The 128,438-nt window shown below is 38.0% G+C and overlaps 8 protein-coding genes across 15 annotated transcripts; 1 reads left to right on the forward strand and 7 right to left on the reverse strand.

Moving 5' to 3' along the window:
• The first annotated feature begins 1,420 nt into the window (after positions 1-1,420).
• ctsz (cathepsin Z) lies at positions 1,421-7,216 on the forward strand. The gene is made up of 6 exons (XM_084731834.1): positions 1,421-1,655; positions 3,223-3,386; positions 3,619-3,798; positions 3,889-4,039; positions 4,787-4,949; positions 6,505-7,216. Exons 1-6 carry the CDS (start codon positions 1,528-1,530, stop codon positions 6,628-6,630), a joined length of 912 nt encoding a protein of 303 aa, XP_084587960.1. The 5' UTR covers positions 1,421-1,527; the 3' UTR covers positions 6,631-7,216.
• Positions 7,217-8,925: 1,709 nt separating this feature from the next.
• On the reverse strand, positions 8,926-17,970 carry nelfcd (negative elongation factor complex member C/D). Its single transcript, XM_084731846.1, has 15 exons — positions 17,755-17,970; positions 15,907-16,016; positions 15,589-15,698; positions 15,353-15,462; positions 15,107-15,214; positions 14,449-14,601; positions 13,391-13,521; positions 12,928-13,093; positions 12,698-12,832; positions 12,311-12,450; positions 10,774-10,888; positions 10,593-10,688; positions 10,360-10,500; positions 9,516-9,645; positions 8,926-9,297 (listed from the first exon to the last, which is right to left on the reverse strand). Exons 1-15 carry the CDS (start codon positions 17,809-17,811, stop codon positions 9,263-9,265), a joined length of 1,737 nt encoding a protein of 578 aa, XP_084587972.1. The 5' UTR covers positions 17,812-17,970; the 3' UTR covers positions 8,926-9,262.
• Positions 17,971-19,641: 1,671 nt separating this feature from the next.
• kdm5ba (lysine demethylase 5Ba) lies at positions 19,642-43,225 on the reverse strand. The gene is made up of 27 exons (XM_084731858.1): positions 42,933-43,225; positions 36,507-36,584; positions 36,111-36,233; positions 35,795-35,965; positions 34,566-34,691; positions 34,207-34,300; positions 34,007-34,104; positions 33,747-33,905; positions 33,453-33,572; positions 32,034-32,192; positions 31,324-31,505; positions 31,058-31,220; positions 29,376-29,495; positions 28,702-28,896; positions 28,157-28,338; positions 27,157-27,281; positions 26,839-26,989; positions 26,377-26,497; positions 25,433-25,788; positions 24,062-24,200; positions 23,788-23,967; positions 23,545-23,703; positions 22,570-22,989; positions 22,319-22,409; positions 21,261-21,448; positions 20,905-21,168; positions 19,642-20,773 (listed from the first exon to the last, which is right to left on the reverse strand). Exons 1-27 carry the CDS (start codon positions 43,083-43,085, stop codon positions 20,636-20,638), a joined length of 4,455 nt encoding a protein of 1,484 aa, XP_084587984.1. The 5' UTR covers positions 43,086-43,225; the 3' UTR covers positions 19,642-20,635.
• A 4,111-nt stretch (positions 43,226-47,336) lies between these two features.
• rabif (RAB interacting factor) lies at positions 47,337-49,692 on the reverse strand. 3 transcript variants are annotated; one of them, XM_084744627.1, is made up of 3 exons: positions 49,571-49,692; positions 48,926-49,119; positions 47,337-47,832 (listed from the first exon to the last, which is right to left on the reverse strand). In XM_084744627.1, the coding sequence occupies exons 2-3, from the start codon at positions 49,067-49,069 to the stop codon at positions 47,584-47,586; spliced, it is 393 nt and encodes a 130-aa protein (XP_084600753.1). In that variant the 5' UTR covers positions 49,070-49,119; positions 49,571-49,692; the 3' UTR covers positions 47,337-47,583. The 3 variants fall into 3 exon arrangements, with proteins under 3 accessions (XP_084600753.1, XP_084600759.1, XP_084600745.1); XM_084744633.1 differs by having other exon boundaries at positions 48,926-49,071; positions 49,571-49,688; XM_084744619.1 differs by having other exon boundaries at positions 48,926-49,077; positions 49,571-49,688.
• Positions 49,693-50,650: 958 nt separating this feature from the next.
• LOC146331500 (uncharacterized) lies at positions 50,651-53,076 on the reverse strand. The gene is made up of 2 exons (XM_084744646.1): positions 52,350-53,076; positions 50,651-51,213 (listed from the first exon to the last, which is right to left on the reverse strand). Exons 1-2 carry the CDS (start codon positions 52,863-52,865, stop codon positions 50,758-50,760), a joined length of 972 nt encoding a protein of 323 aa, XP_084600772.1. The 5' UTR covers positions 52,866-53,076; the 3' UTR covers positions 50,651-50,757.
• A 5,076-nt stretch (positions 53,077-58,152) lies between these two features.
• On the reverse strand, positions 58,153-66,409 carry adipor1a (adiponectin receptor 1a). 3 transcript variants are annotated; one of them, XM_084731871.1, is made up of 8 exons: positions 66,330-66,409; positions 63,901-64,120; positions 63,706-63,819; positions 61,886-62,057; positions 61,509-61,695; positions 60,494-60,681; positions 60,040-60,233; positions 58,153-58,982 (listed from the first exon to the last, which is right to left on the reverse strand). In XM_084731871.1, exons 2-8 carry the CDS (start codon positions 64,045-64,047, stop codon positions 58,854-58,856), a joined length of 1,131 nt encoding a protein of 376 aa, XP_084587997.1. In that variant the 5' UTR covers positions 64,048-64,120; positions 66,330-66,409; the 3' UTR covers positions 58,153-58,853. The 3 variants fall into 3 exon arrangements, with proteins under 3 accessions (XP_084587997.1, XP_084588013.1, XP_084588005.1); XM_084731887.1 differs by having other exon boundaries at positions 63,901-64,089; positions 66,330-66,402; XM_084731879.1 differs by having other exon boundaries at positions 63,901-64,154; positions 66,330-66,400.
• Positions 66,410-67,685: 1,276 nt separating this feature from the next.
• Positions 67,686-93,423, reverse strand: inavab (innate immunity activator b). 4 transcript variants are annotated; one of them, XM_084731916.1, is made up of 10 exons: positions 93,145-93,423; positions 81,764-81,878; positions 77,854-77,987; positions 76,064-76,186; positions 75,734-75,965; positions 75,150-75,203; positions 73,524-73,827; positions 72,657-72,809; positions 70,937-71,642; positions 67,686-69,551 (listed from the first exon to the last, which is right to left on the reverse strand). In XM_084731916.1, the coding sequence occupies exons 2-10, from the start codon at positions 81,816-81,818 to the stop codon at positions 69,459-69,461; spliced, it is 1,854 nt and encodes a 617-aa protein (XP_084588042.1). In that variant the 5' UTR covers positions 81,819-81,878; positions 93,145-93,423; the 3' UTR covers positions 67,686-69,458. The 4 variants fall into 4 exon arrangements, with proteins under 4 accessions (XP_084588042.1, XP_084588026.1, XP_084588034.1 ...); XM_084731900.1 differs by having other exon boundaries at positions 72,657-72,812; XM_084731908.1 differs by lacking the exon at positions 93,145-93,423 and adding an exon at positions 85,420-85,561 and having other exon boundaries at positions 72,657-72,812.
• A 4,977-nt stretch (positions 93,424-98,400) lies between these two features.
• On the reverse strand, positions 98,401-100,144 carry gpr25 (G protein-coupled receptor 25). The gene has a single exon (XM_084744662.1). It carries the CDS (start codon positions 100,043-100,045, stop codon positions 98,912-98,914), a length of 1,134 nt encoding a protein of 377 aa, XP_084600788.1. The 5' UTR covers positions 100,046-100,144; the 3' UTR covers positions 98,401-98,911.
• Between the last annotated feature and the right edge of the window lie 28,294 nt (positions 100,145-128,438).

The raw sequence follows: 128,438 nt of genomic DNA on the forward strand, positions 1-128,438 counted from the left end.
GCTGTGCTTGTGATGCTTCTGGGCAAAGTTGAAATTTGGTTTAACTTCAGGTGAGTGTGGCTAAAATGTAAGGTCAGAAATTGGCTCAAATTGTACAGTGTATTCCCAACTTAACCTTTGTCTGTTTCCACTATGTTGTTCTTGCTAATGTAGTTCCCTCTCTTCATTCACTCTCTAGCTCACTCAACCACTGCTGGTCCCCCTTTGTCTCTCTCCCTCACTTTTTGAGGAGACAACTTAGAATGGTGTGTTTACAAACAGCAACTGGAAGATCCTGCATTGTATATCTTTAATATTTAGATATTTAATCAGTGTGCTCCTTATGAAACTTTTGGGATGATATAATAATACAGTAATTCTGAGAGCTCTATGTCTGGTGCCTTCATGATGACCATTCTAAAATTTTAAGATCAGGAATTTACAGACAGGATAAAAGTCTTGACATGGTTTAATCACAAGGTGGACATCACAGTGACAAGGATAGTAGCAGTATTGCTGCATGTGACACTGAGTGGTTAACAACTCAAACTGCTGACAATGAAATAAACTACATGACAACACTGATCCTATAGTTTGCATTATACTAAATTTTGTGTCCAGTTTCACCATATATTATTGCTGTGGTTTCCTGCCTTTAAATGTATTATTAGGTTTTAGAGATAAAGGCATTTGTCTTTGTTAATGCCTCTGCAAATAAACTTGAGTTGTGTTTTGGAAACACATTTTGCAAGTGGTGTGGCATTTATGTGGGCAGCAGTACAAGAAGTGCTCAGAGCTTTTACTTTGGTGAAAGTGGTAATACAAGTAAAAGTCCTGCATTCAAAAGCTAAGTTTACTATTTACATTTCTTTCAACAAAAGTATAATCATTATACAGAAAGGCCCATATTAGGATAATATATATGATGTTACTGGATCATAATTAGTGATTATCAGTTATCAGTAATCTCTTTCAGGTTCACATATTTTATATACTGCTTATATAGATCAATCTATACTAATTTATCATATTTCACTAGTTTATTTATATGTGTTTTATTAATAATCCGAATCTACAAAGTTACTTGGGTTATCAAATAGATGTAGTGGAGTAAAAAGTGCAATACTGGCTTCCAAAATATAGTAGAGTAGAAGTATGAAGTAGTATATAATGGAAATACTCAATTAAAATAGAGTACTTGAGTAAGTGTACTGAGTTACTTTCCAAAAAAAGGAACAATCGATTATATGAATGTTTCCCAACATTTTCAAGGTTAATGCCCAGTGTATATTTTATTCAGTCGATTTTGTATGACCTATTGTTTCAATTTTCTGTCACTTACTTCCTTGTTAAACATGTGCCTGCTCGTCTGTCTGTGGTGTGATTTACTGGTCACATGACTGACTGCAGTCTCTGTACCGGTTTATAAGTCTGAGTTTACCACAGACACACAGTGGTTTGTGTCTCTGACAGCGACGGCAGCCTGCGGTCTCTCCTCTCTGTTTATCTGTAACGCTTCTTATTGAAGCCCACGGGTCCGGTGTTAAAATGGCTCGGACGGCTGTGTTTGTTGTACTGTTTTCAGTCGTGCTGTCCGGTGTTTTTGCCGGAGTGTTTTTCAACAAGAAGCAGCCCTGTTATGTCCGCACACCGAGGAGAAACGACTTCGGACTGAGGTAAGTTCAACAGATTTCACTGCCTTTTTAAAATGCGCGAGTAACGAAGAGTTTTAAACTAGTTAGCTTAGTTGCGAGAAAAGCTTGTTTGTTATTATGCTAGCTAGCTAACGTTAGCTCCAGAAAGCCGTTAGTTTATCAGCAGCTCAGCAGGCAGAGATAACGTTCAAAGTCAAATGTGACAAAAACAGCGCTAACCTCAGGGTGGAGAAGTTAGGGGAAAAACAAACATACAACTCGGGTTAAACTCGATAAAACAGGGAGTTTTGTTTTGGGTTCATTCTTGTTTTCCTGAGTACTTGGTTCTGAGTAGCTGCTCGGTCCGATACGGTCTTGAGTGCTTGAAGTCAAACGAAACTGAACAAAAACGTTTGTCATCATTTTAAACACATCACGAGGTGTATTGAATCACAGGTTGAGGAAGTTATCAGGTTATTTCCCTACAGTAGAGCTGTCAAGACTTGTGTCGGATAAAAATGAATAAATAAACTATAACAATCACAGTATTTTACAATGTGTTTAGTCATTTAACTTTTAGATTGTAAATTTTGTGTACATGTTATCTATCAACCCTAAACCCTAAACGCTGCTTTAAAGACTCCAGTACTGTAAGCTACATATTGTACAGTGTGAAACAGGAAGACACGAATTAAACATTACAGCACTAGGTTCAAGATAATATCAGTATAAACCTTAAAGGCTAAAATGATAACTGATTATCCAGTTGGCAGAAAATAAATACACAGCTAATTTAATTATTAATAACTGATTTGGTTATTGGTTTGTCAAGCATAAATGCCAATAATTAGATTTTTTTTCTAGTTCCTCAAATGTGAAAAATAGCTTCTTTTTTCTCCTTGTGTTACATTATACTGAGCTGAACATTTTGGGGTATTAGACAGGACAAAACACTTGATGAAGACACGTGATGACCTTATCTTGAAAAATACACTCCTCTGTGCTCTGGCCAAACTATGGAATGGTGACTTTATTTCTATCAACCTCAAGCATAAATGTAGTATTTGTGTACTGTAATTTATCAGCTCACAAAGAGACTTAATACATTTGCAATCCTTGTAATAAAATGATTTTCATTGTTGACTAATCTGTCTTTATTATTATTAATCATTTAGGCTATCAAATGTCAGAAAATAGTGTTAAATGACCATCAGAGGTCATCTGATGTCATGTTTGGTCTGACAGACAGTCCCAAAACCAAAGACCCAAACCCAAAGACAGTCAGCTTACAGTCATCTAAAACAGAGAACAACTCTTACATTTTTGCCCAAAGGAAAACTGTAAGAAAACAGCATCTTAATGAGGCACCTGTCCCAAAAACAGATATCTTCAGATGAAAGAATCACATCATCATGATTTTTTTTTTCCAGTAAAAATTGAAATTGTAATTCAAAAATGATCATTCCCACTAATGGTACTGCACATCACAATTTCAGTCAAAATAACCACAATATGACTTTTTTGCCATATCTTGCAGCCCTAGTCTTGTGTATTATTGAGTGTGTTGCTACTGCAGAACTAATGTATGTAATTACCTGTCCATTCACAGGACTTCTCCTCGTCCTCACGAGTATTTAAAAATTTCTGATCTGCCCAAAGCATGGGACTGGAGGAACATCAACGGCACCAACTATGTGAGCACCACCCGCAACCAGCACATCCCCCAGTACTGTGGCTCCTGCTGGGCCCATGGCAGCACCAGCGCCATGGCAGGTATGACTCAGTGTATTTTCCTTTTCTACTGGTGACTTTCAAACACGCTGAATCGAATTGTGGTTTGATGGCAGGTTGGAACAACTTGGGCTCACATGACTGTTCAGATAAAATTTAATGTAGGGTGACAGTTTCACTTCCTCTTTATGCAGCAGTGACTTGATAAATAGAACTGGTTTCCCGGTTTTTAGTTTTATTTCTCATTTCAGCTCTGTGTTTGTTCCCTGACCAGATCGTATCAACATTAAGCGGAAAGGAGCGTGGCCGTCTGCCTATCTCTCTGTCCAGCATGTGATCGACTGTGGTGGTGCTGGCAGTTGCCATGGAGGGGATCACACTGGCGTTTGGGAGTACGCTAGCACACATGGGATCCCAGACGAGACCTGCAACAACTACCAGGCTAAAGACCAGGGTGAGGCTCCTTCAGTGTACTATGTAATGGTTACAATCACTAACACTGTCTGAGTCTGAGTTGTTTTATGTTCTCTGTCCCTCTCTAAAGAGTGCAAACCCTTCAACCAGTGTGGCACCTGCACCACCTTTGGAGTGTGCAACATTGTAAAGAACTACACCCTGTGGAAAGTGGGAGATTATGGAGATGTGAGCGGGAGGGAGAAGATGATGGCAGAGATTTACGCTAGAGGACCCATTAGGTTTGCATTGTATTTATGCTTTTCTTTTATACAGCAGCAGACGGCCCCATAAAAACACCCACTAACCCAAAGACTGAAAGGAGCCTGCATGCACCTTCCAGACCAGTGGCATGCAGAGACAAACATGTACCATATGAGTTCCTCACACGTCAAGGACAATACATGAAAAGTGGTAAATGTCCCGTTGCGATTGAAAATCAGGAGAAAGAGTGTTCGAATCTGACAACTTTTTTTGACCAGCCAACTAGTCAAAAAAAATATTAATTGTTTGGATATTGTAGACTCACACACACATACACACTAGGCCTTTTTATCTCCTCTACCTCCTAAGAAACCCTTGATGTTGAAAAATAGAAACAAATCAAGTAATTGAATGTCTAATTTGTGGGCTTAAACGGGGAGTAATGATCAAAGATATAGTACATACAGGCCAGATTTTAGATAATTAATGCACAAATGGTCTATGACACTAGTGTTATAGACTGCAATATCTGGCAAATGGCAAATGTTTGGTCTGTAGCTCAACAGTTAGAAACTGGGCCAAATTAAGAGGAACTGCAACTAAAAATATTTAATATAAACATAAATATTCAGCTGCTGAGTCCGTCCAGTCCCTCCAGTCACCCTGTCGTTGTTGTTGAAGTCCACAGCAGTAGAACGTTAAATTAACATATACACACACACATCTTCATTCCAGTGTTTTATCTCTCTCTAGTCAGTGATGTGTGGTGTTTGTTTTCTCTCCAGCTGTGGGATCATGGCCACAGACAAGCTGGATGCCTACACCGGAGGTCTGTACTCTGAATATCAGGACAGTCCTTTCATCAACCACATTGTGTCTGTGGCAGGCTGGGGAGTGGAGAACGGAGTTGAATACTGGATTGTACGCAACTCTTGGGGAGAGCCATGGGTAAGTCCTAAGTGAATGTAGGAATTGTAGAATTGTAAGAACAATTATCTTTGGTATTATTTATTAAGAGTTTAATGGTCAAAACTCAGTTAATCTTCTTCATCAGGACTGTGTGGATGTGCTGTTTATTCAGATAAACAATGTGTTGGGTGCTCTTTGAAAACAGAATAATCAGGAAGGCCATCCAGGCACTCCAAAAAATAAACTGTAATGACGAGGAAGGAAAAATCAAAAAGGCTTTTATTAAAATGTCTAATTCATTTAAAATTCCGGCATACTTAGACACGCTTTGTTCAAAGCCCTGACGTGTTGCCAGATTGGTTTGTTGGTTTCCAGCCCAAGAATTGCTCAAAACCTGCCCGAAACTTTTTGATAATAAGTAATATGCATGAATTCATGAACAACAGCAATGTTATTGTGGTTCATAACAAATTTTCAATATGACATCATAATAATAGACAAAAATTGAATTGTTCACCAGTAGGCTCATATAACATAAAATAACAGATTTTATCGAACTCGGTTAACTGCAACAAGCCTTGACAGTATGCCGACTAAAGTGCAGCCGTCACAGACGCATGAAGGGGGAGAGAGAGAGAGAGAGAGAGAGAGACATACACACAATCCCATACTATCACAAAGCCAAACAAATGACATTGTAGTGTTTCTGTTATAATGAATATACAGATATGATATGATGCAGTGTATCTCCTCTCAGCAGGTAAGAATTGTGTAACTGGATATGTCCGCATAATTAAGGAAAAAAATATGAATACATTTTTAATATTATCTCATTCTTAATGTATTTAAAAAAAAAAACAGCCCAAGTGCCTGGGTTTCCTTCCTCATTAATATTCAAATACTGCTAAATTCTGATTGGTGCGCAGAATACATGACATCACCTTTTTCAAGATGAGCTTTAACCACTTCAAACCAGTGATGAAAATCAGATAAAACAGCATAGACGGATATCAATTTGTTGATTTGTGAAAGTAGGAACAGAATTAGGTTTTTGTGACTCCTCTGAATCCACTGTCCAACTCAAAAAATTATGCAGTGGAAGTTAAAAGTGACTCTATACATTCATACATGATTATTGTGATTTACCAGCTGATTGAATTTTTTTGAAAAATGCCCATCACTAGTTCAGAGTCCAAGGCTAGGAATGCTACTTGATGTTCAATACCATTTTCTTTTTTCTTTCCGATACCTGAATTTTAGATATTGGCCATTACAGAGTACTAATCCAATACTAGTGAGTTTAAAAATAACAGCAAAAGAATAAAAAAGGTCAGGATTCATAAAATATGTGATACCTGATTGGTGCATAGACTGGTGTAATCGCCTGATCCAGCATTTTAAGCTGTGTCCGAGGCATTTCTTATACTTTTATCGGTGTGGGAACAAGCTGAAGTTCACCCAAAGATATTTAACTATCACACAAAACAAAGAAAACCTGCAGTTCCTCACAATTGAGAAGCTGAAGCTGGAGGATGTTTGCTGCTTTGGCTCAAAAAATGATTAATCCATGACTTTTCCCCCCTCCTCTCCTCAGGGTGAGAAGGGCTGGCTCAGGATCGTGACCAGTGCCTACAAAGGAGGAAGTGGCAGCAAATACAACCTGGCAGTGGAGGAGGACTGCATGTACGGAGACCCAATCGTCCCCAAGTCTTACCTGTAGAGAACAGCACCCACTGCATGCTCTCATGTCTTCCTGTGTTGGGTAGAGGGCACTTTCTTTATATGCAAACTGTTCAAAAGGGAATAAGTCCAGATTTTTCTTTTTAGGTATTTGAAATTATGTCTTACACTTGTAATCAGGGGTCACATTTCAGTGCCAAGGTCTTCAGCTGGATGTCAGACCTGCTTGAATCAATGCAGATATTTGGAGTTTAACCACTGTAAGGTCTGCGGGCTGTTGAACAGTCTGAAATGTATAAACTGGGTGGGAGGAGTGAAACACATCAGTAAAAAAAAAATATCTGTGCTTCAGCAAATTCAAGCAGTGCATGCTTGAACAGCCACTCTACTCTGAAAAGATGCCAGAAATTCTTCAGTTTACATTATCAAGAGGACACAGACAGCTTTTCATAGCTTAGATTTTTTAGTGCAAACTGACTCAGCCAAAGAACATGGTGTTTTTATTATGATTTGTTCTACACTGCTGCGACACTGAATGTTTTCAGTGTGTGGTGTTAATGTATTGACAATATTGCACTACACCCTGATGGAGGATTTTTAGACTCAAACTGAAAAAAAAAAAATAAGTGTGCCTTACATGAACGAACTTGCAGTCACGTATAGATTTATGTAATTTGCTGTTTTTCATACTGAACAATCTACACACCAGAAATTCTGTAAAAAATGTACAAACTGCCAATAAACACAACAGTTAAAAGTGATGCTCCATACAAAATCTGTCCTTTGAGTATCAGTCACTCACTTTGTCTGTACTAGGGCTGAAACCAGAGCAGTTATAGTTTTATTTAGTTTTGATTTTTCTTTTCAAGTCAGTTTCAGTTTGTTCATTATAGTGTTTAAACATGTTTGCTTTTAGTTTTTATCAGTTTCAGTATGAGTTCAGTGTTTGTTACATTACAGACACAACACATGTGCACCAATGTCCCACATGCTGCTTGTGTTGACAAATTTGGCCAAAGACTAAAACTAAAAACACTTCCTATATATTTTTATTTTAAATATCTTTTCACTTATCTAAAGTTTTATTCTTATTTCAGTAAACTAAACTAAACTGTATTTTTTTTCTACACCTAGTTCATTTTTTTTTTTTTATAACAACCTCAGCTGAAACGTGGTCATAAACAAGCTGAGTTTTCCCCAGAAAATGATTGTTTTGGTGACATGACTATAAAGTTTCTTAGTAACTTTTCAGGACGCTCCTGCAGCATAATCCACTTATCCACTGTTCATCTACTGCATGTGGCAATCATCAAATTATAACGGCCACAATTTCAAAGGTTTCTTGCTTTGTGCTATGAAAAAAGCTCATCTGGTGCAGATCCAGTTTCAGATCCATATTTACTGACACTATTTAAAACTGCATTTGAGAAAATGAGACTTACCATGACGTGTGCAGTCTTGAGCCACAATGGGGAACTAGTTTTATTGCTGTTAAAGGGATAGTTTGAATCATCTGAAGTGGGGTTGTATGAAGTATTTATTCATAGCCAGTATACCTACAACAGATGGTGATCAACACACCCCCAGTTTGGAGAAACAGCAGGAGCACCAGTGCAGGAAGCTATAGTAGTACTGCTGTGGACAGGATCAGCAACAAAATGTATTTTAGACACCTACAAAAAATGCCCCAAAAAATCACTTTAAGTGTACACTATACATAGAATAATTTTACCATTTTACCATGCCGTTAGACAGCCTTTTACAACAGGAACCCGTTGTTATGCAAGCCTCGCTCTCACGAACTAACTTTTTAAAGCAGAGAAGTCAAACAATAACACACACCAACTAACAGATGGAGTCGGTGGCAGACCAGCAACTCCATGTTCTGAGAGGTAAAATGACAGATTTTGCCTTTGGAGTGTGGTTAGGTGGAGAGAGCAACACCTTGGGTATATAACAGTGGTTTCCCATTGGAAAGGACTCTGTCTGATGGCAATAAAGTAATGAAAATATTCTAAATATGGTGTAGAAATAGACTGCTAATGATTTTATTGTAGTTAAAATGTTTTGCCGCAGGACCTGTCCTCAGCAGTACACCAGTGCTCTTGCTGCTTTTCCAAACTGGGGGTGTGCCGTGCCATTTACTATAGATAATTCACTGACGATGGATAAAGACATCATATTACTCCACCTCAAAAAAATCCAAACCATCCCCTTAAAATTTTAGACACTTACGTAAGTTTGATAACAATGTCTGATTGCAGGACGGTGCTAATATTCATGGCTTTTCTTAATTGGATTTTATGATTGGATAAAAATTCAAGAATGCAGAAACTACATATTCAGGTTTTTATTTTAAAATGGCTGAACCAACATAAAATATAGAAAATCAAATATACATGTGAAAAAGAAAACGTTTAGCTGCATCTTCAGAGGCTTCAGTCTGTCATATTACTGTACTCTTCCAGCAGCTCATTGACATTTGTCTTCTTGTCGCCTCAATAGAAACTAATCATTCACTTGGTCAAACTGAACAGTCGGTCTCCAAGCAATGTGCTTCACATCAAGCAGAGCATTTGGTTACCGTGGAGATATAATCGTAGATATCATCTGTCCTCTCTTATGTCTCTGGTAAAGTCTCCAACAAGAACATTTTCAGTGTCCTCTCCACATCAGTTTATCATGATGAAGTTTGACTTGCAATGAGCTGAAAAACAAATAATTACCTGCGCGTCAGAATGTGATGAGGGGAAGTTTACGAAGTTAAACAACCTTTAAACAGTTACTTTATGTTCTAGTTTTACTGTCCATCTTAATATGTGAAAACCACTTCCTACTTATTTTTATGTACTTGCAAAGTTTTTATATGCATGGAAGCCCTGACTTCATCAGGATGCTGCAAACTTCTGTTAACATGTCACCTACCAATAAACTCTGCGACAGGGTCGTGCTCTCCCTCTGTGCGGATTGTTCCTGCGATGCTGTCATTTTCCAAGATGGGGAGGAAGAGCTGAACAAAGTCTGATGTGTAGGGAGGTGCGATCACGTCCAGCACCTATGAAGAGCAAAAGTGGAGTTGAATTATTCTGGTCTAAGGTTTGTTTTAATGCACAAGTAACAAATGTTTTCTGATGGTGTTATGGAATTATGTGGATAGCGCCAATCAGTCTGTGAGCAGGTCAGAAGGTGTGAGAATGAATCTGTAAACCCCTCACATTACCAGATAATCAGGGCTGAACAGACCAGATTTCTCCTCACATTGTCTGGAAGAGTGAATATGAGGTAAATCAGCCCAAAACTCTTGCAGTCTGACCTCAACTTAACTGTCTGCCATTTGATGCTGGGCAGTTGGTGTACAGTGGGTTTTAAGAGGTTTTTCACTGAAAACAGCTGCCTGCTGCAGCCAACAATGATGCTATGAGAACAGTGAGAGTGACCAAACCAGTGAAGTTGTAAGTTAAAAAAAAGCAATAATAATAATAACAACAACAACAATAATCATAAGCTTGACCCCTTTCACTTGGTTTTCACACAGTCATTTGGTAAATTATTGAGATTATTATTTGTTTAGGTGAATTTACCTCAAGTTTATACACTTTAAACACGACATTTTTACGGCCCTGAGTATTTAAAACAATTTAAGACTTTCAGGACCTGCAGACAGCCTTGAACTTCAGCGAGGAAAATATTGTTACATGTAAACCAGACGTCATTTAATTTCCTATGTTTTGTCTTTTCAACACTTATCAAGATCAGAAGCTGCTGTTACCTCTGTGACAAAATATCTAATGAGGGAGATGTCCGTGTTGAGTTTCTCCAGACACTTTCGAATGTAACTGACTACAGGCAGGACGTATCCACGGCTCAGTAGATGAACCATTCGGTCCAGCAGAGTCTTCTTTAACTCCAGCTGAGGGGGGGAAATGAAACCAGCACACAGTTCAGCAAACCTACTTCTGTTGAAAACTGGAATAAGAAACATCAGAGTGAGACAACACACACCTGCTCCATGACGTCCAGCTGAGAGTGCTCCGTCTCAAAGAGCTTGATGAGCAGCTGGAGGACCTGCGGGTGCAGCAGCTGGTGACAAGTACAGATCTGTGTGGAGGAAGCGTTCATGTTGAATTTCATCACAAACTTAAATAATGAAAGTTCAAAGTTTCATCTGGTGGTTATGTCATACCTCGTCAAGTAAAGCTAAATGAACCGGGGTGTGGTCGGTCTGCAGCTGGAAGTACCTCGGCTCAGACACCGTCCAGTCCACCCATTTCAACACCCCCATAGCAACAACTGGAAAGCTGAACACAAACACACAAACATGAAGTCAGCGGGATCAGTCAGAGATGAGTAGGGCTGCCTGTCAGTTCTTCTGTAGTTCAACTTAAGTGTCCGCCAAGTATGAAAAAGCTGTCACTCAACGTAAAGTCTTCATATTTTGAGGGGATAATATATTTCCTAATTTAAATCATACTTTCGGAATCAAACTCATGAATTATTTTTAGACAAAGTTCTTGTGCACCTGATTTGTGTTTAGACAAAATACTTGTTTGCAGTTTGTCTCATTTTGTTACAAATTGGTTTTGCATTCTTATGCTCAACAAAGTTAAGGTATTGAAATAAGGATACTTTTGTTAACAGCACAAAAGCTCTATCACATCAGCCACAGTATTGGAAAATCTGAAATGATACCCAGCCACTAGCAGTAAGATCAAAATCAATAAATAATTTCTGAGTGATCAGGAAAAAAGTTACATCGCATTAGATAAACCTCCTGAATACAATTTGTTTCAAGTTTTATTTTCTGGTCTGAATAAACTGTAAGCTATATTTTTTCAAGGACTTTTCACCCAAGTATTGACATTCACATTGGGTTTTAAGTACAGATGACAATCGAGAACCAGTTCCATATTGTCAGAGCCATCTGAATCGTATGCCACCGAGCTTACTGACTCTTTTTATTGATGTGGACATGTTTTTCTGACAGTTGCACGTTGCAAAACAATGACCTATGCTGCTGGAAACTTGCAATAAGCAGGAGTCCTGGTGGTGAGGAATAACCAGTCCAAAGTGTGGCTTCATTTCATGAGAAAGATGACAACAGTGGTTGTTGTAATGTCTGTAAAATGATCGCGTCAATCAATCAAGAAAGGAAACACCAGCAACATAAGCTTATTTGACACTACATGCAGCTGCCACTGCTTCCCAACCGAGCAGTGGGTAAATAGGCAGGCTTAGCAGATTTTTTTTTCTTTGATTAAAAAAACATAAATGAGAATGAATGCTGTAGAAATATTCTCTCATTTCATCCTTTTTAGATATCAGACTGTTAACGAAATTTAGCTCTCAGGCTACAGCCAACTCAAACTGCTCCTCAGCTCAGAGTCAGCAAAGCCTTTTGACGCTGCACAAGGAGAGAAGGGAACAAAGAAAGGAAGGCTGAATCAGTGTCACTGTGCAGTCACAAAATTTCTAGTGAAACGTTTGCACCATTTTTCAACGGCAGAAAAAAACTGAATTTCGGTAGGTTACCTGCCTTCAGGAATTGCACGAGAATTGATAATTGCATTGGTATTATGCTTAAAATTTTATGAATTCCCATCTCTAGTTTTAAGTTATTTATGTCAGTTTTAAGTGGCAACTAACTGCACTAATTTATTAACTAATTACAATAATAACAGATTTAAGGATTTTGAGGAACAAGATCTTGGCCGTCTACTCACCGGATGCACTGGTACAAAGTGCCGAGCTCAGCCACCAGCTCTGTGGCGCCTTTGTTCTCGTTGCAGCACAGGTTGTGCACAGTCTCTATGGCCTTCGAAGTTGACTTCAGCTCATCTTTATTGATGTTGACTCGCTTGTTCTGTGATTGACAAGAAAGAAGTTTAGGGAAGGCAGCTGTGGTGCTGAAATGAAAACAAGGAGCATGGGAATTTGGTAAGGAAATAAATCATTTAAATTAGCTACTTCAGCCAGTTTAGATAAATCAAATAACTGAAAATTACCATGATTGGAATTTAGTTGAACTAACAACCAACTACTGTCACTAACTTTTTTATATCTAACTTATTCAACAGCACAGAGAAACATCAGCACATTCTTTTTTGTACCTTTTTCCAGGTTTCAACCACACTGGCAGCGTAGGCCAAGATGTGGATGTATTTGTGTTTGTGGTCTTGGTTGATCTTTGATCCAGGTTTAAAGAGTGACTGCATGAACAGGTCCAGAAAAGCTGGCACTCGGATCTAAAGACGAGGATGATAAACTATTAAAGTCAGCTGCACCTTAAATAACAAGCATGTAGTGGACGTGATCAGGGTTAAAGATGCTCCGCCCTCACCAGCTCCACAGGAGGCGGGTCCATGCTGCTGAACATCTTGAACAAAACAGTGATATCTGCAGGATTCAGGGCTCCTTTAGACAACATGGCACCCAGTGCCTGGCAGGCTCGAGGGTAGGCTGCTGCTGTACCAAGTGCCAGGGTTATCTGACTGGCATCGTGACCTCTGAGAACCACAACCACGGCGTTAATATCAACAGTTAAATTTACCCACACAACCCAACCTACTTCCTTCTCTTGACACTTCTCTGAACTTCATCACCTAATATCATTAAAAAATAGATGCTTCTCTGTTTCTGAAACAGGCAGTGTCCTGGGTCCTGCTGCAAGAAGGGAGTATTCATCCAGATAAACTCATCCACTCCTGTGATCTTTTACTCTTCACTGAACAATTTTACCTCCTGAAACATTATAAAACAAGACATGTTATGGTGAAATTCTGCTGAAAAGGGGACAGAGGTACCTCTCATGCGCCGACTTCTGCACCTCCTGGCCGATCCTACGAACAGCTGAACCTCCCTGTTCCTCTTGAGCGAGGATGGACATCATTGCCTGGGCAAATAGGTACGTGTGCTCACCATGACAGACCATCTTCTGCAAGAGAGATGAGGGAACAACTCAGCAAGGATGATAACACACAGTCACAGGAGTGACTTTTATACTCTGTGGTGCTAATATAACACGACTTGCTATTTTCATTTGGGACTAAACTGGTAAATCTATAGCGAGTGAGTCTATAAAAAATGTCTATAAAATGTCACAAGAAGAGTGAAAAAGAGCCATCACAGTCCAGGACGACATCTTCAAATTGTTTGTTTCATCTGACCAACACTCCAAAATTCAAATATATTCAATAAATGATCATCTAAAGCAGCAGCAAATTCACGTTTCAGAAGCGGAAATCAGTGAATGTTTGCAGTTTCGCTTGATAATTGACTAAAAAATGATTATCAAACGTATTGATAATTTTCTGTCAAGAGACTAATCAGCACTACAATCTGGGTTTATAAAGGTCCTGTGTGTAGGATTCAGTGGCCTCTGAGATGAGGTGATTGCAATCTGCAAACTCACAATACTGTCCCCTTGTTTGCATGCACAAAAACCTACTGTGGCTGTGAAACTCGCAGAAAATGTGAAAGGCCAGATCTATAGGCAGTGTTTGGTTTGTCTAGTCGGGGCTGCTGTAGAAACATGGTGACCTGCATGGAAGAGGACCTGCACCCACTGCAGTTATAAACAACTGACTCTAGGGCAACAAAAACACATCAACTTTTACTTTCAGGTTATTAGACAAATGAAAACTTGAATATTATATTACTTTCTGCCGAAAGATCCCCATAAATTTTACACATAGACCTGTAAATGTCAAAAGAACTGCAAGGTACTAAGGTGCAATACAGAGGATTTAATACCTGAAAAGACAAAAGTAAATCCTCACTCTGAAGTAAAAAGAAGCAGGACTCAAAATAATTTAGTGACACATCATATTCTTGCCCCATGTATTTTGACCAGAAGACTCACAGCAAATTCTGGCAGGTTCTTCTCCAGGTTTTCTTCTCCTCCATCCAGCAGCGTGGCCAAAGACGTCCTCAACACCCGGGAGAAAACCTCCAGTTGCTGACATGCTGTAGACACACTGGTGATCTCACCCTGATAACCTGCATCTGAAATGAGCTTCACACACATCCACACAAAAACATGACTAACGCAAATAGACCCTTCCAAGACATTAATTTTCATTTAACGACTAATGATTTTATTTTTGAAAAACTATTGTTTAGTCTGTAAAATCTCAAACTACCAAAAGACACACCTGCATCTTTAAATTGTTATTTTGTCTGTCAAAACCCCCAAACCCAAAGATATTCAATTTATAGTGATACAAAATTTAGGAAGCAACTAAATCCCCACATTTAGCAAGCAAAATTCTAAAAGATTTACTTGAAAAGACAAGGACAGAAATTGATTGATTAAATTATTGTTTCAGCACTAACCTATTTCTATTTATCTGATGAGGAAAGTAACTATAAATAAACTCTTGCTTCCTTTTATTCTCACAGCAAATGAACAAAATCACATGCTGCTGACTTGAGAAACTTCAAATTCAGTCCTCCATTCTCAAGGACAGTCACATAATTACATAACTACCAGGCCATCACTGTTATTACCAGTGTCATACCTTCACAGTGAAGTTGAGCATCAGGCAGTCTGGGTGAGCCTCGGCCAGTTTATAGAAAAGATCTCTCCATGTGGTGTGTGCTATCATCTGCTCAAGCCAAGCAGGAGTCTGAAAACGCAGGAGACTCGGTTGGTTTGGTTCAGAAGAGCTTCACTTATACGTAACCCTAACATGAAACCTTTCGCGTAAGATGTTCAGGATTTGTGATCACTTGTAAAATCCCAACTGCGTGTTCAGAAGTCTCACCTCTCCCTCTACTGTGAAAATGGAGTCTGCTTTCTGAGGGTCAAAGTGCTTTATCAAGAGACTCTTGAGGTGATTTTCTACTCTCTCTTGGACCTGAGCGGGCTCTACACCTGCAGACAAAATAAAGAAATTACGGACTACTGAAAGATCATCATAAGGCACAAGGAAGGAGTCGTAGTGTCAACGATGACTCAAAGATCAGAAAACACTGCAGGCCCTTGCAGTCTGCCACCTACCCATCTGGATGAGCCACTCTGCAAGCAGATTAACGGTCTGAGCCACAGCAGAGTAGTTCTCAGAGAGAAGCTGGATGACATGTTCTGGAGATCCACCTGCCTGGAAATACCTATAGGAAAAAGAGGGTTTCTATCATCCCACTCTCAGTCGGTCGGTCCTTATGATTCATGTGTCCAATCACTAGTCGTCCTGTGTAGTCTTGTTTTGATGCAGAAATGTTGTGAATATTGCACAGGGATGAGCGATGAAGGGTCCATGACTATCCATGAGTGTATAACACTTAATATTAAGTCTTGTATGAGAAAACAGGTTCTTACGTTTTCAGTGTGTTGAAGATGGCAGGCTCCATGATGTAATCCCTGCTGGAGAATTTCTGCAAGCAATCCTCCTGGGTTTTCCCATCATTCTCCCCTTCAACATAATCCTCCTGAAACATACATACATTTTAGAGCCCAACCAATACTGGATCTTTGTGGATGATGCCACCACTGATACTGTTAGTAGGGAATAAAGAAAATCTTATATTCATGTATTGGTCAATATTCTTTATGACATTAGGGCACTGAAACAGCAAACAGTCACAGATATTCTTAATAATTACAAATAACTATGATTTTTTGTTTTTTAAGAAAAGCACAAATAGGACAATTTGAATTAAGGATCAAATATACATAAAATACTTCCTATGATACTTTAAAAAAACAAAAAATGCATTATGTAAAAAAATATTGGACAACATCTAAGGGGATACAGATACAGCCTACTGAAATAGCTGCACTAGGCCAATAATATCTACCGATCTTTCTGTCTGGCTCTAACACATCTGTTTATGCTTCTGCAATGGGTCTTTTGTCTTGAGAATAGCAACACACTATCCCCCTTATGTCTTTTAAATGCAATAATATGTATGGCGTGACAGCAGCACTGACAAGTGCTATATGACTAACACCATGAAGTACTTTTTCTTAGAACTATTGATTTTGGACAAGCTGTCTACTGACAAATGTATTCAGGGGCTGTAGTACGTCCCTGTCCATTTCTACCAGACACAGTTTTCTGAAGTTTATGTATAAGGCTTTAAAATGGTAAACACTGAGTCACTGGTACCTGGCAGTGAATTAAAAAAACAGGAAATATATTATGTAATCATGTCAATTTAATCCCTCACAATCTTTAACATAAATTTTTTTTCGTCTTATATTTCTTAATATGAAAAGGCCCATCTGCCAAATTGAACAAAATGTTTTATCTGCTACAGACATTTATTGGTGAAGTTGTATGACTGTTTAGAGCATCATTACATGTAAAGTACGCTGAAGGTAAAGTTTGCTAAATGCCCACAACAAATGGACTTTTCATTCCTTTTGACTTATCTAATTAAATACATGTTAAATAAATAAATACATGCGACTACTTTTGGATTTGCCTTTATAAACATATATTTGACAGACGTGTATGAGTGTAGCAAGACGTGGTTTCTGCTGCAGAGCTTCAGATGATTTCACTTTTTAATTTTACATAACGGACAAAACAGAAACAAAACAAAATGTTTGTCATAAAGTTAATATTGCATTACTGTTAGCAATGCATCATTAACTTAATAACAAAACAAAAGGTTTGTTATTAAGTTAATGTTGCATTGCTAACAGTAAAGGTGGAACATGGGTCCTATATAAAAGGGAACCATTGATCTGCGAAGCTCTCACGAGATTTGTGTGCGTTGAATCGTCAATGTGCACCTTGTACAAATGAATTATGATATATAATGTGACAACACTGTGAATAAACCTTGGTAAGGTCTGTGGACAGAAAACACTTCTTAAGAATTAAGAAAAGATCATGATTTGAGTTATCGTAATCGCTCTCGCGAGATCTTCCACGGGCTCTTTCGCGGGTCTGGCGTTCCCTTCGAGACACCACCTGCAATGTGTCCACCGGCTGTAACATAGGTTAGCCTTTAGCTAGCTAACAGTGCCGCTAAGCTGCTGTGGATTCCAACCGTCTCATCAGTACAGCTGTGTGAACACATTTATATTTGTACATCACCTCCGTGTTAGCTGAACGTTCATGTCATGTCACATGCCAGTGGCTTGTGTAGCTGTAGCTAAGATAATGCTACCTGGCTAATCGACTGTGCAGCCAAACAGCAACAAGTCATATCTCACCAAGTTACCGTCTGTGCCCTCCCAGTCTCCACCACCGCTGTAATATTCCTCGTCCATGATGACGGGAAAGGAGAACCGTTCAATTAGCTACAATAACCGTGCCGTACGGTTTAAATCTTGAGGTGTGACTTGTTTTACCACTGATGATGCTGAGCGGTCAAGATGCTGAAAGTAGCTAGCTTGTTTAGCTAGCAGGCTAACAACAACAGGCGGAAAATGGCGAGACGGTGCACAGCAGGCCACGCCCCCCATTTTGAATGTCGTGTCTAGAAGGGAACGTTTGATTTGAGAAACTCTCGCGAGGTTTGTACGCGTTGTGTCTTCACGGTGCACCTTGCGCAAACTAATCACGTTTCATAATGTCAGAATGCTGTGGTTTGAACGATTTTAGGGATATATTTGTCCCTTGGTAGGTGCTGAAGAAAAGCTCATTAAAACCGATTACTCTCACGATTTCTTTCGCGTGTCTAGGGTTCCCTTTTAGACACGACTTCTTTTAAGACTAAACGGGGCTGTGTCCTGAGTTACGTCTGTCAGGCACAATGGTCTAATGAAACGTTTCACGTTATAAAACAAATATAGCATGCTGTACAACAAGAAACGTTTCCTGTTATAACGTGATATAACATGAAACGTTTTATGTTATAACAATAAGTCATCATGTTATAACACGAAATGTTTGACGTTATAACAACATATGTAATAGTGTATTGCTAAGACAGGCTTCTTTTCAAAAATGTGATGTTTGTCGAAATACCTGAACTTACTACTGTTTTATCATGTGCACAAATACAGACTAGAATAAATTAAGATACTCCAGTTGTGTGTGAAAAAATCAACAGTACAGAGAAACAGACTTTCCTTGCATATTATATGTAAATAAAACTCTTTGCCTCCTCCCTTCAAACCCATCCCCTCCACATCAAAACTGAAATAAAAACAGTTCTAAAAAAATGTCACTCAAAAAATTATTAAGAAAAAAAAAATCACAAGATTATTGTAAAAACTATAAGTGGAGAATGAACATGAACAGATTAGCTTTGTTATCTCAGATGACAAAATAATTAACTTGTGATCTCTAGATCAAATATTTGCAAGAGTGGCCGTTTTTGGCTCCTTTAAAACAAAGACACAAAGATTACAAAAATAAATAAATCAATCAAAATAAAATAAATAATTTTTAATGTTCATGTTTTATTTTCAAGGGAACTTTCGCTTGTGTCTTTCATGTCATTCATTTGTTCCCGCCTCCATTAAACTTTTAAATAGTGCTGTTGCATGAGGCTGCAGGGATTGTGCAATAGTTTCATGGGTTTTTTTTTTACCACAGGGTATGTGCAATATGTGTTATGTATTTGTATGTGCAATATCTTGTAATGTGCAATTTATTTATTATGTTGTTTGTTTTATCACACTGTGGAGGCATGTTGTGTGCAGCATTTGAGTCCCTATGGGGACAATAAAGCATATCGTATATATATCGTATATCGTCTCTTGCCTGTTTATGAACAGCTCTGTAACTTGTTAACAAACCAAGTAGCAGGGCTGGCCAATATATCAATGATATTAATATTGTGATAAGAGACTAGGTATCGTCTTACATTTTGGATCATTATAACTTGATACGACCTACATGTTGGCTTTTCCTGGTTTTAAAATCTATATTACAGTAAAGTGATTAATTTTCTGAATTGACAAGACTGTTCTAGCTGTTCTATTACTTGCCTTTAACCACTCAGTCATCATATCCACATTACCAATGATTATTTATCAAAAATATAATTGTGTTAATATGTTGTGAATACACAGTCATCTCTACAATACTGCCTTAATATTGATAGAAAACTTTGAGATGGCTCCCTTTGAGATGATTGATGAGTCCAGGCATATGGGAACAAACATTTTTATTTTATAATGCAAACTGCAACAAATTAATTATATTATTTACCCAAAGGAGCAGAAAAAGGTCATATACCCGTGGCAAATAAATCACACAGTCTGTGTTAAATCTAAGTCCAACACAATATTTTCATCCTAAGCCATAAAGGGAAACTCCACCCTCAAACAAAATGTACATTCCTTTGATGTCGGACAGTTCATTCTTATTTTGCGAATGTGATCAAGTTTCACCCAACGCCAGCCAACAACAGATCCAGGACTTTTCTTCCTCCACAGACAGCGCAAAAGGGAACCGGACTTTATACCAAAGTCAGTCATTTGTTAAGGGACATGGGCAAATATTCAGGTGCAAACTTTTGCACATTTTAGATCAACAAGCTCAGACATTCAGTCTTTGCTCTCTCTGATTCAAGTGATTTCTGTTCACAAATCTTAACTGAACTGTATTATCATTGGATTCATAAAGTGAATTCTTCAGGGTTTTTGCTTCAGGAAGGCATTCTATCAAAGAATTTCTAAGCACAAATATAGCTCAGGTGAAAACTGAACCACAATTGATCAGTTCAGTTATTGCTTAGATAAATAATATTTACTCTACAAGAGAAAGATAAGTTTCACATTGTTCAGATGCATGTAAAAAAAGCAGTTCTAAAATGTGATGTCAAATTGACTTTTTTTTTTGGTTGAAAAATCCCTGCGCTGTTGGTTCTTGAAACGTTTTGCCATTTTGTACACCTGCATCAAGTCTTGGAAAGTTTCAGAAAGGATTAGTTGACTGGCTGAAAAAAACAGCCATGTGACAAAAAAAACAGTGACAGAAGTCTTTTGTAACTGGAAAAAACAGTGAATAGCACCATGTTCACTAAGGGCAAGCCAGAAGGTAAAGGGGAGAAGCCACAGGGCACACAGAGTTCAGGTGTGCACGTTAAGTGCTGCGGCTTGCAACAAAAACTGCCGATCCTTCAGAGTCACTTTTTGGTCTTCACTCTCCTCTGTCGTAGTCTGGCTGTGTGCAGCTTATGCAAATATAGTCCTCCTTCTCTGCTCGCTCAGCAGACAGTCCTACACAGATCTGGTGGAACCACTGATTGCAGTTGCCGTCACATTGGACCCAGTTTACCTGAAAAGCAGTAAGATGAGGAAAAAAAAGTTTCTTTACTGTGTTGTTGCCAACTTCCAGGTTGACCTACAAAAACAAGCCATCCTGCAGCACTTTTTTCTATACATATAATAGATGGATATAACACAAACCTCATCGCCCTCTGGCTCTCTGCACCATGGTGCAGCACACAGTGAGAAGTCCTCTTCTGAATCTGAAGGAGCAGGGTCTGACACTGTGTGTGTAGGAGAACATGTCCTTTTGGTTTCTTCACTCCTCTCTTTGCTTTTCTTAGACTTCTTTTTGCGGCACTTCTTGGCCTTGTCGCTGTGCTGAGAGTCAGAGCTGTCCTTACGTCGCTTGGTCCTTTTGCTCTGACCATTCACCGCCTCCTTTTTGTGACTGGAATCTCTGTTCTGTGTTACAGTAAATATACCAACAAGTATAACATACACACCAAGTGTGATTGAGAATATGATCTAAAAGAACTAAACTTATTTGTCATTACCTTTTTGTGGTGGGGGCTCGCTCTCGGAGACTGTTGGTCCTCTTTTGTGTCGTTCCCACAAGGGGAGCTCGGTGAGGGCAGCGGGGCCAGTTTGTACAGCAGGTATCTGTACAGCTGCTCGGTTTCAGGCAGAGTGACCTGCAGCAGGAACCCCTCCACCATCAGCTCCTCCAGCTCAGGACCCAGACCTGTGACAAATATGATAAGCAAAAGAGAGTTCAGACATGAAAATTTAAGGAAAAAAATGTGGTATGCATAGATGCCAAGTGCTTAAATGGATAGTTCAGATTATTTGAAATGGCGTTTGGTTTGAAGAAGCAAAGAGAGGCATGGGACAGAAGCTAAGTCATGAACTGCTGTGGACACTTTAAAAAGGTTTAAAAAAATCTGTTTTAAGTGTACACTACATTTAGAATATGAGCTGCTTAACTTTGCCATCAGGCAGCCTTTTCTGGTGGGAAACTGCAGTTATATAACCCAAATATCACCCTCAAAACCAACCAAACTCCATGGCCAAAATCAGTTATTTCACCTTGCAGAAAGCAGGAGTTGCTGGTCAATGGTCAATCTGATATTTTTGCTGTTATGTGACTTTGATGTTTTAAAAGGAGAATTCAGATTGACTGAAGTCACACAATAGCATGAACTGACCGATTGAGGCAGGAGTAGACCAGCAACTCCCACTGTTCTGTGAAGTAAAATAATTGTTTTTGCCTATGGAGTTTGGTTGGTTTAGAGAGAGCGATATTTGGCGTATATAATGGCAGTTTCCCGTCAGAAAAGGTAAAGCTGTGAAAATATTCTGGATATAGTGTACACTAGAAAAAAGGCCCACCTAAAAATAAAAATAGTAATAATAATAATAATAAAAAAATCTATATTAGTTTAAGGGGCTAAACTCTGCTTAGCTTCTGTGCTGGTGCTCATCTTTCTTTCTCCAGACTGGTGGCGTGATGACCTCCATCTCCATCTCAGCTAATACACTGACTACTGATGAGTGCCTCATACAATCCCACTTCAAAAAATCCGAACTATCATTTTAAAGCTTTTATACTGACCCTGGAGTGGAACAGACTGGTGCTCTGTATAAAAAAGTGAACCATATTTTTCCTGAGTCAGATGTGAAGATACCCCGGGTCCAACTCTCCCCTGAAACAATAAACAATCAACATCACCATGTTTGACAATGATCTGTGAGTCTATAGCTCCATCTATCTGAAGTCACTGACAGTGGATTTGATCTACAAAGCAAAAATCAACAGTCTCATTTATTCAGCTACATTAAGTTACATCATGTTTGTCCACTCACCATCTTTGACACTTTCTCCAGCATTCCCTCTGTGCAGGCCTGCTGGACTCTGTGCTGCCACCGCACTGTCCTCTCTATGAGGAAGCGCAGGGCGTCCCCTTCTGGCAGTCGAACCCGAATCCTCTGCAGTGAAGCTAACAGGGGCAGGACCTTGTCCAGGGGGGGTTTCCTCGATCGCTGGCAAAGTGGGCACAGCCAGGCTTGGCCGTACTCAAGCTCTGTGGTTGTTGTAACGCAGCCGCAGTGGAAAACTTCTCGACAGAGCTCGCACTGCACCATGGCGCCCGACGGGGCCTTTTGGCAAACACAAACACTAAGTGCACAACAGTTTTCAGCAGGAAGAAGCTTGGACTCGTTTGAAGCACGCAGAGCCAACAAGATCTCCATTTCCCTCTGGTGGACTTCAGCGAGAGTGGCCATCTGTGAAGGAAGAACATTTAATTTAACATTCTCAGTTCACAGTGTGTAAAGCATTTCATTATTTGTGCAGTTAAACTTTTTACTTTTGGCAGCACTTAAAGGACAAGTGTGTAGGATTTAGTGGCATCTAGCAGTGAGCTTACAGATTGGAAACACCTCTGCCTCACCCTCCCCTTCCAAGCATGTGGAGAACTCATGTTAACCACTAAAAACGTCAAAGGCCAAATCTAAAGCAAAGTGTATGTTTTGTGTGTTCTGGGCTATTGCAGAAACACCGTGGCCTCCACTGCAATATCCTACCAGTAGATCCCCTTAAGTCTTACACACTGGACCTTAAAGACTCCAGGTCTTCTTTTTCCCCTTAAATCTAATTGGATTTTTAGCATAGTAGCATTTCTTGCAAATTTAGAACAAGTGAAGAAGTAAGCTGTTAACACAAGATGACAGATGCCATTTGTTGCAATCATGAGAAATGTTGTCAATCACATTTGTACACTTTTGTAGCAACCGTAATTTATCTTGTTTGGGGAAAACATAAAATCCAGCTCCACTCACAGCAGAGGCAGAGTCCTTGCTCTCAGAGAGCGCTCTCTCCACGTCACACAGAGACTCCAGTTTTGTTGATGATTTTTTACAGCTCTGTGTCACTTCTTTTGCTTTTTTAGATCGCGACTTCTGATACCCAATCCCTAAGTCACATCTTGGGCAAAGCACCTGAAAACATAAAAGCAAAAAATGTTTATTGGTCCACACATAAAAAAGGCTTTGACATAATCGTGCATACTAATATCTGTTTACCTCAAGGAGAGAGAAAGGGGAGTTTTTCAGTAGGAATGTCTTCGCTGCGCTCTCCTTCCAGGTCTGGACATCACTGACCAGAGCTTCCAGTCGACTCAGCTGGTCGAGCCTCACTGGGATGCCCTCCGCTCTGAGAACCAGCTCAGAGAGGCTGTCCAGCACAGGAATACGTCCTCCAAGCTGCAAGCATGCACACACCAAATTTATAATCTTAATTTAACCATCTTTGGCCAAGTGCTGAAAACAGTGTGGCTTAGTTTGAAGTATATTTCACCTGGAGTGCTTCAGCTTCATGAACCCATTTCTTGGCCTTGGTGATAACATCCCTCAGCTGCAGACAGTTTGGCAGATAGGCAGGGATGTTTTCTACTTCTTGCAGAGCAGTGTCTAGTGTTTCCATGCTGTGATAAGGTCTGTAAAGTGACATGAGCTTTTGTAAATATAGTGTACATGTTGAGGTCAGTTTATCTTCTGTGCTGAGCCATTTGTGGGTTAAGCAGCGTCGCAACACCATGATCCTCTTTAAGCACCATGATCCAGCTCTGCAGACTTGGCACATTTCACTCTTCAGTACAAACGGATATCACATTTTCTCTTCACATCTGACACCACTGTTTAAGAAAATCTTACATTTACAAAAAAAGAAAAACTGATGAATTCATGGTTTTGAAATCCAAACTACTACACTTTAACAAAGTTAGAGGAAGTAAGTTCATACTTCATTGAATTACTGACTAGCTCATCTCCTTCCTACTTCCTTCATTTAAGAACCATCTCTAAAAGTAGAGCGATGCTCCCACACACTGACGTGGAAAAAGTAATTCATGCACTAATTTCCTCTAGACTTGACTACTGGAACTCCTTCCTTTTTGACATAATCACTCCCTCGTCTCCAACTAGATCAGAATAAAGCAGTTAGGCTTCTTACTGACGTTAACAGACAGCATCACGTCACCCAAATCCTGGCTTCCCTCCATTGTCTCCCTGTTCATTTTGGAGTTGATTTTAAGATTTTACTGATTGCTTTTAAAGCCCATCTGGGTCTGACCCCAAGCTTCATAGCAAAAATGCTGACCTCATATGTTTCAAAGTCGAGGTTTATATCAAAAGGTGACTGTGTTTTTGCCATCAGGCCCCCTCTACTTTGCAATGACCTGCCTGAGGAGATAATGCTAATGATAACTCTGCTTTTATTATTTGTATTTGTAATTATTAGGGGTCCATGCAGTGTCACCCGCTGTGACACCCTGTTGGTTTTGTTCTGATTTTCTGGTTTTCTTCTTCTTTTATTCTCCGCTAAACTCGTTCATGCAGCAAAAAATCTAAGAGGAAAACTCAGCAAAATCAGTAGGCAGGTTGCAAATTCCACCCACTACTCAGGCAAAAAAAAAAACAGACTTATTGACATCAAGGTGGCACAATAACAAACAAGTATCCATTTTTGCAATTATATTGAAAATGGCTTGGCTTAGAAAGTAATTTAAAGATTAAAATGATAAAAAATCTGACTACCCTGCCTTGTTTTTCCTGTCAAAACACTTTGTAGAGGTGCTATATAAATAATGTTATTATAATTATCATTATTTTTATTACTGTTATGTTATGGAAATGTGACCTAAGGCTCAATGCAGCTCAGTGTCCTCACCTAGCTTCCATGAGGCTGAGCACTCGCTCCTCCCACTGCTCCGACACAGTCAGTAGCTCCTGCAGGCGGGCCATGGCTCTCTCCACAGAGCTGTGAGGCGCCAGGCCCACGCCCTGGTCTATTAGCCTCCTCATGGTGTCCAGACAGAGGCTCTCTGGCCGACTACTGGCCTGCTGCACAGCCTCCAGCCAGCGGGCCTGCTCCAGCCTCTCCCTCAGCAGAGGCAGCTGAGGCAGCTCCACGTCCAGGCCCAGGCTCACGTCCAGCAGCTCCTGCAGCTCCAGCGGGCTGGGTGACTCATCAGAGAGGAGGCGTTCACTGCGCTGCTGGAAGTCATCCACCCGGGTCAACAGGTCCTAGAGGGTCACATTCAATAGGCATTTAGGGACTGAAATTAGATTGTTGGGACAAGATTCATTCAAAAAAAACTGAGTGAAATTCACATAAACCACACAGTCAGTCACCGTTAGACTTCAATGTGAAAGAGTGATGATTGCCTTTATAAATGCTTTATTCATATTTTCTCTTTTCTTCTTTTGCTTCCACTTTTCCTCCATTTTATTAATTAATCATGTCATCATACATTTTTATGTTGTCTCAATTTGAAATTAAGCAATATATGTAACAGCTTTGCAATACTCCTTTTTTATCTTCACTCTGATACAAGTATGATAAATCGCATGTAAAAAAAAAAAAATCCAATCATTTTGTTCCTTTTTTCATGTCCGATTTGATTTTGTTCATTTTTTCCTCTCTATATGCACCAGAAATACTTTTGCCAATTTTATGTTGTTTAAAAAAAATAAAATAATAAAGAAACTGATAAATCAGCACGTTACAGCTTTTTATTTAAAACCAAGTCAACTTTTTGAAGATTTAGGGAGTCAGAAAAATTGTACAATGGATTGTAAAGACGTCGATGCGTCTAATAGATGTTAACGAACCTTCAGTAAAGGAGCCTGTCGGATGTTGCACGGCAGACTGTCGAACTGTCGTACAAAAGACCTCAGCTCCTCCACAGTCAACTCGTTCTGGTTTTGAGACTTTCCTCCTCCAGAGCGATACCTAAAATACACACGAAAAACAGGTTGATAAAAAAATTAAGATATCGATAATGAAGATAACTAGGGGGCAGCTCTCACCAAAACATACTGAAAAACTAATTTCCAGAAAACACAGACAGCTGAAAATAACAGTAAAAAGATCACTGAACTGATCCATCACTACACAATTATAAAATGTTGAGTGTGATGCAATTTAAGTTTATAGATGTTATGTTATGTTATGTTATGATATTTATTATGTTATGGTCTGATTTGATTCATATGGAAGTCAAGAAGTTGTTCAACAATTAAACTGAACTGAAACCATACTGGGAGAGACCTATATCAAATCTCTTCTTGTACCTCGTCTGCCTCTTCCCATTCAGAAGCTGCTGTGCCATCACAGCGACTTTATCAGCCTCTGAGGTGATTGTGCGTAGCTGATCCAGGAGGCTGGTTTGTGAGAACTCCTTGGTTTCTGCCTGCTCCACCAGGCTGTGAAGCTCCTCCAAACCTGACCAGAAGGCAAAACGAATTCTTAGAAAGTATAACATATAATACAGTGTGAGGGACTGACACAGTAGGAATGAGTGTATATCCTTAAAATGAGAGGGAGGTGAGCGCATATTTGGGATAACTTAGTTTTGTAGTACAGACATTTTTTTAAAATTGACTTCTAACCTCTTTTCTTGCTTCCCTTGTTCTCGAGGATGTCCTGAACATTAGAGAGCCACTCTTTATAGGACTCTGCACGATGCATTACTGATGCCATCATGGGATACAACTCATCCAGTGTGAACTTGTAACTGTAGAGAGATGAGACAAAGCCAAACAATGGATACAAGGATGACTGACATTTTAATGAAGATTCACTAAGAAGTATTTTTTTCTATCTATTGCAAATTGTAAAATTACATATTTTGTCTAAATTTACTTTGGGAAACTTTACATAAATGTCTTCTTAACAGCTGCTTTTCATGAGTGTAAAAAAACACTATACTAATTAATGTATATTGTTGCAAAACCAAAAACTGCTTTGAAACAGCAAACTCCATCTGAACCTAAAATGTTTCGGCAATATGTAAAATTTCTAAAAGTATGAGAAAATGTATATTAGGATGTTTTCAATTAATTCCCATCATTTTATGAGACTGAAACTTGATGAAATTAATCTTCTTTTTTTTTCATTAAATATTTCCATGTCGCTGCCAAAATAAATATTAACTTTCCTTAGCATTGTGTCTTTTCTCAGTGATAGAAATATTTGATTGCAAACAAAAAGTGAGCAGGACAGGAGGATGTAGAACTAGCTTTGGTGCATCAGTAAAAATGTGTTGGTTATTGCAAAGTTTGAAGTTTCTCAGTTTAAAGTCTTTATTTCACTCTTTATGTAAGAACAAGTCAGCAAAGCTCCCCATTTCTCAAGCTCCCCTATTTGAGTCTGATTATTGTACTACTGTGTTGAGTGATGATTCATATTCATAATTGTGGTAACGAAGTATGCAATTTTGCGCAAATACATTTTTTCCTTGAGTTCCGTTTAGGAAAACATTTGGGAAAAACCACACATAGCCTTTAGTAAGAAGCAGCTTAGCTACCGCAGATGATTCAAAGTGGTAAACAAAGCACAAGTCAAATAAAAAAGGAGTGTGTTCTGTTGTCATGATTACTGGAGACTCACTGGAGTGTCAGGTTGCTATGGGGACAGGAGCAGAGGTCCTGGGCGTGGTACAGACAAACCATCTTGCCAGGACTGCAGGCACAGGTGATACCAGACAGGTAGCAGGTGGTCCGACACTTGCAGCACTGCTGCTCCTCGTCTGGGAGCTCCTCATAATCAACTTGTTGAGACTGCACCACACCCTGGGGATCCAAATTCAAGTCATTAGGGCCTCAGTGGAGTCAGAGGATGTAAATGAGACAGATGTGCAGACAAATAAAGCCTCCTGATCTAAATCTGCTATTATGATAAATGGCTTCAAACATTTAGTTTTCACTAATTTATCTCTGATGACACATCATTAAGGATGTAACAACTTTCGAGGAGCTAATAAAAGACGCTGAAAAATTAATGGAATTCAGACAACAATCTGCACCTTCCCTCCTGGTTGTCTATCATGTTCTGAAATACTAAAACTGCTGTATATCCTGCCATCATTGAACTTGGTTAAAATACCGAATTAATTATAAAAGACACAATGGATCCTTAAGATAAGAACTGCTCACCATCTTATTAATCTTCTCTCTTAGTTTCTCCTCTTCTTGGATCATGACGGTCACTTCCTTCTGTAGTACTGACGCCAGGTCAATGTCCATCGTCTCCGCTTTAAGGGCCATGTTACAAATCAGCTCGTCATGAGAGAAGACACAGTACCTGCTCAGCTCACGATAGTGTGCCACACAGCTACGGCCAATGGGCATCTGTCAGAAAATACATAGTCAAGTTTGAGTTTAGGAGCAATGGGCCAGGAGGAACTAATGAGGCAGAGAAGTGTTTTTTAGTAACAACAGACCTCTGATCCTGAAAATCTGATTTTTCTACCATTTAATTTGCAACACATTCAGGATTAATAAAATGTTTTTAATCCTGGTTTCTAAATCACTTTGGATTGCATCTCTGCATGAAAGGTGTCTTACAAATTAAGGTATTATTATACAATTTTTCATCATTCTTGTTTTCCACCAATTATTATTAGCATAATTTTACTGCTAGAGCAAAACAAATTTCCCAGTAAAATCTAAGGGCATGAACAAATTCCTGTGAACATGACCAGCAAAAAATATCTTTATTTAAGAGTGGGTGGTGCAGATGTATTACATTTGAGCCAACACAAGTATAAAAATAATCTTATACTTATGCAAAGAAAGTGATGTAGTGAGATAAAGTGAGATTTTCTCACCCAGTCCATAGTGCAGAAGTTGACCGCTTCAGCAAAGTTGAACCCCTGGTTGAATCCACTGTGGTACGCTCTGGGGAAAGTGATGACAAACTCTCCTGCACATTGGTTGGTGCGATAGATCTAATAGATAAACCAAAGAGAAAAGAGGGGAAATTACAAGGTGTACATGTTTAACAGTTCCTATTTTTCTTAGAGACATATGTTGTAAAGAGGATTCTTAGACTTACAACCAGCAAATCAAATATTAAATAATTATTTGTAATTAAATGCTGTACTGTCATATCAACATACTTAGTAGGAAGTAAGCTCAGTGCAGCACTAAAAAAGAGACAAATATTACACACATAAGTAGATAAAGTACTTAAACAAGACCAGCCCAAATAGTTATCATGTTTGTACATTTAAACATGGATAATATTGTTGCTGTCACTTTTCAGGAAATGAAAACCCTGTGTTTTAAAAAAAATTGAACACTGTGTCCTTAGCTCTTCGAGTTTGTAGCTCCTTTTAATAGTTTGGTGAAATATTTGTAAAACCCACAGAGGGTGACCAATAGCTTTTATGAAAAAAACAAACAAACAAAAAACCAACACAAAGACAAAAACAAAAATATAAATTGATAAGAAAAGATATGAGGTTTCTACCTGAGAATGCCAATACAATTTCCTGCATAGTAACTTGTGAAAAAATTGTCATAAAAAGTATTCTGCTGTATTTGTTTTACGGTGCTTGTTGCCTGTGCTGCGACTGACCAGCCTACTTACAACTTAAGTGCTTGAGAGTTAATACTTGCTCCAAGTGTCTACTACAAGTGTTTGTGTGTCAGAGTTCAAGTAATAAAAAACTTCAGGATGTGTGCTGCTCCTGAGGTGAGATGTCCAACACTCTGGAATCGCAGGGGGGAAGGAGGAAAAGATTTTTTTTCAAAAAGTGGTGAGACATTGCAACATACTTTAAACAAATTATGCCAAAGGAGAACACTTAAGATTTATATCTACTAGTGATATGCGTACTGCAGTTACAATTGTAGGACCTGTGTTTAATCAGTTGGTCAGGTAGACCAGGTCATAAAATTAATATTCTGATTAACAGTGGGTGGTAAACAGGGCAAAGCACTTCCTCATTATATGAGACACTATGTGTGCATTTACACATTACACATGAGGCACAGCAGTGCAACTTCTTATTTAATTATTTTAGGATACCTTGATTCCGTTTCCTCCGGAGAGTTTTCTTCTGTCCTGTTTATAACTACAGTTCCAGTTTTGCTACTTAAATATCAACAGTATTTGCTATGACAATACTGCACACATTAAACAAAACAGAGCAGGCTCTCTAATCATTAAAGTAAATTGTTAACACAGAATTAAGAAATCACCTGGAAAGCTTGCACTGCTGGCATAATTTAAAAGGTAAAATAGCATACAGGAACTGGTAGAGGTGCAGGTGTGGGTCTTGAAATTGGAGAAAATAATTAGTTTGGTGGTGGGTGGATGATTTATGTAGACATGGGTTTGGAAGAAGTCAGAATCTGTGAATAAGTAATATTTGCTTTATTTTCATCTATGACGTGTGATATTTACAAGCAAGAAACTTTGTCATCTTTCTCTGTGGCTAAAGATGCAGCTTTGTTTCAGACATTTCAATGTGATGACGAAAAATGATTGTAATCAGCAGGTTACCGGGACGCCGTTGTTCATCAGTGTGTTGGGATTCATGATGGTGACCAGCTGGTGAAGCAGGTCTGGCTGGGACTCAAACAGCTCTGGTGCCAGATTCTTCATGACCGACTCGAGGTGCTCTGCAGCATAACCAGGGGCACCGTACCACGTCTTTGGCTCCCCCCTGCAGGTATAGTAAAAACTAATAGTGAAAAACACTGAACAAGTAAGAAAGTCAAACCTCTACACTAAAATATAATATATATAGTTTAAAGAGTGCACTCTACCAGTGAAGGTAATTAATGGAGTAGCTCCAGTGGTCCTCGATATGCCAGCAGAAGGAGGAGAAGCACATGCCCACATATAACCAGGGTAACTTCATCCCACAGATGTCGGCTGTAACATGAGTCAGCACCGAGGCATCCAGCACCGGCATGTTGTTCAGGTTCCAGCCACTTGTCAGGTAATGCTGCAGGTCAGAGACAGGTCTCTACATTTAAGTTCTTACTCAAATATACCTCTGTCCAGCTGGCTTCACAGTGCCTATCAGGTCATCATTTTTAGAAGTTATTTTGCTTTGATTGTCATGGTTGATCAGGTATTGTGGTTGGGCATGATTGTAGACAAGTGGCAAGACCAAAAAAAAAAAAATCAATCTTTGTAAGTTGTGGGGGTAAATGCTTATATTTCGTAAGGTTTTAGAGAGACAAAGATTTACATATTTCAAGTTTCAAGTAACGATCAAGTTAAGTGAATTAATTAATTAAAAGACCAATTGATGGAGAAAAATTAAGATAGGATAGGAGGAAATTCAGGGAAATTGTTATGCAACATTTGCTGTACAAAGTAGGTCAGAATGCATATTGCAAACAGAAAACAAATATGAGGTGTGAATCCAAAATATACACAATGCCAAAAATATTGTGTATATTTTAGATTTGCACCTTGATTGTAGACATATACAATACATCACCCCAAAACAAGAGACAGATTGTACCTCATCCTCAGGAGAGACTTCAAAATGGCTGTTCTTCACAGGGAAACCACTCCCAAACTCCTTGGAGGCAATGTCTGCGCCGTACTCAACAGTGACATCCTCCTCAATGGTGCTGACTAGGCGCCAGAACTCCTTCTCCACAAGCTCAGTAGGAACCATCTAAAATACACAAGAAGATGGTGTGATCATGTGCACTATTAACACAAATAAAACATCTGATAGGACAAACAGGACTCTCTCTGGAAGTGTGTTATCAAAGCATTCCTTTGTCACAGACCAAAGTCATAAAACAGACGTCACAGTGAGTCTAGGACTGTTCCTCAAAGATCTTCCAAACTCTGCCTCAAGTCAGAAAACATGTTTCTTAAATAAATACAATTTCAAATTGTTGAAACTTTTGTTGGGTTAGATGGTTGCATGACCATTAATACAACAAACAACATCGGTTTCCACTGTGCAAAACATGCTCTGTTGTGTATCCTAAGTCATCATGACAGTTTTGGGGAAACTACTTTGTATAAAATTTGTATGTGTTCAACATACAAGACATGTTGTTCAAATTCAATTCTAAAAGAACATCTGATAAAAGAGGTGTAACTTCAACCCCACCCCCCCCCAAATCATGTGTCACTGCATGCTGCCAAGTGTCCAAGTCCAAGTCCATTTCCTCCTCATACTCAAGTTGGTTCAGTCATTAACTACACCCTCCTGGCTAAAACAACCAAAATAACAAATTATATGAAAATAATTTAATAGACTTCTTTCATGTTTTCATGATTTTGCTTCCATAACATATCTTCTTTCAGAGTAATGGAAAGAGAACATCCACAATACACATTTTGGTGTTTTACATCACTTGGTCTATTTGGGTCAGTAGATTTCTCCTGAATTTATCAGAATGTTTAGCATTAGATAATGCATCCTAATACTGAAACATGCACATTGAGAAATATAATACAAAACAATAATTGTCTTAATGTAAGTAATCAACTGGGGAAGTTTCCCTGTGATATATTAGTCATTTTTTTACCCTATACACTGTGTATGTATGTATGTTCATACATCATTGATAATCTGATTTATATCACATTTTATTCTTAAAAACATAGCAAAAATGTCTTTTTAATGGGTGTTAACTGTATTTTCTGATTCCCTCTGTATAAACCTTTGACTCTATTATGTCAGCAAAATAAGTTTTTTTTTAACCTGGCATTATCCAATATTCAGATTTTTGTTCTAGAAAATTATTTAAATTTGCATTTTTCTATTTATTATTAAGATAGGTTAAGTGATAATTTCTAGTTAATTTTTCTTCCACTCTTAAGTAGCCAGTGTTTGACATTCATTACCATCAAAAACATGTTGACTAAGTGAAATGGAAACCACTTGGATATCAACTAAAAAGTGATGCAAACTCACATGAACTGGCATGTTGAAATAATCTGACTTAAAGGAGTCAGCCATGTCTCCAAAAGCTTGGAGGGTGTAGCTCCTGCTGGCCTGCTCAAAGCCAAAAGCGACAGCAGGTTTGCCACATTCCTGTCACAAAAAAGATGAAATACAGAGTTAAAAACATACAAGGAGTTGTATCATATATACATTTGTTATATTTGTGGATATCATGCAGATAATTGCACTCTTGTTTCCAACTGAGAGCTTTTTTTTTCCTCTGGCAGGATTTCAGTCCCCAGGGGTGGAGGGTCTGCAGCTCACCTGAGCTAGGCACTTGGGACATCTCCAGTCACCTTTGGGAACATCGTGGAGGGGAGGGATCAGACAGAAGATGTGATAGCTGTCGTCACAGCCGTCACACAACAGCAGGCGGTCCTCAGCAGTCCCACTGCCACATACCAGGCACATGTACTGGTCCACCTGAGGAGACACAACAATTGTGAGCACTGCTTTTGTTCTGTGATGTGCTATTTGCAGCAGAATACAACACACAGATAAATGTTTTTTTCCAGTCTACTTACTTTATTCAAGGGAGGTTTGTTTATCTGATTTAATACAGTTTCTTCATAATCTTGATGTTCAGTGGGCTCCTTTTTCACCTTAGTGACTGTCATCCTCACTGAAAGACAGGGATGAAGGCTCAATTAGGCTTTAACATTCTCCACTAACATCATTCATTATAACTAACAATCCCTTTTTCTTTTCTTAGCTTCGCTCTTACCAGGTTCAGGTTTGGCAGAATACGTTCCCATCCTTCTCCTCAGATTGGGGCGATTCACACAAAGTTCCCCAGGTTCAGTTTTCACGCAGCCTCTCTGTAAGAGTCACAGGAGGAGTCACAGAGTGAGGCAGAAAGAACAACAGGTTTACCCAATAAGATATGAAGGACAACCTTGGGGAAATATTTGGCTTAACTCTTAAAATGCAAGATGGCTGCTTTGTGCATGTGGGTTGCATATAAATGTTAACATTTACTTAAACATCCAGCTTTAAGAGCACATATTAGCATGTCATACACATAATGAATTAAACATGGAACAAGCAACAATGTCAAAGAACAGAGAGAGCAAGCAGACTCACTTCAGATCTCATTCGTTTGGCTCGGCGAGCGATGCTGCAGGTCTCCTGGGGCTGGACAGACTGCCGCTGCGGCAGGTCATGAGGGGTGTACTCCTTATCTTTAGTGTCATTGGTCAAGGTGGCCTTCTGCAAAGAGAAACAGGTAAATGTGACAAAAAATGATACCGAACACTGGACAAAACTCTAGCAAAGCCTCCTATTTGTGTTTACCTGCTTTTACAGCAAATTAACAAAACTAACACACACACACACACACACTCAAACTGTATCATATTGGGCAAAGAAGACAAAACCGTGTCTGTTTTATGACAGATAACCAACAAAGGATGTTAGTATGATCGTATTTAGCGTTCTGTCTAACATAGTCTGACTCACTGGATACAGTCTGTAGGGATCCACTAGCTGCATTTTCAAGTCCCTGTCACTACTGGAAACAACATCAACCTCTGAGTCGTACTGGATTAAATTGGGAATTTTCTAAGGATCAATACAATCCTGCTCTTCCTATCATCCCTTCATTATCATCAAATCGCATAGTTCCTTACATTTTTAATATGGTACCGTTGTCAGTTCTAGTTTTAGGAGTGCATCAGTGCAACGATGTTAAATTCAAACCAACGTCAGTCAAAGGTGGTGGCTGCATCAAACTTATGCATTGCATTTAAAAGAAAATCACTCATCTTTCAGCAATGCAATGCGGCAGCACCGACTTCAGCATAAAACCTTTTCTGCAGCAAAATATCTATTATTACCATATCTGCTTGATAAATGACCATGTGACAATGTTGAGTTTATTTTTTATCTTGCCCCTCTCTGCACCTTATAATAGTAAATCTTTATGGAGACTGTCAAGAGACGTTGGTTCGACTGTATTATATAAACAAACTCACTGTCTTTAAAAATTGTATCTCACTGCTTCATCAGCTCTGCAAACAACCGTGGCTGAGACATTTCAGTAAGAGACCAAACATTCAATACCTCTGCTTTAAAACCATTAAAGTAAAGATTTTCCCAAATTACAACACTGCCAGCTATAATAACATTGTGTGTATCAAGCCGGTAGAGAAAGAGTTCTTGTCAGTACCTATGAATTTATAATAATAAACTGTGCAGCTTGAAAAGCCACCAAAATGGACGGTAAATCCTTCCAATAAACATCCACTCCACTGTGAACAAGTCGAGGTACTGCTGCTCTACTGGGAAAAGAAAACATAAGTGACTGGACGTACAGACAGATGGTCTCCAGTCTGGAACACGTTATACGGGTAGAGGATCCTCTCATAGTGTGCCCGGAGATGAGAGCCAATAGCCTTGCCTGGAGCAAAGCCCATCTTGACAGATATCTTAGTCCAGCGCCGCTCCCTGCAGACTGCATCGAAGCCCCCTTCTTCATTCACCAGCTTGGACAGAGAAAATATTTACTCGGTATGTGTAGAAAACTGTTTTATATTCATAGGTAAATAAACCTTTTATTGTGCATACACATGAATAAATGGTGATCTTAATAGAGTCTTGATTTCAAACCCAGCCAGGATTTGCATTTACCTTATTTAGCTGATAAAGATCCAAAATCTTTCTTTCCACATGAGGGATTTTCAGAGTGCATCCTTGAAGCTCCCAGAATTTTGCTATTTGATCCAAGAAGTTGAGCTTAACTCTGGTCTGAGCCTAAAAGCATAATGAAACAAAAGTTTATGTTGTGTATCAAATATTGTCTATTTTTTGACATGACAACAATTCTCAAGAAGTAGGAAAAAGTAAAATTACCCATGACCATTGTCCAGATTTTGTCACCTACTAGAATAAGCTTCTAAACATCTTCTGGGTTGGGAATAATGCTGTAACTTACCAGTATCAAATAATACATTGAAAGGTTTTTTAACATTTACACATACTCCATTTTGTGTGTCTTACATATACAACCATAATAAATGAATGTACCTCTAACTCATTAAGTCTTTGTATCCGTGGTGTGAATTTCAGTCTGTCAACATCACAGGCAAAGGGGGGCTGCCAGTCCTGAGAGAGAGAGAAAAAAACAAAAAAAAACAAAAACAAAACACACACATTTTACTAGGCAAAATGACACCAAATCTGTGATGGTCACCCTGAAGCAGATGCCTCTGAAACCAAATTTGTTTGCAGATTTGTCCGTCTGTCAATAAGAGCACATCATGTACAAGGCCCCATGGAAATGATGGATAGTTTAAGTCAAACCACTCAAAACAAGCCTCCTTCAAGAATACAGCTGGTGTTATTGCAGATTTTTGGTTTTCAATCAGCAAATCCCATGAAAACACCAAACCAACAATGTGTTAGTCAGTATGTCCCCATTTTCAGATCTCCATAGCCTGATTTCCAAATCCATGTCATTAGACATGAACGGAAGACTTACGTTGGTAAAATCAATGATGAATATGTACTTTACTGAAAAAAAAAGCTAAAGCAATTCCTTAAACCAGCTAAGCAGTACATTTTTTAGCAAATGTTCCTCAAACAGAACACATTTTGTTTTTGTTGTGGACTATTTTCAGCTGAAGGAGTGGGTATGCACAGCTGCAGGACAGTGTATGTGGGACTGGCCTTAAAATAAAACCATTTCTGTGAACAAACATGAAACCATTCAGAGTATCCAAGTTTCTTTTTAATACAGTTTGGAATTTGATTTAACCAAGTCCTTGACAACAAATGTACAGGAAAGTTGTTGACAGCTGCTGCTTCTCATCACTTCAGTGTGATAACATCTACCCTCTGATCCTCTTTACAAGCATAACTGTAGTAAATACGGAGTAAAAATCTAAAACCAGTCTGCATATCCAAAGGACTGCTCTTCTCATAAACCAACTGACTGTAGGTCCTGTAGGTCTGCATTTGCTAACAGTCACAGTGTGTCTGTGCATACATGTGAAGATGGTGTGTGCAGGTTGGTCAATATTGGTAATCAAATGGTGGTTGGCTGAAAGTGGATTTTTTTGGGGGGGAAACTGATTTGTATGTTAGCATGTGCAACACTAAGTGGTAAATAAGAATTACACTACATGACTTAGATTAAATCGCATGGAAATGAGATGACAGCAAACTAAACATTAAATATTAAAAAAGGTCTTCAACTGTTTGTCAGAGCCTTTGTATTAACACAACCTATTTATCAAATAGTCAAACAGGACACGATTCCACAAAACACACAAAAATAACACTGCTGCTGCCTGTGTGCAGGAGTTAACTACACCAACTGCCTCACTGACAGACTAAACACTGACATGTCTGATATTATTGCACTTGCACAGTATAAAAACAAACCCACTCACACAGCTAGACCACACAACTTCCTGCAAGACTAGAGAAATGGTGTCTGGTGTGGTGGATCAGGAGTCAGCAAGATAATCTCAGTTTTACATCATTACATGTGTGATAACATTAAACTCTTGCTGCTTTGTCATCAGTGAGAATGTTTTCAAATGAGAGAAACTTGTGAAATGGTGTCCCTAGGTGTGATAGAAAGCGTGCTATCTTGGCCAACATGGAGCTGATAATGGTGTACATTGTCAGACTGACATGGTTGTATTGGTACTTTAATAGTTAAAGAGTAGTTATGAGTAGGAACAAAACTCAAAACATGTAGAGCTGAAATAATACAGCTATTAGGCCTGTCAGGATAACCACTTTTGTTGGACCTATAGCCTATTGTCCCAGAAAAATTTGCAATAAATGATATTATTGTTATTATAAGACCATTTTGTGCCAGTGATATAATGATATAACAGCACAATAAGCACACCCTTTCAAAGTACCAAGAACTTTTAAATCTTGATAGTATTCACCAGTATTCAGAAGCAGAGAGGACAGCAAAGCATCTCTCAGCATTGTTTTTTTCTTGTTCATGCAGCTTAGGCGCTGTGCCCAAGTCTTATACTGATGGTAAAAACTCTGCTGTTTATTCTGGCATCATGCTGGTGAAATTCATATGTAAACATGTAAGTAAACATAACACGCAATACCATACAATGTATGGACATGATCTCAATCAGTTCTGCTGTCATCAATAAGTAGATAATATAATTATCAGAACAGGCCTACCAGTTATCTCTTCAAAGGATTCCCAACATAATGGAGTCATTTCTGATACTGAGGAACAAACAGAAATGCTTATCCTAGAGACAAGTTTCAGATTTCAAATTTGCCCTTCAAACAGTAACAAACGTTCTTCTCAGACAAACTGCCAGTGTGTAGCCTGTTTTACACATTGTTTTTGATGTGTGCAGAAACACAAAACTATAAACTCTTCAAAAATCCATATATCAAACCCACGCCTGTTTTCCCACTGCACTGAAAAGAGGTTTAATTTTTACTTTCAGAATAAAAACAGACCAAGTGACCAATACCAATCTAGTCATTTGAAAAGGTGAAATATTCCTAAAGAGGTCTGTTTGCCAAATTCTACAAAAGATGGCTGCCTATAGGTAAACACTCATAACTCTCTTGATCCCAACAGTTTCTCAAAGCATTCAATATTTGAAGTAAGCAATCTGAACATCCTTTTTATTGTGTTCTATTTATTGTGTGTATTTTATTTATTTATTTATTGTATGTGTTCATTTTCTTTTCTATCTCTTTCTGAGTGTTTGGGATGGGTGGGTGGTTGAGGGAAGGTGTTGTTTTATGTCCTTGCTTTAACACACCAAAAAGGGAAAAACAATTTTGGAATACAATTTTGTACTTGACATCTGCGCAATAATGGTTTCCAATAAAAAAAAATATATACTCAAAAATTGAAAAATATCACATCTAAGTCAGATTTACCAAACACGCTTGTATTGTTTGAAAATTGGTTTTGAAATGTTTGCACAAAATTTGATCTGATTTTTACATACGGAAGCATTTTTCATTCACTCTCAAGAAAGTCATTTGTTGCAATGGCAATTTAATTTATACAGAACATTTCAGTACATGTACACTCAAAGTCCTTTACTTTGAGGGACAAAATGTGATGCATTAGCATAAACATGAGAAACAGTCAACATAAATAAAAATGCAGAAACTTGGGGGATACATTAACTTGTTATCGCAGGTGTACCATAACCAAATGAAGCCATCTAAAGGTTGAAAGGTAAAAAGATAGTTAAACTCTCACTGACACTATACTGAAATTAAAAAGGATTGTACCAAATTAGCATGCAAAATATGATAACTGATCATGTGACCTGACTCAGCTGAGCCTGGAAATTAGGCTACAGCTCTGGATCTAATTCAAATTTTAACTATCACAATATTTCTTACATGATACAGACACACGACCATTTTTTTTTAAATAGTCAATATTCTCTTAATTTTAACTGGCCCCCCAACTACATGCAATGTTACTGTGGGATCAGCACTATAACATGTAAAATGTTACACACAAGATTTACTGGCTCTGGACAGGCTCTTTGGGATGGAAACGCTGGACAGAGTGGGGACACAATAGCTGCATTAACACCACCTTATCATCTGTAGACAAAGCTGGATTAGAACCACAAATGTCCTGGCACAAAAGGAAAACAATCGAAACATATGAGCAACACTGTTTTTTTTTTTTTTTTTGACCATCCTTCACACGCAACTCTGACCACACCAGTTAAAATTACAAGTGCAATTTTGGTCAGAACATGACTAGTCTTCCGCCAAATACAAATACGACCAGTGAGAAGTTAACCACAAACAGCCTTAAGATATCACTGAAAATCATTTGCATATGTGCTACTAATAGCTATAGTCAAAATCTGACCCGCATAAAACTTTGGAGAAAATACTGACCGCATGCTGTGCACCCAGAAACCACTGATCAAAAACAGGTTTTGGTGCAATGTCTTCTTCCTTTCTTTGAAAAAAAAACAACAAACAAACAAAAGAAAAAACTCTCTGCTTTTATTCTGGCTATACAAGAGAAAAAGAAAACAAAGAAGAGGAGATCTCAGGCCAGATTATACCTAAAAACCACTGGAAGTCACATGTACACATTATGTACCTTCGCTTTACAAGCCTCCAGGGTGCCCGATGGCATCCTTTTTATGCAAGCACACAAAACAAATGTAAAAACTTAGAAATTCTAAGTGGAATTTAGAAATACACTCTCAAGAGCTCAGCTTCACATAGCTGAAGGATTAAAGTTTGTTTGTTGGTTGGTTGGTTTGCTTGGCCCACACACCACCCTGGAGCCAAATTTTGATCTGAATGTTCAGAAAAAACTGCTGGTGCATGACACAGGACTGCAGACAATGGTGCTTACACAGTGCCGGACAAATGGTGAAGCTTGACCAATTTCAAGTCTCCTTTTGGTTGAATTGGTCTTCTGTACCAGAAGCAGGCATTTTACTTTAACATTTTGGCTATGCTGCTTCTTAGCATATGGTATTTAGTTTAAAAACTAATTGCCCTGGATTTTAAAACCTTTTGTGGTAGTCATAAAGATGGCAGTAAATTCAAACGACTGGCAGTCAGATCTTGAAGCTGTGCAGACTAGAGTAGTTCTCTGTCTCTCAAGTATTTCTAAACGCTAAAAATCTCTTTTAGGATTGGAGCTGCAACAATTAGTCAATTAACAAATCAGTCTATTGGAAGAAAATTAGTTGCCAAATATATTGATTAACCACTTCAGTAATTTTCCCAAGCAAAAATGTCAAACATTTCCTGGTTCTGGCTTCTGAAATGTAAGGATTGTTGTTTTTCTTTGTCATTTATGAGAGTAAATGCAATATCTTGGGTTTTGGACTGTTGACTGGACAAAAGAAGAGATTTGAAGATGTCACATTGGGGTCTGGGAAATCTTGATGGGCATTTTTCACACTTTTTTGGACATTTTATAGACTAAACAATTAATCAATTGTGAAAACAATCAGCAGATTAATCAATAATGAAAATAATCATTAAATGCAGCTCTATTTAAAATATACATTGTAGACTACAATGCATATGTACTGATCAAAAACAATGCAGTCACTGGGACAACCAACAGTTCCTTGGACTATCCCATGTGAGGATAAAGGTAGACTATCAGCAGCACAGCCTTCTTTTGTTTACATCAGCTGTGCATTTTCAGCAATGCCTTTGAATGTATGGTTCTTTTTGAACCTGCAAACACCAAGCAGACCCCCATCCACCCTCTTTTGGTTATATTGCAGCCCATTCACCCTTTCCCACCCTGCTTAACCGTGCAAAATAGGTTTTACGGCTTCCCTAATTTCTACGAAAAGACGAGTCTCATGTTATCTGATGACACCATTTCCACCCAAGACTTAAATACTTTAACATATTGATAACGGCAGACATCACTCATGATATTATCTTCATTCATTTCAGTTGCTTTTTTTATCCAATTTGCGAGTTAGATTGGACACACCCTTGAATGAATAAGATATCTGCCCTCTCCCATGACAATGTACCAGAAATAAGGTCAATGTGAGATTAAGTTAAATTCTTTGCATTTTTGAGGAGAAAACTACAAATATTTCACCTTTTTATGTACTGAAAGGCTTACTATTTGTTTCATGTGACGTTTCTGAGATGTGGATTATGGCAGAATAATCAACCAATTAGAAAAAAATACAATATTATATAAGATGTCCGGCGGTTGTTCGCATAATAACGATAAAACGCTATACTGCACGTCTAAGAAACTTAGCTAAAAATTTACGCTGCAAAAAAATTGAGAATTATTGTATTTAAATAGGTGTAGACATGATAAAACTGTGACAAAAACTGAATGTCCGTTGAGCTCGGTGTTAAAGCGACCCTTCATCCATAAACAGTTGGTCACCGAGCACGTACGTAACGATTCCCAGCGTTAGATGTCAGACAACTGCAGCTTTAAACGGGCCTGATTAACGTTAGGTTAGCTAGCTAAATCCGTCAAATCCTGCTGGGAAAGTTAGGCTACGTGCATCAAACTAACTGTTTAAAAAACAGTGCTTGAATCACTAGTTTAAATCTTGGTTAGCCATTTCCGTTCGCAGTCCAGGAAGCATTTCATTCTGCGCTAACGTAAACACTTCACAATATATTTGCATACAGGCAAACTTTAGCGTTTGAATTATTTTTAGAAATCATGAAGTGCGCGCTTGACTGTTGTAATAAATACATGTATGCCTGTTTGGATGTTAAAAACTTGCCCAGGACACGAATTTCCTCCTGCTTCACTATCGTTGTAATCAAACACAACACAGTCCGAGCTGCTCAGGCTAGCTGACAATTCAACTCGCGAACCGCAATCCGCCATGTTGAAACCTGTCTAAAAACACAACTTTGCGTGCTAAATTATTAACAGCAGCCGAGGACAACACATGACGAGAAAAACATCCCAAAATATCTGTCAGAAAATGAGTAAATACTCACCGGCGGCGGTCGGACCTTGCAGATGCCAGTTTTCTCTGCAATGGGTCGGATTTTGTTGATGTACGCAAAAGGGTCGGCAAATTCCTCCCAGCTGGGCTCAAAAACAGGGCACTCCGGAGGGGGAATGAACTCATTCAGCTGGGGTTGAGTCATCGTTGCATGTTCGTTATGACTGTTAGCTGAAGTATTTCTGAAGGGCTTCCTTACGCCGATTATCCTCGCTATGAATTTCTGTCTATCAGTTCATGTCCACTCTCCACTCATTGAACTCAAAGACGAATTATCTAGTTGGAGACGAGAGGGTGACAGCCAGTGACTGTGCACCTCCGCTTCAAAAAGTAGAACCACCACTATTTAGGCTACAAAATTATGACGTCTATATCCCACAAACTGGGCATGATTTCACGTGCTTCTACAAATTGTGTGCATGATTGTGTTTTACTACATTGCTAGAGGTAACATAGTGCGTGTTCATATCTGTTTGAAGGAGTTAAATGCCTGTAGGACTGTGTTGGAGTGGAGCGAACGGTCTAAGGGTCGTTTAAATCTACTTTAATACAGTTTTAAAATAAACTACAGAATAGTTTACTCTCAAACGGTTAATACTTCGTGGCCACGGTACTCTCTGGTTGAGGATTATTTAGTTTATTGGTTCCGTGGTTTCCTCACTGATAATCGCTCCCCTGTTGGATGAGTTGGATTCGTTCATTTTGGCACGCAGGTGGACTCAAATGAAGGGACAAGTTGGATTCGGCTCCTCTTTGCCCCGCCCGGCTTTGACCAAAGAATAGACGCATCAGACGGTACGTTGGGTTTTCTAATCAAACACACCCACCAGATCGCTGCGCGCTGACCGGCACTTCGTTTTTAAATGGTCTAGAGGAGCTCGTTGATTGGTAGAGACTACAGTCATATGTTGATACTTCAGCTGTTTATGTTTTAATAATAAACAGTAATCAAATAATTTGTTGTACACTAACTCCTCAACGCCTCTAACTTTAAGTATAGCCTTTAAAATATAGTTAATATATTGCATTTTGAAAAAGGCCCATTGTTTTAATTGTTTAATCTTGTATATACCGTTTTTGCCACGTTCCCATGTGCATGAAGTCTATTAATAAATAGTTGTTGTTTTTTTAAACAAAACAAAACTTTTTAAAATTACTTTATCGTATGAGTAATTATTTGGCTTTTATTGTCAATCTACTACTGAACCTGGAGTTTACAGACCAGCAGCGATTATAGAGTGGGTTATAGGGGGTCCCCAGCTAAAAGAGGAATAGAATATTTTAACCTATACCACACTTTTTATAAATTGGAACAACAAGTGAAAAAATAAGGTTGACCCGTTCTGACTGATTTTAGTTTACGGTGATCGCAGTTTGAGCATTGATTGATTATGAAGATTGTAAAACCTAAAAATAAAAATTTCTCCAAGGGATTTCATTGTTAAGATAAATGTACATCTATTGTGAGGGCCTGTGTCTATCTATTGAAAATGAAATTAGTTAATGTACATAATATAAGCTAATAGTGTTTGTCAATTTTATATTATCAGTCCCAAGACTTTAAACCGAACTTTTAATGTATATAAGCAAGACAATGTTTTAATGCCATACAAAAGTCAAATATCACTGGAAGCTAATCTGTGACCATCTGTGTTGAACAGATTATAAAACCCTTTAAGGATTTATGTCAGTGAACTATATGCTGTAAATAAACTTGACTTGTCTGAGAAGTAAAATCTTATAGACGCCATGTGTTAACTGTGAATAGCACAGCATTTCATGTCTCAGTCTGTAAATGAGACGGATTTGAATGTCACTGTTTTCTGTTTCGTTTGAACTTCCCGTTGGTGAAGTCTGGACGGTACACTTTAACGGTTACACATCACAGGTGTCTTTCACGATCAACTGCACATATGTAAAGGTGCTGATCACTCTCGCGATGAAAAAAACAAAAAAAACCTTTCTGCTCTGTGCCTGGTCTTATGTATTATGTATAAAGGAATTTGCAGAATTTATCACATGCACAAAGATTATAATCAACCCGATCAATGTAAAATGATGCACATTTATACAACTGCTGAAATTACACATATATTTTCTAATGTCTCTTATAGTGTTCTGAAGCTAGTCTACACCTATAATGGTTTTTATGCTTAAAAACACATGAAGGGAAGGAAACAGCTTCGCCATGAATCTGCTGAGTGACACCACTGCCACTGATTTGTTGAGGTTCAGCCTGTAGTGAACAGGTGCACAGTGCGCACACAAAAAGACAATGAACACATCATACAGGAGCCAAGAAAAAAATCAAATCAGTGAAATACTGAAATCATGACATCTAGTGGCAAACAGTAGACCTGCGCCTTAAAAGATGAACGTGTGAAGGATTTAGATTCACCAAAATTACACCTTCACCTCCTTTATACATACATATACAACAAATCATATGGCACCATCTCAATGCATTTAGCCATATAGACATGGTAAAGCTGACCTGCCGAACTTGAAACCAAGCAACAGAATAGGGAAGAAAGTTGCTTTAAGTGATGTTGAACTTGGCATGGTTGGATTATTTCAGAAACTGCAGATCTACTGGGATTTTCACACACAACCGTCTCTAGGGTTTATAGAGAATGGTCCAAAAAAGAGAAAATATCCAGTGAGCGGCAGTTCTCTGGACAAAAATGTCTTGTTGATGCCAGAGGTCAGAGGAGAATGGCCAGACTGGTTCGATATGATAGAAAGGCAACAGTAACTCAAATAACCAGTCGTTACAACCAAGATATGCAGAAGACCATCTCTGAACACACAACACGTCAGACCTTGAAGCAAATGTGCTACAGCAGCAGACTGAATGCTAATCCTGTCAGCTAAGAACAAGAAACTGAGGCTACAGTTCACACAGGCTCATCAACACTGGACAATAGAAGATTGGAAAAACGTTGCCTGGTCTGATGAGTCTTGATTTCTGCTGTGATATTCAGATGGTAGGGTCAGAATTTGGTGTAAACAACATGAAAGCATGGATCCATCCTGCCTTGTCTCAATGGTTCAGGCTTGTGGTGGTGGTGTAATGGTGTGTGGGATATTTTCTTGGGACACTTTTGGCCACTTAGTACCCACTAAGCATCGTTTAAATGCCACAGCCTACCTGTGTATTGCTGCTGACCGTGTCCATCCCTTTCTGACCACACTTTCCACATCTTCTGATGGCTACTTCGAACAGGATAACACGCCATGTCACGAAGCTCAAATCATCTCAAACTGGTTTCTTGAACATGACAGTGAGTTCACTGTACTCCACTGTCACCAGATCTCAATCCAGTTGAACACCTTTGGGATGTGATGGAACAGGAGATTCACATCATGGATGTGCAGCCAACAAATCTGCAGCAAGTGTGTGATGCTATCATGTCAAACTGGACCAAAATCTCTGAGGAATGTTTCCAGCACCTTGTTGAATCTATGCCATGAAGAATTAAGACAGTTCTGAAGGCAAAAGGAGGTCCAACCCGATACCAGCAAGGTATACCTGATAAAGTGGCCAGTGGGTGTATATATGCCCATCGCATGTTATTCAAATGCTTTTGTTTAACCAAACATCTGAAAGTCCAGAGTAAATTTACAATGATAAAAAACACTAAAAACTGTCAATATACATATTTGTGACACTGGAATTACTGAATACTTTGTATTTTTGTTCAATAATTGACTTTAAAGATAAATGATCAGAATTGTTTACTATCAATAAATTAATTAATTAGATCATTTTACTAGACTATTTGCTGTGGTGGAAGAAGCACTCAGATCTTTTACTTAAGTACATGTAATAATATCATTGTAGAAATAATCTTTTACAAATAAAAGTCCTGCATTCTTTACTTTAGCAGAGAAAAAATGTTAGCATTAAAATATATTTTAAGTACCAAACATAAAAGTACTCATTATGCAGAATGGTTCATTTAAGAATCATATGAATTATATTACTGGATTATAATTAGTGATGCACTAATGTGTTAAATGTTGCAGCTGGTAAAGGTGAAGTGAATTTCAGCTTATATTTTGTATTAATAAACTAAATATGCTTAGTAACTAGTAACAAAAGTGATCAAAGGCATTGAAACAAAAAATACAGTATTGGTTTCAAAAATGTGATTAAAGTAGCATACTACAGAAATACTCAAACTACAATTACTCCAAAACTGTACTTAAGTACTGTACTTCAGTAAATGTACTTAGTTACTTTCCACCACTGACTATTTTTCATAATTTAAACAAGCACTAACTCAAGTCTAATCTGTAATCTGACTGGAACTTTTTCGTAGGTTAAAGAACCCTGAGATGAAGGAATTTATATCATGTTATCCAGGAAACAGCTGCAGGATGGCATTCAACATCAGCTTCCCCAAAAACATCTTTATTAGAACAGGATGGTCATAATGTCGTCAGTGTGACAGAAGAGAATGAAAGTGAAACAGTCCTGTTATTATCCTTAACAATGTACACATGAGAGAGAGAGAGAGAGAGAGAGTGTGAGTGTGTGTGTGTGTGTGATGGATTAGTTTAGGGTCAATCCATGATTAGATGCATATCCTGCCAACACTTTTTTTTAAAGTTCTTGTGGGCTCCAATATGCATTTAGACTATGCATGATTCACCCTTTCCACGGCCACATAGAAACTCCTCTTGTCATCCAAACAGTGCCAGCCGATTGGTCCGATCTCACAATCTGCACAGATGAGATACTTGATTCTCCCCACGTCATTAGTGAAACCCACGTTCTCAAAAGTGAACATGTCATCCACAAACCAGTGGGCGGTCAGAGTGTCCCCGTCCACTGAGCCCTCTGTGCTGCTGAGGCCGCTCTTTTTCCGCATGGATGGTAGGAACAGCTGGTGGGAGAAAACACAGCCTCAGATGACATGAAAACACCCGTGAAGGAACTCAAAAACAGCAGTGCAACAGGGGCTTTGAACATAGTATATACATGAAAGGTTGCCATGTATTTAAAGGGACAGCTCACCCCAAAATTGCTGATTTGACAATACAATAGCATCAACAAACTCTTGGTTGTTTATTTTAACTAAATAAATCATGTTCATTCAACTTTGTTTTGTAACCTATTTTTCCCTGGTCATCCAAGCCCTTCTACAGTGGCTCTATGCATCCATATGTCTTGTCCCATGACTCAGCCCCCCCTTAAACAAACTCCAGTAAACAAGTATGTATAAGAACATAAGTATTATTTTCAAAATCTATCAAACAAATGTAAAAGTACCCAGTGCATCAACATGTTCCTCTTTAAGTGTGAATGTATTGAATATCATCATACTTGATTATTACTTATGTATTCATATGTAGCTAATATTTCATGTTGTAGATGGTCAAGGTGAAACTATTAACTGCTTTTTATACTGCTGGGTAACTTAATCTAGAATACTGCAGCATATTTTAGTTGCATATCAGTCTTTATAAATAAATTGGTAACTCCAGGTGTCAAATCTAGTGGAGTAAAAGTGAAATATTTCTTGAAGATTAGTAGTGGAGTATTAGGCACATAACATAGAAGTACTTGAGTTATGTGCCTAGAACTTGTATTTAAGTACAATACCTGTATAAAAGGGCATAGTTGCTTTGTGTGGGTTTGTACCACTGGCTTTATTGCCCTGGACAGCACCGTGAATGGAATGGTGCTACATATTAATCAAGTGTGTAAAAGTGCATCTGCCTAATCTGCAACACACAGATCAAATGCTACAATATACAGAAAATATATGATGAACAGAAATACGAGAAAGGATGTAAAAAATTATGTACAAAATGTGCATCAAGCTACAATCGTATATAACCGTGTGATAACATTTCTGTATGTACTGCACGATGAGTTATTGCACAATTTATTGTAAATTCAAGTCAGTAAGTCACATCCAGAGTCTTTGAGCTCACTGATCTGAGTCCACTGCCGTATGTCATAATCCATCGTACCTCTTTCTCTGCTAACACAGCCATGCCCGGGCACAGCACTTTGGATCCGCAGCGTTGACACACCACAGACTTGCTGTTCTTGCCGTCCTCAGAAACCAGGTCGGACCGGTCAGTACTCTCTTTAGACTGTTGATTGCTGTCCATCTCTACCCCTGACAGACAGCAGATTTACTCTGATGTACATTCACAAAATGCTGGGGACACAGGATCTTTCATCAGTCCAAATGGACCGAACCAGGGCACAGTAAATTAACCGTATGGACTAACTAGCTTATGTTAAATCGGAGTGCTATGTTCATGAAAAGAAAGATGGGACTCGCACATACAGAGGGAGTGCACCGGAATTACGAGCTTGCGGAACCTTTGTAGTGCGGAAGTCCGTGCAAAAGAAACTCACTGTTTTTTAATGTTTCATTATATATTAAAGATACATTATGACAACCCTACACCGAACCACAGTCTGAAATATTTAAATTTAAAGCTGAGCAGAATGAAGGTTAATTTTTCAATACTCACATTAATTGTAAGCCCTGCTCCTTGCATTGATGCTAACAGCTATGCTAACACTGAATTAACCAGACTAACGATAAATCAAGTAACTACACTACACACTCATACATTTGAACAAAGTCAAATAAGACTCACCTAAATGTAGAAGTAAAAATGAGGTTGAATCTCGCGATAAATCGTAAGATAGTCAGGTTAGCTAAGACTAGGCTAGCATACTAGCTGCTTTAGTGGTGTACCAGCCACTAAATGCTCTCGTTCAGAAACACCGGGCTGTGCATTGGTTCCGGGCTCTGTAAGTGATAGATAATGCTGCTTAGAAAATAACGTTAGAGAAGAAATGTAATGTAGTAATGTAAATGAAATAAGCCTGATTCCTTTTAGTAATGTACAGAAGAATTGCGAATAAGCTATTAGAAGTAACAGTTTTACAATAAATCCAGAATTTTTGACAATACTTAAGTTGACATGAAGTTTTTTTAGGGTGGTCTGTGAACATTTTTGAAAATTGTAACTGTGGCATAAATATTTGTTTTACTTGTTACTGTTTTTAAGATGTTATACCTCAGTGTAAAAATACTCCACAAGTCCCCCATTAAAACCTTAGTATCAGTATAAATCAATATTACCAGCAAACAGTGCTCAACAGTATTAAATATATGAAACATAAACATGCTCATTATGAAGGATAACCACTGCCTGTGTTGTATCATCTGACTTTTTATTTCTATTAATGGGAAATGTATCACTGACACTGAAGACACATTTGATGCAACCCTATCTAAGTAGTCCATGATTGACATGAGAACACCTGAAAACCTGAACAGCAACCTTCTTCAAATGAATGTCACTTGCAATTGTCACTAAAATGTCTTTTAATAGCTTACTATGTCCTGTGTTCTTTATTTTATGAAACATTTATTCATAAATATGAATACAGAAAAATATTGTGGTGTTTCCTCTTATATTGCCATTGAACATCTGGTAGTTTCTAGTAAGGCTCTCTTCTGTGGGTGGCAGTACTGAAAATGGTCCATAATTCAAATGTGTAGTTCAGAAAACCTAACAGAACTCATACAGTCTGAAAAGCAGTGGATTTTTTTCTGCTTCAACATCATGGTTACACTCACTTTAAAATACAGACTCAAAAGACCTAATAACACTGGGCCACTAGGTACTAATGCTCTGTGAAAACAAGCTCCACAAACACACACACTATAAATACAAAAACTTTATTTACAGACTTTTGTACATTGTTGACATTTGTTATAAATCAAAAATATAATCAAAACTACTATAGTCATCTAAGAGAGCAGGTATCTTATTTACGACTGCTGTGAGAAGTCTCTGCCTGCCTCAAACAGCATCTGGTATATTCTGAATTTAACATCTTCTTTCTTCTGTGGGTTGACTTTAGCCAGCATGTCCACAATCACTGCGGCAAACCTTGAGTCTGCGTTGTCCCGCTGCCTCAATTTCTGTCTCTCTTCTTCCTCCATGCGGACCAGTCTTTCAATAATGACATCATCTGAGGAGCGTCTCTTCTTCCGAGCTGGGGTACAAGGAGATGTCGAGGGTGACGGACGAGTGGTGTGATGTGACACAGGGAAGAGTAGGCCTGGATGGGTGATTGATTGGGTAGCGGCAGAAGTGAGAAGAGGAAGGGGAGATGATGAGGCATCCAGGTGAGGAGATGAGACAGCCAAGGGTGAAAAGCTGCCGGAGGATGTCATCTCGCCTGAAGATGGTCCAGAAACTGATGGTTCGACAGGTGAGTTATCCTAAAAAAATAAAAAATAAACCAATTGTATTTTAGGCGGCCTCATAAAATATGATGATAAAAAGAGAAACATAGTACAATGCCAGTTATGAAATGCACTTCATAAGATTTTCATCATCTATGTATACAGGTTACATGACAAAAAATAACTTGTACTTGCATTCCTATATTCCCTATGCCTTGGAGGCAAATATTGCACTTTTTACTCCACTACATGTACTTTAGTCACTTTGTATTAATACAAAATATATATCAAATCATTTATGATTTTATTATTATTAAGCAACCCAGCAGTAAGGGAGCCCTACCTTTATCAGCTGCAACATTAAAACGATTAACACATTAATGAAATAATAATTCTGATATACATGATCATGCAATACAAATGCATTTCCTTTTAATGACTGTCTTTTTAACTCATTTTATATTATATATAGTTACTTTTGCTTGATGATGTACATAGATATTTATATAGATTTAAATTAAATTGTACCACTATTTAACTATTTTCATTTTGCCTTGTAAAGCACTTTAACTGAATCTGCTATATAAATAAAGTTTATTATTATTATTTAGCAGTTTCAGTAGGCTACATACTGATGCATAGAAATCGGGTTTTGTATAGACGAGAACCTTAGATTTGCGAAACTCTCGCGATATTTGTACACGTTTCTTCATTGTGCACACTGTACAAACAAATAATATTCTATAATGTGACAACACTGTGATTAAGGTCTGTAGAGGTTTAAGGCCAGAAAACACTTTGTTAGTGTTAGGAGAAGACCATTCTGTGGGTTACAGCTATCACTCTCGCGAGATCTTTTGTGGGGACGGCCTCCACAACCATGAAGGCGTCCTATTCCATATCCCCTCCCACTTCCTGCCTTACTTTGTTTACTTTTCTGCAATCACGACACGTGAAAGTGTTCTTACAGTGGGCTGGTAAACAAGAACATATATTCCGTAAAGACTCACAAAATAAACTGCACTTGACAGAGAATAAGATAAAATATGCTTCACGAACAATGGCAGTAAACACGTAATGTCAGTAATAATGATAATAATAATAATAATAATAATAATAATAATAATAATAATAATAATAATAATAACACAGTGATAATTACTGTTTCTTACCTCCAAGTCGAACTCATTGTCCGCCTCTTCGTGTTTAACGGCCCGGGACAGCCACCCCAGCTCCTCCAGCAGCGGCGGGACTACTTTGTTTACACCTGGCTCCCCGCTCTTTATCGAGGTGGGTGGCGTCTCCATGGTGTCCAGTGGGTTTACCGGGGAGGAGGCCGTGTCCGTGGACCCGACCGCAGCCGTAGGGTCAGTCGAGTGACCCGAACCCCACACAGCCTCGCACAACTTGAAGTAGCACCATGTTTCTCTGTGGTTTCCACCACGTCCGCTGTGATCCCGGATGATCTCTTGGTACTGCCTCTTCAGAGCTTTCAGTTTGTTGTTCACCTGAGCCTTGGTGCGGATCACTCCGCGGTCTCGGAGCCGCTTCGTGATTTGGTCGTAAACGATCGAGTCTCTCGCTGTTCCGTGTATCTGCCGGACGATCTCACCATCGGCTCGTATCGACAGAAGCTGCCGAATCTCGTGGTCTCTCCAGTTAGCAGACATTTTTAGTGGTGTCCACATACAGTGAAACCTCTTCTTCTTCGTGAAAAAATTACCCCTCTTCTTCACCCTCGGGTGTTTACACTCTTCCGGTTCCGCGCCAATCGCATGACAGAAACGTCATCAACACACCCACTCAGTCCGGACAATGACCTGCTCTGTTCACACATCTCACATCACACGGATTTTGTACCAGATGGAGTTGGCAGGTTAAGTCTGTTTAATGTCAAGTCTGTCACTGTCACTGATTCAGACATCTGTGTTCTCACATACAGCTCCTCTGAGTGATGTCTACATAAGTTCAAGGTTGTTTTTTTTTTTTTTTGCTTTGAAGAATTTTTATCCAGTGTGGGTGCAATGGGCAGTACCATAAAATATAGTTTCTATCTGATACCAAGTAACATCAGGGCAAGGCTCACCAGTATCAATACTGATATCTATACTTTTTACTGTCAAAAGCAGTTCATGTTCTCTTGTAATCAGGGGTATAAATATGGGCAGTGCAGCCCCAATGGGGGGAGGAGTGGGGTATTTGATCATTTGATGAGACGAGAAGTGCAAAATCTGTCGAGACTCACGGGCTGAGGACATGGACGATTCTTGTCATAGCAGCAATGCAGCAGTTTGGCTGGCATCAGTGCTGCCATCAGTGGTATAATGGTATGTCAACAACATGCAGCACATACCTGTTGGATAGTAACGTGTGTGCTTCTTAACTAGTAATTAGTGTGCTCTAGAGCCCACCATAATAGCTTACACTGGGACCCATCATAACTAACTTACATCACTGTAAGGGAGTGAAATATATCATTATGTCATACTGCTGTTCTACTTATATTACAACTACATAATTTATACATAATACTACATAATGATTTAAAATTAGGCATTTTTCCAATTCTCTGTTAATTACATAATTACACAGTTTTAATGGTAAATAAACAGATGTTCATTATGTGACCAAGTATTGGTACTCCAATCAAGGCTTTGCTTCAGTAGTCTAAGTGCTTTGGAGAATGATTTGCCCAATCAGCCAAACACAGTGGTCAAGTTAGTTTCAGAAGAAATCATTTGAAAAACTGGGTATGTGATGTGGTTACATTAAATTTAGTATCAATAAGAATCCAGGTCATGAGTCTGTTTCACTTGATATCTAGCACAACTCATTATTGCACGAAGCCCTAATAATTACAGGGTTTAAAGGCAGAATATGCAGGATTGTTTGTAAACGCACTATTCAAAGTTGGTCCCTCCTCCCATGCTCAACAACTGTGCTTTAAGAGAGCGCCAATTTGTACCGTTAGGGAGAACAAAGCAGTCTGGATGTATAGTCATGCATGTGCAAATGCAGGGAAGTGACCATTGCCTGCCAAAGCGAATGTCACACACACCTCTGTGATTGGTTGAGGCTGTGACTTTGCTGGTCAAAGTTCATCAAAGTTGAACTCCTCACAAAGCAAAGTTACAAATATACACGTGACCATGCACTGAAGCACAAATAAACACACCCACACTTTAGAAAAATACTGGATTTTGTGTCAAGCAACTGAAATGACTCAGTCTGCTCTGCCTGTGTAGGTATGTGTAAAACTCTTTCTGCAGCTCTCACAGTTAGAGAGCAGAGGAGAGGGACCGAGACCAACACCAACATTGGTTGTTACAATTTTATAGATTCCCAACCTCAAAACCTGTGCACTTTGTTGAGTGCTGGCTGCAGACCACTGCCAAACAGGCTGAAGCCCAGAAACCTTACAGAAAACAGCAAAATATGAAACACAGGCAGAGGGCAGGGTCTCTGCAGATACAGACATCACACACTTCTAGTGGGTTGAAGTGACACTTTAGAGGGTTTATGTTTGAGTCTGTAGATTTTTTCTTCAGGGAAAATGCTGCTTAGTGTTTTTTTGTTTTTTTAAATAGCATGGTATGTATTTTGATACAAATATAATAGGAGATTTTTATTATTATTTTTTTTTTATAAAGTTTGCATTTTGAGAATAAAGTAAAAATGGTATAAATAAAGTCAAACTTTGTGTTTCAGGGCCAGGAGGAAGAAAAAATACTGAAAGTTCATCAAAAGGGTTACTGTTGGCAACTGGACTTGGTTGGGTTCTTGAAGACTTTTCGCCTCTGAGGCGAAACATCTTCAAGAACCCAACCAAGTCCACTTGCCAATCCTCTCTACGAATGCCATGACCTGGATGACTGAGAGTTTTCAGACATACTGAAAGTTAGACTTTATCGAAGTGTGACATTAAAAAAAATCTTCCTCCCCTCTTTTTCTTTCCTTAATGTGACCATAATACTTGTTGTCCAAATATATATCAGAATACAGATTTTAAAATTCCAACTATATTTTATTTTAAAATAAATAAATGATTAAATGAGTGTGAAACCTTGAAGGAGTGTGTTTAGATGAGGAATTGTTGTAATGACTATTGATATGTATACTTAATTAAAACTGTTTTAAAGCCAAAACACCATTTTTAATGCTGTTTCGTAACACAATTTTCCAACTTTGTATGATGAACAACATGTGATAAGCAGTGGGCCATCATGACTCCTGCTGTCTTAACAGCTGTGTACTGCTCATAAGACATCTGTAAATGTCACTGTAAGAAACACGTATTCTTTGCTGAGAGTGTATGACTCTCACCAGTGTCTCATCTGAACGTTGAACATGTGTTTGACACAAATGGACAACATGTTTGTACATGTGGAAAAAAATTTATTCCAATAATTTTCCAAGATTGCCATTAATAAATATTTATGTTTACATTTCAGTGAAATGTATGATTTATCACTTTCTACACAGGACATTACACAAAGTCAAGAATACACATCGTTTTAGTCTTTGTAATAAAGCTCGAATAAGTTGATCTAGAAAAAGGAGTCTTAAACAGCAGTTGATACAACCTATCAATGGAGTTGTAAGTTCAATAATGATTCGACTGTATATATGGCAAGGAAAACAAGAGAAGTCAACATCTGGAAATCCTTGAAGCTCCCTTGACTGTTAAGATAGGCCGTTTTATTTAAAAACATTTCCATTGGCCTAAGGCACAGGAATACTAAAAGTTTATATCAATCATACGTAACACATTTTAAACCCCATACGGCGATTTAAAGTTTTCAATTTAATAGTATACACTAAGGTGCGTTTGATATTTACACCTCTCATTGCATCTGAAATCTAGCACAAAAGAAAGATCTTTAGCTGACAAAAAACACAATTTGACCTATCCAGATCTGTACATTGTGCGTAGCCCAGGAACTATTACTCTAGAAATTAATCAATGACGGGTTGCCTCATTGATTACTGATGGCAGGGGATTTCTTTTAACGTCAACATTTTAAGCATCTTAGTCTAACCAGAATTGAGCTTCTATATTTTTTGCACAGTTGCAGCTTTTCTGTGCCAGTATGCAATTTGAAAAAATATTTGTTTGGAAACCTCTGTTAATCAAAACAATGCATCAAAATGCAAAAGAACTTCTAATATTTTCAGTATAATGTTCAAATGAACTGAGAAATTCAGTTAATTTTGGGAATTATTCTGATCAGCATTACAGCTTGTGACACATCGATAGATCATATTTATGGGATTCAAACAGATAGTCCAGATTATTTGATGTAGGGTTGTATGAGACACTTATCAATAGTCAGTGTATTAGCTAGTAGACTATATTTGAAATATTTTTGCAGCTTTACATTGCGTTCAGACAGCCTTTTTTGACAAGAAGCCACTGTAATGGAAGACTAATATCACTATAGCCAAACAACAAAACTCCATAGGTGAAATCAGTAATTTTACCTCACAGAATACAGGAGTTGCTGGTCTAACTCTGCCTCCATCTCTTAGCGTTGTGTCACATCGGTGTTTTAAACGGATAGTTCAGGTTCATCAAAGTCACACAATAACACAAACAAACAGTTGAAGGCAGCGGCAGACCTGCATCTCCCATGTTCTGAAAGGATGAATAACTGATTTCCCCTATGGAGGCTGGTTGAAAGAGAAAGAGAGTGACATTTAGCTTGTATAACGGCATTTTCTCCTTGAAAAGGCTGTCTGGTGGCAAGGTAAAGCAGTGAAAATATTCTGAACTTAGCTTAAATATAAACTGGTGTTTATTTTAAGTAGACTTGCACCGATTAATCGTCAATGCTCGGAATCGGGCCAGTTTTCACGTAATCGGCCATGACCTGCAACCGGCCGGTCAGCGTCACGTATCCAATTCTGTGCTGGTCGTTGTCATTGTTACACACGTGTTCTGCACGATGGTCACGTCATGCGTGCAGCAAACTGACCATGATATCACCACAGCGCCGATAACAGCTACACACACTCAGACACATGCTTGCTTGAAGATGGTATTAGCGACAGATTCCAAGAACAGGATAAAGAGAAGACAGAGCAGCTGACAATGTCGCAGAACAGCCATAAACTCTAGTTCTTCAGGTTAATGTTAGCCAGCAGCAGACTGCTGTTCACAGAGGGACAGTTAAAATCTCACCTCCTGTTCTGGCTGAAGAATAAACAACCTGTGTTGATGTGTCTCCTCAAACATTTTCTCATCCAGACTCGTTTAACTTCTGCATCTGTTTGTTTCATGGCAAAGTTTCACTGCAGCAAACTGTTGCACCGTGTCTGTCTCCGGTTTGTTTACATCTGCTTCCACAGGAGATCACGTGAAACTGCGTCCCACGAAATCCTGAGATGATCTCACGAGATCACGTTCAACTGATTCATAATATTAATATAAAACTATAATAAGGCCTGGCTGTAACCTGGAGGACTTTGGAGAAAATTTAAATAGTATTTACTGAATATTTAATAGTCAGTGTCTTATTATGAACATCCAATTTAATTTTTACAAGAGAAGTTGCAAAAATGTTTGTGAATGCTGTCAATTACAGTTCTTAGAAAGACTGAAAATCGGAATTGGCCAAAATCAGAATCGGGAGGTCTGACCATTCAAAAAAACAGAAATCGGAATTGGCCAAGAAAACTGAAAACGGTGCATTTCTAATTTTAAGTAGGCTTTTTGGGATAAAATAAATTTGGCTGCTGACCCTGTCCACAGCAGTGCATTTCTCAGCTTCCATGCTGGTTCTCCTCTCTGCTTCGCCTAACTGGGGGCATGCTGACCACCATCTACTGTAGCTAATACACCGACTATAAATATGTACCTCACATAACCCCACATCAAATAATCTGAACTATCCCTTTAAGATGTGCGTTCCTTTGATAATGATGTATTTCATTTTGTTTTAATTGGATTTTAGAGCATTCACTGGGCCTTCAGAGTACAGTTCTTGTTTTATTGCAGAGCGGGCATGGGTGAGTTCATGGTGGTCCTCCAGGACAGCTTTGTAATCAGTGTCAGCACAGTTAAAAACATCTGGTGACACCTACACTTTCATCATCCTCACATAAATTTGTGTGCATGCCCCCCAAGCACCCAAATGGTCCTACTCTGCTCTGCACCTTACTCCTGGTGGACAGTACATTCATCCTCTAACCTGCATGGAAACTGGTGAGGAAGAAAGGAATGGTTTACAGTGTGTGCCCTCTGCTACAGCACAAATAATACTCTCTGTACTCTTTGTGCAATGGTCACAGACTATGGAGAGGTCGGGGTACTAGTGAGCTTCTAAGAAGTAACCATCAGTTACAAGAATATAAGATTTTGGTTAAAATCCCATTTTGATCTTACTTGAAAACGCAAACTTCAAGCTTCATAATTATTGAAGAAGTAGTGCCTGTTGAAGATTCTCTCTGTAGTTCAGTGGCTAGTTAATGCTACTTTATTGGAGCAAAAAAGAGCCAAACAAGAAAGACCACCAAAATCCAAACAAGATGTTCGCGAATCAGAAGTACAGAGGGAGCATTAAGTGACTATATATTCAATTCCAGCAGCATTTTAAGTGTGTGTGTGTGTGTGTTTGTGTGTGTGTGGTGTTTGTGGGGCTATAAAGAAAAGTATGAGTAAGTCACAGTCGGGCCTCTCAGAGTAGAGAGTCATCTGTGCATCCTCCCTCGAGGCCATAACGGAACTCCTGCAGGTTAGAAACCCCGTAGAAATGGATAAACGCCGCTGCCACGACCAGGACATGAAAAATCTGATGAGAGTGGAACTAGAAGGAGTGAAAGAGAGGTATAAGTATCAGTTTCATTCGTTATTATTTGGCTGTGTTTGATCAAACAATGGGAAAAAACATCCATTTTCTAAAGCTGTGTATGAAAAGGCTCCATTGTTCACTCATTCTTTGTTTTTAATCTGTTAACTTATTGTTTGATCAGATGATTCATGATTCTGATTTAACTCATGACCAATTTACTATCATTTACCAATTTTAGACTTTATCTAGTCAAAAGTTCCTCAGGCTTGTGTTTAAACAATATGTACCATGTGAAAACTTTTGAGAAAAAAACAACATTGTGCAGGCACCAAAAGTCAGATACTGAATCAGCACAGGAGTATAAATATTTAAAAAATACCCCATCATAGGGGTCTCTTAAACAGGTTGTCTACATGTATCAGTAAGATTTTGTAATGCCACAAAATATTTAAATTTAAGGCTAATTGTGCAATAACCAACAAACGTAAACATACAGACACACTCTTCTGAGTTAATATTGTACATATATTGTTAGCTCAAAAAATTTAAGTAAGCCAAAATGACAATAACTGGTTGAGTTAAAGAACATTTGTCCAAATATGTTTATTAGCAAAGTCCTATAAGACCACAACTGGATAACTGAGATATTCAAATTTAACTCTTGCGCTTGGAGTGAATTTTAGACCATCATTACAGTGTTCAATAACTAAATAAATACTTAGATAAATATATGCCTTTTCAAACATAATTTAAGGCAACATTTTCTTCCTTGAACTTAAAACTAAGTATGCTTTTAGGGCCTTTTGTTAGCATATGCTAATTGTTTTAAGTTTTAAGTCATATATACTTCTGCTGTCAAAGAAGCAAAGATGAAGCACTACATTGAAATGAAAGAAATCTAAACAAAGCAGATTTTCTCCCTCCATCATGGCAAATAAAGTAGTAAAATTCTATGTCAATTCTCTTATCCTTTGGGGAAAAGAGCACCTCTTTACCATTGGTACTATTTGTGCAACTAATCACCTGACTATCTTAAGTGCTATTATATTATGTAAACACATTAAATACTTACCCAAATGTCACACTTGCCAGGAAAATAGCGCTCAGGGATCCTAGCTGCGTACAGACCAGCACCAGTGATATACATGGCCCCCATCAGGTAGAACCAACCCATCTGGCCGACTGTGGTGGCCTTAACGAAGCCCTCCTCGATGGTGAAGTGCATGGTGGGAACAATGCCACTTAGTCCAAGACCCATGAACACACCTAAGAGAACTTCAGTTACTTTGTGTAGTTTTGAAACATCTACATTTCTAACAGTCATTCATAACTACAACATTTAATAAGCGTTTTCTCTGCATTTATTGGTTTGATTTGCAAGAAAGTTATGACCAGTGCTCAGAAAAGGCAACAACAGTGACAGATGTGTGATTAAACTACAATTATAACCTAAAACAAACAGCTGCATAAAATTACAGAGAAAACACTGTATCTAAAAATGCATATCATCCTGAACTGGTTAGCACCTGCTCTTGTAGGTCTGTGACGAGGTGTAGAGAACCGGTCCCACTGGGCCACTATGATGGCGGCAATGCCGAGTACACATACAATGGTGAGGTAGATAAGTCGAGGCTGAGGGGAACAATAGAACGAGTAGTACAGCCAGGGCACGAAGGAGCCCATGATCAGGAGGGCGATGCCCGAGTAGTCAAGCCTGAAGAGAGGGGGAGACACAGAGACAACAGTTGGGTGTTTGGCTGGAAGATCTGCTGGATGAAAGAAAGCTTTTCCCATTTTTCTAAACTCTGTATCTTTTCCCAAAATGATCAACAACTCAGCATTGGATTTTTGATTATCATCTTACGGTCACAGTTGTTCAATTTTTAAGTCAATAACTATTTTTTTTTTTTACTCACTGTGAAGTTAGGTTATATACCGTGGTCGTGCCATGGGAAATGTACTTTATCTAGCAGCTTTAACCACAGATCAATATAAAGTGCTTCACAATGCCTCACATTCACCCATAAAAATGGCAGAGCTGTGATGCAAAGTGCTGGCAGGCTCAGCAAAAGCAGCTCAGGGTTCAGTTTCTTGCTCAAGGACATTTGACATACAGAGAGGAGGGCTCACCAACCCTGTGGTTAAAGGGATGGTTTAGATTATTTGAAGTGGGGTTGTATGAAGAACATATTAACAGTCAATGCATTAGCTACAGTAGATGGCATTTGGCATGCTTTTAATTTTAGCCATTTAAGAGGGATTCAAATCATCAAATTCATTACAGATACAGATTGTAGGTGCGTCATGTTAATTTTGGCAGAACTATGGACCATTTTACCCAGAATCATGACTGCAGGGTTATTCCTCATTTATCACTATGAACTCTAGATGGCAAGCTGGAGCCGCACATCCAGTAAAAAATATGGATGTTTGAAATTGCCTGCTCTCAGAGTCTAAGACAGGAAAGGCGGTTGCAAATGACTCATTTAAGCCATACAATTTAAGTGTGTGACACACAGTGTTTGACAGTGGTGGCCTTACTTGGAGAAGGTGCGAGACACTTTCTCGGAGTGGCAGTAGACGGTATGAAAAAGCCAGGAGAAGCTGAGGCAGAGCACAGCTCCCAGGAAGAACATCCCGAACACCACCTTCTCTTGCAGTGGGGCCATAAAATACATGTTGGGCCTCAGCATGGTTAACGTGCCCAGACAAAGGAATAAGATCAGCCCTGAGGGAGAAAAAATAGTTTTACCAACAGACAGCGAGAGAAGAGACCAGAGCTATCCAAAATTATACTGTTAAAATATGTTATTAAACTACTGTGTGGTTGCAAACAAAAATTTGAATCTGCTGCTAAATCTGTTGCCCCTACATTTATCAATTTTAGAGATGTTATTCAAGGATTTCTTTATTCTAACCTAACAGGTGAGTCCAGATGTTTCCTGTCTCAGTGTGGATTCTGAAGATGCTTCCAAAACAGGCTCGGAAAGAGGGCATAGGGGGTCGATGTCCATGCAGGAGGTAATCGTTGTCCTTGAGCCACTCTGGCAGGACATGAAAAGGGATGACCCTCCAGCGCCCCTCCCAAACCTGAAAAACAAGAAAAGCTTTCACTCACAGAATCAAGTCTGTTTACACCTGCCATTAACATGCGTCTCCCGTGACTCAATCACAAATTGGCAACAATAAGTACATCAGTTAACACCTGGCATTACAATGCATCTTGTGACAGGGAATCACTTCCTTGCTCTATATGCAAATAGACACGTAGTTTATTTGTTTTCATTTGCAAAGGCTATAAAGTTTCTCCTAATTCAGCAACTCTAAAATTGGTCTTTTTTTTTTTTTTTTTTTACCAGAGACATAGAATCTAACATGTTAAATAAAATGCTGTTTATGGCCCCCAACTCCACAATTTTTACCCAATCATTAACAATAATAATAATTAATTTTCCCTTACATATATCATATTCATTCAACACTGGTTCATTCTTTATTTCTCCACTGGTCTTCCGTGTCCCCCATGGTGACTTGTGAGCATCTTATACAACACATGTGTCCTGTGTCTGATGTGGACTCATGAAAACACCCACATATGACTCACAGCATTCACAGGCTAATTCCTGGTTGTTGCTGTTGGCCCAGATCTGCAACTGTGTCCACTAACCTTGACCACAGAATTCTGCTGGATTTATGTGTCAGAACATGCTGCATTGATTTGTGTTTCCACACCTGAGATGGACCATCTCTGGAGATGAGCCCCAGTGCACCCAATCTACCTACAAGCATGTGTTGCAAGACTCAACTCATGTCTGAGCAGTAGAAGAGCAGAGAAAATATGCTTTTGAAAATGTTAGCTCTCAGTATTTTTGTAGCTTCTAAATGCATCTCTGTGGCTTGCAGTTCAGTTCCTCTCCTGTGTCACTGTTTGTACTTTCAGGCATCTGCTTTATTTCACTGTGTCACGTTTGCTTTGAATGCTGAATAGGAGTCATGTTAAGTTACTGCTGATGAAAACCCCAAATTTCCTGATTTTGCTGCTTCACAATAAAAGCCTTTGAACAACAACAAATAAATAATAATAGGGAACTTTTGTTGTGAAGAATTTGTAGGAAATGTGTTTATACACCATTTTACAGCCACTCGACTCAAGACAGTCATGTCATCAGTTGAATACACATCATGAAGCAGGTAGCTCTGTTGTGGAGATGCAAATCCCTGCCATGCTAGCCTGACACACAGAGTCAAACAAGTCAACCGAGTAATGTCAAGCCAGCATATGTATATGGAAACCGTCTAACCTTTGAGATCAACAAGGTGTTGAGTTTCAGCTTATTTAATGTGGCTGATGTAATATTTATGCTGGTTCAACATTAGGATCTTTTATTTTTCTAATTCTGTCACGTTTAAATGTTTACCAACCTACATGTAACAATCACAATCAACTCGGTCAGATTGAGAAGAAGCTAAATTCACTATTGAAAGACCCAGAAATTACTACCACCATATTTATAGTAACTATATCTATACTTGTTATCATAGAAACCTGTGTTTTCCGTTTAGAGTAAAGCTGTGGTTGGAGGCAGAAGTGAAGCCAGACTGGAGAACATGTGCTTCACACCAACCTCAGGCACAGATTTATTTTAGGTCCCCGCAGAAGAATAAAGTTTGGACGGGCAGTTTAGCCAAGTTAGATCTGGATTGGTGTTGTAAACCTACACAGGTTGTGTATTTATACCTTGTGTACAAACTCCTCCATCTTCTCCATGGCATGGTGAGCCTGAAGTGGTAAGGTCAGGACCTCTCCCACCTCATCATCCTCCTCTTCCTCCTCAGTAAGCATTGCAGCTCCCTTTAGAGAGATCACAAGAGAATGCTGAAGCTACTGAGCCATAGCTACTTTTTTTCTGGGAGTTGTCTGAAACAGTCCTACCTCTGGATGGACGCCTTTAGATGCTGCCTGTCGCCCCCCTCCCTCCTCCAGCAGTGGCCCAAGCTCCATCAGCTCAACATCTGGGACACGGCAGTCCTCAGAGATCCGGCAGTCTGCTTCACTTGCAGACCCGTTTCGGCCTGACATAGGGAGACTGCCTGATGACCCACTCACAGTCTCTGTATTCAGCTTCAGATGGTACAGATGGTTCAATTTCCTCCTGAGCAACCAGAATCTCAATCAACAATACCAGCCTAGTATGTTGACATAAACAGGAAATATGACTCCAGTTCTCAGTAGCTCTCAATATTCTCTGCACTGCAGACACATTTACCGGCAGACACAAATATAGACATAGAGCTAAACATAGACAACCAAAAATGGTCGCTATAATGTAGAGGTAAGAGGTGGAAAACAGAGAGTATCCAGGTCTAATTGTTACTGTGTTTTATATATACAAGGTTGTGTGCAACAGTGTATGGCAATGCAAAAGAAGCTAGAATAAATATTGTATAGCTGATAAGTAGATATGCATATTGTTGAACAATATATTTTAGGCTGAAAATTGAGAAAATATAATTATTAATATTATTTCAATAATGGAAACATGTAGAGCCATTTTTCAAAAAGCTGCAGACAAGAGATTTCGGAAAGGGATCAGATCTAAATATTTGAAAACCAAGAGTACTTTTTATGATTGGTTCTTTTTTTTGAGTAACACTTAGTTTTAAGAGGTGTGCATAAGACTGACATGACACTGCCATGATACTGTCATAATCATTATATGACACCTGTCATGAACATGAGGGATTCTTCATGAATAGTATGACTGTTGTCATTAAATGTCATTTAGTCAATTTTGTAATTTTTAATGCAAATTTAACATTGTTTGAGAAACTTTGCATTGAAAATAACAACAAAATAAAACAGAACATAACTGACCAAATGACACTTAATTACAACATTCATAGGTAGATCCATGTCATGACATGGTTATGATGGTGTTATATCAGTCTGGATCTATTTCAAGGTCTGTCATTAATTAATATACATAATTAAAAAAACAAATGTAGGGTGTTTCGGTTATGTTGTCACATACAGGTTTACAACAAATCTATTCTAGAACAGCAATGGTTTGTCGATTAATCAATCAATCGAGAGAAAAATAGTTTCCAGGTATTTTGATAATCAATTAATTGTAATTTTTCAAGAAAACATCAAACATTTGTTGTGTCGAGCTTCTTAAATGTGATGATTTCCTGCTTTTCTTTCTCATCAACAGTAACCTATTGAGTCGTTGGGATTTGGGCCATTTTGAAGACATCACTTTGGGCTATGAGAAATTTAGCAGACTAAATGATTAATTATTGTTATTTGCAACCCTAATGTATTCTTTATTCAAAGAACATGAAGACAGTCTAACACAGTTTTTTGCTAATGGAAAGAATATGTTTTGCAATTACAAGCTTATAGTTATCAGTTATTGTACCGGTATCAGTCACAATAAACAGATCAGTCCATATTGGTGCCTCACTGACAATAAGTTGCTTTACATACAGAGATGGATTTATGCGCATATATAGATGGATACAGTGTTTGTACAGTAAATACAGTCTACACAACTTTTCATATGACAATGAAAGACTACTATGCACATGTGTAGTACATACTGTGCTATCTATACATTACACTGTATTATATAGTACAGTAAGGTGAATCAGTATTGCAGAGTTGTTGCAGATCAATACTAAACATTTAAAGTGATTATTACTTTACCCGACTTGAAATCAAAATATTTATCAATCTCCTGATTTAATATGGCTGGTGACTAATTTGGGTCCCATGAAATCTGTTTCATCGATCAGATATTCACATCGAGAGAACAAAGGATCGGATAAACTTATGTAGATCTACGATGTCACCAGTCACATTTATCAGTTGACACTTATAGTAGTACAACACGGCATATATAAAGACAGAATAGTGTCATTTGATGTAGAGCTGAGGCTGACAACACAGACAAAATGTTTAATGCTGGCAGAGCCTGCTGGCAGACGGATGTTGATTAGCACAGCGGCAGTGAGAACATGGAGTTCAAAATGTAAACAACCGCAAGACACCGACCACTTCACGTTAATTCATCGCATATTTACGGTTCGGTTCACTTCATATCAAGGAGCTGAATTAAAATGTATTGAGCCCTGATAGGTTTAAGGTTAGCAGGTCACGGATCACTCATATATCATCATCTTGCTAACGTTACCTTTTAGCTAGCGCTGAGCTGTGGCTAACCAGTCGACACTGCTGTGTGAATTAACCTGCTAGCACAAAGATAAAAGTCTTACGCAAACACCGACATATGACGTTATCTAGATAGTCTAAAGTACTGACATCTGCTATAACAACATAATTAAATGGACATAAGTTACCTGACAAGGTAGCCTTCAAACCAGGAAGGTGAATTATTTATCGATATGCGAAACACAATCCTCTCCGGAAGTCGAGGACTCTTCCGTAAACTGTCCGCTTTACCAAAATAAGAGCGCCTGATGACCTAAAGGAAAACTCATATTTTCTCTTTGATCAACAAAAGTCTTAATTTGTTTATATAACTTCATGTGTTTCAAAAGTTTTTTTTTATCTGACTGAAATAATGTTTAAAAATAATTACTATAAGAATTATTATTAGAAATTTATATTATTATTTATTTTTCCTGATAATGAAATTACTGGTAATATAGGTTTACTATATCTAATTTCACAGGTTGTGAAAGTATTTTATTCTTATGAAAAATGCTCCATGACAGCCAACATATTCATGATTTTTTTAAATGAACTTTACTAGAAAAAATAAATGAACATTTGAAGTCAGACCTGTTTTTGTTGTAATAGTAATGCCCATTACATTTGGTTCAGTCAGAGTTAGGCAATATTAAATCATCCTTCCATCACTGTTCACTACATCTTAGCCTTTCTTGCCCTCAACTATGAATGAACCACAGTTTATATGAACTTCTTTTTAAAATACAAACGTGAAATTAGCAGTTATCTTGTTGGTATCAGCCATAAGATGTATCTAAGTATTGCTTATCCGTATTGTCTCAAAAAATCCATATCAGGCATAAACTGCCTAACCATAAACTACTGAATAGAAGAGAAATAAGCTTTTTCAAATGTAGAGGAATTAAAGAAAAAAAATGTGAGACAGAAAGGTTGTCTAAGAGGAAACGTGTACAATTGAATGAATTCCATATTATGAATTTAAAACTGCCCTATGCCTGAAGTTAGGCGTGGTGACAGAACTTTAAGCCCTGATTATAACATTAATTTCAGTATGTCTGAAGTTCCCATGACAGTAACAATACATCAAACATGTCCTAAACTCAGCAAACAGTCACTGGTTAAAGCTTTCCAAAACCAGCTCATTACATAACTAACGGTCTATTTTCCAGTAAGTCTTGTCTTTTCAGAATAATCACCTCTATTAAGTACACACCTCTTAGGTGTGCACACATTGCAAAACCAGGCAGAGATGCCAGTATTAAAACTGAGCATAAACAACAGGCCCTTTTGTACAGCAGACATTTTGACTTGTTCTTTCTGAATATCTGTGCAAGTCATGACAGCGTGATAGTGAACCAGGACCCTGAAACTGAAGCAGCTAAATGGAATTCAGCCATTATTAACTTTATTATTTACACCTGTGCTTTTCCTACAGTAGTCTGTACCAGGGCTTTGACACTGGAAAAACAACATATAATGCAAGTAAATGAAACTCAACACTATGCAAAAACATTACTCTTTATTTTCTTCCACAGGGAAAACACATTTTCACAGATTTTTCAACAGCAACATAAAACATTATTAGATCCACTTATACTACTTAAACTGATAAATAAAAAAGACTGTAAAAAAGAGGCACACAAGGTAACATGATTGTTTTATATACATATATATATGTATATATACTGTATATACACATCTTGACACAGTCTTTACTGTTGCTGGATTTTGCAAACTCAGGTCCATGTCTTCGTTTATTTCAAGTCTGACCTTCCATGAGTCCAATGGTGCAAATCACAATAAATTAATCACATAAATAGATCACTGTGAGAGATCAGTCAGTGTGTAGCTGTAGTGGATTTTGCAGTGATTTTCTCTCATTGTCAAATGATCTACCATCTAAAGCTTGTGGGAGTGTATCACATATTGGCAGTGTTAAACTCAAGTGTTAAAACTCTACTGGTTCTAACAAAAAAGGTGAGTATCTGGAGATCTGCTGTCTTAAAAACACAGAAATAGATACCAATAAAGATTCTGTTAAAGCTAAGGACATTTGAGTTTGATGCCAACTTTGACATTAATAGCTGCCAAACATCAAGACTCTGCTTTTGTCTTAATTTGCAACCTTATGTGACATGTGAGTAAGTTAGTATCTAGTTTCAGCTAGTTGGAGTCTGTTAGTAATTCAAGTTAACCGGCACTGCCACAGACACGCGAGTATAAAAACAAAACAAATCTCAAATCTAAGCAGCTCAAGTTCATCATGGAGATTTAATCAAGGTAACATTATACACAAAATGTAGTTAAAAAAGAATGTGTTACACATCTACATTATTTTACAATAGATTTACAGTACTTCCTTCATACAGTCAGGTAAACAAGAGCACTTTGTTCTCTTCCTACCAAACTGCAAAAAGTCTGAGCACATCCTCGCATAAATCCATATTTTCATATTTAGCAGTTTTGGCTACAGAGAGCTACATTTAATGCAGCACTATGTTGTATGATTAAGTACCTAGCTCAGTTTATCTGCTGGTGTTAAATGTGTTTTTTTTGTTTGTTTAATAAATCATAACTCATCTGAGATTAACTTCAACAATGGCCTAATTGTTAGCTACACAAGAAAAGTTATTTAACATTCACATTTCGCATAATCTAACCACTATCTCCAACGACTTCGCTGCCAATTCTTTTGAAGTTGCTCTGCTTCCACAATAAAATGCTGCATTTAAAAACACAGAAACTCTGTGCTGATGATAATATCTGTTTTTTTTTGAGAAACTCAATATGGTGTCAGCCTCGGATGCCTCGCTTGCAAACAACAGTTGCAGGTTAGAACAGCGCCCGGTAATAAAGAGCATTTATCCTGTTTCAATTCATAACATTTAAGAGGCATTCAGTTCAATGCTCCAATTTTAACTGCTAATACAAAACAACATACAGAGAGTGGTCAAAAACAACAGGTACACTTAACAGTTGGACTGCCCTGCAATCAGCCTTGCTATGACTGTATCAGTGAGGTGTTAGATTCTTTATAGTGACTTTGGAGGCCAGAGTTTGTGTTATTGTTGGACTACATGAGACTATATTGTAAGATTCTCCCTCTGTATACCCATATACAGGAGACCGGTAAACAGGATGATGGGAACTTTCATGAAACAGTTCATCTGACCTGATTTTCTGACTACTTCACTTTGGTTAACTGGGAATCAGTGCAGTCGCAGCCGCTGAGTTAACGTGTTCGGTTTTTCAGTCCAAGTTTAGTTGGTCTGGGTTTACACTTGACTCATATAGTGAGAGCCGTCATCTACTGTCCAGTGTCCTTGAGTGTCATCTGCAGCTCTCTGAGGAGGTCTTCTTTGGATAACCTGAAAGTTAGTGAGAGGAAAAAAATAACAATACTTTTAGAGCCACGATCAAGATTTGAAGACATACAATGATGTACATTTTTATCTTATTATATATCCTGAGTTTGTCGTTCATATTCTGGGTTAGGGGTTAGATTAGTGACTGAGATTAGTGACTATTCAGGAATTCAGATCTAAATTCTACATGACTAATAGTTAACAGGTGGAGTAAGCGTTTCTTGGGAAGGATAGTTGATTGTTGAGTCTCATTCCCGGGACCTTAAATACTGTCGATTTGCATTGGGTTGATTGTTGAGTCTCATTGTTTTGTTGAGTGGCTCTGTCCAAGTCACAAACTGAAAGCATCTGTATTTGACGACTTGGGAATGACAATCAATCAGCTCTCCTTCCCAAGAATTATTTTACCTCACTTAAGTGAGTACCAACAACTCACACAACTCTTTGCTTTCACTTGTGTATTCAGCAGTTTGTACAGTAAACTGTGCCAAGTTGGACTTCCTCAATGAACTTCTAAAGATGTGCTGGATTTTAAAAACTGATTGAAACTGGGTCGAGATGTCAATGGGCCTGAATAAATGAAAGCAAATAACAACAGAAATCAAACTGTGAATAAACCTGTGCATACTAAACATATATTATCAGTTAATACCATTTTATTCAGTTAGATTATTAATGGTGATTAATCGATGAATGATTAATCATTTACATCTCTAGCACAACTGATAAAAATATTACTGCAATCGCAATATGGCCAAGTGAAATGTTGAAATAGCAGAAGCTACAATATGTTGATAAAGGTAAAATGTGTGACAAAACAGTATTTTAGTCAGGTACTGTAGTGCTGCAGAGATGTCCTGGACTACAAATATTCTTCCCCAGATCTAAAAAACATGTTTGTTTGGGACAGACCCCAACAAATGTCACATCATCATGATTTTAACAGGGTTTTTCCAGTGAAACTGAAAACATCTGTTTTTGTTGTACATTTACACACGTGCAAAAACACAGCAAAGATCTCTTCTGCACCATCCTTCAAAATATCTGAAAATAAATTAGTCTTAACTTTAGTTTTTGATCTGTCCGTTTCAGTGTTTGCTGACATGACTACATATTAAAAACCCTTTAAAAATTAAAGAACATACAATATTTATCAGTCCTATCAAGAGGTTTCTTGACTGCAGGGAAATGGCAGGTTTCTGGTGAAATGGGCCAATTTCAAAACTACTACATTATCCTGAATTTATTTTCTTTTCCAGCAGCTTTGGCAACTAACAAATAAGTCAGTAATCACTTAATACCACCTTTTGTAGTAATTCTGACGGACAAACTGTTAGTAATGTCGATTGTTGGATGTACAGTTAATGTAAATAATTTCGTCTGCTCACCTGTTCATGGTACCTCTGATTTTGGTAGCAGGTGGACTCCTGGGCAGCCATGCTTTTAACTCGGACTGCTCCCTGTCTGTCAAGAGAGCGGGACCTGGGGGTTTTGAACTGACTGCGCCGGTGCCACGACTTGAGCTGTTCACTCACCACTTGTTGTGGGAGACCACTGGAGCGGTAGTGTGGATGGTCCCATTGAGCCGGGGAGGGGGAGAGTCTGACATCAGGAGGCAAAGGCCTCTGTGCTCTCTGCTGGGGCACAGCGGGATCTTTATACCAATACTCATATCTGTGGGAGGGAGTGGGAGCCTGCTGGGCGTAATAGTTTCGTGCCAGGTCCAGATCAGGTGGGTAGACCATTTCTTCATTATAATAGGCTTTGTGGAAACTGGGGCTGGACTGGTGCCTGGGATTATGGTAAAAACCAGTGCGTGGGAAGGCCTGAGGTCCATAGCTGCCAATTTGGCCCGAGTGCGGGAATGCAGAATGGTACTGCTTGGGCAAATCACAGGGCGACTCCTGACACGGTGAGCTGTTGTAAGATGTATACGAGTGTTCAGAGTTGCTGTCCTCAGAGCTGGCATGGTTTCCATAGCTGACCGCAGGGGGAGGAGTCTCTGGTAAAGTTATCGCGTATTCTGTCAGTCGCCTCCTTGCACTTCTGGTGCGACCACGCTCCTTTTCAAATGGAGACTCAGGGTTGGACAACCTGCAAAAATCACACAAGATATGCTGTTAAAATGCATTATTTTGGCTAATTAACAAAAAAAATTAACCTTTTAAAACAGGATAGTTCAGCTTATTTGAAGTGGGTTTGTATGAGGTACTTATCAACAGTCAATATTTTACCAACAACAGATGGCAGTCGATGTATCCCCAGTCAGGAGAAGGCGAGAAGAATACCAGCACAGAACCTAAGCAATATACTGTTGTGGACAAGGTCACAGCTAAAGGTATTCTGCCACTTAAAAATGGTCCACCTAAAAAAATCTGTTGTTTTAAGTGTATGCTATATTTAGTATTTTTCATATTTTCATCACTTAACTTTGCTGTGAGACAGCCTTTTACAAAGGCAAAGGCAAGCCAAATATCGTTAACTCCAAACCAACCAACTCCATGGGTGAAATCAGTGATTTTACCTTGCAGAACACGGGAGTTTTATAAGGATAGTTCAGATTCACAGCAAAACACAGACAAATTAACCGGCAACTCCTGTATTCTGCAGGGTAAAATGACTGATTTCTCCCATGGAGTCTGATTTGTTTGGAGACAGCGATATTTGGTTTATATAACAATGGTTTTCTGTTGTAAAGGCTGCCTGAGGTAAGTTAAAGCAGTGAAAATATTTTAAATATAGCATACACTAAATTGATAGATTATTTTAGGTGGACCTTTCTTTAGACGCTAAAATGTTTTTTGTTGCTGGTAGTGATTTTACCTTGCAGAACATGGGAGTTTTATAAGGATAGTTCAGTTCTGCTTCTTCAAGCTTTGGGTGTGTCAACCACCATCTACTGTAGGTAATACACCAACTATTGATAAGTACCACATACAGCTCCAGCTCACTTCCCTTTCTCACAGTCTCTGTTTTCTCAAACTAGAAATATTTAAACTATTAACTATATGTGTGAAGGTAAATTATATCACTGTGGTTTGTAGTTAAAGGCTCAACATAGGAGTGCTGCTCACACACAGTACTGTGATGTGTTTGAGGTGTGGCTACCTGAGGGACAGTTGTCTGTGCACACGCATCTCTGGTGTGGAGGGTGTGCTGTTCGACTGGGTGCGGCTCAGCTTCAGATGGGAAAGTTGCATTGGCAGAGCAGACTGTGCTAAGCAAGCCTCCAGCGGTGGCAACAGTTCACTTTTGGCTGGACTGCTGAACACACAAACAGACAGCAGCACAAGAAATATGTTATGTTTTGTCTCTCAGTTTGTGTTTTGATACTAAAAATTTGGAAATACTTAAAAAATATCCAGGCCTGGTTAATGATGACAGACATTAACAGAAGTTTCTGCACAACATTGTTGTTGTGTTATCTCAGGTTGGAGTTTTTATTACAGCAATCGACTACTGGACAGTAAAGCCTGAATTGTGCCTCTGTGTGACATGTGGTTATAAATCAGTAGGATTTAAAGTCTAGTGTGGGATCTTCCCATTGATTGTTGTAGCTCCAGTGCAAAAGCAGATGGCAGTGTTACACATTCATGAAAATCACTGACATCTACTCTGTAATACAAGGCAGGAACACAAGGTTTGGCACTAGAAATGACTTTACTAGATGAGCTGCAAAAAGTGTTTTCATCCCACCCCATGTAGTCTTCACTATCAACAAATAACAACAAGCAAAAACAAAGCACATTGAATACATCCGTCAGTCCTTGCTGCGTCTATATGGCCTTGATGTCTGATAAAATTTCAATATTCACTTCCATCAGCTTGTTTATTTCCAGCATTTTTCAGAACCATTTCACCCACAAGCTTTAATGCTAATAGCAGCCACAACGCCTGCATTTCACACAGTTTCCAACAACTTTAACTAAAAACTCGATGAACAGGAAACGAGTCATGATGGATGGTCTGTGTTACCTCGTCTTGCTGGAGGAGCGCGACTTCTTGCTCTTCTCGTAAGGTTGATCGAGACTCGTCTCTGTCCAGGGGGAGTGCTGGATGGGAGGAAGGTCATACGCGGGGCTCGAAGTCAAACTCATGGAGTCAAGGCTTGGATGGGGAGACTGGCACGGGGTCAGTGGCAGGAGCTGTGGAGCCACAGATGGAGACAAATAGGAGCCGTCTACAAAGGACTGTGAGGACACAGCAGGAGGCTGTGGAGGATCGGGCTCTCCTGGACAGGGGAGTCCTGAGGACAGCTGGGATGACTGGCTTGTCACTTCTAGAAAAAAAAGAAGTAATGATGATGAAATGATGAAGTGTCTGATATCTGCAGAAAGTTGATTAACATGCTTCTCCTCTATATATTCTTTAATTAAGAGAAACCAGGAGCACTGCAGTATTCAAGATAAAATACTTCTTAGCCTCTGCACACATTTCTGCCATGTTGGTTATGGTTATGTGGTAAACAGGGTGTAGGGCAGGGCAGTAACTAATGATTATTTTCAATGTTGACTAAATTGTCAATCATTTTCTCAACTATAAGATTAGTTGTTTGGTCTATACAATGTCAGAAAATGGTGAAAAGTGTGAATCAATGTTCCCCAAAGCCCGAGCTGACGTCCTCAAATGTCTTGTTTTGTCCACAACCCGCATATATTCAGTTTACTGTCACGAAAGTTATACTGTTCTTAAAAGGTTACTCAAACAGAATAATCAATTATCAAAATAGTTGGTGAATAATTCAATAATTGATTAACTGTTGCAGATCTAGTTAAGGGTATGCAGAATTTGTTTATTTTTTCCATCAGTTTTTAGTGGCTTTGCTCATTTCAGTTTAGTTTTTATTAGTTTCTGTGTTTTAGCAGTATTTGTCAGGGGCAACAATACTTTGTGAAGGCAGCTGACTCAGTCAGTGAGTCATGTCAACGTCCTTGTCTCAATAAAAGTACGCACCAATGCATCATCATCCTTTTTGTGTTGACAAATTTGACCAAACTGACAAAGACTAAAACTACAGACATTATCAGTATATTTTTCATTTTATTTAGTTTTGTAAGTACACAATATCATTTCAGGGTTTTTTTTCCTTACATTTAGTTTTAGTTTTTATTTCAGATTTTGTAAAACATTTTTTTACACTTTGTTTCAGTTTTTAGTGTAGTTTTAGTTAATTACAATAAAATAGATAAATAGATAGATAGTACTTTATTGTTCCCAAACTGAGAAATTCTTAAAATCTACACTCTTTGTATTAATATAAAAAGTGCTGGATTGAAAAGCAAACTGAAAGCAAGAACCAGACAAAAGATCTGCACCCCGTACTAATAGCTCCCAGCAACTAAGCAACTTTTTGATCTAACTGGCTTTGTCACCATCACAAAGCAGAACAAGAAATCTACAGACACAAACACATTCATGTCTCAGGTGATTGTGATCTTCATGGTTGAGAGTCAATCTACCATCAAAGTGGACCAATAAGAGCAGAACTGGAACTGGCAAACATTGTCCTGCTACATAACTACACCACATAAAGTTAGTCTTTCTCTTACTCTCACTAACACAGGACTGAAACACAGCTTTTGTGTAGAAATCGAGTCTTACCTTCATCTTGCACTACAGAATCAGACAGAGAGCTGTCATCAGATGTACCCAGATCTGAAAGACAAAAACAGACAAAACACTTTGAGTGTCAAATGATTCATTAGTCAACCTGAGGGAGGGTCAAAACTGACATGTTGTCAGCAATCCTGATTTGCAGCCTGGGATGTTTATCACTGGTTTGAAACAAAGGGGTGACAGAGGCATGAGCAGACTTAAGGACTTATTTTCTGCTAATCTGTTTATGACATTTGAATAAATGATAGAGAAATACGGTATCCTTCGACAGGAATTCTATCTTTATATGCAGATAAGGCATTATTTGCACAGCACAACACTGACTGAATTCTCCTGTTGAGAAATTATTATTTATAACAGATGGAAGGATGTCTGTGAGTCTACTTTTTATGAGGCTGTGTGTTTTGTACCCCCTGTTGATTTACAGGGGCTTGAAGGAACTATCTGTGACAACTGGTGATGAAGAGTGGAAAGATATCTGGAGACACGCGAAATCAATTTCAATGAATTCCATGCATGAAAGGGATCTGACGTCAAGCGATCCTCTCATTTGGCCGGGTGCCTCTCACCTTGTTGTGTAATATTAAAAGCAGGGAGTGGTGATGATCGGCCATGCTCCAGTCGCAGCTGAAACGCCGTCTCTTGTAGCCGTTTGAGCTTTTTCTCCTCTCTCTTGCACTGCTGTAAGCGGCTCTTTCTGACAGCCTTGCTCAGGCGCTCCTCTTCGCAGAGCTTACGTGCTGCCTCAAATATCTTCATCTGAAGCGCTAACTCTGCATCCACCAAACTCAGCTGTGACTCCTGTGAAAGTGAAAGCAGGGTGGCAACAGTGTGATTGTATGTCCCTGAAGTTTAGGCATCGTTTAAAAATGAGTGAAGTCTCTAAATGCCGCTTGTACCTCTGCTCCTTGAAGAATATTTTGTTCATCAAGTTTAAACGCAGCTCCGATACGTCTGCGAATCTGTGGAGGCTTCTCTCCCGGCAGTAGAGGGTAATCATCTGAGAGACGACCTGTCAACTCCTAAACAACACAGAAAATACAGAAATAAACATCACAAATCTAACTGTCCACAAAACAACGTTTGAACACGACTAAACGTTTATTTTTCTGAAGACAGATCTTGGCTTTGTAAATACTTAATAGAATAAAGACATTGTTAAAGACATCTAATGAATCTTTTCAGTTTAGTTGTTCAAATAAAGACACACATCTCTTCAGAGGATTAATTCATGCATGTCTGTAGCAGTTTTGAAATCACATATCTTATTCTGCACTCCTTACATGTTGAGGCATATATGTTCAAGGAATCTCTTGCACAATTCTGTGTTTGCAGAGATTTCCTTTCACAGCACATTCTTCAGGTCTCACTTTCTCACTGTATCAAGTATCCGCATCAACCCCGAGCATCACGACGCACCGTTAGTGACTTCATTAAGAGAGTTGTCATAAAAACGCACTTTGAGTCACTTCGAGCCAGCCACCTCAGCAGACAGGCAGAAACGTAAAAACAGCCAATAAGATTAGTTGTTCTTTTGTCACCGGGAGAAGGGAGAGGCATCATGCCTGCCATTAGTTCATCTAAGCATGTCCCAACAGGAGTGCCCAGCCCGAGTGTCAACAGGAAAGAATGATCCGTCCTGGGATTTTACCCCGGAGCACCGACGCATGGCAGAGATACTCTTGAAGGAAAATGTGTCCAGTTTCGAAATAACTTTGTGGCAATTTTTAGTCGTTACTTGATAATCCACAGTGTAGAGAGAGCCAGAAAAGAAAATGAAAGGGTGATGTGACAAAAGTCTTGTGCAGTATTCAAATCCAGGCTGTTATGGGAACATTGACATTACTTTGGCCAATTGAACCACCACAATACCTCTTCAAAAGCTATGATACGTAAAAAAAAAAATCTCAGTGCAGCCACATTGCGTGATTTAATTTCTCTACACAGTGTGTTGGAAAGCAAAGGCTTGATGTTTGTATTCTGCTTAATGGTAAGAGACAAAACAATAATGTCACAAAGGACAGGAGGGCGGATTGAAAGGCCTTTTGTTTTCTGTCAGTGACGTTTCTGACTGGAGTTAACCACTGTGACATTAAAGTCTAGCTAATGCAGACAAATCTGAAAAGGCATCAGTTTGTTGGACACCAAGTCAGTGTGCAGAAAAAAGAGCATTTCTAGACTGAAGGCTGTAAATGTCACATGGTGACATTAAATAAATGTTAATGGGAGCATTATTTAGTGTGCAGAATCTATTTTTCCATTTTTGACATGTACTTTGGTGCATGTTTTTATAAACTTGACCGCAGAGCATTTGCAAATTGCAATGAATGATTTTCCCTGGCATTAATCTGCTGGCTCAAAAAAGTATGGACATGGCCGAACACATCTGAGAAACTTCCCATCTTACAGGTTACTTTGTTAACCTCAAGTAAAATGTGTCATGGAACATCCTGCACTAAAGAACCCCACCTTAATCTTGTGAAATATGGCGAGCTTTTTGTCACAGCTTGCTGACTTACGCAACGAGTCTACTATTGTTTGACACTGTATCTATCTAATAACACCTTCATTAATATCTTAATGATCTTAGATTACGTGACTCATTTATTCTGTGACATGTTTTTAATGTAATTTTAGGCAGCCTCATTAGTTTTTAAGCTGCTGGCCTGTTGATTTGCGTATTACTTACAGCTTCTCGGATGCAAACTTTCTTCAGCTCCAGTATGCAGATCTCCAGTCGCTCTTTGAGATCCTGGTGTTTGAGCTTCATGGCTCGCGTGTGCGTTGTCACATCCTTCGTATGTGTTGTTGGGCTGTCAGAGCCTGCATAACACAACAAAGCAAACTCAAAGCAATTAATTATTGAAATATCTGGAAAGTAATTCAATAGTTGAAAACTAAATGATGAATCAAATAATTTTTGCAGCTCTAATTTTCTGCTGATTAATTGACCAATGTGTTGGGACCCAAACGCATATATACATGAAGGTTATATGTGCAGAACTGCCAGTTTCATGGGCACACCCAGCTGAAACTTGCAACCCAGTACAGAAATCAAACAGTAAATGCTCTCCTTTATGGAGCTTATCATGATCAGTTTTTGTTGACATTTGTCACAGAGATGTTGATTCAACTCTCGTCATTTTGGAGACTGTTGTTTTTGGTGCTGTTGAAGTGCACTGCATAACACTGAAAGGTGTTTTAATATCAATTGGCAACTCTGTGAACAGCATGTGCAGTAAGTGTGTGAACAAATTTGTATGTTTAAAGGACAACCATAATGAAATCAAAACTAATAAAATATGCAGGAGAAAATGAACTTTTTAAAATCATATGACATTCATGTAAGTATCTTAAATATCTTAGCTACATTACAACTGTATTTATTTATGTATCAGTCATTACTGCTATGTCATATCCGAGCATTAAAAACTTGTAGCAGTCAGAAATACCCTAATATTCCAGGTCCTTTGTGTTGATGGTGATCTTTGCTTTCGTTTTGCCATCTCCTGTGTACTTTTGCCAGTTTCATTTCATTATAATTTAAGTTTTGTTTACTATGTTTTCCGTCTCCTTGTAAGTATTCTGGCATGTTCATATGATGGCAGTGCATTTTCATTATACTGCAGCAGTTTAATTCTCGAGGACACTACAGACGACACAATGGCTACATTCAACAGAACATATCTTCTGTTTTTATCATTGTTTTCATTAGTGGCATGCAGACTGAGAGGCAGGATCTTCGAAACTATAAACAATGTGTGAGTGTTGGACGGGTACTGTCTGTAGCTGTGGTGACTAATGACATTAAGATTAGTCTCGGCACTGTGGGAGTGGCTTCAGGCAAAATGCATTGACCAGGCAGCACCACATACCTTCAGAGATTATTAACAGAGTCCCTGCAGGTATTTACAAATGTCCGAGGTGCGACAGGAAAGAAGTGTGACAGCACTACAATAGGCCAAAGAATTCCTCCTCCTAGAGTGACAATCCCCCCTTTCTTTGTCGATCGCCACTTTCTCATTGTATAGAGGAGACGTCACATGGCTCAATTAAGGCGCAAGGAATGTCAGAAAGGGCAGAACTAATCGGTGGACGGTGCTGGGCGTAGCAAAAACAAGACTGCCAAAGTTTGTTGCTGATACAATGGTAAGGTTTCCATATGTGACTGAGGGAATAATGCAGACGACCAAATTATGTGACCGCCTTTAATGAAGACTGTGGGGACCCTGAAAATACAGACTGACTCGTACAAGAAGCAACATATTCACTACTACACAAGTGCAAAATGCCAATCACATTTTTTTTTAAACAAAAGATAATGTATTCAGACTTCATGTTTTGTTTGATTTACACTCCAAACATAAAGCTGCTCAGTTAAATATCAAAGAAGACTTTTCATTTTCTGTCTATCAACTCATTGAATAAACTTAATGTTTCAGCTTGAATATTCACAAAATATGTTAAACTGGCAAAAGGGCTGACTTTTCTTTTCAATCAGTCCAGACTTAAAGGAGGAACTTCACCAATCTCAAACATCAAAATCTGTTTACACATCTTGAGGAGTACACCTGCATATGGACAAAAAGATAAGTATAAACACATTTTTTGTGGCTCCAGACGAAGCTGACAAACTAACTCAAGTGATATCACATCAACAACAGTGAAAGCTGTTTATCAACACTTATGTCTTTATTTGTGTCTCACTAAATCAGTCAAGCACACAATACAGTTCAAGCTCCGTCTGTGGACATGTTGCAACAGTGTTTGTATGTGCAAAATACTGTGAAATGCATCATCAACGATTACTGCTAACAGTGGCTAACTCGGCTAGTACAAACCCAAACTTGTTTATTTTTTATTTAGACTTCCCGACTTGTTTACTGGAACACCACCACTCACGTATGATCATTCACAGCTCCAACTTCTGAGATTAATGGAACACAGCACCATTTCTGCTTGAGGCTACATTAGCCGCTACTAGAATAACACACCTGAATCTCCGACTGAACTGTCTACAGTCAAGTTGCATTGTGGGTAAGATAAGCGCCAGGTTTTCACAAGAAAGAACTCACAGACCAAAAAAGACAATATGTCTGATTCTGCTGTACCAATTTTTGCCCATCATGCAAACTGCAATGCTAAATCTGTGGAATACATTGATCTGAATTATTTGCTCTGCATCCTCCATGTTGTGTAGTGACTAATCTTGCGGGAAGTCACAACGGACAACATGTGTTTTGGTCTCTGCCTGAGTTTTCACATGACAGCTTATAGTTGTCAAACTGTAGTTTTTTCACGTGGCTAGAATTACTTCCTGAAACAAACTAGGTTTGGTGTTGCTGCTAAAGTGGAGAGTTGGTTTAAGAATGTGCTCATTTTACTGAGGACAGGATTGAGATCAAAGAATAGAAGAGTTGATTGATTTTATAGTTTGTTTGTTTTTTTTTAAGAAAAACTGACAAAAGGAATTATCAGTTAGATAAGCAAGAGAGGTACAGAAGTACGTAATGTAATCTGTAATCCATGTAATCTGTTATGACTGTGCTCAAAAGTGGTCTTGCAGTTAAAGAGGTTAAAAGTACCAGGAGAAGTTTTATGTTAAAAACAGGTTCTGAATGTAAGAGTGGTGAAGTCAAGAATAAGTGGGTAGCTGTAAATTGTGTTTTCAGCAAGAACCAACAGCTTTGTCACATGACAGATAACTGAGCCTACAGGAGTAGATAATACATAGGCTATTATTTATGACTGCTGATGTAGGCATGTTACTGTAAGTGTTTAACTTAAGGCCCTGACCATCTGACATACTGTTTGCTCAATGGTCTGTAGTCATTTACTTTCAACAATGTCATAAAAAACACAAATATGATTACATACAGTAGGCCTATATATTTTGACTGAACTTAATAGTGAATTTTATTTGTCTTCTGTTTGAGGTCATTTGAAAGCAGGTGCTGAGATAAGATTACCAGGGTTGGACTAAGCTGTGTACTTAGTTTCAACATTAATTTGGGTCTAAAGGCTAAAAGAGCCCGGTGCTTTCCTTTTTAAGTCACTGTAATTTAAAGTAAGGGTGAGACTTGCCAGTACAAACTTTAAGTCTGAATAGTCAAAGGATGTTTTGACAAGCAATTGTTCAAACTTATGAAACAAGGCAACAAGGCACCTGAATCCACTTTCTGTTAGTTTCAGCAATTCAATAAGGCTGCACAGCGTCCCTCAGACACATTTGGGCAACCAACCAAGAACATCTGCAGTCCAGTTTGTTTTCTACTAATGCAAGGTCTCATGATACTGGCCATTGTTACTAATGTAGATAACTAACAATCAAAATCTAATGGAGCCAAACACCAGACCTTGTTGCAGTGAACTATGAGCATGTGTAGTCCTGCATGGAGGAGCATTTCAAAATGCAGCCTTGACCATCACATGTAATAATGTTGCAAAGGGCATTAGTGAATACTACATGGGGAGACTTAAATGAAGGAAGGCATATTCATGCAGTATTTTCCAGGCATTTAACACAAAAATGCTGTGACTTTGATAGACGTGCTGCTACACACTAAAAAATGTGATGAGCAATAGACAAAATGTTTTACCTGAATGAAGGATGATGCCGCTGTCCGTGTCGCTGACCTCTCCGTTAATCTCCATGTCAGTAGATCGACTTCCTGTTGCTGTTTTTCAGTAGACAATGTCGACGCTCACCATTTCCTGTGAAATACAGTATTTGTTTAAGCATCAATCACAATTTTCAAGCTTTCTCAAGTCGATATCAACCTGAATCTCAGAAAAAGTCGGGGACAAATTGAGGTCTTGAAAACGTAGAAATTTTTAAACATTTGAAGCTTCTGTTGAGGTTTTTGAATGAAGCTTTGAATGTCCCAAAATTAAATAAATAAATGAATAAAAGAAATCCTTAAACATCTTCAGTTCAAATAAACTGATTAATTGGATTAAATGAGTAAGTATTCTTTTAATTAAATAAACATTCATTAATTAAAATAACTAGTTTTGTCAACATAAATATAATTCATGGTGCCACTAGATTGCTGCTGAATGGCCACATTTACACAGGTGTGTGCAGCAAGCAGGAGAGTCTTGGACCACAGTGATTATGTTGTTTTTGAAATAAAAACAGAGCAACACAGTGTTTATGCCTGCAGCCTCTGGGAGTCCATGAGGGCTTCAACAAATTATTATTATTTTTTATTTTCAATTAATGTGTTGCTTATTTTCTAGACAATCAAGTAGTGGTTTGGTCCATAAAATTTCAGAAAATTATAAAACATGTCAATCACTGTTTCCCAAAGCCCAAGATGACTCAAATGTCTTGTTTTGTCCACAACCCAAAGAAATTCCGTTCACCATCATAAAGGAGAAAGGAAACCAGAAAATACTCACATTTCATTTAGGGAATCAATTTAATAATCGATTAACTATCAATGGTTGCAGCTCTAGAGTCCATTCAGGGGAAACGTTAGAATGCCTGAATATAAACTGGGATTACAGGCAACTAGTCACTGGGCTACAAAGAAAAGCAACAGATGAGTAGTCAAAATCCAGCATTAACACAAGCTTTCCAAAGACTGCCCATTACTCAATCTGGTGACCTGTGTAGCTGGAGTGATTCAGGTGTGACTTGCCTTCTTGACCCTACAGTCAGGTGTAGTCATAGTCTCCCACAGCATGAGTACACACACATGTTGCCAAGTCTCTAGTGTTTCCTGTCACTGCCTGTTTGTGATGTCATATGATCGGCATTATCTCATTCCTTATAAGAGATAAGCAGCTCAGGACGCATGAGCCATATATCCAGTGGGTGTCAAACAAACACTGTGAAACTTGTTGGTTAGATCATTAACTAGGAGAACACAGGAATGTGGCGGTGGCTGCATACCAACACACATGGGAAGTGCACTTCAGCTGGCTGTAGGAAGCATCCCAGCAGTCTCTGTTTTGAGGAACAACTAGGTGAGATGAAGCCATGAGCAGCAACAAACAGGAGTTGTTTCTAGCATAGGTTGGTCCAGCCACCTGGTGATGTTCAGGGGATCCATAAAATGTAGACCATTATCATCCTGACTATGACCGGGACATGACACATCCTCCACACAGCTCATATGACTGTGAGTGGAGCCTTCACGCCTCCAACTTTCAGATAATTGGCTGCTGTGTTTGCAAAATTAAGGTGAAATTGCTCAAGTACAGAATTCTTAAATAACAACCCCAACACCCTACATTCAAATAGAATCAGTTTTAAAAAATAACTGTAAGGGTTGTAACAAAGGATGATTTTCAGTATCGATTAATCTGCCATATATCTTCACAATTAATTGATTAATCGTCTAATTGTGAAAAATCTTCATCACGTTTACTCAGAGCCCCAAGTGATGTCTTCAAATTGCTGCTTTTGTCCGACTGATAGTCCAAAAACCAAAGACTTTTCATTTACTGTCATACATGACAAAGCAAGGCAGCAAATCCTCACATTTAAGGAGCTGGAACCAGCAGATGTTTGACAGTTTTGCTTTAAAAATTACTGAAACGATTAATCGATTATCAAAAAAGTTGGCAATTAATCAACTAATCGCTCTAAATACTCCAGGTACCAAATATAGACTAGTTTTTGCAAAAATGTTTGCACCTTCAACAATCTTTTTTCGTGTCCGCTGGTGCTTTTAGCAAACGCCTGGTAATTACAACAAAAACACTTCACCAGACACAGATTTGTATGCTGGGCAGAGGGTGAACACAATCCTCCAAAAGGTAAATGTGGACAAGGAGTTCTCGTAGTCTTGTTGATTCGCATTTTTTGAAAAAACCCTCTATATGACCTACACCGACTGCTGACTCCCCACTTCTCTTAACTGCCGGTAGAGGCCATAATGCTAGAATAAAAGGATTACCTACTAGCAGTGTGGGGGGAGTAAAATATAATTAAATCACAGAATAAATGCAACTGTAATCTGTTACAAATACAGAGGGAAAAAAACATAAATACTTCTGATTACTCTTTTCACAACGCTCTGTACTGAGAGCACCCTTCTAGTTAAAGTTGAATCAACATCTTTTGACAACAAAATATCTAAAAATGGTGAAATGGTGTGTGGCCGCCCACCTGAGTCTGGTTCTGCTTGTGGGGAGTTTTTCCTCACCACTGTCACCAAGTGCTTGCTCATGGTGGGATTTGTTGGGTGTTTCGGTAATTTTATGAAAAGGAAGGTCTATATAAGTGCCCTGAGACTTCTGTTTTGATTTGGCGCTATATAAATAAAATTGACTTGACATGTTTCCAGAGCCCAAAGGGGCAACGTCAAAGCGCTTCATTTATTGGACCAACAGTCCAAAGTCCTTCAACAGAAAAATCTTCATATCTGAAAGGCTGGGATCATCTTGTGTTTGCCTTTTTTTCCCTTTACAAATTACGCACTTTTCAAAATAGCAACAGATTTCAGAGTTCTGTTCATTTCTGTCATGTAGATCAACAAAACCCCAGAAAAAATGATCTCATACAGTAGGTAAATTTATCCAACAACACACAAAATGAAAGTGTATTTTAATTGGGGTTTTCAAGGTGAATTGAAATCCCCTGAAAAAACAAAAATTCTCATTCCTCCACCGCACAGGGACAGAACTGCGTTTTAAAGGGAGGGAACCGAAACTACTCAAGTAGTTTGATGCATTGACATACAGTATCTTGCCATCAAAATAAACAATATGAACTGTTGTTAACGCTAAGCACACTGTCACATTTTTGTAATCAAACTCTATGTTTGAACAAACATTTCTTGTGTGTGTTATATTTTCACGAACACCAAAACAACTTTCCATTTTTTAAAAGACTATTACACACACAAATAAAAACACATGGGTAAGAGCACTATTCATTGGGAATGGGTTCAGAGAAATCAAACACTTGCATAAAAAAACAGGAATTAGTTGTTTCTACCCTGAAGATGCAAAGAAACTGTTCTGAACTGCACAACACTCGCTGAAGGCATTTGTTCCCCATTATTCTAAGTCAAGCGAGTCAGTGTTAGTAACACAAGCAAAACAAGCACAACAAAAAACACTGACATTAGTTAAAAACATGAATGTCTCAGTATGAAATATCAGCTTTAAAATACTATTAACAGTTTGACAGCCAATCCCCATAACTCAGAATTCACCCAGAGGACAGTGGATGAATTAAAAAAGACACAACAGTGCATGAAACACTGCCAGCTGGACAACGTATGAAAGATCTACTTACTTTACGAGAAACTTAGAAAAATGGTCAAAATCCAAAGAGTGAAAATTTTCCCGCAGAAATGACTTGACTTGAATGGTAAATGCACAAACCAGAGCTGAGTGGAGTCTGGACAGGAATGAGAGACTCGCCCACTAAGAAAGCGCTGCCTGCTGAAGAGGAGTGGCCACATACAGAGAGGGGCCGAACACTTGAGTCAGGATCATATAACTCAGCGCTCCTGTCTGAGTTTGAAACTGTGTCAACAACAATGACACACCGAGTGAGAAATTACGCTTCACTTTACCTTCTTATCAGTTTCCTAATTGCTGGGTGGTGGCAACCTGGGTGAAACATGTGTCCCATTACAAAAGAACCAGTACTATAAAAATGACACAGTATGACTAAGATTGAGGGCCCAGGAGAAACACATGAAGAGCATTTTGCTTTATTTCAACAACTGATTGATACATGCAGATTACCTAGATCTAATTTAAGAGACAATACAAACTGCCTGCTGGCCTGGGCAAGTAAAATGCCATATCAGGTTAGTAATCTAGCAACTCACATGTCTGACCAGGAGAGTGATCAAAAAGAATTCAACTATTTCATTGTAACAGCCCTTCTTTGTATATTTTCATAATAACATGTGGATGTGCTGGTGCAACATTTTTTCCAATAATTTCACAATCTCTTGACTCAGAATTGGGACTGAGCTTTTTGGAACATCAAACAACCTCAGAAATGCTTGTTGATGATGTGGAAGAGTAAATACATTCCTCCACTCTCAGGGTGGAGAGGGTTAGAGATATTAGAAATGATGCTACTATTATGTAGGGTCCTTTGGTTTCTGTTTTGGGTGTCTGGTTTTTGGTGTAGATGGGTGAGGTTGAAGTTGTTAATTTTTTCTTCTCTTCTGCTGTGTCTTAAAAGAGAATCATGTCTCTGTCAGTTTTGTATATTCACTAATAGAGGTGTCATAATTCTACAAATCCATGATTTGACTTTCAATTTTAAGGTCAAAATCTGATTTAAAAAATAATAAAGGAACTTGCATTTACATAGGGCTTTACTAGTCTACTGTCTACTCAAAATGCTTTTACAACTACATGTCACATTCACCCATTTGCTCACACAAGCACACATCAATTTGAGGCACAGTATCTGGCCCAGGGATGCTTCAATATGTGGAATGGAGGAGCCAGGGATCGAACCGCCGACCCTCTGATTAGAGGACAACCTACCTCTAACTCCTGAGCCACAGCCGACTACAGAGTCTTGATTTGTAAAGATCAACAGATTACTGGTTTATTCCCTGACAAGTGTCACTTACATTTTCAGATTCTTCTCTAAAAAGACATCCTATAGTCCGTTCTTCCCAAACTTGGGGCCTTGAGCCACTGCAGGGAGGGTGTGGATGACCAGGGGAGAACACAAAGAAAGTTGAATGATTGTTATTGATTGATGATAATCGTGGGGTGAGATGGTGGACTACTAGTCTATATGGTATCAAGTGTGATATAATGGCCACTAAGCAATGCTGTGTCATCTATGAAGTGTTGTTTTTTTTATGCTGGACATGCACCGGGTGCCACAAGAAGTTGTGGGTGGACAGAAAAAAACATACTGGGAGAACCGCCAGTTCTTCCTTTTCAATTTGACTAATGAAATTGAAAGCTCATTTATATTGATTTTCAATTTAATATTGAAATTGTGACACCCCTACTCACTATTTATCTTAATAATAATTATTACTATATTTGTATATTCACTAATGATTTGTGCATACTGGACATCACTCCCAATAATAGCATGAATATATAAGCAAAAAATCTTACTTACTGGTTATAGAAGAATCTACGACTCGATAACTGACTATTACCAACTCTCACAGACTGCTGACATCCTCAGTTTTCTTACAATGACAACAATAAACTGTCAGTGAGGCAGTTTAAAGATCAAATGTCTGGTCACTAAATTTCTACTGCCATCTCCTGGTTGTTCAGTTAGAATGGATGACCTTTTCTCAATATTCACATTTATTAGTTTAGGTCTGTAAATAGACCCTCTAAACTTTACCATTTCTCTTCCTACTTACAGACTACCAGTGCCAAGTCCCTTTTGTGGCTTGCCATTTTTGCGTCTACTAAAAAGGGGGAAACACATGTCGGTGGGCTAGTCTGCATGATTTACAGAGAGCCAGGGGCAGCACCTGCTCTGTAACTGCATGGCTCACATTCATTCTGAATCTCAATATTCATTTTGGCTTTCCAGGAATGCTGGTGCTCAGACACTCTGGAAAAAGGTCCAGCAATTCCCAGACACTCAAGAATCAGATCTCAAATGACATGGCACCGAGAAAGCAGCAGATATTTGCTTCAGTAACTTCTACATTTAGGTTTCACAGTGTGAGCAGCTCAACCGGCCACATTTCACACATGCCTTGGTACGTTTGGCATTGTCAAATATTTTATCTGTTTTCTTGCATTATACTGTATTTATTTGGTTGAAAGTGGACTATAGTAAATATTTTAGCTGGCTAATATTATGGGCACCGGTAGCCTACTGCAAAATACTAGCTACCTCTGTCAAAGCTCAATCAATTAGTCAGCTAGGCTGATAGATCAACTGGTATCAGCACATATGTCAGCCAATATATGACACAAAACTGAAGTACAGAAACATCAAAGATATGTTCTAGCAATGATAGTGTCGCTATTATATAGCTTGTGCACCAGAGAGTAGTGAAAATTGTATTTTTTAACTGTAAAATCTCCAGCACAGCACATTTTCTGCTAGCAATATTTGAAAAACCTTCACTAAAATGATGGACGGAAATATTCAAGGGACAAAACACAATCAGTTAGCATTTTATTAGGCACACAGAGCGAAAACTAATGGGGAAACAGTCTTACACTATATGGTAACTTTGGAGAATGCAGTTTGTGGTGATGCTGAATTGTTTCGCATTATACTAACAGGTGTCTCTAATATTTTGTCCACCCCACCACTCTGCAATACAGTCCAAAACCACCACAGACTGCCATCCTTACAATGGAACCACCCTCTAAACAGTTAAAAAAAACAACATTATTAGTTTTATGAAGGTGTGATTTACTGCATGACTGCTGTATCAGACTGCATTAGTTTCAGCCTATTCACCTACCAGCTCCTGTAAGATTCACACAGTAGAAGACCAGTAGCCATGTCTTGTGTGAACAGGCTGCATACCAAGCAGCTTGATAAGATAAAATCAGATATAAGGCAGTTTCAGTCATGCAAATGAATAATAAGCTCTGCTGATCATGGGAAACTACAGTTATACAAACACTAATAAAAGCAGCATTGTAGCAGCCTTCATAAGAGGGAGCTGAGAAAAAGCTCAGACACATATTTAAGTGTCTGAGATTACTTATCTACTTAATTAGCATTCACTTCAGTTTATAGCAGTCTAACATGTGATTTTACAATACAAGGCAAAATGTGCAATATGACTTATTTAAATGAAAGACCTTTACAGTTTGTGCAGGTGTAGCACTTTGTTTTATGTTTGCTAGGTATAGCTGTCTGACTCCTACCTTTTTGAAATTCTGGTTTCTAGGAGAGAAAGAGACAGTTCACTCTCTATATTTTAATCATCAGTTTCATGATACAAATAAAGACTCATCCCCTGATTTACTAAGGCAGGCACAAACCAGGTAGAATTAAAAAATATTTTTATGTTTGCACTTAAATTTAATACCCTAATGTTTTCACTGGGCAGTAAATAGTGTGATTATATAAGCTGTTCATTTAGTAAATCAGTCACAGAAAGCTAGTACAATAGTTAGAATAAACCCAGGGTTCAAAAACATTAACTATGACCTTAAGCCACAAAAAGTTCCTCTGTGGCCACCAACTATTCCATGTAGGTAGCCATCTGTGGCCAGCAAGTTTTATCCCTACACTACCATTATGTTGGGGCTACTTAAGTATAGGTTTACTGAGCCTACTCAAACTTCTAATTTGATCTCTACATTGTTCAGTTCCTTTAAATTGCCTTTTATGCATTTTTTTTATATATGTTTACATTTGGACCACCAGAAATTTAACTAAATTTAGGGGCTTTGTGGCCCGGGAGGAACTGCTTAAAAATATTACCGTCTATCCCCGACACCCATCGTTCAATTTATTGCCCTCAAACTGACATTCCTTAAAATGCATACTCATCAGTTATACGGTGCTAAAGGTCAACAGTTATTCTTTTACTTTGTTCAATTTGGGCCTTGTCTATGTGCATCATGCTTGAAGTGACACATTGATGTTCACCACAGACACTCGTCCTGTGTTTAAGCAGCCAGTTGGTGGATGTCATGGCTAGTTTATATAAACCAGAGTTCCCCAAGAGACAGAGAGAGGGCTTTGTGTAGGCAACACAGCAGCTGGCAAAACAAATTCTTTACATATTCTTGAGTCCCTTTTATAAGTGTACGGCTAGACTACTGCTGCCAGTGTGCGCAGAGCCATCAGCTGCCAGGGGATCACACATTATCCCTCAATATTTTGCAGCTTGGTTCTTTCACCAGGTGCTAATAGATAATTTCGCTGTAATGATGCTTAAATCAAGGTGGTGTCATAAAAATAGTGCTATAAAGTTACACTAATGTACTACAAATCCTAAAGCTTTAAAAGGCAAACAAAGAAACTCTTACAGATGCAGGGTTCCCTCCCTCTCTGTGCCTGCAGCCAACTTTAAGCTTTATGTTGCCTAAAGGTTCTAATTGACTGTAATAAAGATGTGAAAAAATACTACATGTATCTCAAATGGGCACGCGTGCAGATGTGGTGTGTCTGATGTGGATTATGGAATTAGAAGTTTGTGTGCACCACCACGCAAATCAAACTCTATTCTAAACTATGGCCAAGCCCTCCACTGCCGCTGAGAGTGAACACACTTAAACACATCAACAACACCATTACAGAGAGAGACACGTTTATACCTAAAGTTCCTCTTAAGTAGCTTTAAAATAGGAAAGATCTGATTGTTTTACACTGTTGGATAGTACTAAACCCATTGAAGCTATATGATGTTTGATTTGAATGAGATTTTAAAAACCAAGATGGTGTTTCATGGATGTAACACGGCATCAAACTGACTTCATACAAATTTCTCCAGAATTTTACTTTGACATATTTGGTCTCTTTGGAAACATTAAGCTCTTCTCTGGAGTTTAAAATTAAGTTAGATGGGTTTGAACAAGATTTTTAATGACGGTCCCACCATCCGTAGGTCAGTGAGGTTTCAGGGTTTAAGCCACTTCTGTCCTCTTGCCCTCTGGTCAATGCTCAGGAATGTGTAGACAGCAGAAATGTTTCAGTGCACTGAAATCACAAACTAACTAATGGGACTTGTGCACTAAAGAAAACCTTTGTATGGATTAAAATAAAAACACATCATTGGTTTCCTATATGTCTCCTAAAAACATATAATAAAGGATGTGTCATTAAGTAGGGCTGCAAAGAATGGCGAAAAAGGTTGATCAGTGTTTCCCGAAACCCAAGATGAAGTCCTCAAATTTATTGTTGTTTTGTTTACAGACCAAAGATATTCCATTTACAGGGATCCAGGACTAAGAACCCAGAAAAAAATAGCATTTTAGAAACTGAAACATTTTAGAATCTTGAGATTTTTTTTCTTAAGAAATTACTCAAAATGCTCTATCAATTATCTAGATTGTTTGCAATTAATTTTAATAGTTGACAATGACAGCTCTAGTTATCAGGTAGGTATACTGTTAAACTACTATACAGTTTAAATGCATGGAAGACAGTAGGGGTGTAAGAAAATATTTAAGCACTTGTGTAGCTTAATATTAAGTTTTGTGATACTTTATCAATTCTCAAAAACATTGTATCAGGGTTGTAATCTATCTTCAGCTATTTGATTCTTCCACACTAAGGTAACAATGCGATCTGAGAAAGAAATTAGTAAGCACATATCTTTCCTTTGCTCAGATTGCACGAAAACTAGGGCTATGATGTTACAAGGACTGTGATTAATCCAAACGTAGACCTCACTGTTTTGATTGCATTAAAAAAAGTTAACTTTTAATGCTCAGATCTTATGCATATAATGGTGTGTAAAGTACACTTTGTTTTCTTAAAACTATTTTAAAGAAATAAAGAAATCGTAACATCATACCAGTAAGGCAGCGTATTGAATCGTAACCCCTGTATCGTAATATGTATCATATCACAAGATTCTTGCCAATGCACAGCTCTAATGTATAGCATCAAATACCCCTGTAACTTTACTCATAGTTCCTCTCAGATGTCTTCTTTAAAGTGCTGTGTGTTTCTGCTGAAAGAGGATGTTGAACCCTCATAACTTCTCTGTTGATTGTTGCAATGAGATATCCTTATACAGTTTATGGTACCTTTGAACTTTGGTTCTGCTTTACACAAAACTAACATGTCCATAAAAAAGTCAGGGACAGTCCATAAAGCCCAGGGTTCTTACAGAAAGAAAGAAAAACACAAAGGAAACTCAAAATTCAGTGTTTTAAGATGTACCAACATTTGAAAATCTCCTGTTTCTTCAGCTGTAGAAAATTGTATGACTTTTCATTTTTTCTGTTCTTGAAGATGTGATATGGATGTAGAGAGCTACCGTCCAGAGCTACCATTTTCATTTGTGATTTAGTCATTTCTTTTCTCAGTTATTTAGGAAATGACAGTATTATATAGAGCGCTCAAATGTATTAGACAGGCTTGCTGTTCACTGATTTGTACCTCAGTGATTGTTAATTGAGTCTTATTATGAGTATGACTGTTATAGACGTGTACTTATGTATTTTATGTCATAAGTCAGAGTAGCTACTATTAAAATACAGTCGCAAATGAGGGTCTAACAAACAAATAAACAAACCCCCAATTTAAAGCTAAAACCCACCGTGGAAATGTATAATGGATGTTAGAGCTACAACTAACAATTATTTCATAGTCAATTACTCAGTCAACAATTTTCTCGATTAATCGATTAATAGATTCTTGCCTATAAAATGTCAGATAATTGTGAAATATATTGTTCAAGGTTTCCCAAAGCCAAGATGACATCTTCATATGTCTTGTTTTGACTACAACCCAGAGAGATTCAGTTTACTGTCAGAGGGGAGTAAGGAAACCAAAAAATATTCACAATTAAGAAGCTGGAATCAGATATTTGTGACTTTTTTTTTCTTAAAAATGTACTCAAACTGATTTATCAATAATCAAAATAGTTGGCAAATAATTTGCTTATTGAGTAATAACTGATTATACGATAAATCACTGCAGCTCTGTTGAATGTTACTTCACAATAACATCACACACACACACCTGTAATTTACATCTGAATACTCAATGTACATAAAAGTGGATTTATAAGCTAAGGCAAAATGGTACAGCAAAACCTGGATGAAGTTGAGTGCTCATGTACGAGTCAGATAACATTTTAAAATCTCCCAGGGTAAATAAAATAAAGATATATTCTGGTATTTATCCATCCACATCATCCCCCCGGTCAGTCAGCTTCACAGAGCTGCTGCTGGGCCTCGACTTTCAAGACTTTCCCAAAGTTTAGAAACTCGCTTTAATCGGGAGCTTTTCACCAAACCTTTAACTATATGGTCCAAAAACTTCATTTTCAAAGGAACAATGTGTTCAGAAGCATTCGTAAACTACCCACTGCGCACATGCATACACAGTCAGTCCATAGGTTTTTGCTCTTACCTCAGTAGCTCGTTAGCTACAGTTAGCTAGCATCGTGTCTCATCTGTATCCATACAATCTGCTCTCCATCGGCTCGCTGCACTCTCTCAGATTTGAGCTGGACGTTTATCTACTTACAATGACAACAGAGCTGCCGGAAACTACACTAAGTCCTCGATTTACGTCTCTCTGGTCTAAACGAGTGGATAAACTACAGCTCACACATTAAAACACCAATTTACTCCCCAAACCTAACTATTGTTGGAGAGGCAACTTCTTCAGCGGTGTAAGTAAAGCAACGGTGTGCTGCCTTCAGGGACAGTCGGAAATATCGCACACATAATGACATCAAACATTTACCATGGTAACCGCGTTTCCGACACACGACGTACACAAGGGCATGCTTATCAAGTTACATTATCAAACTCAGTAACACCGCGGCGACAATATTCATTGCAACCCAATATGGTAATTTAATTAATTATTCAAGGTATATCAATGGCTCATGTCATTGTTGTATTTGTCCACGCTGTTCCTTTGCTGGTGGGAATTCTGTTGGTATGTCACTTGATTGCTAAAATAAAATAATAGCCACCATGCAAAACAGTCCTTCGAAGAGTTGCTTTGCCATTATTGTCATCTCGTGTCAACTTTAAAGTTATATTCAACACTACAGTCTAGAAATCACGATTTTAAGATGGGCCTATGAACGCCGCATTGATTATCCACTTCTCCGCTGCTGTGTGGGCGGTTTACGGGCAGTGAGCAGTTTTTGATGGTTATTCAGCGGGTTTTTGACGTCAAAGACAATTAAAGATTTATCTTCCGTGGCCGAAGTTAATACTCTATAATCAAAGAGGAAAACAAGTAGCCGCAAATTGTCATTATAGTGTTTTTATGTCAGCCACTGGGCGGCAGCAGTGCGTTACATTTACTTTTAATCCTGTAAACCATGTGATCTTCCACCAAAACACTGTCGCAAATTTAATGACAGATGGTGGTTAAAAGGATGAAAGTAATCGTCACTATTTTTTCTTATCTAATCTCTGCAGTGTGTATGTGTAATGTGAAAAGTGGTTTCCCCTACATGTGCCGAGTGCTAATTATATGCTTAGGTTAACAGTGTTGATGAAATCATGTTTCCACATGGGGAACTCTGATATGTTTTTGCTTAAAGCACTTTTTGTTTTGTTTTTGGATTTTTGTTTATTTGTTTTATTTTGTTTTTCCAAAAAGTAATGACTGCCTTTATTTTTTAAAATTAAAATGAATAAAATACAATAAAATATAATAAGATCTACAATAGAAATTGTTAAAATTAAATACATAATTTTTAACATGACATTTTGTTAAAATGTGACTGTTAGACCTCATACACATCTCATCAACAACAGAGGATCATGTCCTCATCTAAAGGTAAACAAAGTTTGTTTTTGTTTGTCAGCACTTCCTTGTTTCATGCGTCTCTTGTCAGATGCAACTCTGTCACAGTTGTGTTATTTCCCATGCAGTGTGTTGTTGTGAGTGAATCTCAAACCATGGTCCTTTGACATGATTTAATGACTCTGTTTACTGTAGAAAAAATTGTTCTTTGGAAAAACTGTATGCATATTGCTAAAAACATTGTTCACCTATAAATGACATTTGTGTTTAGATGTTTGTGTTTGTGTTGAACTCTGTTTTAGCGAGATTTAAAACTTTGGGGTAAAACATAGAAAGGAAGGTGTCCATTCGAATGTCATCAAGGGGACCAGGTTTGCTCACAGGACAGGCATTAATGAATCATCTATTTTGAATATATGACTTTTAAACCCTTGACGTGAGCTTTTCTCAGTGGGTTAACTTTGTACAGATAAAGTGTAGCTCATGCTGAGCTGAATTTTTTCAGGAACAAAGAAACCACAGCCAATCAACTGATCTGAGAGTTGCTGCGTTGGCATGGTGGCTGTGTGAACGTTCAGCATGTTGGTAGTTGAAATGTTGTGAAATGTTAAAATACTCTACAATTATGCTGGGCTACATTATCTCTAAATTCAGTGCAACTGTATAGAATTTACAGATTTCACTAACAAGACAGGATTTTGTTTGTGTCTTTTTTCATACTTTTTCTTACTTTTTTCATATTTGTAAGAAAAAATTAATTGTTGTAAATGATAGTTATGCACAGAAAAAAATTTCATTAATTTTTACTTAGCTCAAACAATCAAATAGACCAGAAAACCTGGAACAGCTTTACCATAAAATATTCTTAAGATCAAAATGGCAGGCCAACAAATGTTCTGATGCCAGTATATCAAGATAAAGTCAGTATACCTCTCAGCTCCAGCTCAACCTTCAAATCCTTTTCTGTTCTTTCATTGTCAATGTAACATTTATCATTTAACAGTGATTTAACTAGAATAGGCAGAATACTCATTTTACAAGATGAAGTCTGGTCCACCTAATGAGGAACATGACTAATTTGGTTTAAAAAAAATATGAGTTTTGTAATGAGAGAGACAACCACAGTAGGGGTAGCTGCAGCAGTTCTGCAAGAACGTCATCATTCTGTAGTCTCAACATTAAACAGTACCAGAAACAGCTCAACAACTGGAAAGTGGCAAGGTCACACCTTTCACTTTGTGTGTTTCAGACTGGCAGAATAACGGTCAAGTCCCTCAGTTCGTTAAAGGATTTTTATTCTTAACAACTAACATTTCTTCTAAAACAAACAAACAAAAAAATAAAATCATAAAACTGTACAATAAGTATCAAATATGTTTAAAGTAATAATTTATATTTGCAGCTCCTTTAAGTTACTTTAATTAAACATGTTCAACAATAAAACATTGTATAAGGGACTGTTAAAGTTAGATTAGAATAGCCTTTTGAGAGTAAAGAGGCTACAGAGCAGAACTCACTCAAACTACAGTTTAAATGCAGTTTCACACCAGATCTACAAAATACACCCAATACACACAAAATATACACACAAAGAACATTGTATATTTTATATATTATATTTTGTTCATTTGCTGGTTTTAACCCACCTGACCTTAAACATTACTATCACGTCAACACTGAAGAAACTGTGAGTTAAAGTTATTGTATTTCTTATTTGTGAAACAAGAATGAGCAGTTACTGTCCACTGCTGTTACTGCAGAGTTGGTGGTTTAAACCGCCGCTCCACATGTCAGCATGACCTCAGAGCTCTCAGCTGCCTGGAATCGGTGTTTGGTTGTGAAACCTGTGAACGGCTCTGCTCTCGGGTTAAAAATGCAATCCATTAACATGTTCAACTTTACAATAAAAAACTAAACAAAACAAAAAATATAACACTCAGCAGCAAAGATAAAGTGCACTTTTGTCATGAATATGGAATAAAGCTGGAAACAGATTCATATGAACTTCAAATCAAAATGTTGTCAAATTGGTAAAATTTAAAAATAGAGATGCACGCTCATAACTGATGCATTTATTTTAACTTGTAAAAATCAATGTTTCTTCATCCTGATGAAGCATGAATCTTTACAAATTGAAAATACATGCATGAACGTTATGAGTGTGCACCTCACCATTCTCAGTTTTAATGTCTGTCTGCAAGCCAGCACATGTGTGTGTTTTCTATCATTTTTTAAAATTAAAAAATAAGAATAAAAATGTAAAGTATTGCATTTTTTTTATACATAACCACTACTCTACTACAATAGATCTTTTTCTATAATGGTGTTTACTGTTGGCACATTCATGTGCATTCTTTAAACAAAACAAACAAATGGTGATGCTGGTCCATGTGTCTCTTTCAAATTGAAGGGAATTTCCTGACCCCCTGCACCCTCAGCCTGGCACCTAACCCGCTTTTCTGAAAACCACCTTACTCATAACACATACAGGACTGAAAAACAGGTGGGCACGCATGAACATTTGAACTTTCAAGCACTTGACTTCCCTTGTCTTTACCACTCATGTGAATACCTTTGGTTTCTTAGAATTTGCATTTAGCAGTACTTGGTGAGACAGTAAACACCTTCTCATAAGAGACCAGGGACAACCAAACAATCTGTACTCTGCTAAGATTTGAGCTTGTTTTCTTATCTATTTTACTGTAAGTGGGTGCCTGGGAGCTTTTGTTTATTCATTTTTGATGTAAACCTCATCCATCCGTTGCTGCCACTGGGCCCCTTTTCATACTTTGAAGTCCTGTCTGTGTGAATTTCTACCATCTTAAGCTACACTATATGCTGTTGTTTTCTGTTGCAGCCAAACACTTGGTTGAGTTTTCTGCTGCCTGTTAAGTGCCTTCATTTTAAGTATGACTCTCATTCTCACATTCCTCTTCGCACTGTAGTTTTCTTTTGCAAAGCTCACACGTGAAAGGAAATCAGAATATTTCACACCTGCTATGCAGTTTTATTCATTGTCCTCGGTGTGCACTCTGTGATGCCAAGGCGACGATGTACAATATCAGCCAAACCACACACAAAGTGCAACAGTTAGTGGTATATTTAAAACATCAAGCCTGAGAACGAGGTGCAGGGAGGTGCAGGTTTGGAAATACCATGAAACCTGCAAACGATTTTGTCATTGCTCCTTTCCTTCCTGCGTGTTCAATTTAATCAACACATTAATACGTAGGAATAGTTCAGTCCGGTCATCTAAAGAGCCAGCATATCTAGATATCTATTCAACACAACACACTGCTAGCCATAACCTTATTACTGTATCTTATTCTACTCACATTTTTAAGAACAAAATATCCCTTGAATTTCCAATGCCGGTATTATTTTGGTGCATTACTGTATTGCATTATCACAGCAACACTAGATGTAACTGCATAATAATGAGCATTTTTGCAAAAAAAAAAAAAAAAGTACATTAAAAATTATAATTACTGTGTAAAATAAGAACTTAAATATCAGCAATAGGCTGTACTATTTTAGGGAACTTCATTAATACCCGGGAGTGTCACATACAAGCAATTATAACTATGTAATGACATAATCATCTGTGTAAAACTAGACTAGACTTGTCTAGAATTAATCAGAATATTTTTGTAACATTTAAAGATCCTAAAAGATTCTAAAGATTTTGTTTGGTTACATTTCATCATCATCAAAAGGAGTTTTCAATTTAGTGCAATCATAAATAAAGAAGAAAGAAAATACCTGTTTTAATTTATAAATACACAAAAATATGTTTTTTTTTTCAGCTTTTATTTTTTTAAATGCACAGAACAATTAAAGACTACATTTATTGTCTATGACAAAATATATACATTTCCTTACATTTTATAATATTATTCATGCATCAAACATTTATAATAACAATATAATTCAGTTCTTGCCTTCAATATATCAGACAATTCACAAAAAATGTTAGTCATCACAAATGATAAAATGACATTTAAACCTCTAAAGTAATGCAGTTGTATTCTAGTAATGCTGCTAAACTGATGAGGATTTTCATACAAACAAAATATATCAATAGATTTTCACTCATATATCAACACTACTGTACTACATGGTATAATATAAGCAGTATAAACAGCATGATTAATACTTGTAGAAGTTTAGATTAAAGGGAAAATAAAAAAGAAAACATACTAACTGGAGTAAAACAAACTGTACAGCACTGCATGGAGAAATCCTTTCTTGTCATGTATCTGGGTTTACTTAAGATATGCGCAAATTCTCTCATTAACAAGATGAAAATGACAAGTTGTCTTATAGAGCTTGAAGGATAATCAAACAATGACAATGACAATATTACTACCTTCACAGTTAAAGACCACAGTCGTATCTTCTCCTCCTACTCAAACATCTGAATCTGAGTTCTCCCACTAGTCGTTCCAAAGCTCTCTGAAGTGCCGACGTTGGTGAACGAGGCTGAGGAGTTGCTGCTCTGCAGTAACTTTGGCTTTCCCATGCAGGTCATGTAGAGATGCTCGGCCTGTCGTCTGAAGTGGCGGTCAAGGAAGAAGTAGATGGCAGGGTTCACGCAGCTGTTGAGGAAGGCCAGGCAGCAGGAGATGAGGAGCCCATTTTTTTGCCACGACCGAGTCTCACAACTCAGATCAGCGTTTGAGAGCTGCGAGGTGATGATGATGACTTTGAAAATGTTGTATGGCAACCAGGACACCACGAAGGCCACGATGATGGAGAGGACCATCTTGAGGGAGTGTTTGTGGCGGGTTTTGGCCCGAGGGTTTGCAGCAGCAGCACAGTGCCTGTTGAGATGCAGGATGATGGTGCCATAGCAGAGCACAATGATCAGCACTGGAAAGACAAAGGTGAGCAATGCCATGATCAGGCTCAGGCTGAGAAAAAAAGATGAGTTGGTATCTTCTGTGCAGAACAGTCCATCACCAGAATTCTCCACTCGTCTGTATACCAGCGATGGGATGCCGAGCACCAGGGAGACCAACCAGACCGCAACACAGGTGGCACGAATGCACCCACTGCTCCTGAGGTACCTGGAGTCCATCAGCTTCACCACAGCCAGGTAGCGATCGATGCTCATGCAGGTGAGGAAGAAGATGTTGGAGAAGCGGTTCACAGCAATGATGAAGCTGCTCAGTTTGCACAGCAGGTTCCCAAGTTGTGCAAAGTCCCAGTAGCTGTTCTGGCTGGCAGAGATGGCCCACAGAGGCAGTGTGAAGACGAAGATGAGGTCAGCCAGGGCCAGGTTGATCACAAACGTGTCCACCAGACGCCCACCTCGCCTACCTGTGCTGCCCACAACTGAGATTACAACCAGGTTGCCCAAAAAGCCGGTGAAAAAGATGATGTAGTACAGTATGGGCAGGAAAATGTTGGCACCGTGGAGATGTGAGCTGGGACAGCTGATGTTAAAATCTAAAAATCCACTGTCAGTGAGGTTGAAAGTGGAGTTGTCATAGTAGTAGTATTCATCGTCATCGCTGGGGTAATCGGTGTAGTCCATTGTGTGAGATCACAGAGAGGCTCTGCAGTGCAGCTGCTGGTTACTCTGGTGGTTAACTACTTGATATTACATGTGAAAACCACAGAGAAAGATCTATTTCAGCGCTCTTCCTCTCAGCGCACAGGGCTGTCTGCCTTTGACTGTCTGCAATAACTTCCTCTTAATGTTCTTTCACATCTGATCAGATAGGGTGAATATTTCTTTATAGTTTGAACCTTGTTGAGAAATAGCACCAAGCTCTGATGTTGCAGACATCATGGGAAAATTATGGACACAGCAGGCTGTATAAGAGAGACCCAATACAATCTTTTACCATACTTCAGTATACTTTGCTGTAGTGCAGAAATTTCTTATCTTTAGTCTTAAGTTAAGAAAGGAAGAGTCTAAGTTAGGATTTTACCCAGTTTTGTATTATAGTAGCAAATCCTAACAAACTATAACTACATTATCTCAGGTTAGGAAATCCTGAATACTCAATTCCAGCATTGCTTATTAACTTTTGTGTCCATTATCTAGCAACCAACTCCAGTTTTCTCATTTTGCTGAGCTTAACAACTATGTAACTGTTGTTTTTTTCTCTCATTGAACCATACTGAAACATAAATAGAAACATCCAAAAAATTTGTTTTAAAAAGACAGAAGAATCAGAGATTTTGCTAATATCTGTAAAGAGATTCCAAGATGTTGTTTTTTTTGGGACATTTACAACAATTAATTTACCACCATGGTAACCTGGGAGATAAAAGCAAGAGAGTGGGCAAAGTGTCCATCGTATTCGACATCCCTTGTGTAAAAGCAATTAGAGAGGATTTAACAAGTTAGCTAACACTACTGTTGGCTAAAGCTACCGTTAGTGAACACTACTGTTAGCTAGTTAGTAAGTTAAGTACTACTACAGGTGGAAAGTGAAAATTAGGAGAGCTTAACAGTTCTCCTTAAGTGGGGAGAGGATATTTAAGATTTTTGTAAGTTAAGATAATTGTGTAATAAACTTGTCACATCTTAAGTTAGGATAAGAACATTGACTTTGGAAAGATTTTCAGGTCTTAAACCTAATTACCATGGTTACCAAATGGTTAAGATTGGATCTGCTAGTTAGGAATTTTCTGTAATATGGCCCTACATGTTTTATTTATGTAGAGGCAGCAATATCACAGTGTAGAACTACCCTTTTTTTAAGTCAAGTCCTTTTTTTAAAAAAGTACTTAATTAAAAGAGCATTAAGATATATTGAAAGTACAAGAAATTCTGCAGAATGGGCCATTTCAGAATAATGTATTATTACTGAATTTTAATTATTCATGCATAAATATTCTGATTATTTAATGTTGCAGCAGGTAAAGTTGGGGCTCATTTTATACTGCATGTATTAACTTATGAATTTCACTAAGGGATCAATAAAGTTTTATTTTAAGCCCAAGTAACTAATAATGTATCTTAATTTACTTGATTATATGCTGTATAATTAATCTGAACCTGCAAAGTAACTAGGTACTATGGTATCAAATAAATACAATGTAGAAAATCACAATATTTGCCTGTAGTGAAGAAGATTCATAAAGTAGCAAAAAAAAAAAAAAAAAAAAAAGAGTGAAGTACAAATACCTCCATACTTAAATTAAAGTACTTGAGTAAATGCATTTAATTTCTTTCCACCACTGCAGATTGGTTTAAAATTGCAGCTGTTCATAAATTCCCTGTTGCAAAAGGTTTTATATGCAAAAAAAAAAGTTTGAGAAGACATATTCCTATCTTATATTGGTGTGGTCACGGGGACTTTTTTCTTTTCGTGTAACACAGTGCATTTGATGTGTCTGACCAGTAGGGGGCAGGTTAGCTTTACTTACTTAGCTGTTTTGTGTGTGGTGACCTCTTGGCTGAATTCAGACTGACTGTGGTTCTGGAGCAAAACGTCACTGATCTTCTGCAGAAGACAGTGTTTGCATTACTGGAAATGTCCCTCACATTTGTGAAAACATGCAGCCACTTCAAGCCGGGAAGGAGCATGCAGATACAAACTATTAATCAATTAATGTTTCTTGTACATATCCAATTATGCAATATCCAAACCCAGTTTAAAGAGATTGTGAATATTTTTTTTTTCTACCTGTGCAATCAATACGTATGCGTTGCCTCTGCTCACTGATAGTTCTTATATTCCCCTCCCTTTGCGTCACATGAAGTACTGTGTGTTTAGTTTTGAAGCTGCAGTATTTTCTGATTTCTGGCCTGAATCATTCAGCCTTGTGTTATTTAATGTTATCACTTTGAACTTCATTAAAATTACATTCATCACAACCAACATGGATGTATTGATGAAAACAACGCATTTTTTATTTATTCATTTTATTTTATTTTATTTGTGAGCAACCGTGTAGAATATTAAACATGACTGTTATAATTTTATGTGTTGTACCAGAGTCCCTTCTGGCAGATCACAATAAAAACAATTGTTTAAACATAGTGACAAAACTCCACTAAACAAACAGGGACAGAACACGGCATAGAAATACACACAACAATAATTCCTTTCACCGAAATCAAAATTAAGTAAAGCTTTAAAATATGCAAATATCAGTCAGGGTCCATGTCAAACGTGTTTTTCAGTAGATATTGTCTTAAGTAATATTATTAGATACTACAGAAGTAATATGATTACTTTGCAGTGTGTTTTTATTTGCATTACAGCAGTTTAATATGACTTCTCATAAAAACTGCCCCCTTGACATCTTGCATTGAATTTAATATTATTATATTGTCCTTATTGGTGAAAATATATCAGTTACATCATTAAATAACAGAGGTGCAAAGTATCTAAGTACAAACGAAAAAGACGTAACAAGACAAAAAAAGACCAAACAAGACGAAAAATAGCGTAAATAACAGGTTTATTTGAGGTGAGTTATGAAGGAAAATGTAAAAATGTTACAACTGCCCCCAGTGTCCCCTAACTTTTACCTCCCATTGACTCTGTCAGAGCTGATCACAGACAAACAACTACTGTCTTCTTCCCTGTGGACACAGAGCAGCTCTGTTGACATCAGATATAAACTGTTCTGTCCTTCTATTAACTCACTTTCATTGGAACTGATAATCTTTTGTTTTCATTCCCTCTTTATTATTCACTTTTTGTAGACTCCAGTATTGTCTCAGTAGTGTATCACTGTACAGAGAACGTATGATTGGACCCAATTATGAGATTAGCATCTTCCTTTCTGTTGTCTACAGTGAGTTAGTGATTATTTTTCTTCCTAATGCTGTCATTCTATATCTCCACAGTTTATTTTTTGTCTATATACACATCTGTTAAATGTCTCGCGTGTCTTGACCTCTTTTTCTTTATCTGACAGTCTTGCAACTTTTCCTGTTAAAGTTTTTTTTTTCTATCTGAACTGAGGGTTTAAGGATAATTTGTTAATTTTATTTAACCTTTATTTTATCAGGAGATCTCATTGAAATGAAAAAAACTCTTTTAAAAGAGACCTGGCAGCAGCCGTACAAACTCACCACATATTGAAAGGCAAATACCACGATGCATAAAACAAGAACAGCTATTCAAACACAGTGGCTTCTCAAGAAAACATCCCACACCTCCATCACCAGATTCCTTATGATGCCATTAAGTTTTTCTGTGCAAATAAATGTCTCTAGGTTGTCTCTTTTTTGTAGATTAATCCATCCTCGAGGTCCATAGTAGGAAACATACCCAGATATGTCAAAACCCAAGGTACATTAAAAAGTAATGGAGAAGCATATTTTGGTCTACGCAAACAAAACTGCCCTGACTTGACTGGCATCTCACGGCCAGGTAGCTAGGATGTGAAAAAGACAGACGAAGCAAAAATATGTGTCACCTGTGTAGCCTAGATATCTTGAGTGCTGAGGCAGCAGATGATGTTATTGGTAACGCAATGTGCAGATAAAGCTGTTTTTAATTTTTATCAGCTGCCAGACACATCCTGTAAAAACCCCATCTGATTACTAACATGAAAGCTAAAGCAAAGTGAAACAGTTTCACACTGCTATCTGTGCATCCACAGCTTATCTTATGCAAATATTGTCAGTTTGGCATGTATGAGCTCACTTTCTGCCCTGATTGTCCTGTCCTAAGACCCGCCCCTTTTTGCTCTGTGTGCCAGTAACAGTTGAGTAAGATGGGTACCCAGTATTACCCACTGTATCTTTCTACTTTCTACTTTCTACTTTCTTTTTACGAATTGGGAAGTTGTTATTTCAATGTCTCTGATTTTTTTGAACTGCTGAGTTGTATGTAGAAAAAACATGGATGCTACTAAAGTTAGGATGTGCTGAATCCATAATTACCTGACTTATCAGTTATCAGGCTTAATGATAAATTACTTTTTAAACTAATCGAAGTCACACTGTGCGGACAGCAATTTATGGTTCCAACCTAATACCATATTACAACAAAATATTTATATTCAATATGTGGAGTAATAAAAATTATCAACCAAACATATTTTTTTCTGCCATGTTCCTGTGTATATGATGTCAACAGACAACAACTCAGCAACTTTACACAAATTTTCTCACACTCTGTCTTGTAGTTCTGGCACGAGGGGGCATTCATGTTGATTTTCCAAGTCTGGAACAAATTTTGTATTCCAACATCACATGAACGCAGAATTAGATATACTATGTAGAGCTGTAATAATTAATAGATTATTAATCAATTATCTAATTCACCAGCAACTATTTTGATGATTGATTCATCTTTTTTTTTTTTTTTTTTTTTTTTTCAAAAAAGTCAATATTCTCTGCTTTCAGCTTCTTAAATATGGAATTTTTTTTTGGTTTCTTTGCTCCTCTATAATAGTAAACTGAAAATTTTGGGGTTGTGAGTTAGACAAGGCATTTTAGGACGTCATCTTAGGCTTTGAGAAACAATGATTGACATTTTACAGCATTTTCAAACAACTAGTAGTCGATTAGTCAAGAAAATAATCAACCGATTAATCAACTATGAAAATAATTGTTAGTTGCAGCCTTAATGCTATGTGCTAGGCTCATCTATGTTGAAAAAAAAAACAAGTTTTGAAGATGGTTAAAAGATTGTGACATATATATAGTCACATCTTAGCAAAATGCGAGCTAACTAATTAGCTAACCATGTAGGCCAGTGTTTTCAAACTTTTTACACCATATACCACCTCAGCTAATTGAGCTTTCCACCGCTGTGTAGTGCTAGCAGATTTGGTGAATATTTTACAAGTGCTTCATAAGTTGCCACGAGCACTAGTGCTAGGTTCACTGTCGTCCACTTCAGTTTCGATGACGAGAGACAAATTATTTTTTGGTCATCTTTGAAATATGCCACAAATTATATTTTTGATGTTTGTCAATTTAAAAGATTAATTTAAGTCAAAAAAGTTGTAGTTTGTCAAAAAAACTGTTGAAGTATGAGACTGTGGAGATACATTATTGGAAAGAGTACACATGCAGAAGTCGTAGTGACATTATGACTTTCTCCACCCTAACGCTAACATTAGCCACTACGATAATGCCTGCCTGTGTTAATACCAGGATGTAGTCATGCAACAGCAGGTCTTACTTGTTCTTTCTCTTCACAGCTGATTATAAAGACCAGGAGTCACTGGCTAAAGCAATTCAGGTAAGATAATGTTACAAGGGGCAGTAAGATCAGTGTTGAGTGTTTCACATAAAACAAACTGTGACAAACTGCGACACTCTTTATGTGTAATATTATGTTTAAAATTGGCAAAGAACATATGTGTAATTTGTGGCACAGTTCAAACAGGATCAAAAGATAATTTTTCCCGCCACAGACTACGGTTATTTTTTTCTGAAGTGAACTTCGATGCTGTTTTGGAGCAAAAAGGGGGCGGGACTTAGGGAGGGTGAATTCATACATCACATTTTGTTTAATGTTGCATTGACCCCCAGCTCATTGCCTCTATCTGAGAAGATTCACCTTGCTAACAGGACAGAGAAGCTTTGGCAGCCATTGCTACAGTGAAGAAAACTGTCAATACGACTGCCTCCTCAAGACAGAACAGACCTCAGGAAGAATGAACTCCGTGGTCCAGCTCGCAGCTATTGTGCCGCAGTCTGGAGGAGTGAGGTTGGAGGACGGGCCGCGTCTTACAAGAGGCCGGAGAACGCTTCATTGTTCCGCAGGGAGTTTCAGTTAAGAAAGCACGGCGAATGAATGACCTCCTTATAGGATCCCTGCTCCACTTTCTGGCATTGTGCGTTATTCAAACACTCCTTTACTTTGTAGTGTCAAGGTGATGTGTGGATATACTCATCACAGCAGAAAATCCTGTCAGTCGGCATTGTTCTGTTTGATGTCGTTCTCCCTCATGCTCAGCTGTACCTTTTCCTTTAAAAAGTTTTAATTATTTCTTCTGCATTCTTGCTGCTCTGTCAGTGGAACGCTACATTCCTCTCCTCGAATAAGTGCTGTCTCACTCCAATTGAGCAGAGTAAATGTGAGAGCCAGTGAATGGAGCAGCCTCAATAGGAGAAAATAAACAATTGCATTGGTCCATGGGTGCAGCGGGGGAGAGCGGATGAGAGGAAGGGAGAAAGGCCTCCCTAACGTGCTAAGATTCCCATGGATACTTAGTCCTTTTTCTGTTGAGAGGAGGATCTCGTAAAGTACTTCAACAGTGGATGATTTCTCTTTTCCTTTTACTCTGTTTTTATTTGAGGAGAGAAAGGGTGGTATGCGTCAGGGTGATTGTTAGACATAGGTCACATGCACACACGTGCGCACTTGTATACACACGCACGCACACACACCACACACACACGTACAATTTGCTCCTCACTTGTCGAGTGCAACGTTTCAGAAAAGGAGTCCATTGTTTAGGTGTGAAAGGTTCTTGTTTTAGCTGTTTAACTAAATCAAAAGTTCCTGCAACACAAAGGACTGCATGGCCTCAGCCCTCCATTCTGTGTCATTTTAAGTGCCCAGGGGCTTTTAACTGTTCCCCTTTGTTTAAAAGAACTTCACAATTTTACATTTACATACAAAACACATGGTAAATAAATTTTTACCACATAAGAGATATATACAAGGAAGAAATAATATATGATAAGATAACAAAAGAAAAACCCTCATTGATTCTCAGCAGAGAATTTCAGTTGTTGCAGCAGCATAATGACAGAAATAAATAGAGACAAGTACACAAAGAAAATGGATCAGTTTGCATATATATATATATATATATATATATATATATATATAAAAAACGTGAATTTGAGTATTAAAAAAAAGTACTTCTCTGTTACTTTTCTATCATGGAACCACTGTTTTAAGGTGTTTGGTCCCTTTTTATCAAAGATATAATGATCTTGGCCGAATGATCTAAGACAGCCAAAACAAGAGAATTAGTATCATTTAGTATACATTTTTATGAAAACTGTGTTTTTGAACAAAACTCAAAAACTTTCACTTGCTGGGTGGTTGATTTCATTTTCAAGACAATATCTGGGTGTTGTTACGTGGTTATTAAGATATTGCTAGGTGGTGGCTACCATGTTGCTAAGCTGTTGCCAGGACTTTGGTAGCAGCTGTTAAGTGGTTGCCAAGATGTTTGGTGTGGTTGCTAGGGTTTCATTAGGTGGTCGCTAAGGCTGTGCCTGAAATCATTCTCTTGTTCGTTCATTCATTACTCCCTATATAGTGGACACTCAATAGTTTACTCAATAGTGAGCAGTAAATTGAGATTTCAAACACTTGTCATCACCATTTGCTGCATCACTGACAGCTGTTGAGTTGCACAGCTGTAATTTCCACATCCATTAAAAACAGTGCATTACATTGTGGGATTGTTTGTCATTGACACTAGTGTTTTTTTGAGATATGTAGTGGATAAGACAATCAAACAAAATGATGGACAGTACAGACAACTATAGTGTTCTACAGTGGTTTTCAAACTTTTTCTTTCCAGGGCAAGCAACACCTCAAAACACAGCTGTATTAGTATCCATGCAAAATATCCACAACGTCATCACAGACATTTATTTTCATTTACTGATGTAAAATAAAATTTTACCAAATAAAAAAAGGACTCATAAAATATTTATTAAGAAAATAATTCAAGAAGTCATTTGAAACAACAACAGCAACACACGCATTTAAACTAGATGGGTCACAAAATTAAAAGAGGTAATGGAGCAGAAAAGAGGGAGAGACAGACACTCTATATCAATATATACTCTATATAGATATATCAAATAGGGAGTGATTTCGGACACAGCCTAAGAGACTGTGTAACTAGGTAGTTGCTGTGTTTTGTGGTGGTTAGTTTGCTAAATTTCAGCGCAGAACTCACTGTTTCATTGATGCTGTTGGTGAAACAGGCTTTAGTATGATGTGTGTTGCAAAAATGCAGTGTGTTGTCACCTGTCTGTCCTCTGTTCTCCAGCCTAAAGAAAACCAACCACTGATTATGGGCAGAACACACTCTGCCTTGATTGCATTGCACCATACACTGCACACACAATGCCACTGTGGAACACACTAAACCGAGGTGGAGAAAACTAAAAAATATAATCAAAATCCACACTGGCTAATGCAATACGTTAGTGTGCTTACACAAAAGGTGTAATTTCTCTTTTCTTTGAGTTACCTGACTGTTGCATGCACAGGCAAAAAGATGAGGCTAAGGGCAGAGCATGGCTTTATGCTGAAGGCCGTCCCTCAGGCCAAACCAAGAGTTCTGACATCATGGGGAGATTAAGGTTTCTTTGTGTTAGTTTTAATTATTGTCTATGTAGTTTTCCCCTCTGTGTTTAATTTGGTCTGATCAGCCGGTATATATGTTGTCCCTGTGTCTCATTCTGTTAGGTCTGTTTGTTGAGTTGATGTCCAGTTTTTGTTAGCCTTGTTTTTCAGTAGAGTTATCTTTTGTTGACCTCTTTTAAGGGCCCTGTAACTCTAATTTCATTAACCCATCTTTTGAACGTTAATCCTATGTTCTTTGTGCTTAAACTGCTTAGTCCACTACAGTTAGTAGTGGATCTAGTTAAACTAACTAGATCAATATCTCTCAAACTTTTTACTCCTCATTCCACCACATATAAATATTAAGGTCTCTATTAAGTACCACCTTACTGTTTTGCATTATTTGGTGCTTGGGCCTATTAAGTGGCCACTACCACTTGCTTAGTTCACTGGCCTCCATTTCATTTTCAATAAGGCTCCTCAAAATATTTTAATCCTGACCTGCACTTCCCTTTGTAATAATTACCATTTAGAAACACAATCACAGCATGGTTCTGCACTCTCTTCTTTTTCCCTCCCCTTACTGTCATCACAGTTAGTGGCTCGTAACTACCAGTAATCACTGATGACGTATGAGCATGCTATGTGCATGAGCATAACCACATAGCGGGCTGATACTGAAACAGAAACCAAAAATATTATTCTAAATTACATTTCAGTGATCTCTTTTTATTCATTATAAAATGTTGAGCATTATATATTTATTTCATTAAAAAAATATTCCTCCACATACCATTAGAGGGAGCTAGCTTTAGAAGTTAGCTAGCTAGCAGCAGAGACAGATAGACCAACAGACTGACTGACAGACAGTTGTGTGACTCTAATGATGCAATTATGATAAAATACAGGATAGGCTTAGTTTACTAGCAAGCTCCTGTTCATTGGTTTGTCACTCAGATGCAAAGAGACATGACAGTGCGCTTGTGCAAGTTTTGAGGAAAGATAAGGTTATCAGATTTCTGAAATGGAAATAGGGTACAGAGTTATTTGATTCTTGATGGGTGAGTGAGTAGTTAGTCGCAGGAGAAGAGTGATATGAAGCTGCTGTAGAGAGCAGCCCGCTCTGTTGGCCAAAACAAGCTCAATGCGATCAATACGTCAATCAGTAGGCTCCGCTGCCTGGCCATGTAAAATTTTCTTTTACTTTGTGGTTTGTTTTTAATGCATAGTTTAAAACCAGCTACATTTCCAGGAGCAGCTTCATGTGGGGACACCGAAAATGGGGACCAGTTGAGTCTTGGTTATAATGTGGCATCATGACTGAATTTTATTGAGTAATATTTTTTAAATGCCTGTACATTATCAACTACAAAAGACAGATGAAAAGTAACATAAAGGCAACTTCATTGCACCAGTAGCTGTTTAAATGAATGTTTTACAGCAGTTGGAAGATTATTATTTTTAATGTGATGTCTCTGCTGTCTTTTACCGCTCAACATCTTACCCTGTTCTACTGAGGATGCCCTTACATAAGGGGGCATCAACATGTTGGCAGGACTTTTGCTCTTGTGCACACAGCACTTTTTTTTCATGTAGGCGTTGTTTTTCCGTGCAACAGCTTTGAACACAACAAGATCATCACTGCAAAACACATTTCAAAAAAAAAAAAAACAACTGAAAGCAAGTTTGAGGTGAGTTTGATCAACTTGTTTTTAGGACATCAGCCTTTGAAGCTGTAGTGTAAAGGTGATGATTGTGGGGATGGCACAGAAAGCAAGACAGACAAGGTTTGATTGACTTACTTACAGTGCTCTATATTTTAACAATCCAGCAGGATAAACATTTTATCTTTTTTTTTTTTTTTACATAAACCAAAAACTTCCCATCAAGATGTGTCTTTCTGAGTGCAGGTTATCTTCCCATCTGAGAGCATTTAGTAAACACACGACTTAACTGCTCAGAGAGGAGTCATGTTTCCTCTGCTGTTGACTCCATGTGAGAACTAAATGAGCATCTTTGAGAGGAGACAGGAGAAGGCTATTAACCAGTTAGTTACCCTGCGGCTGGATCATGTCTGTCAGGAGGGAAGACTGTGATGGTTAAATTATTAAGTAAGAAAATCATTATTGCTGCAGCACAGTTGGCAGCTGGTGGCAGGAGAGTGAAACCAGGAAACGGAAGACTGAGACAAAATTAGGTGAAAAAGCATTATGGAAAAATTGATTATATATAGTGTGAGGAAATGTGCTGTTTGTCAGGTGTGATTTGTCATCAGCAATCATTTCTCTGCTCCAGAACAACAAAAGGCAAGTTACATCTGTCTTTTGTGGTTAATAATTCACTTTAATTTAATGTCTGGTCTTGCAAACACACAATACTGAAAATACTGTTGCATAATCCCACACAGCTGTGAAAGAAAAGAATAACATAAATACTGTATACACCTGCATATATTAAAATACAGAAGATAAATCTCAAGTTTTTCAATTTGCAAACAATAATGTCCATTTTTTTCAAAATTAAGTGCATCCTGCAGAACATTCTGATCAGCCACTTGTCACAGGCCTCTTGAAAGGCTGAAACTTGTAACCAGGTTAACACCATCAGCCACACCACAATCACTGAGGTCAGTGCGGGTATTTCACTTTTACAAATTTCACAATCGAAGATTTTTTGGTCTCTGTGTGGACGTTTGTTATCTTTCATCAGAGTCATGTATCCTAATCAAAATTACAGATTAATTTGTCAAAAGTGTCTCAGTTGGACAGCGTGAAACTGTTTTTTGATGCATGGTTTTTGCTCAAGGTGGGACCAAGTCATTGTTTTGCACGTCACAAGTACATATCAAGTCTTTGCACTCATGTCCCAAGTGAAGTCCCAAGTCAAGACAGGCATGTCCAAAATCCTAAACTTTAAGTTTTGTGTCCTGAACAAGTCATATTGTAACAATTAGTTTCCAGCCTCATTGAATTACAAAGTTTCTTAGCTGTTGGGCTAACATTAGCTAAACATAACTATGTTAACCTCAACTTGCTGTTCTTTGCACAACATCAAATGTTGAACAAAGTTGGAAACTGTTGCACCCCCATAACTTTCATACTGCAATTTCTGCAGACACCTCACAGTTTCTGTGCTTGAATGAAAGTGTCTTTGGTCTAATTTTTTTTTTCCCAATTCAAGCTTAGTTTCATAATGTTAGTTTTTCATGGTTCTTTCCTGCAACTTGATTAGGTGCGATCAAACAAAGTAGATCTGGAGATTGTGGGGAATAAAGTGTTGACTTCCTGGGAGTAAATAGTTGACAGGGTTGAGCTGAGGAAATAAACTGATTCATGGAGTCACACTTTTTAAATGACATAAGCTCTGGGCTTCGGGGAAGGTATCAAGTATTTTCAAATCAAAAGGCTCAAGTCCAAGGTTCAGGTCAAAGCTCAAGTTTTTATATTTTGTCCAGTTGAGTCTAAAGTCATCAAAGCTGTTACTCGAGTCTGACTCAAGTCCAAGTCATGCACCTCGAGTCTACACCTCTACTTTTCGCTGGGAAATTAGTTTGCAGCAGGTGCCATCAGATATATATGCACACAAAACACACATAAACAAAACTTAACAATTTGAGTTCAAAATAGTCTTAAAACTAAAACTCTCATAACATGCAATGTACTCCTGATTCCAGACTTTCCGTTTTTCAAACAAGATAACATTTAATACTAAATATTAATGCTAAAATTGGCCTACTTGTCATGTCATTACAATTACCTTTAATTGTTTAAATCTGGACACTAATGAGGCACAGGAGACCTTTGATTTGCTACATCAACATTATTGGTGTTGGGTCGTAACATCGTACAGTTTTATTACTTTTCATTAACACTTAACATGAACTACAGTTTATGACCCATTCATAACGACCTTTATCAGAAACATATTGCACATTCAAGTATAAATATTGTTGTTACTTTATTTGTGCAGATGATGCACTACACTGTTTTATTGTTGTTGTTGCAGTTCGTCAACCTGACACAATAACCTTAATGACAATGTCTATTTGAAACTGAAACCATGACGTATGGAAATGTGCATAAGGACACCGTGTCAAAACTGTATGAAGATAGTTGATAGTTTAGGTAATAAATACTGACAGTTCTCACGTCCTCATTTTGGATGATAATGACTGTGAGATCATGGACATTTGTCGGGGCTGAAGACCAGACCAGTCAGTTGATGGGTGTACTGGTCTTACTGGACTGCTCTCTTCTCCCAGGGGAAAGTTTTTGGAGCAGATGGCCGCCTCAGTGGGCCGAGTAGAGTGTCAGCTGACAGTAAATGATCTTCTCAGCAAGGGGCCTCCATGTTAAAGCTTGTCCTTGTAAAGTGAAGAACAAGGTAGTACCAAACTGTAACGCAGGATGTGACAAGGCTTTTGATTATTGATCTAGGATTGTATCTTGACATTGATCGTCCTCATATGAATTGAGAAAGAGCATCTGCTGCCGGGGCGGAGTTGATTAGGCAGGAGATGGTCTCATCCCGGGAAGTCTCAGCTGCGTTCACAATGAAGGAGCCGATCTCCAGGGGAGGAAGAAGAGCGAGCAGGTTCCTTCTGAAGTCAGTGCTGATGTTAATCATCATTTCATCTTTTTAAAAAAATAGTGTCCAGGCTGTGTTAAAATGTTAGGTTGACTTAATTTGAAAAGACACATTGAAATATTCTGTAATCCAAAACCAATAAACTTTTCTATTCCAACAAACTTGACATTAATTCAGTTGTATTTGAGAAAACATGTTTAATAAGCTCAAGATATTAAGTTGAACCAACCACTGATAGATCACACTGATGAACATTACACGCATACTTGATTTGCCAGTTTTCATCATATGTTTTCTTCAAACGATAAAAACAGAAGGGTGTCGGGAGAGTGTGACACTAATCTTTTCTCATTAACGTAAATATAAAAGTTTTATTTATTTAAGTTAATTAAACTAAAATTTCTGGAATTTACTTTCAGAAGACTTCAGAACTTCAGAATAAACATGAGTTCTTCTAATTTTTGACTTGAAATGATGAGTTGAATGAATCTTCAGTACAGAGTTCAATCAACTCATTAAATGAAGTTCCTAAAAACATGATCAGCATATTAACAGACCTAAAACTTAGTTTGAAGAAAACATATACAATTGAAACTTCCATGTGTCTCCAATAGATTTTAAGATAAGTCATGACTGCTTGTTTTCACAAAATTGAAACTGCAAGCCATGAAGGAGGTTAGTATTATCCCCTTACATTTAAATTTATGAATTCATTGAGATCAATAAGGAAATCAAATTGATATGAAATATTTGTCAATGTTACTATAGAGTTGTTAAACTTAATAACTTAATTTTGTTGGACGTGTTTTTCATGTACAACTGAATTGATATTAAGTTATCATTACAAAATTACCTCAGCTTCAAATTCTATCAAGTTAGAATTTTAGAGCAGCTCGGCAACTTTTTTAAGTTTAAGCAAATAGATTTTCTTTTTACAGTCAAATAAATTAGTAAAATTAGTTCAGTTGTACTTGAGAAAACATCAACAACAAGCTCAAGATATTAAGCTGAACCAGCAACTCTTCAGTCACACCGACGAACATTACAAACAAATTTCTTTTCTTTTTACTTTTTTGTTAACTAAAACCTCTATATTTACATTAGATTGACATACAGGAATTGTTGACTGACTGATTTGAGTGAATTCCTGTATGAGTTTGTAGTTTTATGAGTGTTTTTTTATCCCGGATGTCTTTTTTCATGGTATGACTAATCTCAGTATTCCCACAGTCGTAGCCTGTCACATACTTGTATCTTGAGCAAGATGAGCTGATCAAACAAATGTGGAGACAATGTGCCTCACCTCCAGCTATGAGTAAGCCCTCGTCGCCTCTGTTGCCCTGCTTTGACTCACTGCGGCGGCCACACAAATTTGCTTCTCAGGTTTGTTATTAGCTGTGAGGACCTGTTCACATTAGGAGTGTTTTGGGTCAGTAAGTCAGAGGACAGGCTCACCAACACCTGGGGGACACTGAGTTCATCACTCAGAGAGCCATTAGGAGCAGAAGGCTGGACCCCCGACCACCGACAGACAGACGTATCTCTCCTAGCTGCAATAAGAGGTAATCAGTGAGGACATGAGTTTGTTCTCAAGGTGTTTAGAGGTTTTATTGTTTGCAAATGTGCTTTTTAGGGAGTCGGAGGGAGGGAACATGCAGAGAACAAGCACAGAAAGTGTTGTTGATTTTTGGAGAGGGATTGTTTTTTGAAGAGAAAGAAAAAAAAGGGCGGATTCAGAGGTAGGGTTGATGAATGTCTTGATGGTGGCATTTTGATAGGGGTAATTTTGACCTGACAGGGCCCAGGCTCTCTCATGAATCAAAATGTGTCAGCCAGGCGCTGGAGATGGAGGGTCGCTCATTGTGGCTCTGACACCCATGTGAGGGTCTGAGGCTGCTGGGGGTCAAGTGTGACACCTCATTAGGACGATGTTGATTTAGTGTGGCCACAGCGCAACAGACCTCCTCCCATGGGGTATGGAGAGGCGTTTGAGCGAGGGGGTGGGGGAGTGCCGAGCAACCGGACAGAGAATGGGGGCCTACTGCTCTTCATCCGCAAGGCCGTCATCTGACAGCTTGCAAATCATGCACCTACGCCAAAACACACCACCCTACCCCCTCTTTAATTTACACCCCGTCTCTAGTTTTTAAACATGCATTTCTTTAACCACAGAGGAGCCATGTATAATTGTTTCTGAGAGGTAAAAATGAGTATCTGTAGGTAGTTTTTCTTTCTTTTTTTTTCCTCCTAAAGGTGGGGGCTCTGGTTTGGTCAGTTTTCCCCCTCAGTGAACCCAGCACCCCTGACAGAATAATTCTGACCTTTCACCTTTGATCTTTCGATTTGAAATTGTTTTCTGTAATGTCAAGATTACTTCTGACAAGCTGCAGTGGTGCTCTCGGCTCAAGTGCAAACTCTTATTTGATTTGATTATTTGATGATTCGATTTTTGTGAAGAGTTTTAAGGTTTAAAAACATTTAGCTCCATCTCATCATTTAGCTCATACTGTTGCTGTGCATTATTTTAAATTTGTGTCATGATTTATTTTCATTTTTTAAGTAAGCCGATTAAAGTTTTTTTTTTTTTTTTTTTTCTTAATTTGTTATTCTTTTGTACTGACATTATTCTCGTTATACACGCTCAAGCTGTTCCTGGAAGTTGGTTGGTGGTTAGTTCCACAGAGAGAGCTGTACACAGTTGCACACAGATGCTTTGTCTTTGCACAGTTCAACTTAAATATCAGACACAATTTCAGATTTCCTGGCTCTGTGTCTTTGACTATTCAGTTGTGACAAGTAGGATTTTAAACATTTGTATTATACTCTAACATTATTCTCACATTAATGTTAGTATTGTTGGTACCTTTATTCTTTTTATTGTATTGGCTGTTTTTTTTTCATTATTTATTATCATTTTTCTGTCCCTAACTCTGCTGCTGTGAGACTGAAATTTAACATAAAGAGCTACCTACCTATAAAGTTATGACAGAGTGTAGAAACTGTCAGTGATGAAAAGCTAAAATAGGAACTCCTCAACTTTTGTTTTGTTTTAACAAGTTAAATCTTCAGAAGCTGATGGCAGTGTCGGCAGGCTTAAGTCAAAATGTGTGTTTGAGACTAAATTAAACTTTGACCTTTAGTTGTAGTGCCCCCATCTGGCCAACGTGTCATACTGCATTTAAAGATGTGCAGGCACAATTCCTGCAAGTTACAGAGTTTTGTCTTTATTACTTTATGCAGGGGTGGATAGTAACTAAGTACATTTACTTAAGTACTGTATGTAAGTACAGTTTTGATGTACTTGTACTTTACTTAAGTATTTCCATCTTAAGGTACTTTATACTTATTTTGCACTATGTTTCACTTGAAATATTTTCATTTTTACTCCATTACATGTATGGAATTTCAAATTAGTCCCACCTCCATTACTTACGGCATAGTGATATTATATAATAACTGGATAATATTTTATATGATGTAGTAAAATTAAAATGACAGGCCACTTTGCTTCATAATGAGTACTCTTACTATTGATACTTTAAGTACTTTTTGTTTTGAATGCAGGACTTTTACATGTAATAGAGAACTCTAACAGTACAACAACTTTTACCTTTAGTAAAACCTCTAAATGCTTTTTGTATCACTGAGTTTATGCAGAGGACATCAAGAACAATTATGGTAAATCAAGGCAAAAATTAATTATTAACGTTTATTGAAGTGGGAGAGATGTTTATTTGACAGCTAATATTATAGTTATTTAAATGCAAGCATTAAATTATGTCAGCAAATAGTTACAATACATTATGATGGATCATCTCCATTACTCTTTGATGCAGGCTTTTTATTTAGGTAGCTTGACTGATCCATTCATGTCAACTGATTTTCTATTCCCTAATTTTGTCTCAGTTTTAATTACACCACAAAGCTGCACACTGATGGACTGTCACTGTGTCTCACTGGCTGGGATTCTGCTGAGAAAATTAATGTCTGTCTTAATGTCTGCGACTGCTTGTATTTGATTACTCACAGAAGTGTCCACCAAATGTCATAGTTTGTCACTGTGCAGGTCCCCGCTCTCTCTACAGCACCACACAAAAGACATTAAGTCAACCCTTTTTGCATTAACTCATCATGCATGCATACTTAAATCTAAAATGATGGAAAGCGTTGAACTAAATTATCAGAAAATTCATGAATAATGAATGAATCTTGGTTCACAGAAATGACCAGTTATCATGAAATAAGTAAAGACAATTGTTTCTTTTTAGTAAATATATGGTATTGTTTTATATAGGCTTGTCTCTTTAAAAAGTAATTCAGGGCGCCTGAAATTTATAATTAATGAAATGCATTGTCGCAAGATAAAAAGTCAAATTTATTAATACATCGTTTAAGTTGCACACATTTTTTCACACTATATACTTTGTGTTGACATAATACGGGCCCAAATTGCATCAACTTAATATTGCATGTAATTTAAGCTAAAATGTATGTATTAATTAATTAAAAACAAAATTCAAGTTGTCTTAACTTAAAGAATTGACCACTGTTGCCACTGTTAGGCAAACGATGTTTTCAAAGTATCATTTCTTTTATAAATAAATAAAGCAATGAACTGGGGCATGTTCTTAATTATGATGGTTTATATTTTGCAGAGGTTCGAGTAACACCTGCTTATAAAGTTGATGGAATGTAATGTACTGCTACACGTAGCTAATACTACTCATATTTAGTAGTATAATAAAAAACATTTAACATTTTTTTAATAATATGGAAAAAGTAGTTTGAAAAACTTGAGTAATCAACTTAAACTTAAACTTTTAAAATTAAGTAAATTGCAATTTAAAAATATCTCAGATTATGGAGGAAAAGCTAATTCCCCTAACTCAGTGTGGAAAATAACTTCATTACACTGTTAAAAGGATTTTGCAGTAATAGTTGAAGTGATGTAATGCTGAGTCCCATTCAGCTTCATCTTTGAGTGATGACAGTCACTTTTGTGGATTATAACATCTTGAAATTACAGCCTGTTCCCTTAATCTGCTATTCTTAATTAAGTAAAAGCACGTCAGTCAGGTTTCTCTTCATATTGCACATCTGACATCATGACGGTAGAAGGTAAATGAAGGTAAAGTCTAATAAAAGGCAAAATTATATTTTCTGATCAAATAATGTATCATGTCAGATACAAAATGGTCCATCTGAATTGGTTAAATTGTGTTGTTTAAGTTTTCATGAAGTCACTGAATGAAACCAGTCTGGCTAACATTAACAATTATATTCATTATATTTAACAAATTGAAATAAAACACTAAGGTTACTATTGAAAATAACTTGTTCTGAAACCATACTATTAGGCTGTTAAGGAGCAATATTTACTTTTGGATAAAGCAACTAACTAAGTTAAAAAATTGGAAACTTCGACCTGCCTTAAATTTAGGTTACATTAATGCAAACTGTTGATCTGAAAGCAATCAGATTATTGGGTACATCTGACTTAAAGCAGTTGGGTTCATATAACTTGTTAACTTGATTTAAGTAAAAAACTTAATTCATTTGTGTGTTACCAATTTAATTATTATTATTATAATTTTTTTTTAAAGTTGTTCTGACAATTCCCCTTTTTCAAACACATTATGCAAACTGATGCCTTACTTTTTTGTTGAACCAAACATTTGTTTTAGAGTGTTGAATTAAAATAAATAGGATTCAGAATTAAGATAATATTGTCAATAAACCTGACCTTCTTCTTCTGTCTCTGAGACGTGCAGGCGCATGTGCACACACACATGCACACACGCACGCACCGACAAACAAAGGTGCAGAGGGCCATCTGTCTTTTCTGATCGTACAGATCTGCAGAAACAATGAAGGCGTCGTGATATTTCACAGATTTCCCTCTGAACGCCTCACACTGCCACAGCAGATATGTGCTGTTTGTTTCGTCACCGCTGTTGCACTGGATAATTAAAATTTTATAAATCGCAAAAATGATATTTTGTCACCCACTTATTAATAAATCTCTCTTGCCAAGAATGAATGATTTATGAATGCTGTTATAGGCGATGTCACAGTCCACTTTTGTTGCCTTTGAGATTTTACTCATTAGTCTGAATAATAACTGTCACTAATTCAAGCTGTTCTCGAATGGCTTTTTGAATAGAAAGAGAGGGAGAGAGTGCGAGTGAGAGAGAGGCAGCAATAGAGAGGAGAGAGGCCTGAGAGATTAACTCCAGTGAGCTCACTCTGAGAGGCCCAGGAACGGCTGAATATTGTTCTAGTGGTGGGGAGATGGGGAGATGGAGGGGGGGCCGAAAGGAAAAAAATCCCTATGCAGCCAGAGAAATGAACTTGATGATCTCAGGGGGGCGGGGGGAGGATCACCATTCCTTGCTCCTGACAATCAAAATTAGATTGGCCAGCACTGTGTCAACACTAGCCTCAGTTAAGGCATGACAGGGGAGGGAGGGAGGGCAACCCCCCCGTGGGTGTTTGAGAGTTTGCCATGTGAACTATGGAGACCCCACAGTGCCTTTCACTGACTGCTCAGGCCTCAAAGAAATCCACAACCCCTTTTTATTGGCCAGCACTGTAACCGACGGCATCTCTGCCCCCGAGTTTGCTATATTTTGGCAACTCGTTATTGCTGTTTTTGCTGCCATGTTTCATTTAAACCCCAAAATCTGCAAGGCTTGTGAAGTAGAACAAAATATTTTACTTTATTTGTGAGCAGTGGAGCATTACCCATATCTTTCACTTCTTCCTTTCTGTTTCTTAATCTTTCTCTCATCCTCACTTCATCCTCATAATGCGTGTGAACTTTTAGGGTCTGCTGACCGCTGACATTAACAGGCAAACTTATCTATATAGCACAATTTATATATTTAAGGCAATTTCAAAGTGCTTTTTTGTGTATTTAGGAGAAAGAGACAGACTTAAAGACTAAATCCAAAGGAAAATATTTACATAAACATCAATGGTACATGAAAAAGTTTAGTTTCAAATTCTGCAAAAAAAATTCCCCCTCTGACTTGACAAGCAAGCAAGAAAAACTAGAGAGGGAAATTTCTGAAGAAACTGCAGGTGTGAATGCTGGCTGTAGAAAAACTGATGCTGAACTGCATTACTGCCTCTAAAGGTTGAATAATATAAAGTAAAATAAAAGTTGAATGATGCTGAATATTTAAAGGCTTGTTGAAAAGCTGAAGCTAAACTGAACTGCTGTTGAATGATATCAGCAATGTATGAAGGATGTGGAATATTCTACTGTTTGCTGAGAGGCTGATGCACAACTGAATTACTGTTGAATAATACTAGTAATATAGGAAAGATTTTAAAATATTTAGATGTTTGCTGAAAGGCTGATGTAAAACTAAATTGCTGTTAAATTATACCATCAATGTTGGAAATACTTTGCTTGTTGAAAAGCTGATGCTAAACTGAATTGCTGTTGAATAATATCAATAATGTAGGTGTGAAAACCTGACGGCAAAAAGAGCAGTTCATTCATATACATGTTTATCAGGCAATTGTCATGCCTCAGTCTCTCAAGGTGTTTGAGGGACATGAAGTACAAGTATATTAATAAGAAAACATGCAGAATATTGTTTCTATTTGTTTGTTTTGTCGTTTTCTTGCACATCGAACTCAGATGTGTGTGACCGGGGTTTAAGACTGACTTGGTTGTGTTTTTGGAGGTTTGATCGGTGACCTGGAATATTTCAGTGTGTCCAGTCCTTCCACATTAGAGGGAGTGCAGCTGTGTCCTCATATAACCTTCCTGTTCTTTTATTATATCATCACAATGAATTTGATCTGAAACAACTCAATAGAAGAACTGACAGCTTTGTGAGTGCTTCACATGACAGAAAATGAGCATCCTGATGTTTTTGTTTTGTTTGTTTCACATCTTTGCATTTGTTTGTTTGTTTGTTTGTTTTTCTCCCCAGGGTATACCCTAATAAATTCATTAATATTAATAGCACTGCACGTGATGTTTCTGTGTTTTAATTCACAGTTATCACAGCCATGCTTCAGATAGCAGATGTTGTTCCAAAAACAAGGCAGATTTAGGATTATTACCAGGACTGCAGGACGACAGCGTGGGACAAAAGGTTTTGTTTTTCGCTCTCGGGCTGATTCCTGTTGTTGCCAAAAGAGAGATGTCCGACTGACTTTCAAGTAATCACACACTGCTGTGAGGAGCATTCAAAATAAGTGGACGGAATGTGCAGATTGCTGTGTATTGGCAGAGGAGAGGCTGGTGTTTCATGTTTTCAGTCATCATTAGGATGTTCTGTACCTGTGTGAACCACAGAGGGAAGTCATTTCTCACAGTTTACACTCCTGCGTGAGAGATTTTTATCTTGCTTACTGATGTATTCTCTTCTAAAACTTTTCTGTTTTTTAAATCAATTTTATGTCGTTTGTGGGTTTTGTGTTTTATTCATTGTAACACTGTTGCTATATCTTTAGATCATGTTTTATCTTGAGAATATCTACATCTACTTTACATGTGGATATAAATAAGATAATTGTATGCCACTTTTAGACACACCCCACTCTCTTGTGGCAAGGAAAAAGACAAATATAAAAGACTGTGAGAAAGCTTTGACTTTTTTGTTGCTTTGTAAAACTGCTTTAGTATTTTTATCATTTGGATGTCTGCATTATTAAATTATTCATGTCACTGATGTTGATGGAGTCAATATGTATGGAGTTATGTTATGTTTTTCTTAAACTTTAATGTACTATATATTACATAATTTAGAATAAGATTTTTCACAATTTCTTCATGTCATGTTAAAATGAACTTGTGCTTTACCTTTAATTATATTACAGATTAAATTTTAGAAGTATAGCAAGCACTACAGTCCATCTACACAGTTGAGGCACAGATGCAAACCATGTTGAATCTTTAATATCGTTTCATTAATCAGACCAAAAAGGCCCCACTGTAATTAAATTGTGAAACACCAAAAGGACGTACAGATGTGAGTATAATTAAGACCTTTGTTACTTCCTTTTCGGTCTGTTAGAGAGGAAATCCTCCAGGGTAGGGGTGGTCATCCTGTCCCCAGGTATACTCTCAGATCCGTGGGACAGTACAGCAACATGCCCTGGCAAGGCATGCAGGAGTGTCAGCCAGGCCCACCGGACTGCACCTCACCACCGTCGATGGCAGAGCCAGCAATCGACAGCTTCAAACCAGATGGTGTGCTGGGAGCACAAAAGAGTGACAGCTGTCATTCACAGGACGTGGGAGCAGAGACACTGAACTAGTGCAGTCAGCTGGACCTAAACTGATTTACTGCAAGTTATGCAAGAGGTGCAATGAAATGAAAATGGATCATCATGCAGATTCAAACTAGACTACTTCAAAGTAGTCTGTTGTCTTGAATGTAAATTTTCAGTTGCTTTTTTTTCATAATTTTTAGCAGGCTTAACAGAAGAGACGTAACACATTTTCTATACTCTATGCTGAAGTTCTGATAAAAGGACCTCCACTTTAGATGCACTTTAGACCACAGAACCCAATTTTAGATGATTTTTTCTTAAGGAGTCTTAAGGAGTGTTATTATAAATAAAAACAGGCAACACCATATATTCCTTTGTTGTTCCAACTTGTTCCACAACCCAATCAAGAACTCCTGTTGGTGCCTGGACCCCAATTTGAAAACCACTACTATAAGTTAATTCCAACAATAATAATAGCATTTAGTACAATGAAACTAATAAGAGCATTTCGCCCACTTCTGGTGCTAAAGATGCTACGACAATAGTGGTGTAACAAGGATGTTTTTACTCATTGCTTTTCATGGCACAAGTCATTACAGGGAAAAAAAGCATACATATAAAACTACTTATTAAAAATATGATGATTACACAAAAAATAAATATAAGACTAAATCATGACAGATATTGTAGAACTTTCTCTCCTGACTTTACAGTCAACACTGCTCCCAGTAGACCACACAAACTGACAAGTCACTGCAATATCAATATATCAAACTGTGCAATATATAAATTAATACATGCAATTGTGTTAACTCCACCGATGAGTCTGTATCTCATTTATATCTCTTGTTCATATCCTGGTTATCTTAAAAGAGAAAAGGTACTCAGAGTATCAGTTATATTAAATAGAGCTCAGTAACTAAAATACTATATGAAACAAATATTGAAAAACACTACTGGGAGACAATAAATCCACAATACTGTTTTCAAAAGTACCTTTCAAATCATAAAAATGTTTATTTTATAATTATTCCTCAAAACATAATTGTATATCCACTTTGAGAAGCTGGAGTTAGCTGATTAGATTTCCTTCTCACACAAATCTGAAAGTAAACATATTTCTAATGATTCTGAGGCACAAAAAGTGCAACAAAATGTAATGAGCCATTATAATCAACCACACATTTAATTCCACTATTATTCCATGTCTTTGGCTTTGTCCGGCTGCGTCTCCTCATAGGGACTCAAATCTTGCGTCTCCACAGTTTATTTTATTGTCATGTGAGATTCTTTCATCCCATAAGAGTGCGTGTGATCTTCCCTGAACAGTTCCCCCCTCTAAACACCAGCCAGTCACTGAGCCAGACAAAAAGGTGTTACTGATGACTGTGTCCAGCAATTTAAGCTATTGAGAGCTGCCCCCAATTCACCTTCTTTCTTAACTTTATGGCTATAATTGCCATAAAGCTCCTCCCAAATCCTCCCAGCCCCCGCCGGCCTTTCTCAAGGGCTTTGTAACATGTTCAATATTCCCCATTGTACTGTACTTTTTCTTTCTTCCACAAGTGCCTCCATCGCATAGTTTAGTCTTTATTTAATGGAGCTGGGTCAGAGTTCATCATGTTAGTAGTCTTAAGGCTTTGGGTGCAGCATTCAGCCTCTAACACTTCATGTCCAGCTTGTACAACTACTCCTTATGTGCCAAAACAATAAAAACATCCATCAATGTCCTCCCTTGTTTATGTAGGGCGTGTATGACTGATGATGTGTACGGCACATTGATGCACTTGAGGGGCAGGGGACTGTGTGAATGTTTGTTTATGTCAAGTGAGGATTTGTCAAAAGGTTTATGTCATTGCTGGCATCAGTCTCCTCGAGCTTGTACTGGGTGGTCTTTGTCTGTTTGCATCCGTAAAGAGCTTCGTTCTCACTCTCATTTGTCCCCTATTGATTCTCTAAATTAGGTTGATGAGAGGCCCTCCTATCAGGTGGCATATTAATTGGGTCAGGCTGGATCTTATATGACATCCAAATAATGGCAAACCCAAACCCCAACACTAAACCTTTGTCCTCTGAACACTCTCTTTCACCAATTAGCCTCGCGGTGAATCTGCTTCCTGCCACCTCTGCTGACCGTTAGGCTACTGTTTTCCAAGAATCAGGATGCCACCAGTTGTTTAAGTGTGTGTGTGTGTGTGTGTGTGTGTGTGCATATGTGTGCGTGTGTGTGTGTGTGTACATGTGTGTGTGTTTGTGCTCCTCAAGGTGTGAGATCAACCTGGAGGGAGTTTACACTCTCCAATAAAAAACTTAATTATTTTATAAACTGATTCCAGTGACTCAATATGTTTAAATTTGACTTTGTTTAGGACAAACCCAACAATTAATAAATCATGTTTTTTAGAATTTCATCCTCAGAAACTGTTTTACTGTTGAATGTAATTTACAAAAAGTGTAACTGCACACTTAATTCACAAAAAGCTATTACTTTAGAAAATCATGGTTATCTTTTTTTGACAATTTTTTTTTGACACCACTCACACATAAGTTCAAATTCAGCCTGCATGTCATGCAAGTGTTTACTAAATAATAATTAAAAAAAAGTTGTTACAAAATATTTACACCCACAAACTGCCAGGTATAACAAGACTGAGTTGCACCAGGTATTCCTATTATTAAATTTGTGCATAAAACCAAACTTCTTAAGCTAATGGTACTGGCTAGTTTCAAATTTAATGAATCAGGTTGCACAATCAAAAGGTAAGGAATGCCTTAGCCAGTAAGCTTTGCAAATTGTAATTTAAATCCTAGTCCATAATAGTGTGGATCAAATATGTCAACCATATAGGATTTCATTCTTCACTCTAAACAGGTCATATATCATCAAGCTAACATTAGTTTGTTGGTTGGTTCGGTTAGCTACGCAACACCTGGCACTTAATGGGAGTAAATATTATGTTACAACTATAAATAAAATGATGTAAAAAGTTTGAATGGTCCAGCCTGTTGCATGAACATTTTTACTCAGTAAACTATATAATGCTAAATTTGAACTTACAAATAGCCAATGCAACCAGAGCGTTGCTTAGCTAAGCGAACTAACCAACAAAGACAACCTTAGCTCGTTAGTCAAAACTATAATAATGTTACTTCACATTTCACATGTAGCTTGGTGTGTATGTCTTCACAGTTCATTTTGTATATCATGTTTTGATCAATTTGATAATCACTTCAGTGTTTGAGACCATTAGCAACGTTGGCTAACAACCCAGCATCGTCATTTTCATTCAAAATGACCAGAAACAAAATACAACTCACCAAAACTGTCTTGGTTTATATTTCATTTTTCCAACAATGACCAACTTTGGTTTAGCCTGAATAAACCATTAATTCATATGCATACATTTTCACATCTGTCTCAGTAAATTAAAGGTTTGTTTTAACGAAACAGAAGTTGCTGATTGTTGGAGCAGTGGAAAGACAAGCCAAAATGATTTTTGGTGAGCTTTATTTTGTTTCTGTCAACTCTGAATGATGCTAGATAGCTAGCCAACATTGCTAATGGGTGAGGTGATTATCAAAACACTACAAAACGAACAGTAAACAATATTAGTATGTATCAAGCTAACAGGGGAAAGTGAACTAACTAACCTAAGAATGAAAAATCACTAAGTTTATAGGCAAAGGTAAGGTTACTATAGTGTTGACAGGAAGTAAATAGACGTGCTGCTTGTAAAACATACATCACACTACATTATGTAAGTACAGAATATCTTAAACAATATCTCAGCTGACTTTTGGTCATTTGGGAAATGCAGAAACAAGGCAGGAACTCAACACTGACATAAAACTGACCTTTTATGTTGATATGGCGCAGCCTACCTGTGAGCAAACACTGGCCTGTTTACACATGCTGCACATATGGAGCAACATTATAATGAATTTGGAGGTGTGCCAATGGGCACCCCCTGAATGTAGGTCCAAAATTCACTCTCTTTTATCTGTTTGTGGTTTCCACTAACCCCTGAGGGAAAAATGTGGTTATTCAGCTAATAAATACTCCACATGTTCACCAGCCACTCTAAAGTTGTGTTTGGTGCTGTGCAGGTTGTGTAGCCCACGCTGGATTGAGAGAGAACAATGTACACAAATAGAGATGTGATCCATTGTTCACTGGTAAGACCTTAAGAAGGACTGTTCACATGAATGTATGCGTTAAAAAGTAGCTGGTAGGGAGCAAGTTGAGTTAGGCAGATACTCATTTCAGTAAATAAACAACAAATCCCATAAGCTAAATAAATGATTTATTGTACAAAAGAAAAATGACAGTAAATAAACAACAAAAGGCAAAAATAACAATTGAACAGTTATTCATATGCACAACCATTAAACTACAAAGTTGGGGTGATTTTTTAAAACTACACAAAGAACGGAGGAATGAAGGGGGAAAAGTGAGAAAAACATTAGAAGCGGTGAACCTGTCCAAAACATCATAAATGTCAACATTTGGGTAGGTATTTACATAGAGATTTCTTACTCTCATATATTTATATGAAAACACTCTCACACATACCAGTATACAAACACTAAAATTCAAAATGCAACTTCTCAACAAGCCATAGATGTGGGCACAGCTAATTATTTCTCTTGACCACACATTACCAGAGCCGCTACCATCAGTCACTCTGTCAATAACTCAATCTGAACCTGAGAGCAAGGGGACCCTGTGGTTTTCATCTACATTTTTTAGGGGGGTAGTGGAGGTAAGGGGGTTCTTATGGGTTAGATGCTTGCACAGATTAATCGATGACAAATTTTTAAAAAAAGCAAGGTTTTTAGAAGGCTAAAGTGAGGTAGACAGACTTTGAAATGCATTGTAATTAATATTAATAAATAGATAATTGACCAGTTGAATTATTTCCAACCACTGCCCCTAAACCAGCTTTTTTCCTCCCTTTGAAATGTTCTAGCATATTCCTGCGATCACAAAAGTTACAGCACACAACATGTCATCCTCTACTTTGGCTAACAATCCCTGGATACTCCTCCCATTCTTACATGGGTGCTTTCACTTAAAATACACACAAAGGCAAAAAACGTGTCTACGCATTACGACAGTCGACACATTGTTTAAGTCAAAAGGACGTAGTCTCTCTAACATGGTAACAGATTAAAGTTGGTGGGCGGGCCATTTCCAGTTAAAGCATTCTATGTTCATTGATCCAGACACTTTATTATACACATGACTTATCACCCAAAGTGGGCAAGGAGGCCTTTCAGGCCGCTGGTACAGCACGTCCAGGTTCCAGATTGGATAGAAGTGTGTGAGTGTATGGACAGGCCCCCGCTTCAGACAAAAGTCAGGAAAGCGTGATGGTATCAAAAAGAAGTGATAACCTCTCTAGTTTATGGTTGATCACCAGAAGCTTGAATAGTTTTTTTCTTTTATCCTATACTGTACAAGCTCTCTTGTGCTTGGTAAAACACAAACAACACTTTACCTCCTCACGTCATGAACGTCCCATAGTGCAAAATTTATTGTTGGTAAGGTAGAGTGCCCCAAAAAAGGTTTTTGTACCCCTTTTTTAATATATACATATATCATTTATATATAATGTCAGAAGGCTCTTCCTTTATCCAACAGCATAGTGCTTTCGTTTACAACAAAAGGATATCTTTGCTTTGACATCCAGGAGACAAAGACAGACTTCAAGCATCACTAATCTACTCTGTGTTCAAGCACTAACAATATTTTCTCCATTACGATGATGACAATACAGCTGAGGTGGAGGTGGGTGGGGACAATTTTAAAACGCAATTAAATATATTCTCTAAACTAAAGTCAGTGGTTCA

Source organism: Lutjanus erythropterus, chromosome 2 (assembly GCF_056507025.1).
Source record: "Lutjanus erythropterus isolate fLutEry1 chromosome 2, fLutEry1.hap2, whole genome shotgun sequence".
NCBI classification, from domain to species: domain Eukaryota; kingdom Metazoa; phylum Chordata; class Actinopteri; order Lutjaniformes; family Lutjanidae; genus Lutjanus; species Lutjanus erythropterus.

What these genes read in the sequence shown, in the direction of transcription:
- ctsz (XM_084731834.1), top strand. Translation starts at nt 1,528, where the DNA reads ATGGCTCGGACGGCTGTGTTTGTTGTACTGTTTTCAGTCGTGCTGTCC. An exon ending in AGAAACGACTTCGGACTGAG is followed by an intron (nt 1,656 to 3,222) that starts GTAAGTTCAACA and finishes GTCCATTCACAG; the next exon opens with GACTTCTCCTCGTCCTCACG. An exon ending in ACTCTTGGGGAGAGCCATGG is followed by an intron (nt 4,950 to 6,504) that starts GTAAGTCCTAAG and finishes TCCTCTCCTCAG; the next exon opens with GGTGAGAAGGGCTGGCTCAG.
- nelfcd (XM_084731846.1), bottom strand. Translation starts at nt 17,811, where the DNA reads ATGGACGAGGAATATTACAGCGGTGGTGGAGACTGGGAGGGCACAGAC. An exon ending in ACCCGCCTCCTGTGGAGCTG is followed by an intron (nt 12,833 to 12,927) that starts GTGAGGGCGGAG and finishes CCTCGTCTTTAG; the next exon opens with ATCCGAGTGCCAGCTTTTCT. An exon ending in ACTTTGTACCAGTGCATCCG is followed by an intron (nt 10,889 to 12,310) that starts GTGAGTAGACGG and finishes GTTTGTGTTCAG; the next exon opens with CTTTCCAGTTGTTGCTATGG.
- kdm5ba (XM_084731858.1), bottom strand. Translation starts at nt 43,085, where the DNA reads ATGACTCAACCCCAGCTGAATGAGTTCATTCCCCCTCCGGAGTGCCCT. An exon ending in GCAAGGTCCGACCGCCGCCG is followed by an intron (nt 36,585 to 42,932) that starts GTGAGTATTTAC and finishes TCTCTCTCTCAG; the next exon opens with GACTGGCAGCCCCCCTTTGC. An exon ending in ACAAACCTCCCTTGAATAAA is followed by an intron (nt 33,906 to 34,006) that starts GTAAGTAGACTG and finishes GTGTCTCCTCAG; the next exon opens with GTGGACCAGTACATGTGCCT.
- rabif (XM_084744627.1), bottom strand. Translation starts at nt 49,069, where the DNA reads ATGGACAGCAATCAACAGTCTAAAGAGAGTACTGACCGGTCCGACCTG. An exon ending in CTGTGTTAGCAGAGAAAGAG is followed by an intron (nt 47,833 to 48,925) that starts GTACGATGGATT and finishes TTCTCCCACCAG; the next exon opens with CTGTTCCTACCATCCATGCG.
- LOC146331500 (XM_084744646.1), bottom strand. Translation starts at nt 52,865, where the DNA reads ATGTGGACACCACTAAAAATGTCTGCTAACTGGAGAGACCACGAGATT. An exon ending in ACAATGAGTTCGACTTGGAG is followed by an intron (nt 51,214 to 52,349) that starts GTAAGAAACAGT and finishes TTATTTTTTTAG; the next exon opens with GATAACTCACCTGTCGAACC.
- adipor1a (XM_084731871.1), bottom strand. Translation starts at nt 64,047, where the DNA reads ATGTCAGGCCGAAACGGGTCTGCAAGTGAAGCAGACTGCCGGATCTCT. An exon ending in CTAAAGGCGTCCATCCAGAG is followed by an intron (nt 63,820 to 63,900) that starts GTAGGACTGTTT and finishes ATCTCTCTAAAG; the next exon opens with GGAGCTGCAATGCTTACTGA. An exon ending in CATCTGGACTCACCTGTTAG is followed by an intron (nt 61,696 to 61,885) that starts GTTAGAATAAAG and finishes TTTCTCCCTCAG; the next exon opens with GGCTGATCTTATTCCTTTGT.
- inavab (XM_084731900.1), bottom strand. Translation starts at nt 81,818, where the DNA reads ATGGAGATTAACGGAGAGGTCAGCGACACGGACAGCGGCATCATCCTT. An exon ending in CGGCATCATCCTTCATTCAG is followed by an intron (nt 77,988 to 81,763) that starts GTAAAACATTTT and finishes TGTGTTATGCAG; the next exon opens with GCTCTGACAGCCCAACAACA. An exon ending in CACAGACAACTGTCCCTCAG is followed by an intron (nt 71,643 to 72,656) that starts GTAGCCACACCT and finishes TGATTTTTGCAG; the next exon opens with GTTGTCCAACCCTGAGTCTC.
- gpr25 (XM_084744662.1), bottom strand. Translation starts at nt 100,045, where the DNA reads ATGGACTACACCGATTACCCCAGCGATGACGATGAATACTACTACTAT.